General features: G+C 43.2%; 4 protein-coding genes and 2 long non-coding RNA genes across 6 annotated transcripts; 2 read left to right on the top strand and 4 right to left on the bottom strand.

Annotated features, from left to right (window-relative positions):
• Positions 1-330: 330 nt before the first annotated feature.
• On the top strand, positions 331-4,682 carry LOC310892396 (trefoil factor 1-like). Its single transcript, XM_083820100.1, has 4 exons — positions 331-841; positions 1,860-2,006; positions 3,674-3,823; positions 4,476-4,682. Exons 1-4 carry the CDS (start codon positions 763-765, stop codon positions 4,481-4,483), a joined length of 384 nt encoding a protein of 127 aa, XP_083676226.1. The 5' UTR covers positions 331-762; the 3' UTR covers positions 4,484-4,682.
• Positions 4,683-10,508: 5,826 nt separating this feature from the next.
• On the bottom strand, positions 10,509-67,750 carry ABCG1 (ATP binding cassette subfamily G member 1). The gene is made up of 15 exons (XM_083820099.1): positions 67,523-67,750; positions 64,396-64,639; positions 33,520-33,637; positions 32,634-32,766; positions 31,274-31,324; positions 27,092-27,237; positions 26,267-26,390; positions 25,063-25,177; positions 24,227-24,375; positions 23,941-24,042; positions 21,869-22,037; positions 20,992-21,092; positions 20,370-20,528; positions 18,836-18,954; positions 10,509-17,326 (listed from the first exon to the last, which is right to left on the bottom strand). The coding sequence occupies exons 1-15, from the start codon at positions 67,562-67,564 to the stop codon at positions 17,098-17,100; spliced, it is 2,001 nt and encodes a 666-aa protein (XP_083676225.1). The 5' UTR covers positions 67,565-67,750; the 3' UTR covers positions 10,509-17,097.
• LOC310892397 lies at positions 48,854-58,863 on the bottom strand. Its single transcript, XR_014578075.1, has 3 exons — positions 52,609-58,863; positions 51,028-51,071; positions 48,854-50,335 (listed from the first exon to the last, which is right to left on the bottom strand). It is a non-coding gene; the product is annotated as an uncharacterized lncRNA (long non-coding RNA).
• Positions 67,751-82,598: 14,848 nt separating the features above from the next.
• LOC310905443 (uncharacterized protein) lies at positions 82,599-97,270 on the bottom strand. Its single transcript, XM_083851734.1, has 11 exons — positions 95,594-97,270; positions 94,437-94,691; positions 93,375-93,487; positions 92,787-93,006; positions 92,450-92,608; positions 92,051-92,149; positions 91,077-91,322; positions 87,997-88,080; positions 87,266-87,378; positions 86,535-86,733; positions 82,599-85,288 (listed from the first exon to the last, which is right to left on the bottom strand). Exons 1-11 carry the CDS (start codon positions 97,017-97,019, stop codon positions 85,092-85,094), a joined length of 3,111 nt encoding a protein of 1,036 aa, XP_083707860.1. The 5' UTR covers positions 97,020-97,270; the 3' UTR covers positions 82,599-85,091.
• A 5-nt stretch (positions 97,271-97,275) lies between these two features.
• On the top strand, positions 97,276-106,317 carry LOC310905610. Its single transcript, XR_014589158.1, has 2 exons — positions 97,276-98,012; positions 103,111-106,317. It is a non-coding gene; the product is annotated as an uncharacterized lncRNA (long non-coding RNA).
• Positions 106,318-106,326: 9 nt separating this feature from the next.
• On the bottom strand, positions 106,327-118,917 carry LOC310897641 (uncharacterized protein; the record flags this gene model as incomplete). The annotated part of the gene is made up of 2 exons (XM_083831474.1): positions 118,752-118,917; positions 106,327-117,131 (listed from the first exon to the last, which is right to left on the bottom strand). The coding sequence occupies exons 1-2, from the start codon at positions 118,795-118,797 to the stop codon at positions 106,327-106,329; spliced, it is 10,851 nt and encodes a 3,616-aa protein (XP_083687600.1). The 5' UTR covers positions 118,798-118,917.
• Positions 118,918-119,468: the final 551 nt, after the last annotated feature.

Raw genomic sequence — 119,468 nt, 5'->3', positions numbered from 1 at the left:
TTGTATCTAGGTTCACCTAGTTGGGACTAGTAAAGTGAAAAAAATATTCAGAAGAAAAGCTGTTCTTTAAAGAAGCAAGATTTCCATGAGGTAAACATCCTGGTGCAGGACAACTACTCCAAAATATCATCTGGACTGCTCGTGTCTGGCCCCTGGACAACTACAGACCCCAGTGGGTCAGACTGAGATCCCATATAAACTTTCCTTCTCTCTCCCGAGTCTCCCATAGCTTGAAGGTGTCACACCTTCAGCTGTCCTGCCTTACTTGGTTTCAAAGTAAGCGTAACTCAAACTTAAGGCCAGGGAAAATCTGTGTCAGAAAGGACACACTTGGAAGGGAAATATGTGTATATATTTTTCAGTGGTGGCAACCATTTGAAGCTGCTCAGAGATTTGAAGTACTCTAATAGCAATGAAATCAGCTCGGGCTGCCAAAGACATGCAGTAATATCCTATTAATAGATTATGGGATCACGTAATAGATACGTGATCTGTGGGTACGTAATAGATATGTGATCAATAGATCACGGGAACCTAGAAATTTATCTCAGGGATATCAAAATATGCATGGCAACATTTCCTAATTAAACAACAACAAAAAAAGCCAACATCTGGGTGAAGCTTCATAGGGAACAATGTTATCAGATCTCTCTGGGCAAACATGAGGACCGTATAAAACGAGCTGCTCAAGGGAAAGCAGCACCTTTCTTCCAGGAACTTTCTCTGCCAGAGCAGCTGGAGGCCTGAGGGCTCCCAGGAGCAATGGATCTGAAAGGGATCTGCGTGCTCTCCGTCATCCTTGTTGTAGCCCTCACCATGACAGAAGGGAAGACACCACCAAGTAAGTACATTTATCTCCTGTTGCTTTTGCAGGTATGTATGTGGGCTTGAACCTACAGATTGTACAGGCGGCATGGGCATGTCTCCAGTTCACATATCAGACAGTGAAAGTCTTGTTCTGACACTATTCCCAAAGCTGGAGTCTTTTTTAAAAAGTCTTTCAGAGAAAGCTATGGCAACAACAACAGCAAAAAAGACCACAGGTGAACTCTTATGTTGGTGGCATAACCGGGAACCTGCCACAAAGGCAGAGGGACAGAAATGCTCAGAAGCTCACTAGAACAAGATAGGGACTGGAACAGGAGCTAGCTCTGCCTAAGTAGTCTTCTGACATCTATTTTATGCTACTTTTCTATGTTAATACAATCTCAGAGAAGTCTATCTGCCTCTGCAATAGAAGGCATTTAGACAACTGAAGAAGTGGAAAGCAAGTAGCTCAGCAGACCAACAGCAGACACGTAGGGACGTGCCGAGAATTTCTTGGTTGTGGATGGCCATGTAATAGACTTAAAATATTAAAAGTAAAGCTGTGACTATTCTCACATAACCCTATGATTTTAGAGTTAACTGAAGGCAAAGCAAAGAATTTGTATTTTTACACCTGTCTTATACCCACAGGACCCTTTACTCGTTCTTTCTTCATGTGACATGGGCAAACCAAAAAACATTTACTAGCATAACATCTAAAGCTGTGTTTTGTACCGTTTGATGTGGTCTATTTGAAGTCCACAGCCCCCACTGTGCTGGGCTGGGTTGACTGCAGGTGAGACCACAAGATACTTACGGGTGAAGTACAGACCTTACCGTAATGGGGCCAGCATTTCACCTGCCATCTTTTTACTACAAGCAGATCTTAAAACAGACAATTTCTGGTCTTAGCAAGTGACAGAAAGTGTACACTTGCAAGATGGACAGAGTCTAGGAAAGTTCACTGCTTTCAGTAGCCTCCTTATAAATGCACCTCCACTAACAAATGTGCAAACGGACACCCAGTAACTTAGGATTTCTGTCCTCAACAGCAAAATGCCAGTGTAAAATAGCCCCCAGGGAGCGGAAGAACTGTGGTCCCCCGGGAATCTCAGCAGCGGACTGCAGGAAAGCTGGGTGCTGCTTCAACGCTTCAGTCCCTGGCGTCCCCTGGTGCTTCACTGCTAAACCAAAGAAAGGTAATATCGCCACCAGAAACACTGATTTACCTAGTGTTTGCTCATACAGAAATGTGGACAACCAGGGAGTAGCTCTGCTTTGCTCTTAGGCCAATGAAGCGGGCACACACCTCTGTTAGAAGACCTCTGGTAAGAAAGTACAAAGTCAAATCCTGCTTGTCCATCAGGCTTGTAACTCGTCCTCTCTGCATAAGGTATTTCCTTTTCCTTCAGGCTTCTAGTTATCAAGTAGCCCAAGCTGATTATTTAAAAACATTTCACTGCCAGTTGTGGTCTTGTTGATCAGTGGAACGCGGGATCCTCTGCGCTTATTTAAATGGGTTTTCTGCATGGCTGACAATGACTTTAGCACTGCATATTGAAGAGATCATGAAGAGTCACGAAGCGTCCTCAGCAGATGAATCCATCTGTGGTTGTTTAACACCACAGGCATCCTGTAACTTTTAGGTTTTTCCTTTTTTTTTTTTTTTCCTTAGATTGTGTTGATACTTGCCACTCCCTTCCTTTTCTATGTGTTTCCCAGTATATTTCCACTGGTGGTTCTTTTTTTCCTTTCCTATTTTTGCTCCTAGTCTTCATTCAGTGAAATCTCCAAAATATCCCAGAGCAGATCTTTTTTTTTCTTTTTTTTTTTTTCTATTAGATTCTTCATTCTAAAGACCCCTGGAAAATCCAAACATCTGCTTCCATTTTTTGCCCTTGTGTTCTCAGAGAGGGTTGGATCTGGTCACCCGAGTCCTTCAAGGACTGGGTGCATATTTTATGTAACTGTTGAGTGTAAGCTACACTTGCAGTGCCAACCCCTTCTTAGGAGAACCTCAGCAGTTGCACAATCAGCCCTGGGAACACAAAATGAGGGGAAGTGGGGTTACAAAGGCAACGCTAGCAAATAAAGTAACTTGATACAAATCAAGATCGGTCAACAAGGCTTCGAATTGTTGGAGGACAAAAAGCGATTTTGCCTTTGAACACTGCTTGCATTTCATGAAAATCTTGAAAAAGAAATGGCTGCATCTTAAAGTGTCATTTTCACAGAGCTGATTTTTAAAGCAGGAGTCTTCCAGGAGAGGAAAACTTAATTATTCAGGCTGTGTGGTGAAACCACTAAAAAAAAAAGGTTTTAATGCTGTGGAAGGGGACTCTTAACATAGATTCTCCACAGCTGCAGTTCCTGTCTGTTGGCTGCATCCCCACAAAGGTTCCCTCTGCACCTTTGATTTTACTTTTAATTTGCTGGATGAGCTGTGGTTTCCCCTAGATGGCTTACCTCCCCTCCACTACTGAAGCTGGCATGCAAAGGTGGGCTATGGCCTTCTAAAGATTGGGCCAAGACAGGGACAGCCCCGGACCTGAGGCCAGTGTCCGTGGCACCACCATGGGAGACAGGCTGGGTTGCTGCCCGCCAGGCACTTTTAGGGGTGAATTTTGGCCCCTCTAGATCCTCTGGTGTGGCAGCAATTCCTCATCTGTTGGCATGTAGTTTTGCCTGCCAGGTATGGCAAGGACTTGGGTGGTATTGCTGCCTGAAATCAACATGGAGAAGGTCACGGTGGCTGTTGAGCTCTCTCACGGGCCGCACTTGCCTTTCATTTGTGAATTCTGCCACCAGGTACATGGAGCATAAAGTAACGCAGCCTTCTTCCTTCCTTCCTTTTTGCTTTCTGCAGTTAAGAAAGTCTGTCCTGCCGACCCTCGGGTCCGAGTGAACTGCGGCTACCCTGGCATCACAGCCAAGGAGTGCACAAATAGGAAGTGCTGCTTCCGGGCACACCCCGCCGGTGTCCCCTGGTGCTTCTACCACCGCACGGTCGAGGAAGGTAACATCTCGCACGAGACATTGCCCGTCTGTCCCCACGGATGCCCTGCAGCTCCAAAGCAGGACAGACCCTCCTCTCCTTCCCAGTGGGGGTTCAGAGTGCCCAGGGCACATGCAGAAAGAGCTGGCTAAACCCAAAGAAGACCAGCTTCTTGCAGAGAGGGGTGGTGTCCATGGCCCACCAAAGCCAGGGACTTGTGGGCAACGGGGCTCTGATGTGAGCACAAGCCCTCAGCTAACACCATGGAAAAGGTGTAGCTACCAAACCCACATCTACGTTATCACAGGAGGAAAAAGGCTTCACTTTAGAAAGGTGGAATGCACCTCACAGAAATTTCTGATCCCCTCCTTCCGTTTCTGTAACTGGTCTTGCAGCACACCTAGTGTAGGTAGCAAATACCCCTGGCTGTTTCCAACACACCTCACAGTCTGTTTTGCGTCTGGAACAATTCCCCATAATTCAGTTTTATTGATCTGAATCATAGCTAGGAAACACATGTAAGGATGGGTGGGAAAGTAATTACTAAAATCTGACATCTGGATGCACACAACCTTTCTAATGTCCTTCTTCTAGGCAAACACTTACTCACATTTTTTCAAATCTGTGGAAAAAACAAATCCCTTAATCCGTTTCTCCTCTTTTTTCTCCCCAGCTTGTTAAAGCAGAAACTTCCATCAAGAGCCTACTCAACTGGGAAACAACAGCCAGACATCCCAGCCCAAACTTCATCATTTGTAACAACAACGATTTTCATGTCATTTTTTTCTCCTTTCTGAAGAAAAGTTTTCCACAGCTTTTCTTCTATCAGTAGGGTAGTACCATACAGTTTTTCAATGTAATAAAAGAACCAAGACACAATCCATGAGTCCTTTGCTGTCTTTATTTTAAAGCCGTGTATTTCTTTGTTTCCTGGGAAATCAGACATCCTAGCAACCTGCAGATGACAGCACGGTCGCTGACATTTCTGTAAGAAGCAGGGTGCAGTGCTTACACTTCACACTTCACAGAATAGCTGCTTGCAGGCGTTAGCTGATGGGTGGTTACATGGACCTCTGTTGTTTGAACACTGAAAATACCCAGCATTTCCCTTTTTACAGTGTCAGCAGCGCGCCTGGTTTGTGTTTTCCCCTCAGGACGTAGGGAAGGACCCCTTTGCTCTCCCGCCCCCGGTGCTGCCCCCAGCAGCCAAACCAGCACTGGTACGGCCAGCCCGTGTCCTCATGAGTGGGTCCCCTGGTTTGGGTGCAGGAAAAGTGTGATTGAGCTCAGCAGCATTAAAAACAAACCAAGAAACAGGGCCCCTGGTCCCAACCTACACCTGAACCATACCCTGTGGTATGTCGCCAGACACAGGAGAAGCTCCAGGCCTCCAGGCGAGTGTGACTGCTTTCCTCTGCATGTTTTTAATGCTTGGCACTGCAGCTTAAATGCTTCTCTGCTCTGGCTGAGATAAAGAGTCCGTAAGAGCTTCCTTGGGAACAAAATGGGTAACATGAGGCTGCTGCAGTAGCATGCCGTGCTCGGGGGCTTTGCAGGAAAGAGCAGTTGAGCAGTTTTGCAGGGATGTGCTGCAAGGAGAGAAAATGATGAAGACACCAGCCTCCTTAGAGCCTTCTTTTATGATGATGAAGTTATCCAAGTGGGCAAAAATCAGTCATTCGTGAAACTCCATTATCTTGCAATTAAAACAGGCTCGGTAACAGGATATAAATATGGTTGTAATAGAAGCAAATAAACTGACAAGCCTTCTGAATGTCTTCGAAGGTCTTTGCTAATGAAGATTTGGAGGTGTAGCCCAGGTGAACTTGGGAGGGTTAAGTACAGTGTGATCATTCAAAAAGTGAAGTGGCCGAGGCCCCAGAAAGACGAGCCCAGCCGAGGGGATGTGGCTGCTGGCTATCGATTGCGTTTCATAGCCCGCTTCGGCCAGCACACAGGCACGAGCAGATACGCACAGCTCATCCATTCGGTCTGCATCAATAGATTTACAGGCTTCACTAGCTGGCACAATGGAAACAGCTTCAAATGACTGGGTTGTGTAAAGCCTGTCCTTTCCTGTCCCTTCTTAATTTTTTTTTAATTTTTTTATTTTCTTATGGAGCCCTGACTTACCTTTGGAAAAGAGATTCAAATGGAAACTTGAACAAAGCTGTTGTTAGTGTTTCAGGCTGGTTACCATACCCAAATTAAACTTCCAAATATAAAGAAATCTGAGTGCACCCGTAATGCCCTGAGAGCGATGGGTGGCCACACTGGGGCATTTCAGAGGTTCATCCAGCCCCGTGTCCTCCAGTCCCCAACAGAATTGTCCAGGGACAATTGTCCAGGGGCAGAATAAGGATATAACGAGGCTGCCTTTCTAACACAGCACAGAGCTCATGTCACAAACGTGAATCAGTTTTAACGAGTAAACATGGGAAGCACAAATGCAGACTCACCCTTTGTATCTTTGCTTGCACGCCCACATCGCTGCACAGCTAGTGCTGAACAAGTAAGCAAAGTGCTTAGTATTTTTCTGGGGGGAAAAAAAGTAGGTCAGCTACACAATTTTCATCAGCAAAGGTGCTACCGTAATAGGAATCAATGCTGTGACACAAAGCATTTGTGCTGGTGAGGCTGTTACGCAGCTAGTGAATGATGTCTAAAACCACGCTTGCCTGGTGGTCCTAAACTGGCTGCAATCAAGACAGCTGTGTGCAACCGATGCCCCAGCTTCCAATACGGCTGGAAAGAAACTGTTTGGCAATATAGATTGATTCCACGTGTGGGTCTTCAGCGACTGAGGATATTTGACTGTTTTTTAAAGCAATTTTAGCTAAGGTAAAGGTCTCAGAAGTCAAACGTTTTGAAGCAATGCAAGAGAGCTGAATTTGGCTGACATGCAGAATTAATGGGAAAAATTGGAGCAGACAAGGAGCTCAGGGTGCAGATGGGTGCTAGCAACAAAGAAGAAGAAACCTGTAGCAATCTGAAAACAGCTCTTAAGATGTATATTTTAACATGCCCACTTACTGCAGGTTGCATTCCCAAGTATCTCTGGAAAGGGCATGCTGCCTGTTTGAGCTGGTATCACACACCTCCCCTGGCAAGGCTCCCATTCAAAAGGAAGATTTAAGGTAAGGTGCTAAGCCAAAGTGAAAACGAATACAGAAACTGAAATGTTCCTGTTGAGAGCAGCTAAATCACGCAGTTCTGCCACAAGTCTCAATGAACAACTTTCAAAAATTTCATCCCTGGGGTTCAGTAAATATCAGGGACACTTGGCCCATATTTTCAAAGACTCCTAGTTGCAGAGAAGAGCCTGGAAACTTGACCATGATGCCCTCAAACAGCTTGGAAAGCAGAAGGTAAGACCCAAGGACTACATCTGATTCCCGGTTAAATCCAGGAAGAATGATGGTATCAAGACCCAGACTAAGTCTCCAGGAGGTTGTCCTCTCTGGCAGCCTGGGTCCAAAAAGACGGATTCAGTGCTCAGAGGTGCAGGTTTCAAAACCTTCCTTAGGAGCAAAGTTCAGCCAAGAGTTTCCCGAGCAGCTCTCTGCCAGAAAAAAAAATCTCTTTGGGCAGAAGAGTCCCCTATTGCACTGTAGCCTATTTCCTCCCCATCCAAACCTTCCAGAGCATTTGAAAGCTGCCAGTGTCAGTAAATGAAACAGCAAAGTGCCCGACAGCCTGGTGCAGCGCGTGCGGTCCCTGCTCCAGTACACACCACCAGCTACACGACGGGAGGAGGAGACTGCAAACGTGTGCTCAGCAGTAGGAGACAATTTGCCAAATAGACAGACTTTGCTTAAAAATAGGTGTGTTGCAATGCATAATACTTGGTTATATACAGTAGCACTCACCAATGCTCTAGAAGAGGATGCTGTTTGGTTGTCTCCTCCTGCTAGAGAATGGTAAAATTTCTGTGATGTTATCAGAGCTGAGGAGGGTAAGAAAAGAAGGTACTTTTCTGCTGGAGACTCGTGTATCTATTCTTCTAACTTCTTGTAGTTTGTGAGCACCCTTTCATATACCCATTGTGGCACCCAGAAACACCTCTCCAGGAAGATCCTAAAGACAGGCTCTCTCAAGGTCTTGCTCCCATCTGTCTCTGAGTTAGGTGTCCTGGGCTTCCTTCAACATGCACGTCTGTATCTCAGCATATCCAAAGGCTTTTTTTGGAAAATGGAGTTTTTGAAGGATTTAATACTGAAATATCACAAAAATTGAAATGAAACTAGAATTCTTGAATCAAATAATTTCATCGCTGCTGAGCCAAACAGCTCACTGCTGAGCTTTCTTGTTGCAGAAACTCTAGGAAATACCCAGGGTGAATACCAGGGAAATACCAGGCTTTAAAAAGCCTGTACAAGTCACACAGGGGTGACTAAGGGCGGGAGCGGAGTGGTGGTGGTTTGAAGTAGTTATCATCAGCTGGATGATTTTGATCTATTGTGCTTTGAGGAAGCTTCATGGAAGCTGAATCTGAGAAGTTAAACCTGACCACGTTCTCCAAAGGCCCCATGATCCTTCCTACCATGAAGTGGGATTTCCCCGGCTACCTCCCCTTCCTCAGACTTGGCATTACACCCCACCCAACGGGGACATCGCCACAACAACATACAGGTTGCAGCAAACAGCAGCAGCAAAATCCTAAGCTTTGATTCATTTCCGTTTCTTCTGTAACGACTTCGGAGCTACTTTCTGATTGTACCATGGGAGAGAGCCAAAAACCACCTGTAAGACTTTTGATAAAGCCATGAAATGATTTTAATATCTGACTGTAAGGATATGGAGGAATGAGCAAGGAGTTCCCAGGAACAGGTGGAACTTCATTCTCTGCTTAGCAGAGAAGACAAGCTGGCTGCAGAAAGGTGGTGGGACAAGGCAATGACTAGGTGCTAGGGGAGAAACGGTGCAATTCTGTTCCAAAGTCACAAATCGATAATGTTTCAACTTCATATTCGGTTAATATTTTCCATTTGTGGAAGAGATGAAGGACTGCCACAAAACTGCAATGTCAGGTATCTAGCAGTGCTATTGCACAAAGTTGACTTGGCATAAAAAATTCACAGATCTTCTTGAAAAATCAAGACACAAAAAAAAAAAAGAAGAAAAAAGGGAAACCAAATGAGGGTATGAAATTAATAAAAAAAATGCAATTAGTGCTCATGCTGCCCTTTGCAGCTTTTCTGCCACAGAGGTGGGAATTCCCAGCCAAGCCCCTTATTATGGCTTTTCTAAGATAAACCCCAGTGCTGGTAAATGGCAGCATGACAGCTGCTCATCGCTCACCTGGGCGCTGCACACATCCTCGCATCCTTCCATGCTGAAAGAAAGGATCATTCTTATTGTAGCACCTTCCCTGTCTTTCCAGCGTTTCCCATCCTGCATTATGGAGGAGTTTTTAAATTGATAGCTACGGGAAAATGCAACATCAAGGGTTCTTTGTTTTCTAATGCTCTTTATTTTATGACGCCATTTAGAGAACAGAGTGGATGGTAATTGCATGTGAGGTATATTAATTTTTGTACAGTTGATAACAAGAAGTTTATGGCTGGCTTATTTAATGGCATTAACTGTAATATAAGACAATAAAAGTGATTGAAGTTGCTGCTCGGGCTACGAAGGAGTCCTGTTCCTCCTCTTCCTTGTCTGATCTATGGAAAGTTGGCATGGGGAGGCATCTAGTTTTGGGGACCATGATGTCTTCAGTCCAGCATTTTTTGCAGGTCTATAAAACATAAAGTATGACCTCTATTATCATTAGAAAACTGTCTTGCTCTTAGTTTTGAAAGTGCAGTCCTGGAGCATCCTCTGGGTAGTTTATCCTTTAGGCATCACTGCTCATGTTGTCTAGGACTGGACACTTAACTAACTTGTGGAAGTTATGGCTGTTAGCCTTGCACTGTGGTGAGATATACAGCTAATTTTGTTGCTGTGGCAGGCAGGAGGGATGGCACAAGGGCAAATTAGTAGCATGAAAAGCCACCCAGCCAAACGAGTTGAAGAGACCTTTCATGATGTACGTGATGGAAATGCACAGGAGGCTGCAGAAGAACATAGCACGGGTGTTGTGGCTGGACAAGGGAAAATGGTGCTTGGTAAAATGGGAAATTGACAGGTGGGACTGGCAGAATAATACATGGTTTCCCTTCTCTGGGAACAAGGGAGGAGGAAATCTGTAAGTTCCAGAGTACTGAGCAGAAGGTAGACAGGGAATGATCATTCACTCCTTCCTGTAATGTAAGAGTATGGGAAACCTCTGCTGAAACTTGCAGCTAGCATGGTCAACGGGAGACTCAAGCAGCAATTAGACAAGTCTATGAAAGAAAAATCCATCCAAGGCAAGAAAATACAAAGAAAATCCCAATGTCTCCGGCAGTCTTTGAATTGGCAGGCAAGCACCCCTCGATGCTTACCCTGTTCTTACACTCTTCCCTGAGAGGTGCTGTTGTCCGCTGTCAAGCACTGGGCTTGACAATACAAATCCTTGCCCTGAGCCAATGTGACTGCATTTATGTTATGAAGAATTTTTACGAGGTATATCTGTAACCTACCTGTACTGGGAGTTACCTGAAACCATATCTAAAACAGGCAATTTGTTGTCCTTGCTGACTGCCAGGGGCAGTAAGAGAAAATGTATCTCTACAACTGCAGCTGCCAGTTCCCTTTGAGAGAGAACAGGGACGAAGGCATCTGTCTGAAAATAATAACACTTTATTTGATTTTTTTTTTGTTACATTATCATAAATGTCTCTATTCTCAGAAAACAAAGCCCTAGTTTGGAAAATAATGCACATACAAATCTCTTACGGGTATTAAGTATACAGAAATATACAAAGATTTCTCTATTATTGTCATATATCATCAGAATGCCCCACATCCCACATTTTTACTCAGGTCCACTGTACCAGTAAGCGTTAACTACAAAGGTAACAAGCAACCTGAAAAAGACATGGTTTATATAATATAATTACATATATGTATATATATATCTACAACAGTGCAAATATATCACAGCGTGCAGGCAGCAAAAGTCTCTAGAGAAGCGTAATAAAATTGACTCATAGTAATGCAAATGCATTACAGAAAAAAGAGACAACAATGACATTCGATATACAGAATATGCACACTTCAGCACGCTGATTTAGAATGATACTTGCATTGACTCTTGCTTTAAAAACAAAAGAACAAATGTTAAATAATTCAATTACAGATTCAAGGGTAGTATCTCACAATAAGGTCAACTGACTCAGATAAAGTATTTCACAAGGCTTACTGACATACATAAGGGTTTGGCTACACTGCAGAACTTTTCTTTTTAGATACATCACATACTCTTTTTCCTTAAATTTCATGTATTTATCCTGTAACTTAGGAGCATTTGTTCGATATTTTAAAAAATTGTTCAACAACTTTGCGCGGTGGGAAAGCTGCTTTTTAAAGGAAGAGGAAGAAGTTTGTGTAACGATTACACTAAATGGGTTACAAAAACAAGTTAAAATGGGGTAAGAAGAAAGACATCACAGATGTCACTGAAGTAAAACAAACAAACAAACAAACTTAAAAATAAAGATTTCCATGTCATCTTATAATCTGCTTAAAAAGACATTTTAGATTTTGTTCTTCTTGAAAGAGCGGAGAGAAGCGCACCCTCAGATCCAGACTGTGAGGTATTCAGTAGCTCAAAGAACTCTCAAAAGTCAGCGCTTCACCTCAAACTCCTTTGCACTGGTCCCAAGAAGCTCATTTTAACCACGTAGACAACAACAAGTAACTAGATGGAAGGGCATGAGAAATTGTTTTGCATGGCCAGAGCTGTACAGAAACCCCAAGAAAGAGAATGGATCAATGAATTCTCAATGTACCTTGAAGGCATAAACAATGTACAGGACGCAGGCTGGTAGGCTGAGTCGTGGGAATTTCTTTTGCGCAAGGGTACATATTTTGACTGGTCATCCTTTTACAGTTCTTGCAATTAGTCTCAATAGAAATCTAACTCTCTTAGAAGAAGCTTCTACAACTGACATCTGTGTAAAGCTATGGTTCATTATAAGATTTCAAAATAATAAAAACATTGAAGCTAGATTTAATGCTGTAAGGTACCATTACTCTTTTGCAAAATCTGTAAGAAATGTGTACAGAAAGAGAAGTATGCTAACATACACACAATTAAAAGCAAACTTGTGATGCTTGCAGGCTCAACCTGTAACTTCTGGACTTGTAATACGCATCTGGGTTATAAAAAAACACTCGGTGGGATCCACAAGAAAAATCTCTATATTATGAGAACAGGTATTCAGGAACAGGACAGTAGGAGTTGATCCCTGAAAATGCTACTGCCCCTGTCCAGGAATAGGAAAGCCCATGATTAACTTCAGTGAGACCTCGCAATTCATTTAAACACTCACTAGTGTGGTGTTGTACAATTAGTAGGACCTGTGTCATGGGCTCAGCAATGATCGGCCTGTCACAAACTGTTAGAAAGGACATGACACAGCGTCATCTTCTGCCTACTTCTAGTTCCCAACAGCTTATCAAAATGCCTTTGTGATTATCAGACATCGTTACTGGTTTCCATACAGAACAAAAGGGAAGTAGTTCCTGAGCAATTGCACCCTTTCAGGGTGTTCTGGTAGGAAAATGGACACACACAAAAAGGAAAAAAGAATAACCTGCAGGACAGTATCTTTGATACCACTGAGATGCAGAAATCCAGCCTGATTATCTACCACACTCAACCTGCTCTGGAGGAGCCTGAGGTCAGCTAGTGCCAAAACCAACCGTGATGTTTTCTAATATCCTTGCTCTTCGAATCACAGAATTGTTTAGGTTGGAAAAGACCTCTAAGATCATCTAGTCCAAACTTCAAAGGGGGGCTCTCTTGCATTAGGCAGGACAAGTACACGTCACCGTCTTCCCACTGAGCCACCAAGTGGGGTTGACCTACAGCTCAGTGAGCAGAGGCAATGTGGAAGAGGCACGCATGCCATCTGTACCCTTCTCGTACACATTTTCCAAGGATCTCTGTTTGAGAACATAACCACTGCACATTAAGTCCCTCCCTCTGCCCTTTTTTATTGTTTCTGAAGGTAATCATCACAGAGCAGCAAGCAAAAGAACAAAACCGTATTTCAGTAAAAGTTAATGCTGAAAAAAGAACCCTTCCTGCTTATTTTGGAAAGTACAAATAAACATTGGCATTTTTTGTATGCAGAGCAGACCTGGATTGGCATTTCTGGTGCAGAAAGAAAAAAATAGATCTTTTTCCTTACTAAAATTACACAAAAGCAATTATGTAAAACAACAGTAAATACGCAGGAAAATATACACTCATCTCTCTGCTTGATTTTCCTTCTCTTCTGCCCCTCAAAATAAATTTGTGGTTCAAAAGAGTAGATCGAAATGCCAGCCATCTGATACATCCAGTGTCTGGACACAAGTGTTCATTATATTACACCTATACCATCTCTCTTTCTTTAATGTGCATATATATTCCTCTACTGTAATGATAAAAGAAATATTTGGGGCTCCAAATATTAAGAATTGAACAGGAATTAACCACCAGATATTTTTGTTACTCCTTTTGATCTATAAAGATGATTTTTTCTGAATTTCTTATGAGTACAGACTACTTTCCAAATCTTTTATTTAATTGTAAATAAAAGTAATTCCTCCTAAAAACTTTCAGGGGTTTTCATATTATATGCAAGTTTCTGCCAAAAAATAAAAAATAAAAAGAAGCACATAAAGTGTTAATTGGTGCACATTATAACCAAAGCAACAGGAACAAAGTAAGTCCAAACGAAACAAGAAAGCCAAAGAATGCCCGTCTTCTAGTAATCACAACAGAAATCACACATTCAGTCTTTAAGAGAACTTTAGAAAACTTTTGTGCCTCTTGTGCAATTTTTAGCCAGATTGTGACTGGTTTGAATGGTGATAATGGCATTGATTTCAACCAGTTTATGGCTACTTATATATGGCTATATAAAATGAGGTTTCGAAGTCTTTAGAATCCTGCTGGCCTCATTGTATCTCAGCACGAAGCCTCCAGAGCTTGGCAATGAGCTTGCTTACACCACAGCACATGCAAGCTCAGTCCACTAACACGGGAAAGCATTTAATACTAGCCTGCTAGAACTTATTTCCACATAAAGGGAGAAAGACCAAGTTGAGCCTATGCTAAAAGACTTTGCAGCATACGAAAATATAACTGGGACGGACTTCAAATACTTCTGTCCCACAGTATCAGCAAAAGAGATATCAGTTAATTTTAGCACTAAGGAGGGAAAGAATGATTATCTCATTTGCGTGTAGCATTGGCTTCAAGAAAAATCATTTATTTCCTTACTGGGATACTACAGTCTGAAAGTGTTCCTTAGAATAGTAACTTTCAGCTAAATTCTGCCAGCAGATGGCTGGGAAGAAGTACATCTAATAAAAAAAAAAGAGTGACCAAAAATAGCCGAAAGCATGCATTTTCTTAGGAATACCCATAGAGGACCAGACTTTTGGCTACTGTAACACAGTACAAACTTACAGTATAGAACAGTATGTTGCAGACTAATGAGGTAAAATAAGAGAGTCTACAAACACAGGAACAGGCACAGATAACAAGACAGGATCCAAAGAGCTCATACTGCTAAATTGGTCTGGGTGGGAGGAGACAGCAATATCCTTGTCTGAGCTGAGAGTGGTGAAGTACCAGTTTTATCAGCAAAGTTATTTCACTTGGCAAGTTTCAAGAGATCCTCAGTGTGCTGTTTGGTAAATGGTGTTGATAAACGCAAATCAAACCCTGAATTTATTTCATGCTGTGGATGTTACACACTTTCATACTCAGCTAGCTTACAGCTGGACCAGCAGTGTGCAACAAGAGTAATCTGAGAAACATAGTCCTGTATCTGTTTGCAAACAGCAACTGCCTGAAATACTCACAAATTATTTTGAGAGCCTTAAAATAATCAAGGTACGTTGTACCAAGGGAATTCAGGGGAACAAGGAATTCGTGACTTGTTCAAAAACTGTTCACAGTTCGGAATATTACCTAGAATAGTCAAAGTTCTTAATTTCTCCTATCTGACAGCCATGGAGGCCCATACCTGATTGTGAATATACCTGGAAAAGCTGCGGAGCTGTATAAAAGCTCTACTGGCTTCAGGGATATTTTGTGAAAAAACAGCAACAAAAACATGCAGAGAGGTTGGACAAGGATTTTTTTTGCCTTTTTTTCTTCTACAGTAAAGATTGACCTTATTTTCGCAGGTCAACTTATTTCCAGAGAAAGTTCAGCTGACCTTCCCAATACAAGTGACCTGACTTCAGTCTAGAAGACTGGCTTAATTCAAGCACTCTGAGCTTAATAGATACGCACAGTTTGTGTCTGTACCAGCAAATAAAATAGAGCCTGGGCACGGGCCAGGAAAACAATTGTCTTCACTGCTAAGTGGTAGAGCTGCGGATCAGCACAACCTGAGCTTTTCCAGACAGTGTTTGGGCCCTGTTTAAAAGTTAGTACAGTGCAGGGATTGTTCCTGGTAGCCCCAGCTGTCTGAGGGTTAACAGGACAGACAAAGGCAGACTGTGAAAACTAGCCTAAAGAACAGAGACCAGGCCCTGGAACTATTTAGTTTACTAATATAGATGTGGTCATGGAGTCCTCAAAGCCAGACTGTGAGCTGTGACTGTTGGTGGCCAGCAGATGCACAAGGTCTCTCTCTTCAACTATTCTGTCACGAGCTGCTGAGCTCCTGAGTGGTTTGCTGTCATTGAGCTGCTTCCAATCTACAAGACCTCAGTGTCCCGATAGGAATAATGCATTTATAGAATGCGTAGGTCTGGCCTGGATGTCTGTGACACTAAGGTAAAACACACAGTAACCGCAGAAGGTAGGAGAACTCGCACAGAAGTTTACTAGGGTGTCTGACAGAAGTTTACCAGGGTGTCCAACATGGGCATTGGTCCCATGCTGTCATTTTGGGTTGCCAATCCAAACCCGGGAAAATCAGCGACAAAATTCACATCGACTTGGAGTCAGAATTCCCCCCGCCAAGTTTACAAAGGTGAGATATGCAGAACAAATGCATGCCTCTTGCAATGGTTTCACTGATGGGAATTAATTCCCATGTCACGCATGTAGACTTCAGGATGAGAACAAAACTGCTTGGTATAATTAACCCTGCAATATTACAAGGCCCTTTGCATATTTTGAGGAGACTCCTACACATAGAGTGTTACAGGTATTTTAAATGCTGCCACAGGAGGCAGTCGCTAGTGGTTTAACACAACACCCCAAGCTTTGAGCTGTGGATGTATCTTGCTCAGGCTTTAGGGATAGATTCTGCTTTCATAATTTAAGAAAAAAAGAGCATTGGAGTGCTTTGATCTTTTCATTCACAAGAGGTAGATCAAACGGATGATGAGCAGAGTCAGTATTTTCAATATAACAAACATTTAGGATTTAAAAGACACTGCAAAAGAACATTTTCAATCATTCAGCAGTAGCTTGAGCATGTCTGTGCTATCTATTGTTGCTTCCACATACAGACCACAGGTTTAGTGCAGGCTCAGAATCTGCCTTTTCCTCCTAACATCAAGATTTTCAGATATGAGACCAGCTCGACAAGTAAAGCACCAAAATTCTAAATTTAGACAGAAACAAAAATAATGACTTGAATAATTTTAGATTTTTTTTGTTTGTTTTTAAAAAGTATCCATGTTAAAAAGATATCTTTTTGTTAATAATTATTACATTTACAGACTTTTGGCCAGAAGGGGTAATTCTGTGGAAAATAATTGCAAAATAATACATATAAAACTGCAAAGATGAAACTCTGAATTTAAAAAGATGAGAGAATTATATTTTCTTTGCATTCTCCATTTTGCATCTCATTACCTTGTCACTTATAATGACATTATACAATTCTGGCTACCAGGACTAGTATTACCTTGTCGCATGATTGGTTTTCATAAGGAAATTTCCTACAACCAGTTTTTTTATTACAGTTACACTGTCTCAGTATTGATATTCTGTGTTGTAAAATTCCCTTCTATTTCTTCTTCCTAGTTAAAGCTAGAAAGTGTAATAAAAACATGACCCAACCCAGCTGGACTGATTGGCTTAACACTATATGTCCTCTATCCCAATGTGGTTCTCTATGGGCTAGGTCATAACAGCATCTAGCTGGGCACTGGAGACGGGCCTGCCACAGTGAGACAATGTCAAGAGCCCTCTATTGCATGTCTAAAGATCTTCCTACTTCATCATTTTAGTTGTTTTTCCTTTACCTCTCTGCTCGGATTTTGTATCTGAGAACAAAATAGGCAATTAGGCGCAGAGAGATGAAGAAAATTCCAAGAACGATGAAGTCCAGGTAAAGTTTGGCATTTTCTACATCCAGTTCTCTCAGAATGGCCTCTGATTTTTGAAAATGGCAAGTGTCATCTTTGTCACAATGCAGGTCTTCTCGATCCAGTCCATAGATGGAGAGAATTACTCCTTCGAACCCATATCTGGAAAGAAGAAGGATGGATTATTATAAAGTAAAATGTTGATGATCTGTTTAGAAGTAGTCCACCAGCAATACACTCTCTATGAGAGCTTGGCTGGAAATGCTGAGGGGTTCAGCATTGTTCTGACATGTCTCAAGGTAAATTCTATCCCTATTACAGTGAAGCAAATGACATGCCACTGGCATTGTACATGAGATTGAACAATGACAGAAGTTTTGCCTTGAACTGCTTCCAGTTAGTGTATAGTGCAATTTCTCAGAAGTAAAATGTTAAAATACAAAGCAGACTAATTTCAGCTCACACTCAGAAACTCCGCTTTTAAAAGTGACATTATTAATTCCATTTTTAAAACTAAGCAACAGGGATACAATTATGGCTTGAAGTCAGAATATGTTAAAACCGGCATCAATCTAGAATGTCTCTTCTCTTACCTTCTGTTCACCGTAGTTTCACTAATTAATATTGCACAGTTCCCATGTCTCCCCTAGGACTGGGTGCACTTAGGATCTGGCTTTGCAAGCAGATACAGTATCATGGTTCCCACACCTATGATAGCTCCCACCAGCTCCAGGAGACCCCACACAAGCTAGACAATGTCTAAAGGCCTCAGCTTGAATTCTAGCTACTAACTGGGGGGGGGCTGTAGTCTCTTAATCATTGTTAGGCATCTGTGTAAGACCTCACTTGTCAAACAAGAGGATATTTTAGCTTGGGTTTTCTTAGTAATAGTGCAGCTCAGGCAGGGTGGGGAAAAGGTGGGTGGGCAAAGGAAGAACCACCTAGAAACCTATTTCTTCATACTAAAGTGGTCCTGCAAGTACATGAGCCATATACAAAATGATGGTCAAAGGACTGTTTACAAGGACACATTTTAGCTCCTTCTGCAACATGCACTTCCTAATCATTTTGTTTCATTCCAAAGAAAACCCGTTCACCATCATCAGGGGAATTCATCTCATCTAATTTCAGCCATAAATATTCAGGTATCTGGTCTAAACTAGTCCACCTCCAGAGTTTTCTTCTAAGAATTCAGATTAGAGATAACAAAAACCTCATGTTTCTCATGGCAGTACTACTGCAAAATGTAAACAAAACAAATCTTCATCCAACAAGTCCACCTAGGATACTGCAGAGATTTATACAATATTTTCTTCCAAAATGAGGCGCTGGCATCAATTTCTGATTTGGGCATACTGTTCCTATTATTTCACAAATCCACTGTTCCAAAATCCAAGGAGATTTGAATACTGTGTAATTCCATTTAATTTAATGGAACCTACACAGACTTGTGGCTGATGATCTGTACTGAATGTTCCAGTTTATTTCACATCATACACAAATAAAATGAAGTTGAGATAATGTGGTATTCATTTACATCATATTCATGGATACTTTAAAGAAACATCCTCTGAACATAGTTTCCTTGGCACCCAAAATAACCAAACAAGCAAGCAAAAGAAAACAAACAGCATTTCCAAAATGGGAGGTTAATGGCCTCCCTAGCAGTACCTGACATAGGAAATGTAGGACATCCACTGGAGGTATGTTGGGATGGTATCAAAGCTGACAAAAAACCCAGAGAACAGAAGCACTGGGATGGCAGTAACTGGCCCCACAAAAGTGGCCACCTGGGGAGAGAAGGAATAGACAGTCTATTGCCAAGAGAGACAGAGGAAGAAAAACAAACAAACAAACAAAACACAAACAAACAAAAACAAACAACAACAACAAAAAAACCTGCTTTTTCATCTGATGTCCTGACCTCAATTGAGAAAATCAGTCTTTTTAAAAGCACTTTCCTTACGGAAATCCTCTGTTCCATGCCAAACCAAATAAGTCAGTGAAAATCTACTCTCTTAGGCAGTTGGGAGTGATGCCACTCGAGTCCTTCTGAAAACGTTACTCCCCCAAATTATCACAGTTTCAAAGACCAAGAAATTACTGATTTTTTTGGACAAGGTTTCTTAGGGGGGAGGTTAGATAGTTAGTGGAGGAAAAGGGGTCCCTCTCCTCTTCCTAAACCTTGCTCCTAGTTGACCACACTGCTGTGCTGGGATCTGTCCTTTGAGACGCTTGAACCCACCAAGAATTTACTGAGCAAGATGGGCACTGGCATTCCCTTGCATACCCTGTGTGTGAGACCCATCTTCCTAAATATTATCCTTCCTCACTCACTCCCCTCTGCAGGCACACAAAGTTCCCTTCTCATTAACCCCACATGCACGGAAGCTTCAACTGGTACTAAAATTTGATGAAGAGCATTAAGGATTGTCTCCAGTTGGGTGGTTTTGGTGGGGAAGACAGATCTTGGCCCATCTCCAGCCTCTTTTCTCTACATCTCCTCTAGGGCAAAAGGCCGTATCTCTGGGAAAAGCAGACGAACAGGGGTCACAGCACAGGCCTATGCTTAGTTCCAGAGGGTGGCACAGAGAGGGAATCAAGATTTCTACTGCAGAAAAATTATAGTATCAGTGTCTATTAATGTCAATATCATCTATTACTACAGGCACCAAAAAACATTTCTGCTGTGAATTATCACTTCACCAGCCTTCCTGCCAGGAAGCAGAACGGTGGCCAGCTTCCAGTGCAGCAGTCAAACCAACAGCTGCTTTCTGCCCTTCCTCTGCAGAGGTTTAGTTTCTGGGCAATCCTTTTTCCACCTTGCCTCCTGCAACCTTCTTGTATGTACATGGAAGGACCCCATACTGAGCTGCTGATCTTCATGGCCTACCTCCACTTTGTAGATGCATACAAATGCATCAGTCCTGCAGTTTTTAGGACCTAAAAATAGCAAGTGACAATCCACTCAAGCAAGCACAGTCCCATTCAGATGGGGAAGAAACTTCACAGCCTCGCATCCAGTAGGTGTACAGGCTGCTAAAGTTGATGGCTGCGAGAAGCATCAAATAGCTCTACCAGACCAAGAGAATGTTTTGCCTGCCATCTCTTAACAAATGTCTTGTTGACAAAGCAGCAGTCACGGTAAACAGTCAGTACTAGGAGACTGCAGGATTTCTGAGAGGTCACAAAACACCATTAGTACCTGGAGGGATGTAGAGGCTGCACCTATGAGAAGACCTAGTGACTGTGCCACCAGGGATGTCATGGTTCCCAAGGCTGCAAAGAGGACAAATCGGAGTGCATCAGATGGCTGTGAAGTCATCCAGTAGACGATGCTGCAGTAAGCTACAGGAAACATGATCTGCAAGGAGATACACTTGTAGTTAGTCTATTGAAGCCAAACATCCACTGTCACTCTCAATAAGATAAAAATGTAGTGAGTTCCAGTTAACTCAGAGCTCTCAGACTTTGCATGTTACATGACAGGCATGGCATTCAGCTGAGGAGAATGAATGCATCTGCCACAGAGTGGGATATTTATCATACTACTTCAGTATTAGAGAGCAGATCCCATTCACTTGCAGTCCTTTATGATTCCCCTTCTGCACAAAACCACAGACGGTAATGTGTTTATTCAAAAAATATTGGGTTAGGTCTGGGCATACTATTGTCTGTGTGCTTCTGATTTGGAACTGAAGATTCAGCACACATATATGAACAGTTTCATCACCACTCAAATGGATAAAATACTATTACTGACCTCAGCAAGTGGACTTGCCATGAACTTAAATGGTTCTTGTTTTATTGAAAAATAGAGCATATACCTGAAAAGGAACATCCGCCATCGTTTTGGCAAGATAGTAGGCTTTCAGGCTGTACCAGTAGTTCAGATGCTCTCTAAGAAATACTCCCATCTCAAGAGGAACTACAGAGAATACAATTCCGTAAGCTAGGTTGTCAGTGTGTAATAGTCTTGCACATAATAACATATCTAATAATATAACATAATAACAACATAATCAATATTTAATCCTTAACTGCTGTAGTCCCACAGTAAGACTGTAACTCTAAGGCCTTTGACAGACCAGAAATAGTTTCAATTATTTGTCACAAAATGTAAGTTGTCAGCCCTGAGACTTGCTCATTGTTTAGAATATGCATGAGGTTACTCAGATGATCTGAACTTTCCTCAAAGAGGTTTTTTGAAGTAAAAACGTTTTCAAAGCTTAAGGGACTTGGTTATTCATTTTGGTCCAAGAGGGAATACAAAGTAACAGCACTCCCCTAAGGAGTATGGAGCAGTCCATACTGCAGGAGTTTGTTTCTGATACCACAAGATTATGCTGATTTCATGCAGGAGTCATGATTTTGAAGTCCTAGAGAAATTAACAGTGTTTCTCTAAGATCAACCACAAGATCATGACAAAGCAGAGATCCACTGGCACCTTAGGAAAAGGGGAAATCCCAGTCCAGGATTGTAACATTGGATGGTCAGGGTTGAGAAACGCTGGCAGAACTGTGGAGAGAAGCTCCTCTCTTTTGGCTTCTACGCAGCAGCTAGTAAGTGCAAGATTTACCCTGATACTTGTCTTAGAAGTGGAAGCACAAGTCAAATGTTACCTTACCTGTAACAGATACAACACCCTCCCAACCTGCTGCAATCTCCTTGTCCTTTAATTTAAAATTATTATTGATACTTACATGTAAGGACAGTTGGCATGAGCGCAGCAAACATGAGAAACAACATGGAAAAAAAGAGGAAGCCGGAATTGCTGAGGACTTTCTTAGCTTCATTGCCGATGCCTAAGTAGAGCAAGCCAATGAGCAGACCAATTCCAATGTGTGAGGTGATACGCAAGTGTGTCAGGACCTACAAGCAAGGAAATAGGAAACAGAAATACCTCTGTTCAGAAAGTCTACATTCAGAAACAATGGCAATATGACTGAAATCAGATATACAGCTTGCAGAAAAACAGTAATTATATCCAGAAGAACATATATAGAAATGTTCATATTCTACTAGAATATTGGTCCTCAGCTAAGGGAAACTTATGGTAATGAAATTGCCAATGTGAATCCGACCCAAGGCTATTGCTTCACAAAATTTTTTCCTGTAAACAAAAGCAGAAACTGCAAATTCTGCAATCTGAAATCTTACTGTCAGACTGTCTTTGAGTCATTGGCCCTCATTCATCAGGAGAAGCAGATTTTCTCTCTGACTAAAAGATAAATGTCCCTGAGCAGAAGAGACTGGCAAGAGAGGCAGAAGAGTTATTTGGGGCATATATAGACCAAATTAACTCAATCTGGCATAAATAAGCTTTTTGTGTCTTCTCTGCAATACTATACTCCTACAAGAAGTAAGGACAAACAAAATACACAATTAACTGTGGAACAACTGCAAGTCTTTACAGCTGAGCACGAAAAAAATCTTAAAAACAACACTGTTCTTCTATCTATGCATCTGAAAATAAGCTGTAGTTTCCACTTGGTGGAGAGGTTTGTATGATCCACATTTTGGATTTGTACACCTCTGGGATACATATAAATGGTAGTGTCCTAAAGGGATACCTCCCTAGGTGAGGGGCAAGAGCAGCGTAGCTGCAGCATCTGGAGCCAAGCTCACTCTGCTGCAAGGGTAATTCACTCATGCTGAGATCCATGGAGCTCAACTGCTTTGAGGTTCCAAACTACCTCATACATATATTGTCTGGCCTTCCCCTTTCTTAAGGACAGGTATGTCAAATCAATGCATATATTAATGCATATATTGCCTTTTCTCCCCCATCATGTAAAGCACTGAAAACGTTCCAAACCACATAAAAAGAAGCAAATGAACCCTCTTCAGGTTTATCAAACTGCAAATTTGCCAATTAGAAAAGCACTGGGCCAATGATACTGAATACTCATGAGTCCCTTGGACAAATGTGCATGTAAGGTCTATTTGAGGAAGCTCATCTCTTTAATTCATGCCTGTTAATGAAGAAACAACCCTATCTGGAGGATCTTTCAAAGCAGTAACATCATTCAGATAGTGTAAGTACTCCCATCTCTTGAATTCACAAAGAACTCAGCTGCTTGGAGATAAGAAAAACTTTCCTGAGTAAAAAAAAAAAGTCCCATCGCATTTTGTTAATGTAGACTAGCCACCCAAAACATTTAATGAACTTACTTGAAAACTGCAGTTTTCGTGATTTTGAAGGGGGTTATTTATTTTTAGGAAAGGCGAATAATATATACTTTTTTCCCTTGGGAATGACAAGTTTCCTTATGATATTTACTCCATTTTGATTTTAAATGTATGAAAACTAAAATATTTCCTTTTCAGAGAAACAAATTTTTTATTTGATTTTCTGCTTCACAAGGAAAGAGAAAGACTTTAAGCATTAACTTTACATTACACTGAAACTGTTTATCTGCCATCCTCAGTTCTCTGAAGAGACTAATTTTGTGACAAACCAGTACAACTCTACACTCACTTTTTACTAGGAAAAATGATTGTATGAGGGACTTGCCAGTACAGAGAGGATTTAAGCTTTAGGTTTTTAGCCCGGATGCTTCTCAGTTCCACTGAAGAAAAAAGTGATTCACAATTAAGGTGGTACAATTAATAGCAAGGCTGAAAGATCAGTCTCTTTACTTTGAAGTTCTGTGTCAATCTTCATGCATGGGCTGTGGACAGGTGTATTATATGCCTTCAAGGTGTATTATACTGCCTCACAACCAACTGAATAGATCTTTAGGCTACAAAAGTATTACAAAAGCAGTCTTACTGAATCCCTCATGATGGTGAGAAAAGTTCTTTTGAAGAGGATACAGAACTGGGTTAGGCAGCTGGCGGAGAAGCTGTGGCAGCCTTCTGTGGATGAGGAATCCTGCGGAAACACAAGAAAGAATAAACTTCTTTCTTTGCAGTATCTTGCTTAGTTTTCTTTCACAAAACCCCATTCTCATCAGCTGAATGAGTCCAGAAACCTCCTCCATTGACTGAGGATTTTAAATTCTCTTCCTCCCTCTCCAACCTCAAGCCATACCCGTTACTTGTGATATACACAATACCTCTTCAGAGGGCCGGTGCCAGAGGAAGGGATTCAGCTCATTCTCACCACCACCATCTCTCTTGTAGTCTGTGTCACATATCCTCTCCCGTACTGCCCTTACCAGCCGGCTGTTCTGGTCTCCATATTCACCAGATGCGACTTCCATAACTACACAAATCAAAAGGCGAGTTACTGGTTTCTACTACTGGTTAGTTACAGGCTTTACTGTTAGGTTTCCTTGATTCTGTAGCGTTGACAGAAACATGAATTTTGTTGAAAACAGACTCTAATCCACATGCAATTTCATATGTATATACATATAATTTAAACGTATTTTTCCACAACTCTTCAGGGAGTTCTCTTCATCCTGGTAGTTAAATGAACCATTTTAGAGGACAGGCAGTTAAAATAGCAGTATTGGTAGTCAAAAGTGACCAAGGTCTATTTTGTGGTCTTTACTGTCTTTGGAATTAAGAAAGAACAATGAAAAAGAATTTCAGTTTTACTAGCTGTATGATACTACAGTGCTATTGTTCATGAAAAAAAAAAAAAGCACAAATACTGGAGTCACTTTGAAAAGCCACTAAGATTCATTCCTATGAAACAAAGCAATATGTTTTATCTTTTGTTTCATGGACCTGGACTTCTGTAACAGAGAAATATTCACTAAATTCTACCAGTAGATGGCACTCAAATTGCTTAGAAAAAATCTAATTCTATTTCAAATTTTGGTACATATATGTACACAGATATATATGTATGTACAAAAGTGTAAAGCACATCATGGTTCCCATTACCAAGAAGGTACTTATGAAATACAAAACAAATAGAACAAATTATTCAGATTTTCCTTACCAAAATCTGCTGGATTGTGGTAGGTTGGACAATTCAACCCCAAATCTCTCAAGTATGGGACTAGATTTAATACTTTGCCACGGTAAATGCATTGACCTTGACTTAAAACATAGAGCTGAAACACAAGGCAAAGAAAAGAAAAGAAAAGAAAAAGAAACATTGAAAACATGAAATCGTACCATAATATCTGAACATGCTATCTGTATGACAGCAATCCATGAACCTAGTGAAATCCTGTTGGCCCTGCGCGAAAAACACCTTGGGAGCACTTGTCATCACTCGGTATTACTTTTGCACGTAATTACAACTAATGGAAAATGAAATGCTGAAGATTTGAATTCTGCAAACATTCCCTCTAGGACTTAAAGAGCATTAACTTAGAAACAGACTAATTCAAGCCTTAGACACATGCTGAAAATAGGCAAGAAACTCTATAAACAAGCCATCTAATTTCCATACATTACAGATATTTTTGGCTGGGAGACAAAGCTGGTGAATGTAGGAATGGAAGGAGAGGTGAAACAGCACAGCAATAGGAAATAGCTTGATTATTCTTTTAGCCATGCTATTGACTTTAAATAAGCTCCCTTGCCAGACTCATAATCTGCAAGAGTTTGTTCACCTATGGTATAGTAGGTTTTCTCTTAGCTCTCACAGCTCTAATTTAGATCTCCTAACAAGATAAACGTAAATTTAAATCTAACCTAAACACACATGGTCCACACCATGTTAGGTTGGAGAAAAGATCTCCAACTGACTTAATTTCAGTTATTATTTCACATGAATAATCTCTTCTGAATTTGCACCTGTGTAGCTAGGATGAGGACATGTACTAGCAACATTGCAGACATTTGTACTAAAGTTCTCTCGCTCTCAAATTATCTCTCATTTACTTTACCAACAGCCTTGTGCCCAGGAACAGCAGTAGGTGAAGGTATAAAAATTGCAAGGGTGATAATCATGATTTCACAAACACATCAGCCAGATTCTTTAAAAACACTGCATTTAAATAATGGAAACAGCCAGAAGAAAATTCATAATCAAAAAGTGTATTTTGCTCCAATTAATTTAATACATTTATTTCATTTGGAACCACAGAGTAGAATTACTCATGTTTTTACTTACAGAATATAGCCTTTAAAGTATAACCTTCCTAAACCATGCATAAAGAGAAAGAGTTTGAAAATAATTTTGAGAATAATACCTGATCAAACAACTCAAACAGTTTAGCACTGGGCTGGTGAATCGTGCAGATGATGGACCGGCCACCCTGAGCTAAAGCCTTCATCAGAGAGACAACCTGAAAACATGATGCACTATCCAAGCCGCTGAATGAAAGGAAAGAATAAGTTTGTTATCCATTGGTCCGTACATACCACTCAGAACTAGCACATGTATTCAATACTTTGGTTTCTCACTATTATCTTTTCATAAGTTCTCTCTGTAGCAGTTTTATTTTATCATATGCCAACACTATGCTTGTATTTCTCCACCAGTCTTTTAATTAAGTTGGAAGCATGCCCAAAAATGAAAAATAGGAGTATTCTCAAAGCTGCCTTGAGGGACTTCTACGTTTTAGGACTACAGATTTAAATGTGCCCAACTTTAATGAAAAGATACATATTCATAGCTCTCCCAGCCTCCTCTTAAACTGATCACTGAATTTGATCCTAAATATGCTCTATTGATTACTAAAAGTCAGTCTTCAAAATGCTTATACTCAAGCTATCTTTGCTTGAAAAAGAAAATTCACGTGCCACAGTCTGAAAACAATTAGTTCTCTCTTTCCCTTCTTGTTTCAGTTTGTGTCTCCCTTAAATATTATTTATAGTCCCTTGGTCTGTTGATTACAACAGTGACCGAGACACTAAGTACCCAAATCAAAGGATTTCTTTGGGCCTTCCTCAGTACTTGCAGGCAATACAAAATGAGCCTTTTCCAAGGACTTAGAGGTGAATAATCTTTCTGCAGCACTGTTCTACCACATAAAGCAGTATTGTTCAGTCCTTATTTTTTGCTCTTGAAATACCTGGTTGGTTCATCAAAAAACATGACAGGAGGATTGTTCACCAGCTCCAAAGCAATGGCAAGACGCTTTCTCTGGCCTCCAGAAAGACTTCCAGTCCTCGTATTGGCACACGTTAGCAAACCGAGGGCTGTCAATATTTCTTTTACCTAGAGGAAACAAAAAAATGTGTGGCATTTAATTTGTTAGGAGAAAAGAAGAGCCTCTTTACTGTATCACTGATCTTCATGGTGAATGTTAACCAGCTCTTGACTTTATTTCTGTATATATGCACCTAAGCCTATTTCTATATAATATAGGAAAGGTGGGTCTTAAACATTTATTAGATTCAGCAGGGCTTAACTGCCTAGCACTTAACATTTTGACTTGTCTCTCCTACATGACCCATCTCAGTAGAAAGCCTTTCCTGTGAAAATGGAGTGGAAATCAGTTCGTTTACAGTATCTCTGGGATATGGGATAGATACCCAAAGACCTTTGCTGTATGTGAACTCATTATAAAGCAAGACCAACAAGTTTCTCTCATTAGAACTTCTAGTTGGTATTTACAAGGGAATGGAAAACTGTATAACACAAATCAGTAGTTTCTATAGAGTCATGACCTATTCTCATATCTGTTCTTCAAAGTCTACTCTTTAAAGTGTGGTCATTGATTATAAGTGCTTTCATTCTCCTCAGAGCCAATTCAGCTGTCACACATACTCTCAGATGTTTGGGATTTCCTCAAGGCACAGCCTCAGGAATGGCACAGCTTGTGCCAGGGTCTTTGGAACAAAAGAACAATCCCAGCTGCTATGAGTTTTTCTGTTTCAGTGATTGTAGATCTGACCTTGTAGCCCTCTATGAGCAAAACAGCTCTATGGCATCAGTAAAACACAAACATAAAAATGGCTGAATCCAAGCTACATTGCTATATTGCTCATGCAATTAATAAAATAACCACTTAAAGGGCAGAAAGGAAGCATAGATATATAACACTTCATCAAAGCATAGGAGAAGGAGTTTGTTATTTTTTAAACTAATGTTCGGGTGGAGGCAGTTTTCCAGACAGGGCTGTTAACATCAAAAAGACTGGTCAGACCAATCACTTAGAATCATAGAATGAATCACAGAATGGCTTGGGTTGGAATGGACCTTAAAGATCGTCTACTTCCAACCCCCCCTGCCATGGGCAGGGATACCTCCCACCAGACCAGGTTGCCCAAAGCCCCATCCAGCCTGGCCTTGAACACTGCCAGGGATGGGGCATCCACAACTTCTCTGACAACCTGTTCCAGTGCCTCACCACCCTCTGAGTGAAGAATTTCCTCCTAACAGAATGATAGAATAAAATCATAGCCACTTGTCCTTATTTGATTTTTGGTAGCTGCCTCTCTTAGTCACAAGGAGGGAAAAAGAACAAAACTCACCAACCCTCGTTCTCAGAGAGAAGAACCCAACTACTTCCTTCTCTTGAACTCTAGACAGGGTGAACAGAACATGGGCAGCACAAGATAAACCAACTAGAAATATAAAGTATAGTTCACTGGAGATTTTTCACTTGTCCCTGACTGTTTTAAATAACCATCTGTAATCCTGATAACACAAGTGCATAAATTCATAAAATTTATCTATGATAAACATTTACCTTACAATTTACAGCAATAAAATGAATGACTTATTCCAGTACAGGCCAGTAATACTAAAACGAGTGCCCTTCTAACAGTTGTTGTATAAATGCATACAACACAGTCTTTTCCTCGAAGAGCTCTTTGTAGTTACACTGACAGTATGATAACTGAATTAGCTTGCGTGGCCTAACTTTCTAAGTGCAAATGAATTAAGACTTTCAAAGTACAAAAAAAGTAACATAGACATTTTTTTCCAATTAAAAAAGTGTCTTTGGCTTATTATGAAAAAAGTACTTGACTGAATCAAAGCAATCCTAACCTACCAAACATATGTTGATTCATGTACGCTTCCCTCTCTACAGTTCTTTCCAATTTCCACAGATTCTCTGAGATTGAAGAGATTTATAATGTTCCAATTAGGAAATAAGTAAGGACAAAAGGCAGCCATGGAAATGGCTGCCCTACTTTTGAAGTTGCCATAATTGTCATGTTGCAGGCAATGGGTATACTTTTCACCAGACAGGTTAGAAGTGTTTTCACCCTTTCCTTTATAAACTTCTGCTTAGAAATGCCAGCTATGGCCAGAGGCATCTTTTACTAGAATAAGATACTCCTCTGAAATGCTCAAGTCCAACAAGTCAAGGTCAGGCCTCAACCAGATGTGCTCATCTCCTACTTCGTTCTGCAGACTTTTATTTTTCAGCCAAGAGAAGTTGTGGATGCCCCATTCCTGGAAGTGTTCAAGGCCAGGCTGGATGGGGCTTTGGGCAACCTGGTCTGGTGGGAGGTATCCCTGCCCATGGCAGGGCGTTGTATTATATGATCATATATGGTCATATATGATCCCTTCCAAACCAAACCGTTCTATGATTCTATGATTCTATTTCAGTTGAGTCCTGTAAGGTGGCTTCTTCCAAGTCACCTGCACCATTTCCAAATTTGCCCATGGAAGGTCTCCTCAGCGTATGACTTTGGGAGCACAAAATGCACCAAAATGAAAAACTGATCCTTCTTTATCTTTATGAAAAAGAGTACGCTGAAAAGCCATGGAAAGCCCAAAACTTGAACTTGACAGGAAAAAAGCTGTATAGAGTAACATACAAGTCCATAATGAAGGTAGAAGGAGCAGCCAGCTTTCTTGGAAGGTAAGTCTCAATTTTAGCCATGGGCCATGTTATCACATAATCCCCACTAGCACTCAGCTTAACTCAAATTACGGAGGTTTTTGCCTTGAGGAGGCAGTCTATGAGAGAATAATTACCGTCTCCTTGTTGGTGTTGTCTTACACTGGATTGAAACATAGTTTGAAGCCATCAAAAACACTTCCAAACACCCTCTGAACTACAGGTTCAGTTTTAACAAATCTCTCAGCAATGCAAATTATCTCTACATTCATCAGTGCCGTGATTTTTTATTTTAAGCTGCAGGCATAATGCTCCCCAGATATACATTGTTTTGAAACACACCTTGCAGCACTGAACTGTTCCTCCCATATGCTTCAGCATTCCCTGCTATCTCCACCCAAGCCCAGACAGACACCTGAGCTCTGAGTGGCCTTAGGTATACACAAGCCTAGATTTATGAAGTGCAGAATAAACGTGGAGAAAGGCTACATTTCCAACCCTTCTAAGTATAACTGAGGTAACCAAATTCAGCTGAGAAAACCATTTCATGCACAAGCTAACCTGTCAGAAGCCTTTCTATCTAGCTGCACACCTCCAAGGTATTTTCTTTAAAAAGACAGCACTGTGTAAGATCAAATGATGGCAAGGAATCACAGCAGTCAGATGGCCGAGAGGAGCATACTTAGTGCACGTCCAGCTAGGTTATAAGTCTCCACAGCCAAAAAACACCACCTTGGCTTCTCTCCTACTCAGGAAAGTCGTATGACGGACACAGCTAGACAATGCAGCAAATGTGCAAGAATAAATTGTGCAACTCATTTCCAGTGTTTTTGAAAAGATACATGCACGTTTCAGCCTGGCTTCTTACATACCCAAACCTTGGTCACTTAAAACAGATTCAAAATACATTAGCCCGTATCTTAACTGCAATTTCATTAGCCTGCCCAGTTGAACAATATCTCACCGCTCACCAGCACAGCCATAATGATCAAAGATTTCAAACATGAGCACAGAAATTTCTGCAGCAGTTGCAAGAACTACTGAATTTTTTATTAATCCTTCGAAAGGTGAACTTAGCAGCTGGCCTACAATCACTATTGCCAGACATGACCACACACAAGAATGCCTGAGCCCTCCGACCTGCATGTAAGAGAATCTAAGCGTTAAGGGACAATAAAAGGAATCCTACAAAACCCATGAATTCATTTCACTACATCTTTTGCAATTATCTTCTCAGTGTCAGCTTCAGGCACACTGAAAGCAACTTTCATACAGTCAGTACTATGCATTCACTCATAATGATACCTGTCAACTTTGAGGTTATGATTTATTCTATCAATACAAGTCCAATGTAATTCAGCGTTAGATAAAAAATGTCAGCTTTACAGAGCTCACTTCACAGACCTCTTTGACAACCTCCAAAATCTTCAGTTTGATGGATAGTATACATACCATTTCTCTTCTTCCTTCATCTTTCTCTTGAAGCTTCAGATGAGCAGATACCTGGAATGCAACATAATGGAATTTAATTTTAAACTGGCCTGAGGCATCGCAACCAGTTAGAGTGGGAGTCAAAACATCCCAATGTACGATTTAAATGACCTCTTCCAACCCTGAAGGGAAAGTTTAAGTTGAGCTATAATGTTCAAATCACAAGCATCATATACGTCTCTGCTTTAGGTAACAGTACAACCTTACTTAAGCAATCACTCAAGCATCTGACAAAAATCATATTAGAAAGAAAGGCCGTTTTTCAAGTTAAAGAACTTGAGAGGAAAATGGGAGACTCATGTCTTTGCACAGCCACTAACATCCTAGGCAATGTGGAATCACAGTTTATCTGTGCTTCCTCCATATCATGAGGATAACCGAAAAAAACTGCTATTCTCTAGGAAGTCAACAAATGAGTACAGAAAAAAATAAGTGATTATTTGTTAATAATTAACAAATTAATTTTAAGTTGTAATTAAAAGTAATTATTAAGTGAATAAAATATTTTTGTCAGAGCCTTGATTGATTGGACAGAAAGTACCATCTGGGCCTACTTCTACAAAAGTGGTCCTATGGGATTCTGACTACAATGTTCAAATAAACAAAAGCGAAAACCTTCCTCACAAAGTGCCTCTGCAGGAAATTAGCCACATAAGGCACAGCCAAGACTACAGTGAAATTTGTGGACTGATGATGGCATGCAGTATGAGTAACCTTAGCCTTATTTCTCAAACTAAGCAACAGGCTCTTCTAGATTGATTGGTCAATTAATAAATCTCTTGATGCTATGATAAACAGCAAAAAGAATTTATGTTGCCTGTACATCTTGGGATTATTCTGTTCTTGCTGTTTTTTGAAGAAATTTTACACTATTTTTATTACAGACTAGTCATGTAAGAGTTTAGTAGCAGAGAGATCAAGCTTGAAGTCAAAAGAGCAACTTTTCAGTCAGAGCATGGAAGATGGAGAGAAAGGAAAGAGAATACTTCACCACCACCCAAGAAAAAGGATGCTTCCTACAAAGACTCATTCTGCATTGAATTGCAGGCTCTATTGCCTAGGAGGTCTACTTAGTACAGCCTTCTTATAAATCATAACACCAGTCACAAATTGAAGGCAATAAAACAGAAGCTCTGACAACCCATAGAAGAATGAGCCTGAAATGGAATTCAAGGCAACATCAAAGTCTAGGCACTTACACTGAGCAGGATCGAATAGAGCTAACAGCTAGTGGCATTACTAAGAACATGTGTGCAATAAACAGTTGGGGATTTTCCATTTTCTCCTGCTCAGATAAATTACAGCCAGAAACAATGATCACCATCATAGCTTCTTGGACAGTCAGATGAGGAAGGAGCATGTCATCTTGCATGATGTAGCAGGAGACTTTGCGAAAAGAGCGCAGGTCACGAGGCTGTCCGTTGATGAGAATTTCTCCCTTCATTCCTGTCTCTCTGAAATGAACCAAGAAAACAACCAGGGGTGAATCTTGCCTTCATTTGAGCTGTCACAGTCCTCATTATGTGGAAGTCCTAGGTAATAATTATTGCCTAGTATGGAATAAAACTGATACAGTGGATAGAAATGAATTTATTTCATGATTATTTTCTCTTTCTTAAGAGGCTTCATGTGATTTTGTTGACAATTTCAATCCAATACAAAATGTGTGCTGTCTTGCATGAACGTCTGAAAAAATATGAAGCTATTGAAGCGAATTTATTAAGCTTCTCTATCTTGTTCCTTATGCCCTAATGACAACAACATAGAAGCACCTCATAGTTATCCATAAACCAGAAGATTCAGGATGATAAACCACAGTCATTTCACATGTTGCAGTTTGGTCTAGAAGACATCCACATTATGAAGGTGTTGATTAAAAAGGGGCTTTTTTTCAAATATTTATAAGATGTGATTTTAAAATATCGCAAATATTAGAGCCAGATTTGTTTTACAGCTAGAAAAGAGAAATCTTTTTGGTGTTCTAGACTTTAAATTGCTTCCTATTCTTGAACCTGCCTTGTTAACAGATAAATCACAAGTAACCAGAACAGGAAAAACAGAAAAAATACATGCAATGAGAATCTAAATAAAAATCTGTGTAATACTTATTTTCTACAAACACTGGCTAAGATTTCTACTGCTGTTGTCTCCAAGGAACCACCAGGCTAGATGATCCTTATCTTACTTGGGATTTTCACGTTACTGACCTGTATCCTGCCAGAATGTTCATGAGTGTTGACTTCCCAGCTCCCGAAGGACCCATAATGGCAACAAGTTCTCCACTGCTGAACTTCCCTGAAATTCCTTTCAAAAGGGTCTTATAACCTGAAAGAAGAACAAAAAGTTCACTGAATCCTTCATATTCATGTCTGGTGGACAATATAAGTTTATTTCTGCTAAAAAACTACAACAATTAGGCATTAGTGGGTATGTACTGAGAGGCTGATATTATGATCAGCACATTGCAATAACTACTGAAAGCCAAATTCTGAGTGAGAGTGGCAGTCTTCTCCCACTGCACAAATAGTATGATGGGATCACAGGAATCCATTTATAAGAACACACACTCTTCATTCACTCTAGGAAAATTTTCAGACAGGGATAAGCCTTGCTGCCATTTTCTAATTGCCTTCTCAGAGTATTTTAGGATGCTTGTGTCTCAGCTACAAAACAGAATACTCCACAGCTTATGTAACTCCACAGGCTTGGAGCAGAGCATCCTCCAATCACAGCAACTTCAACACCAAAACTCTGCCCTCTCACCAAAACACTTTAGAAGATGAAGCCACAACAATCATGCTCTCAGGCAAAGCTGTTCTAGAATAACTACAACACAAACTTCAAACACCTCACCTTATTCCTTAAAATGACCTTTATCAATCAACCTTCACTTAAAGCCCCAAACTCCAAGTTTCTGTAGGCATACACAAACTGGACTCCCATGAGAATTGCAGATTCAGAGTTAGCTACATCCAGTTTTTCTTGCACAATGCACAATTTGAGGCATACTACACTCTAACACATCAGCTCTCCTGTGCTGGAAGTCAAGATATCTGGTGCACAATTTCTAACTATTGCGGAGAGGCATTTTACTGAATCAGGGAATCTGTATAGATAAAAGCTTACTACATTTTTTGACAAGCAAAACAAGCAAAACGTTGCCATTTAGTTAGCTGACATCTGAAAAACTCAAGTGCAGTAAAAATGAGATTGTTGCTTGCCAAACATCTCCGGTTAATTGGATTTTCATTACGATCTGTAATAATGATTCACAAATTTGTCCTCTCCACTTATGATATAGAGAAAGTCTTTTTCCTTTAGTGATTTCTGGAGGATTAATGGGGTAATGAGTAGGTGAGGAGGGTGGAGAGAGCCCTGACCTGCATTTAAACTTTTCAGAATTGTTTTCCCTTTTATTTATTTGCTTGCTTGCTTCACTTTAAAGACCAGCACTTTTAATTAAACTAATCATAAAAAAATGATGAGTAAGGTGTCAAAAAACAATCTTGCTGTATGTTGAAAGTGTTTTTGTAATTAAATAATGTCAAAAATGGAAGGGTGGAAGATGCATTCACGCACAATGCTGGGATTCAGCAATCCTTTTTGCCACACTGGTGCATACTCAGGAAGCTTTTATATTCCACAGGTAAACAATCCCAGCGCTGTGATTATCATTAGCACAGGTTGTAGCTGGAACATTGAAATGCTGTAAAAAATCACCTTGTCTGCAAGCTCCTAGACAATGAACGATGGATTGTCTTCTTCCTTCTCTTTCTTCCTAACTCCATCATTTCTTGTTTTCCTTTCATCCCCACTTAGCATTCTCCTTAAAATTTCTTCTTTATTTTCTGTTCATACACTTCCAATGCCAGACAGCAAACTTTTACACCAAGAACATGAATCCTACACTGCCGTGGGATCCCCAAAATCCACATCCAATACTCTTCTCTAAGCATTCCCCAGCCCAGGAGGAAAGCAGTGGACACAAAAATAAACCAAGACCAACAAAAACAAAACAAAACAAAAAACAAACAAATGACCAAATGTATCAAAACAATGGTTTACTCAAGTGTTATCTTTTTTAATTAGAACATTAATCCTTCAGTCTAAAAACTTGCCCTGGACCTGAATGAAGCAACGCTTTGTAAGCTACCGAGATATCCCAGGTATGAAAACAGCGGTGTATTAACATTGCCTGCTGATGGGGCAAGTCCTAGGAACAAAAGCACAAAGAATCTGTCAAAAGGAGCATCTGTTTAGAAGAAAGAAGTCCCTGGCACCCAAACGAGGTCTAACAACCTCATTCCTCATGCCAACGTCGCCATCTTTTGGAAACTGGGATTTGAAGAAAAAGCACAAGGAAGAGCTCAGACCTTTCAAACATGACAATATTTATTAAATTGGATCTACAGAAATAAAGTCCTTCATACTACCCCTTAAGTCCAATGAGAATCAGCTACCTCCCAAGCCTATTAGATTTGTAAGGGACTCGAGCATTAGACATTACCAGCACTTGTTTGCATTACGCACATACCCACCACACACACAAATGATATGCAGCTGGGAATCTCTTGCTCACGTTGCTCAAAAGCTGGCCAACTTGGACTGTTACTAACTTCCACTGGAAGAGGATTTCCTTGACTGGATCCCACGTGTAGTGTATAGGGTAAACTATTTACTGGTGTCTTTCTCTGTTTTCTGTCTGCCCCACAAAGCAGTTCAAAATGATGGAAGTTCACATTCACATAATTCTCTGTTACAACTATTGTACGGCCTTGTTCTGACCCAGATTACCAGGGGGAAGCATTCTTGTAGGAGGTCAGTAGTAGCTCATAATGAGGGCTAAGGTCATGACAGCAAATACTGCACAAATTTATAGGGGAGCATAAGGAATGTCTACAACCATGAATAGCAAGGGAGATACAACCTGAAACACACACTCATCATCCAAAAACATGTACCAACATATGTGCCTTTACCTAAAATTGAAGACTTTCCTCTCGCAACATGACTGTGAGATTTAAAATTACATCCATGAAAGTCAGTTTTCCAAACAATACTTCACAAATGACAATCAGGCTACCTTTAATTATATTGTCTTCCCCCCTCGTCACCTGCACTTGTTTCTGCCCATCTGTTGGGGATTTCTATTTTAAATATCTTGCACACAATGCTTAAATCAGAATGGGACACGTCTCTGAAACTCATTTGCAAAACAGTTAAGAAGAAGAAGAAAAAAAATAATTTTAGATCAGAATCCCAGTCACTGGCATTCTAAATTGCTACCAACTCAAAGCTTTCTCTTCTTTTGACTGGACACACATAAGAAGCCTTTCTATTACAAAGGTTAATTTAGCAACCCCCCAAACATTTCATATTGTAGCAGTAGTGTGGTGCCCAGTATAATCTTTTCTCAAGAATTAAAGACCATAAGTAACTACAGCCTTCTCTTTCAGAATATTGAGGCTAATCTGCAACTGAATCATTTGACCTAAAACTTCTATATTGGGCCACATGTCTTTCACGAGAAACAGATTATGCATTTGAAGGAGATTGCATTCTTAAAGCACGGGGACTGTTTTATATCCCTCTGCTGTATATTAGCAATTTCCGACCACCTTCAGTCCTGGTTTACCTGGTCCAGCTCATTTTCCAATGTCCCCTCCCAGAGTTACTGTGACCTCACCCTTAAAAATATATTTAAGGTCCTATGCCCATGAGAACCTACATACCAGTTTTCAGGGACTACTTCAACTGAACATTAATAAACCATCACCAACCAGAACAACAGCTTAGCAACTTTCTCAATCCAACCCACTAAAAAAAAGGATGAAAAAAAATTAGGAATCAAACCTGAAACAGAAAATGCAGGTAATGCAAAATGTTTTGGTCTTAATTTCACCTAACACTAAATTCCAGAGTTCAACTGCTTCTCCTGAGAAACGACAGTGGTTTATTTCTGTGTCGGGATTTCCCACGGAAAGCAAACCCCAACCTCTGTGACACTGGACCCAATTCAGAGCCAGAAACACATGACTGGCCTGAACAGATGCCTATTCAAGAGGTGGATTTCCCTTGCTGTGTGACTGCAGCACAAAGCCCACAGCAGCCCCTTGTTTCACGAGCTGATCTAGGCTGACCTTTTTATTTGATAAAGATGCCAGGGAAGCTCTTGCTGCTTAACTAACCAAAATTTTTGCTAATGGATTCAACAGTGGAGACGTTATGTTGATGGTTTAATCTGCTTCCTTGTGGATTCTACAAGGAATTCTGGAGAGATTTAGTTTTATCATTTTCCAAAAATAATGATTAATCTTGAAGAGAAGCAAGCCTCCCCCTCCCCATGCTTAGGATAGGAGCACATGCTTAAGAATGTGTCTGAATCAGTAAAAAAAAAAAGTAACTAGAACTCCTACCCTTACAGTGAATATCCTCAGGTAAATACGACCTCTAAGGTTTTGATTAAAATGTTTCATTCATTTGCATTTCATTACCAGTAATATACTCATCTTGTATTTGGAGAAATGTCACAGACTCCTCGAAGTTTCTAGGCATCTTGGCCTAATTCTGCAGCCATCAATAGGCACACAGAGCCCGCCTCAGCTCCCAGTGGGCCCAGCAGGATTTCCCTGCTTGCTGCAATTAGAGCAGGATTTGTCCTTCCCAATACATCTGAACTGGTTCTCTTTCAAAACAAGCTCTTCTGAAGGCAGGAAATAGCTGTTGATGCCCTGTAACTACCACTGGCCTGAAGTTACTCAAAGGTTTCACAGAAAATTTACTGTTGCAAATAAGTAAGGTGGGAAATTTCAACTCAAACAGTTCAAATGTGGCAAAAGTAGAAACCACTGAAAACCAAGCTACAAAATAAGCAGCACCGGGCACTTAAAAGTCAAAGCCTAAGTCATTATAGCCTACTCTGTCCACACTTCCTACCTGCAGCAAAGTAAAAAGAAGTGCACTATTTTATTCGAATACAAGGACTGTATTTCTGTGTCTTTTTATGCCGCTTTTTTGGATGAGATGCGATTTACTACTGCTCAGAAACATCCAGCTGGAAATACAGAAGACACTTCTGGCAAGTACTGTATTACTATCCTGCCTTATTTCAATACCTTCAACAAGCAACTAACTTTTAAAACAGCAATTTAAATACACAAATCTGTTCATTTACGCTACCATCAATACAATGGTTTGTTAAATCATGAGCACAAACCTCAGGAGTTTTTTGTCACTCTATACTGTCCCCGTTGCATTAAAGAAACTCCATTGCATTTTGTTATTCTAAAATTCAGGTTTAATTTTCATTTTGTTCCCTCTTATTTAAATAAATAATAATAATAAATAAAAAACTATGCTGAAACCCAGGGGATTCTCCAACAAAAAACCTGAATAAGAGAAAGTGGTATCAAGACCCCACATCTTTCCCCTTGAGGCAGCAGTAAGGAGTCCTCCTATTAGGAAAAAGGCTCCTAGCAGAACCACGACTTTGCTGCTGTCCCTCAGCCCCATTATACCCACACATTGATGGCTGAAGACCACTCACTCCCTGGATTACCTACTTCGGAACAACACAACAGGCAAAACAGATGCTCTATCTCATATTAAAGGGAAAGTTAGTGATGTGCGTGTGGGAAGGAGATTGCAGAATTCCATCCAGGAAAACATCCTCATGAAATCTTGCAAATATTTCATTTGCAAATTCTTTGGATTTGCAGCAGAAAACTGAACAGCTGGGGAATGCTGGCAGATACTCTACAGAGAAGCACAAGATGAGACACACACACACGGAGGAAACAGTCCAAGGTCAGATATATACTAAAGACATTTGTAGATACAATAAAGCATCATCTATGAGACGTAATTCTTTATCATTTTTACACCAGCAAAAAGTCTCTTCCATACACCTAGGTGTAGATATAGTAACAAAAACTCTCGCCCAATCCTTTGCAAACTGTTATTCACATCCTGTGTCTCTCAATCCTTGTTCCCACTCCAGAGAGGAAGCCACTACATAGTGGCAAAACATTTACATGCATCATAGCAAAGCATCTACATGTTTCCTGATAGAGACTATGCCAGTCCACGTCATCTAACAGTTTTATCCCTGCAGGGCAAGGGTATGCAAATAGTGGCAGAGATTCCCATGGAGCTGTTAGAGAAAGCTCTGCCGTATCGCTGTCCCATGTGCTGTAACTCATTCTCCCAGTGCTTGATTTCTTCTGCATCACCCTTCCCTGAGTGAAAATAAACCCCATAAGCAAGTATGTGCTTACAGAAGACCAGCAGGCTGCAGCTGCAGAGCACTGAAGTCAGGGAGAGTGAATGCCTTCAGCTTAGTGTGTCATGACCATATTTCAAAGGTGAATGCATGCATACACTTGTACATGAAAAGAGATGCAGGTTGCTCTTCTTTGCATATAAATAACCTAATTGTACATGTAAATTAGTTCTTGATGATTTACAGTCATCCAGCTACCCGGTTTGTGTATGTAAACACGAGAGCTGTAAATAGGCCAGGAGATGCACAGACTGACTCGCAGCCATCGCAAGGCGGTGGCCAGGTTCTGGGCTTGGGCTGTTTGGAGCATGGACATTCAGGAGCAGCTTACAGCAACAGAAGATGCTGCAGCTCAAGAAGGGGGTCAGCATCCTTCTGCCCTCTCCCCAGGACACCTTCCTATCACTTTCCCAGCTGGCACAACCAGCGAGAACAGCAAGCCCATCCACCTGGAAACCACCCCAAGGAAATTTTAAGAAGTGGGCTTGTTCTCAGCTGCATGGGCTGCAGGAATGCCACTGCCAGTACCAGGAGGCACAGCGTGCAGGACAGGCTGGGCAGGGAGGTCAGACAGCCCTTGCAGCAGCTGGGTACATTGCAGGCAGTTTACGCCACCATCCAATCCATATCTGGAGACTTCTTTTTCATTCTGAAACAAAAATCGGACTTGTAAGTTAAATGCAACTATCCCCCGTGCACAATTCATGCTACGCCATTCAAACCATTTCATTCCAAACTGGGCTGCTTGCTTGCTGTATTTTAATATAAAATAATTAGATCGCTTCCCAGTGATAAGATTAAGATACCTGGGGCTCTTCACTAAACCAAAGTTAGTACAAAGCCAAGGTGTTTCCACGAACTGACATACTGTCAGGGCAATGTTTTCTGGATATTTCTCATTCTGCTATTGACCAGCCAGGGCACCATGCTCCTCACTCACGATATGAGTACAGCGTGCTTTCTTCTTGGTGGTAAGGATAGAGTTTGTCAAGGTTTAGGTTCTCAGATGAGAAATTTATCTGTATCAATTGATATTATTTGAATAATCTGAACTTGAAAAACCTTTCGATAGGGATTATTTTAATAGGTATTTCTTTCCCAAGCTCCCCACTGAGCTCAAATGGGCTTAAGTCAAAGTCAATTACAAGCTCCAATACGTGGGAAGAAAACCAGGGATCTTTTAACTTCCAGGAAACACATGAGATAGAAGGAGCCTTCCTGAGAATCAGAGTGAAAAAATATATTGCTACAATAATAGGACCTTTCCTAATTATATATTGGCCCAAACTGTACCTCTGAAAAATCTGGGGGAAAAAGTCACACTACAAATAATAACTATGTTTAAGGTAACTGAAACCTAGCTGTAAATCCACAGGTTCACGGTCTGAACCATCATTTGCATATTAGTAGTGGATAAACCTTTTATGAATCATTTTTGTACTTTGGAATCCATACATCCGTATATTTATATTCCGTTCACACCTATCCCAGGGACACAACAATAGGATTTGCCATTGTCTAAGCTCTGAGCTCTGCTTTACGACAATTAATGGAATTTACATTTGTAATGCATTCTTGTGCCCTGCCTCAGAGAAACGACCTTCATTATGTAAATGCGTGTAAAACAGCAAGCCAGGCACCTAGAGAGCAGGACGGAGAGGGCAGAAAAGTCAAGCAAGTGCTTGAAGTAATCAGATCAAATGTTTCTGTCCTTTCCAACTCAAAAATGAGGAATCTGTTCCATTCAGCCCAGGAATATAATGTCTTTCGTGCTTTACCAAAAAGAAAGAAGAAAATCCACTGGGTAGCAAACCTCTTTGTGGTAGACTAAACTGCATTTCTTAATGTAGCTGAAAGGTATCGCTCTTGATCCACAGCCCATTTCCCACTTAGTGATCACGGGACTGATTATTCATAACTCAGATGGAGAGCTTAGCCCACGCTTACAGCCGATCTCGTAGAGTTCATTTTACCTCATTATGTGCACCTAGAAGCTTGACACCTAACCTAAGTTAATTGTTCAGGGCCCACTTATTACCAATAAAGAGAGACAGGCACCCCCAACAGGTAATTAATTCCACCTATTTTGCATTCCTGTTCAGGGAAGGGTTAAGAGAGCCTCTTTCTCTCACCTACAGTGAGAACTCAGGTCACAGCTTGCACTGGACATTTAATCTCTAGATGCTGGGACAAATCTCATCCTTTGTCAACAAAGTCATGGCTGATTTCAGTATCAGTCACAAACAAAATGGTTACCAAGACTTCTTCTGTATTTCTTAAATGTCAATTTGATCATAGTACTCCATTTGCTTGCACGATTGCAGTAATTAAACACACAAATGGCACATTCAAAATCTTGTAGTTGGCATGGCACTCCAAGATGCTTCCTACAAACATATCAAGGAGGGCATCCTGCCCATCTTCAGGAAGTACAAATGTAACAGGCATGGTGGTTTTACTTTATTATTAGTATTTAGCACTTATTTCTCACTCTGACAACTGCAGGCAGTTCAAACCTCTAAGAGTTTTTTGCTTCAAGCTATAAAAGCTCAAGAATACATCACTTTCTTGGTAGCACTCAGTTCACACTTAACCAGAACACCTCGAAGCCTGAAAACTCCATTTAAGCTTTGGGAGGTCAGATCTTAAACAAAAGCTAAATGTTGAGAACCAACTTTTAAAGCAGCTTTTGAATTCTGCTTGTGTGGGTGCCTATGATTTGATTTCTAAGTGCTAGTGCTAGTGCGTGACACTTCCTATTTGCTAAATGCATCAGCTAACTTCTTCGTGTAGAAAGGCAGTAAAGCATGCGGTAGATTGGCGTCTGAGAGATTATGAATCCCCAAACCAAGATATAGGACATGAAATCCCTAGTTACCCTAGGCAATGCTGTATAATAAAAGAGACCGTGTTGACGAGAAGATGGGAATCTAGGTGAGAAACTGAATTTTAGCAGAGGGAGAATCTTAAATCAAAACCCAGAGTAAAAAAATATCTGAGAAGACCATTTAATTTTATTGTTCTTTCAGATCCCTGGACGAGATATTAAGCTTATACAAGACATTGGATCTGACAGTCCATATTGTTTAGTCAAATAAAAAAATCCCTGACTAAGCAAAGATTTCTCCCTTTTGAAAGTTCAAAATAAGGATTGTGTGCACCACGCTCTTTCCCTACTATGCAGGCTGCTCATCACACTATTTTAGTATCTGAATATTGGTTTTCTACAGAGTAACTAATTAGATATGACAGTCTGTTAGGCTGCAAGCTCTGCAACCCTCTAATTTTGGGTCTGAAGGTTTCATAGCCTATGCAACCTCACTCACCTTGTCTGGCTGTATCACATCTCCTGGCTGGGCAGTGTCTCTCTATGAACACGAGGAGTTTTCTACACCCAGAACCCCTGCCACCAAGTAACATGAGAATGAAGAGCTTGCAGGTGGACACAATTTACAGACTTCCTTGGAACATCCCATTCCCCCAGCAGCGCAGAGGAACAGAATGGGAAGCAGGAGCATCGTAGGCACACTTCTTTGCTCCTTCTATGACTGATTAGACCACCCCACCATGCTGTGAGATGAATTGGTTTTGTTTCAGCCCCCACTAAGACTATGCTCTTTACAGCTATGACCAGGAAGAGATGAAGTATTTCAGAAACCTATCAATGTAGTACGAGACCTAGGTAAATATTTGACATCTTTCTTGTTAAAGAAATACCTCATACGGAATGACACTAATCCCACTGGAACAGCTGCTCTGAGCCACTTGTTTTATTCATTGAGACCAAACATCAAATCCATCCACTTCTACGAAGAGCAAATGACACCTTCCTTATTTCTCTTCCTACACAGTCCTTCCAGGGTATTATAACACCTTTTTGGTCCACTCACAAAGAAGTCCAAGAAAGGCCAGAATGAGGTTTAGTGAGGAAGACAGCAGGCAGTCTCCGGATACCCAGGGAGCTCAGAGAAGCAAACCGTTTTTGCGTAGCTCCCTTCAGCCTGCCCTATAACAAGGTTACAGCCTTCCACCGAGTTCTACAGGATGATTATGAGGATATATGGGTACTCATTTTAATCAGATATGTCCACGGCAAGATTTGGTTCTTGTCTGTTTCCTCGTTGAATGTTTTTGTTTGAGAGAGTTAACGCTGTTTGTCTTTCATAGGCATGCACACGAAGCCATATGCCTGCAACTGAGGATAGGGAATGACAATTAAATGGGTCAACGAACGAAAGTAACCTTCGACTGTGAATGCAAATAAATCTGTACTTGCAATGAGACATGATGGCTTCAGAAGCAGTATTTACATGTTGAAGCATTTGGAGATCTGGGGCATAGCTTGTGCTTTGCCTGCAAAGAAAATTGCTACCCTAATTTATCTTCAACCGTTAGGGAACATGAAAGGGGGAAAAAAAAACATGTATGAATGACGCACAGCTTTGTCTTTCTTCTGAATCTATTGGAAATATCTTTTCAAAGCAATATCCATAGCCCAATCCTTGTTTGATAATTGCTTTTTGCTACCGTTTTTTAATTTCTTTTGTTTCTGTTACTTAAATGCGCAAGAAAGGTCTTTCCTTACAAAAGAAGAGCCAACACAATTTGAAATGAAAGGCTGACACATTCTCTCGAATGACAAACTGAAGTCACGAGCCTGATGCATACATTTAGAGATGAAAGCTGTTTACGTATGCCAGTCAGGCAAAAGGCAATTTCCTCATAATTGCAGTACCTTTATACCTCAAAGTACAAATAGTATTATTCACAGTCTTACAAACAGATAAAACCAGAACTCTCCCCAACATCCCTTCCCTTTAAAAAAAAATCTTCAAGCAGGAGATATTCTAAAATAGCCCTGCAGCTGTTAAGAACCGAACTGCCCCATCTGCCTTCATTTCAAAGTGCAGATGCAGCTGGGTCACTCCGTAGTGGGAGTCAGAAACCCTTCCTCCCTCAGAGAGGACTTCTTTGGGTCTTCTAATGTTGGTGTTCAGAATAGCCATGCACTTCACTTCTGTTCTCTCCCTTCTTCTTTCCAGCCTCTCCCCACCCACATGCATGCACAAAGCAAGAAGAAAAAAAGGGAGAAGTAAGACTCTGGCTCTCTCCTCCTACCTACATTTGTGTAAGGTCTAGGGAACAAGGCTCTGGGGCTCTTCAGAGCTACAGAAGAAATACAGCAGAAGTTACATAGCACCTCTTTCCTCCATGCTGGGCCTGATGGTAATGTCTAGTCTGAAGAGCTTAGATGTAAAAATAAGTTTTTCCTAAGAAGCAAACAGCTTTATCGCAAACTCTAGGTTAAATTGGTATCTGATGGGATGTCTTCTGCAAACTGCATAGCTAGTACCCTTTGAAACACACTGAGAGGTAAATATCAGAGGTGTTTTAAAAGAAAACTTTAAACTCAGGTATTAAGACTTTAATTACAATACATCCACTCAGGAGCAGAAATACAGACAGAAACGTCAACAGTTGGCCTCCAAAACTGGAGAGGAGCTCAGTGAACAAGAACAGGAGTCACATGCAAAAGAACCACTGAGGCTGAGGAAGCTGCTGTGGTGGTTGGATATATCCTGGTGGCCAGCCCCATGGCTGGCAGGAGCAGTTATTTTGGGAGATCCTTCTTTTTAGTAACAGTCACACTGATTCTTCCCTTTTTCTCCTTGATACTTTCATGAAACAGAAGCACAGGGTAATATATTTACTTCTTCCTAGCACTCATCGAGTGACAGATCTAAACTATGATCCTCAATGCTAAAATAAAGGAAGACCTGAAGGGTGTACGGAAATAAACCCTGGGTTAGCCCCAGTACTTGCATTTTACTTAAAACAACTGTGTTTTTCTCTCTCGTCTTGAATATTTACACTAATGAAGTTGCCCAAATTAAAATACTTTTCGTTGTCAGCAAACTAAATATAAAATCCTCCAAACACCGCTGAACTAATTAGCATCTTCTGTGGCATGTCAGAGCTGAATATGTTGCAAAGAGAACCCAACTGCACAGGGCATGGCTGCTTCTGGAATGAAAACGAGTTGGAATAAGCGGCTTTTAGGAGGCTGATTTCTGCTTTTTCTGCAATTGGGAACTGGAGAAGCTGGCAGCCTTGTGGGGACAGGCATCCATTGAGTTACCATGAACTACTCAATTTCCATCTGTTTTAAAAAGCTCCAGTTGACCTACATTTTATGTTATGGATTAGTTGAAGCTTATGGAGTAACATAGACAAAGCTTGACTCTTGCTGCTAATCATATTTCCTAAGCAATTAAATATTTTGCCAGTCAGATGGCCCATGTAAAGATGAGAGCTTTCAAGAGGAAAACTTTTTAGCATTTCACACACAAAACAGAAATGTTCACTAGACAGATGCACTCAGACTGCAATATAAATATCAAGCTGATTAACTTTTCCTTAGCATACTAAAACAATTCAAATGTACAAACTAAAATTATTTGAAGTTTTTAAAAAAGGCTAATTAATTCACAATTTCAGGACATAAGATGAGGCACCAAAATCGTTTGGCATTTTGGAAACCCTGTGTTTTTTTCTAAATTATCTACAAAATGAATGGAAAAGCAACTCAGAAAGCAAAGACTCACTACAAAAAAGCTTCATTTCCATTCAAGTTTCCATATTCTTATTTTGAGGCAGACAGAAAACTCAACCTTGAGTTGGTTGGGTTTTCTTTTACAAGCCGGTAACATCATTCCAGCAGCCAGTGGGACACGCTGACATGAGCGTTAATCAAGTCTAAGTCCTCGAGTCAGATCAAGAACTCCAGTTTGGATCTCCTACATTTTCAAGGGCCCTGATCATCAGAGAGACTAGATTTTCTCTCTTCCTCTTCCTAACTACAAAGTCCTGGACCTGACAAATCTCCATGAAAATCCAGTCAGAAAAAAATATAGTGAAGAAACAAGCTATTTCTGCTCTGATGCACTACCATTTTCCAACAGAAAGAAGCTATTGAAAATTTCCTGTTGGATTTTCATAGGAGATCCTCCGTATTAACAGTCCATTTACTTATCTTTGTATTTGTTTGGTTCCCAGTTACACTTGTAACTACTTTTGACACTCTTTGTCCTTCGTTACAATGAGGTTCTTCAACTGTTTAATGAAAACTCAAAGGATAAGCTAAGAACCGGCTTAGGCTGATCCAACTGGTCTATTAAGACAGGAAAAAATTGGTAGTGAAAGCAGTTGGTTCATCCACAAATTGTAACCCCATCAAAAGAAATCTAATGCCTATGTCAATGACCTGAAGATTTATGTGCATCACTAGGAAGAGAGGCTCACATAAGCTGGTCTTCTCACATCCTTTTCGTAGATGTCCCTGTAAACCATATTCCAAAATACACCTGTTTTTTCCAAAGTCAAGACATGCTTCCATTTTTTTCTGACCACCAACTAAACTGACAATATCATTTCAGAAAAATGCCAGTTAGATCCATTACCTGAAAACGAAAATTGACTTGTCTCTTGGGATTTCTTTATTCTCTGTATGATTTTTGTATGACTGCCTATCTATACTTAATATCCTTCAGTAAGTCATTTATCTGTGCTACTTGTTAACACCTGCACACTCAAAAAAGAAAAAGGTATTAAGAGCCCAGGCTGCTTACATGGTTGTCCTCACTCACAGTGCCACTTTAAATGAAACAGTAATGATACACAGTTAGAACAATATCCATGCTACCTCAAAACACATGCTTTGATCCTAAAAAACACATCTTCTCAGGGGCCTCAACTGCTACCAAACTGTTATCAAAGCTCCGCTAAAACCAACTGAGCAGCACACGCTCACGCTAGCTGAGTGGCTGGCACAAGGCTGAGGAATTGAAAGTGGGGATTCATAACAATCTAGACACACAGCAATATTTCAATATTCAAAGATTAAAAGGTGGAAAGCTTCCATGAAAGAAATACTGATGTATCAGGAACTCTGAATCTCAAGGAGGGATTTGTTTTAGCCAGTTGCAACATCCACAATGTAAACACTTGCATGTGAGCTATTCTGATGCTGGTAACACAACAGACTTTTGGCTATTGCTGAACAGTGCTTGCACAGCATCAAGGCTTTCTGTTTTTTTTCCTCTTCCCTCTCTGGCCCCTGCAGCCATGAAGCTGGGGGTGCACAAGAAGCTGGGCCCCAGCCAGGCCAGCTGACCAAAGTCAGCTCCCACACCATATGGCATTGTGCTCAGCAATAAAAGCTCGGGGAAAGGTGGAGAAAGGGGGGGGGGGGGGGAAGCTTGGGGTTATGGCGTTTGTCACCCCAAGTAACTGTTCTGTGTGCTGCTTTACTGGAAATGGCTGAACATCTGCATGCCGATGGGAAGTGGCGAATAAACTCCTTATTTTGCTTTGCTTGTGTGCGTCGCTTTGCTTCGCTTATTAAACTGCTCTAATCTCGATCCCTAAATTTCCAGGTTTTGCTTTTCTGATTCTCTCCCCCATCCCACTGGGGGGCAGTGAGGGACTGGCTGCGTGGGGCTTAGCTGCTGACCGGGGCCATCCCACCCCAGCTGCTCCTCCTCGCCAGGGTGGAGAAAGAGTCGCTCGTTGGGGTCACCGAGGGTGAGGCGAATACTGACCTCAACTCCACTGACTGCCAGGGAAATCTCTTCAGTCTCTAAAGAGTGCCGAGGTTGATGTCTAACTCGGACACGGACTTGTATGTGGTAGAAACCTACATTTACTCAGATGAATCTGTCAGGCATGTCTCTTGCTGCTGCGAGGTGCCTAAGGGAAAACGCTGTCTGCTGTCTCTTAAGTGTAACTGCTTGCGTAATTTCTGTCTTAAAAATATCTGATATACAGAAGTATAATTCAAAATCTCATGTGAGATGAACAGCTTCATTACACACAAGGACAGAGCAGCTGCAGTTTACCTGGCTACAGGCATTCCTTCTGCAGGTAATGCGCTCAGTGCCAAATCGGAGATGCACAAATTCAGGTTTTTCTGGGCACATTTTTCTAAGTGTATGTGACAGAACAAGGGAAAGTAATGACAGCTGTAGCCTGCGTGCAAATGGAAAAATAAGTACACCTCCAATATTGCCGGTGTTCATTTCAGCGCTGGGTAAATGCTTTCGATCGTTGTGTGAAAGCGGTGAAGGCACCACCTGTGATTTCTTTGTCTTTCTGCCAACAGGTGAGATCCCATCACGCCGACAGGGGCTGCAACATTCGGGTAATGGCACAAGCACAGAACATTGTTCTGCCATCGGATCACAACAGTTTGACAATGTTACCGCTTTTTATTTTTTTAATCTCTGTACGTGCATGTTAAAACTGAGTCACCCCTCCACCTCCCGTGAAGACCCGAGTGAAACACAGCAAACTTCTTTTAAGCGCTGCCCTCCGCCCCTAACAGTTGAGTTTCCACTTCGGCATTTTTAATATTTGCAGGAGTTCAGTATTTTACAGTCATTGTTACAGTTGTCACTTCTACATACTTCTACATACATACTTCTACATACATAGTAGCTTCTACATACATTGGCCAGATTCATGGTCCCATGTTCTCAGTGAACTGACATCGAATACTAAGATCCTGTAGCAGGGACAGAGTCTGCTTTACTCTGTTCTTCTCTTTCACACTCTTCACTTGAGAAATGATAAACTGTCCCAATTTATCATCAATTTACAATAAAAGGGTTTGCTACTGTATGTTTTCCTGCAGGAATCCAAAGTACTGCTTTAAGAGCCTTAGAGGTCAAGAAAGTGAAGCTCATGCTAGGATAATTTCACATAGGAAGGTAAATTTTAAACTTAATCAAACCTACAGGTTTGGTATTGACCACAGAAATCTTACTGTCTGTTACATGGGAAGAATCCTTGGGGAAACTGCACACGAGCAGTTTCGTGCTCTTCTAGAGGGATGACTGCTGTATCAAGAAACCAGAAAGTCATTTTGGAACTGATGAAGACTCAAAACCCCATGTATGAATTCCACAATATATAAACCCCAAGAATCGGACCTATAAATCATGTGGCTAGAGCCCCAGCTGGAGTTTCTCCATATACTTGAACTATCTTGGCCTTTTTCTGCAGTAAGGTACAGCAGCTACTGGATGACAGAGCCCTTGATCAGGGAAAGGACCTCTTCTGGCAACTGGGAAGAATTCCCTGCTCTTTCCCATTCCCTCTCCATACAGCTTATCTGAATTATGGCTCCAACTCCCTGCTGAATGCTACCTGTGCCAATAACCAAGTAGCAGGGGTTATTCAAAACCAGCAGATGATCTTTTCCAGGTCTGACCCACTGAGCTCTAATGGAGCTGTTCTGTCTCTGAACCAGCAACTCACAGACAACAAGGACAAGGGTCCCCTGTGGGGATCGTCCACGAGTCAGTGATTCGAGGGGAAGAAGTCTCTTTAAAGGCAATGCACAAGGAGAAGATGCAATTGCCTTTGGGGAGGTTTACATCTGTCACTTTTTCCATCTTGCAAATCCGCAAAGAAAATGGTGTAGGTGGACGGCTGAAGATTGCTCTTCTCAAAGGCTTCCTCCTGAAATGGGTGCCTACGCTCTAATACTGACTAAGCTGCAGGGCTTTGCTTCTGATCTAATTAGATAATGATACTGCGATACAAAAGGAGAGGTTAATCTTGACTCCATCTTCAATCTCCTTTCCTTGTGTACAATTGTAAACATCCTGGAAGCACTTGGAGTCACTTCTCCCTATGTGTTTAAGTATCAGCACTTGCACAAATATGGATAATTAGGAGATCTGGAAAAGAGGAGAGAGGAGAGACAAGCTTTTAAAATACATTGGGCAATTCACACAGGTCTTGAGGTGTATTAGTGCCAGTGTGGCTAGCAAAAAAGACCAGGAGAGCAACAGAGTCTGACCACAACCAGACAATATCCTCACTCGTGCTCTCCCTTCCCTCCTATCCTGGAGGTGCTCACAGAAAGTAAACGTAGCCACAGGGGAACATGGACACCCATAGTGTTCACAGCGATATTTCTGGAAAGTGCCCTCCACTTGCAGATCTCAGGTGCTCACCCTCACACTATCAGCTCTGTTATTTGCCCTCCCTAGAGCAGTCATGGGACATTTCTAGCCCCCAAGAAAATCAGCCAGTAGAACACCTCTACTAGATTCCCTTTCTTTGCACCGCTCTATCAGTGCCTTTTGCAAACTGAAAAGGCACATTGCCGTTAGCTTACATGAAACCCTAATATCTTCCTTCTGTACCCCAAAATACAGACTTCTTCCAGTTTTCTGTCACCAGCAAACCACTATCCAAACAAACAGGAGTAGAAACCATTTATCTGACACATAAGCATACTCTCCGTTACACCTAGCAAGAAAGGGACTTGCAATCATGTTGAAATTAATAAAAAGGGAAATTCAGATAATGATGCTGGCAGTTGTAAACGGGAACAATTGTCCAAACATGTATGAATTGGACCTACCATTGATAAACACAAGGGCTCCAACCCATTCTTCCTTATAACTTCTAAGGAAAGCAAGAACAAACAAAGCACAAGCAATCTGATTACAGCAGAAATTACCGAGAGCAGAAAATTACTCAACTTATGTAATGCAATAAGCCCCTATTGAAAAGCATCAGCAAAATGCTGTCTTTTATTTATACCATTCTTTACACCAGTGGCATTCAGGTGGATAAAACAGCTTCCATTTTACAGTCATTTTTCCTGCTATTTTAGCTTATTATGCTCTTAATCCAGTAGCAATAGACTTGAACCACTTCTAAGCAACCAATACTCTTTTGCTTTTCATTAAAAAGCATCAGGTTCTTACTGTATTTCTATAATTATTTCACCTTGTCATGAAAAGGAGGAGGAATATATACCTCAATGAAAATATTACCTTCAAAATATCTGCTATAGTGATACACAGCCAGATTTTGTACATAAATAAATACACCTGAGTGTATGGGCGTATGTGCATATAGATATCTAAAATATACATGTGCACATACACATTTATATTTACACATATCCATGTAAATATATTAGATCACCTATATATCTACATTACATTGAACATATTAATAGATCATACATATAAAAATAAAGAAAAGGCACATACAATACACTTATAGATTACATAAATGAAAATGTAGAAATCTGGGGAAGAAGCCATACATGACTCTCTGCACTCTGAAAGGGAAGAGGGTGTTCTGATCTTCTGAGACATGCCCACATTGGATGATGGAGACATTTGTAATGCTGGTTATCTGGACAGCAGCTGGACCACAAGTCAGGACCAGTTTTCTCAGGTTAATGCTGTGGGTGATGGGAGGGAGTAGGAAATAGATGGGCTTTGCTTTGTTATGCTGGTAGTCAGAAGTCCACTTTGCTTGACTTTCAGCACCGGCATTTGACATGAACTGTGTTAGCTTCTGACTCTTCTGGAAAGCAGTTTTAACACTGAACCGCATTAACAAGTGGAAAAAGTGCTTTTCAGATAGTAAGCCATACTCTTCCTTCAGCAAGCTTTATTAATTTCAGTTGATTTTATATCAGGGACGAATTTGGTCCAAAATGATCTACTGTAAGACAACACCGTTGGCAGACTACCCATATCTATTCTTTGGGTTATACGATATGCCATTACTGAGATTTTAAGATTCATTTTGCCATATACTTCTTAAGTAGTACTGCTTGAGTGTCTGAGCTGAACCAAAGGTTAGCTCCAAAGTTAGGTTTATTTATTGCAGAATGTGTGTCACTTTTTGTCCCAACCCACTTGGCTTGATGAAGTGTGTTTTCCCTACTTAACACTTGTCAATGAGACTCAAACACAGTGTTAAAATACCACAGCCATGCCCACTATGGGAAGGCTTAGTTTACTTTTGTTTGTTTTCATACATCATACACAAGGTATTTAGAGAATATGTGACTCAGGAGGCTGGGATAATAGAATCATAAAGGTTGGAAAAGACCTCCAAGATCATCTGGTCCAACCATCTGATAAATAATAAATAATAAAGATAGTAAAGAGTAAATATGGTAAGTAGTATTACTCACGTTACGGAGTTTGATGTTTCTTGTAGTGTCCCCAGGTGTCTTACTATTAGTGGAGAAGACACAATCATTGTCTACAAACACCTAGTCTTACAGTGATCCCAAGGTTCACGGACTTGTGACTACTTCAGGCAATACGTTTTCCCTTGAGATTTACATCATCATTTTCCCAGGCAAGAAATCAAATAGTCAATTTTCTTTGCGAATGTCTGTCAAGGTCCTCTGACTATTTTTAATACAGCAACTCACACACATTGTTATAACTCAGCCTTAAAGACAGCAGACCCTAATTTATTATAATCACAAATGGCAGCACCTCCGTTCCCTGCTGGCAGTTACTCAACTTTCCTGATACTTTCACATCTGATGGTAAAAATGTTCAGGTGTGAGTTCTAATTCAATGATGATTTAAATCACAAGGAAACTTTCCCCGGACTTAAAGGAGCTACTGGCTAGGCAGACGTCATGTATTTTTAAATAGAAGGCTTAGCAAAATCAAATCGGCCAAGCAAGTCTAAAAATTGTCTTTGCTCAGCTATGCAATAAAAGGTCAGCCACACCGAAAACAAAAACCCAGGCTGAGAGCACCAGCAGAGGTATCAGCCCAACCAACTTACTCTGTGCAAACATAGCCCCTGAATCGGCCACTCTTAAGACTCTTGAAGGAAAAGGACAGGACCACTGACCGTGGGGAAAAACCCACCAGGATGCATCAATGGGGAAACTCTCTCTCTGGAGTGGAATAGGACTTATTGTGCCATGCAGGGGGAAGAGAAGCGGGGACCTGTGCAAAACCAGCTGTGGGACAGAATACCTGCCCTGCCTTGTAACCAACTGGACCTGCAGAGAACCGAGGCTGCCATGTAGCCACAGGGCTGGGGCGGGAGGAATCCCCTTGGGTCCCAAAACCCTGCCAGATGTGGCTATGGCTAGCTGTCTTGTTTTACAGCCTCCAAAATTAGAAATTCTGGCAAATTTATTGCAAAGACCTTGCACTTCTGATTGCAAAACAAATCTGACCCGACTGGTTTTCAGCAAGGTCTCCCATCCAGCATCTGCACAGTTAGTGTTTATTTACTATCAAATTCCTACTCTGTGGCAAATTCTCCTTCAAATGATTCTACAAGGTTCAGGGTCAAAACCAAGACCCAAATGAGTAACTTCTCGTGGGCAGCTGTGCACAGAGGCATTCCTCTGCATTTTCACTTGTCCTCCCATCATATGACATTCCCCTCTGAGCAGAGAAAGCTCACTCCCAGATGGCCAGCCACAGGTTTCAGGTTTATGGGCCTCAGATAGTTATTTTACAGGCCTTGACAGTCCTATTCAGTAAGCTGGCTGAACTTAGTGGCATTTTGACCCAGGTAAAAAATCTGTCCTCCCTCCAAAAGCAAAGTGTTTACCTTCAATCCCCATCCTTTTAACTGTGTGCTTGTTTACCAATTCTAGCCTTGTAATGCTGGTGCTACTAGAGTGTTTAATTTCCAAAGCACTTGAGGTAGTGAGTGGGTCATGACTAAAGAAATTGTACCAGCCATGCTCTGTTGGTGCAGCCTCATCCACTTGAGCACTTCAATAAGCACAAAACACATGCAAAAGGGCAGAATTTAACTCTGCTGCTTAATGAGAGCATTAAAACCTTCTGATTTTTTCTCATTTTTGTATTGACTAGCTGCATCACTTCATTTGAAATTCCTTTCTTCTCCTGCCCTGCATGAAAGCCAGCTCTCTGAAGATCAGCATGAGGCAGAGCAGAGGTCTCACTCTCACCTACCCAGGAACCTGACCATGGCACGTTCCATTTTCTCCTCTCTGCGGCAGCAGATGTACTGCAATTATAAACAACATTTGTTATTATTCTAAACATGCAAAGCAGGAAGAAATATGATTCTTACACAGAAGATGTAGGCTGCAGATACTAGATGAGAGGCAGATGGTAAATTGTCTTGTAAAGCCAAGGTCTCTGCCATTTATTTTCCTTTGGAACAGATAAGTAATGAATGATGAACCAACAAAAAAGTGGTTAACTCGGTTTGACTGTTATGTAATTCCACGTACTTCTTTCTGTTAACAACTTGGACTACCTCATCCCCATCCTCTCTGAAGAGAATTAAGTCTTCAGATTGCATCTGTTTCTTCCAACAAAATCAAAAAAGTCTAAATGAACTGTGAATGAGAATACAAGCCTAACAGTGACAAGAGAGCCCAATCAGGAAACGTAGTTAAAAAGGTTTCTGCAGGATGACTAAAGACATATTGCAGTTTAAGTCTCCAGCCATACGATTTCCTAGAAGGAATTATTCTGTCCTTGTTCAACAGATACTTACACAACACCAGGCTTTCTGTATTTTATACAACCCCTTACATTCTCTATCAAATATTCATTCTCCAATCTTCTTTTCTAAGAGAGGAAGTATCCAAAGGCCAAATTAACCTCAAACGTCTGTACTAAAGAACACAACTCACAAGGGAGTAATTTCCAAATACGTGTATCATCACCGATGGGATATTTCAACAGGCCTCCTGATAGTGTACTTAAGGAACAAATGAAATACATAAGGACGCTTGCTAGTAGGAGGCTATTGCGATTCAAACAATTACTAAAAACAACTGAAGTTTCTTGCCCTTCTATCTGTGTGCTGTGACCTTTTCCCATCGTATTTAAACTATTGCTTTGGGGACAAACCGGTTAAATAATTGGTTGAAAGGAGCACTAATTCTTTCAGACATTTTTATTAAACTGTAACTTCTTTTAATGTCTTTGAAAGTTGGTGAAGAAGTGACTACATTTGGAAGGACTTGAGGACTCTTAGTCTTTCCATTTCCTAATTAACACAGGCATTTATATCAAGAAGATGACAACGTTACTAAAAGATAAACTTTTCACATGGTACAGTCTAAGCCAGGGCTGGTGTGTCTGCTGTCCTCCATAGTGGTGATGGTAAACAGAAATTGCTGGCTTCTAGGTTCAGAGCCTAGCTGGCACAGTAGGCAGGCAATCTGAACCCCTAACATCCCAGCTTGTTACTGTCCCAGTGCTTTTAACAGACAAAAAGGGAGAACTTGTGCGGAAGTCTCTGATCCAAGATTCGGTTATATAAATTGCATGTGATGTTCTTTGGAAGTAATGTCTTAAAAGAAAGGCCATTTTGTCATCTTACACGGATGTCACGGAAAGTTTCAGTACGGTCTTCTACTAAAGTTGTTAAATAAATGAACCTGACAAGAAGGTAGATGGACGGCTCTCAAATAACTGAGAAAGCAGGTAAAGCAACAGGAGACACCAGAATAGGAGTCAGTGGTCAGGCAGTGGGGAAAGTTTACCCCCGAGTACCAGGGAATTTGTATCAGGTTATGCGTTTACTCCTAAATGATTTGGAAAAGCAGGCAAACAGCAAGGTGACAGCACGCACACCGAAAGCCTGCACAGGGTCAGAGAGCAAGTGAATGATTTTACAAAAGAAAATTCCACGAACAGCTGCTAAACAAACCTGATTTTGGAAATCTGAGCTGCAAGTTGCAAGGACGTGGGGCACATTGCATGCCTGCCTGTTCTCACACCGTTCGCAAAGTCTTTACTTCCGCCTGGTGTCAGGGAACAGACACTGGGCCAGGTGGGCATCCTCTGACTTTGTACAATGGCAAACTGACCCAAACTCCCACGTTATTTTTGCCAAAAAGTGTTAGACATACATCCTTACATAGCTCAGGAGTGTGAAAGCCACAGAGGTCTGCAGGATAAGACATGGCCTTTTTGGTTAATGCACTGAGTTCTGCCTGAAGGACATTCTCTTTGAGACTGAACACCCACCCTTCAGTCTGCCATGCTTTCATTTTAAATCCAAACCAGTTCCTTCCCGTGTGCTACCCCATTTTGCTGGGACTCTCCCTGCACATTTTTTGGAGCAAGTCTTGAGGTGTTAATTCTCGTTGTAAGACCAAACGTTTTTTCCTCACAGGGGACAAAAGTTGCCATCAGTTTAACAGGTATGGTTGTGAATTATACTGCAGCAGGGTATCCCTGCTCAGGGTCTGCCACATTTTTGAGTAGTATCATGTTCTCTGTGCTCTGTCCTCCCAAAACCAGCCAGTTTACATAAAAGAACAATGCTACAGGAAAGTGTGAAGGAATTAGTTTCTTAGAGAATAGAGCTGTATTTTGAGATCTTAAATCCCCTGAGAACAAAAGTCTTGGTACTCATGCCTTGGCACGCATGTAAGTTTAGACCCCGTGGGCTTCCAGAGGGCACTTTCCAAAATGACATGTAAATACACAAGTGGAAATGGCCTCTGACAGCATTTCTGCTCTTGCACTAGCTTCTGTTCTTGGCTACTTTTTTGATTTACCTCCACTTTTACTGAGGCTGTAGAGGACCCCGATCAATCATTTGATGGCTGAAGCCTTCAATTGCAAAATGATCCTTCCCCAATCTTCCTTCAGACATATCTTCAGACTATGGACTGAGTTCTACTTCGAAATACCATTGCATGAAACAAAGTACACCCACATGCCAGCCTGTGGTTTGCTGTGACATTACCTTATCTCACCCTACAATTACCTTAAAGGAGGCTACAACGAGGTGGGGATCAGGCTCTTCTCCCATGCACCAAGTGATAAGACAAGAGGAAATTTCCCCTTACATTGCACCAGGGGAGGTTTAGGTTGCATATTAGAGAAATTTCTTCCCTGGAAGGGTTGTGAAGTATTGGAACAGGCTGCCCAGGGAAGTAGTTGAGTCACTATCCCTAGAGCTCTTCAGAAAAGGTGTAGATGTGGTGCTTAGGGACATGGTTTAGTGATGGACTTGGCAATGCCAGGTTAATGGTTGGACTTGATGATCTTGGAGGTCTTTTCCAACCTAAATGATGTTACGATTCTATGATTATCCACACAGCACAGCTACACACCACCTCTGAAGATGGTGCATGCAATCGCTACCTCCTCAACACCTCGAGCAAGAGATGAATGCGTATGGGCAGAGGACAGCAGAGCACTTCATCAAATCCCACTCAGTGTACAGAAGGTCGCAGCGGAGAGCTGTCAGGGTGAGTTACAGCCAGCCCCCAACACATGCTCACTGTGAGATGGAAACAGTGGAGACGGCAGCTCAGTCTCCCAACAGCTCATCGCCACTGCCATCACCGCTTCCCTAGGATATAAATTCTGAAATGTTTTAACTGGTCCCTCTCTGAAACTTCCTTCCTTGATCACGAGTTCTCAATGTTGTTGGTATTGTTTTACCAGCAGTATGATAAAGGGAAAGAAGAAAAAAAAAAAAAGTGTTCCACTCACACAAAAGCTCAGTGACCAAGACTCCCCGAGTCAAACTCGGACATGTTTCAAAAAAAAACAAAACAAAACAAAAAAAAAAGCTCTGCATACAAAAAAAAATAATCCCACAGTAATAACAACGGGCTCCATGTGAAGGAAAATAAGCATTTCTCTGTTTCAGCAGAACTACTGCTATGAGAATGTCATTCTCAGCTGGGAAACTGACAATCAGACAAAGGGGCTGCCCAAGAATTGTCCTTAGTATCCTCTATTTTATACAACACATGCAAGAGGATGCTAGGAATTGTTATTTATCTCTTAATAAAACACTGTGAACTGTTCCAGTGACAGTGACTTCTTAGGATATTTTTACTATCTTGACACAGCTTAAGAGGTAAAAGAGAAGCTGTATGGGTTTTACCAAGGTAAATTTAGAAATCCTGTTAGAAGTCACGTTTTGTTTTCATTAATCCCTCTAACATTTTAAGTCACTGAAAAAGACGACACAAAATGCTTGGCTGAAGAGCTTTTACTAGTACCGCAGCTCGTTTCAGCCAGCTTAACTTGTTTTTTCTTCCTAGCACACGGCTCTGAATCTGCACACACTCTGCTCTCCGGGCTGAAACCACGCTCTCAGACGAAACAGGCAAAACCTGCGGAAAACAATGCAACCCATCTGTCGGAGAAAGGCGAGAAGCGAGAACTCCCTCTCTCGCGAAGGGCTTTTTATTTATTTAATTTTGGGGGGCTCTTTTCTGCTCATCTTCTCTCCTCTCCTCTTAGCAACAGCTCGCGGAGCAGCCAACCAGGGCCCGCTCCCCGGCGCGGAGCATCGCAGCCGCGGGTTACTGCAGTGCACTGACCGCCAGTAACCGCGAGCCAGCCCGCCCGAGCATGCGGCGCCTCTACCGCAGTGCACCTGCTGGGGCTGAGGACAGGCTTTTTCCGACTCCTCTGGCAAGGATTAGCAAATAATTTAGGGCAAATCCCACCCTCCACCCCCCACCCCCCCCACACGCCCCTTTCCTTTTCCGTTCAGGTCTTCGGAGGGTGGAAGCCGGGAAGAGGAGTCACGGGAAAGGTGCAGCAAAACAAAAACCGAACAGCTAAATAATAAAAGGAATCGGGGCTGTCCGAGCACACGTACCAGAAATAAGGAATTCATAACAGAGCAGCAAAAGCCAGCCTGCTCAAATCTGTGTTGAGGGCTTGACAGGGGGCTATGTTTCCACCTCGTTCAGAGATCAGCATTCATACAGCACACAGACCTCTGGGCTGCTCTGATGACACCACCTCAGGCAGTAATGGACGCTTCCAGCCCTTTACGAATACCAAGCAACCTGCCGAATATTCCCTATTTTCCCCTCAGACACTACGGGGCCAGCCAGAATAAACACAGTCCTGCATCCCCCTCCTTTACACCGGCAAACCTCATCTGCACGTTTCACATGCTGAATCTTTACATTACAAACCCAAAACCTTGTAAGAAAAGACAGGACCTCTACGACCACTCGTCTTCCCGGGGTCTGAGCTCTTACAGCAAACCCCAAATAACATTTGGGCATTTTCTGCTGAGCCTGAATTTCTGCGTGGCTGCTAATCCTCCCAGTAAGAAGAGCAGGTCGCAGTCGGCCCGGCGGGGGCCCCTTCCCCCAGAGGTTACTACAGATCAAATCCTACCCGCACTTCCATCCCCAGGCGGCACGGGTGAGTCACTGCAGTCCTCAAAATAACAGTGGAGAAATTTCCAACTACACTGTTGCCTAATTAACCACGAACACTGACAAGTGATAGGAAAAAAAAAAAATTACTCCCCAAATTCTGGTGGAGTTTTAAAAGCCAATTTATTGCTGCTTTCTTCCCAGATGCACTCGTTAGGTAGGAGCGATATTTCCCTGGGATCCTACGTTACGGCAGAAACCTGGAAACAAAAGGATAAACGTCCTTTGGTGTGTGTACACAGAACCAAACTCACTGAAGGGAAAGAGTTGTATCAAGACAGAAGACTCCAAAGTACTTTTTGTGGCTTCCTCATATTTGGGACCATCCATAATTTTACTCCTCAATCAGTCACTCTATTCAGATCTCTTTATGGTGCTTATAAAACAACAACGACAAGCTAAGGCACAGACTTTTCTACAAAATCCCCTTGTATACAGTCTTCAAGCAGACTTAGATTTAAAACCTACACATCTACTATTTTTTTTATAAGCTGGTAAACCCAATACATGTTCCTGTTGTTTACATTTTAAATGACATTTTCAACGTCATTTGAAAATACAGCTTAAGCAGACAGTTCGCAAGCCACGATACGAGCCACCTTCAGTCTTTTTTCAACCCTTAGATAAATGGCTGTCTGATAAGGCAGTCAAATTTTGGCCAAGGTTTGTTCTGAAGCTCTGTGGCTGTTGCTTTTCCTCAGTTAAGGAGCCCCCACTTGATCTAACAGAGGACTCTCCTGTTCTCTCTCTTCCCCTGGCTGAGTCAGCTGGCTCCCTCGTCCAGCTTCTCCAGAAAGGAGAAGGCATTATAGAATATTGTTTGTTTGTGTGCTGAATCTTCCTTTTTTTCTGGCTTTGCCAGTTCACGTTAACCTTGACACGCTGTCCACTTGCTCCAGCAGTCCTGGAGGTTTCTTAAGGAAATCTTGAATCCTGCTGACCTGCACGAGACTTCTGGCACATGCTTGAACAAAGACTGGAATCAAAGACTGAGATGCGTTTTACCAATCTCTTTCCTTCAAAACTGAAGAAAAAGTTCATTCTGCCAGCTGAGTAATTCCCTAAAAGCTTTATGGAGGAAATACCAAAGTTACGTGAGACCTTCTGAAAAATTTCACTTCTGTAACCTCTTCCAAATTCCCATATTGATAAGAAGTCCTGCTGAACTGACCGGGTCAGACAGAGTTTCTTTGATCAAGGACTCATCTGCCAGGTTCACTCCTGTTAATACCACTGACTTTGAGAGGAATTACACTGTGAATGAATCAGACCCAGACTCGTACAAATCCTCACTATGAATTTCATAAAAACTCAATTTGATAAAAAGAGTTGACCAGGCTTGTTTGCAGCAAGCAGCATTTCTCGGATAATTCTGAGAATGAAACGCCCTTCCTTGTTTTTACAGAGATTTAATAGATAAGTTAAATGAGATTTAATAGATAAATTAGGTGCGTTAAGGCTGAGACACAAATCAATGAAAAATTCTAATTTGAAGTCTACTATGGCTTATTTAGCTTTTTTGTTGTTGACAAGCAATTCAAGCTCACCTTCTTTGTGCTTTTAATAAAAAGTAAATGATGTTAAAAACCATGAGTTTCACTGTCTGAACAATGCAGCAAAGTACAGAACACAATGGCAGCATTACTAATTATTCCTCCTTTTGTTAATTTAGAGCCTAACCTTAACATTACTTCACAATAACATCCTCACTGAAGAGAGTACGTTTTTCTGTTGTTGCTTTTTAGTTCAATTCCTCTCTAACACACTGGCACAAATTGTCTTCACAAGGAAACTATATTTCTCCCTTTGTGATCCAACACTCACTGAAAGGTTTTAACTAATTCATTACAGTTGCGGGGAAAGATGTAGGAAGAGCAGAATTTTTCCAGTTCCATTTCAGAATAGAAACGCCATTAGGCATGTTTTCAGAACAGCATCCCTTACCCCTTATTGCCATGAACAGCACCAAAGAACAGAATGAACTGAGAGACATCTTCCGTTTTTTTCCATCTTGCACGTACAAGTTTACTGGTTTTTGTTTGTTTGCTTGTTTTTAATTAGTTGGATTACCAACACTGGACTTTGTACCTTCAGGAGCATGCTCTTGGCTACTCAGAAAAGAAAAAAAAAAAAAGTGAATTTAAACATTTCACTTCACAGCAATGAGAAAGAAATTTAGTGCAGGGAAGCCCCAAGAAGTGTAGAGCTAAAACAGCCACCAGTGTTCAGAGGTGAAATATGCCCCTTTTCCTGAACAGACACAGATTAAAACTCATTGCAAAGTGCCAGTTTCCCACTGAAGAAGAAACTGGTAAGAGGCATTCAGAATAGTTTTATGTGTAATGTGTTTATCTACAAGCCTACTCATTTTAAACAGAGATAACCAAAATTACACACAAACAGTTCTATTCACACAACTGCTAAAATGATTCAAGGAATCTAATATTTTGGTCCCAACCTTCCTTTGAGACTATTTAGGCAGTTTGGTATTCAGTTTTCTGTTTCTCTACTGGAAAACCTTCTCTATTAAAAGCAATATATCGGGTCAATCTCTGGAGTGGGAACATGGTTGGGAGGGAAGTTTGTTTCTGGAAGGTTTCTATAGTCTGAATCATAAAAGCGTTGCTTGGAAGGGACCTCTGGAGGTGCCCTAATCTAGCCTGCTGCTCAAAGCAAGATGATCGCTACCACCAGCTCAGGCCAGCTGTGGTTGTGCCAAGTCCACTCTTCTAAACCCCGCAGCATGGAGAAACCACACTACCAGGGTGACCTGTCCCAGCACTGCAACACACTCCTGATAAAAAGCTATTTCTTAATGCCCACTGTAACCCAAAGCGCAGCACGTGGCCACTGACGCTTGTTATGTATCAGCTGGCTCTACCACCAGGAGTTTGGCTCCAGTGTCTTCACAGCTGCCCTTTGTATAATTGTAAGCCACTGCGAGACCATCTCCTCTTGCAAATCCAAGTGAAGTGGGTTTCTGGTCTGGAACCCCTTCATCATTTTTGGCCAGTGAGAAACAGACCAGTTAAAACCCTCAAATTGTCAAGTCCAACATGAAACACTTTGGCATAGTTCTATTTCTTGGGGGGAAAAAAAAGACTTCAAAATTTGAGTTTACTCCATAAACACAAAAAATAATTTTGAATGTACAAAAGTTGTTGCCAAACCAAGTTGTTCTCCTATGGACAGCAGATCTAGATGCAATGTTACTAAATAATTTAAAGAAGGCATGTGTGTACACATACAGTTTTGACGTTGGAAAAAAAAAACCAAACACTAAAGCCACAAGACCGCACATCCTTCTACAAAAAATTAACTGCACGCATAGGCTATCCCGATACGGCAGCAGTTGCACGGCCACAGCTCAGTGTTTTTCATACCACACATTTCTAGACTATTAAAGCCTCGGTGTTATGATAATGACAACATTTCCAGACAGCAGCAATGTACTTTGCGAAACAATTTCAAGTGGAACCTTTAAGCCAGTGGATTTATAGATTCAAAGCAAGTCCAGGTATCAAATATGGCTCAGCCAGCACGTTGGCAGGGTCTTATCTCTTAAAAATAACTAAAGCACTCAGCCGTACCAATTTACATTACTAAGAGAGAATTTCTCAAGAAAGAGCAATTATGTCATTTAGCACACAAAATTCTCCATAAGATTTCAGTATTTTCTTTTGGACTTCCTTCTTTTCGCTAGCAGGAATTTACTGCATGACCTAGTTTTTCTTTCAAAGAGACAACTAGTCACACAAAGACACACAAGAAATTTCTCCAGAAAACACATGGCTACACAATCCAGATGAAAGTATAAAAAGAATGAATACAAAGCAGATGAAAAAGGGCAGAGCCATGTTACACCCACCTTTCAGAACCGGAATAGACCAAGAGCATATAAAGAACAGAGTCGAATATGCCCTCCTAACTCCCACCAATAAATCAGCACCAGAAGCAATGTCTCAGAGCTATAAGTGAAATTGTATTGCGAGAAGAAAGTGGCAATGTTTGAGTTCCTTGACACACGCATCCAATATCCACATCATTTCGGTGGGCCCTGTGTTACAGGCTGTGAACAGTTTGTTGTGTATTAGAGAAGTAACTAGCAAAAAAGCATGCTGGTCCTTGACTAAATCTCAGGATTTAGTCCTAGCAATAGGCAGTCATTTCATCAGCTAAAAGAAATGGTAAACTTAAAGACACCCATCTGAGAAAACCAAGAGACATGGATGTGCTGACATGCCAATAGCCCACAGCACTGACTTTGAAACACAGCATTTTAAGAGAATAACTATCTTGGTTTCAAATGCCTTCTGAAATTCTGAGATGCTTGCTGTTCTGCAAGGGTACTGAAAAAAACAGCCATTTGACAAAACAAGGTATTGTAAAAGTTAAAAAAAGCATTCCCTTTTCCCCGACCCCTATCTTTAAACTCCTGCATGCTCAGCCTGTCCTCCCCCAGCACTCAAACAACAAATTGTAAACATGCAAGATCACAGGACACATATTTGGCAGCACAGGAGTACTGTATGTGCTTCAGATACTTTAGAATTGGGAGGCAAAAATAAACAGTTGTACAAATTACTGCATCTACAGTATCTTGCAGCACGAGCACCAGGCTCCTGGGAAGTTCCCTGCTCTGCTGGGGGCAGCGGGACTCTCCACGTTCCTCAGAAGGAAGTGGTGTCTGCTTCCAGAGCAGGGACAAATCCTGCACCTAGTTTTTCAATCAGCCCCGGGGCAGCTTCTTTATGCTCTTTTCAGCTATAACATGTTAAAACATTAAATTTTCCTCACCTTTCTTCCTCCACCATGGCCCTTCTTGGATGGAATAAGACAGTTCTTTAAACTCAATGTTTACAGCTGGTCTGCGTGGCAGGTAGGAGAAACGATGAGCTTCTGTAAGAGTATTGTCCACTTTTTTTAAGTGTCCATTCATCAGTCGAACGTCTTGGTTATCTGTGCCATTGGAGACCACCTCATCCACTGAAACGCACACTGACTTTGGCTCGGCCATAGTACAGGCAGAACTGCTGGCGTTCTAGAGGGAAAAAGTTGGAGAAAGGACAAAGTTCACAGACTTTCCCTTAGGAACGCATTTCAAAACCTTCTGCATGAGAAGAGTTATTATATAAAATAAAATTCAAGCACAGAATCCAGCACAGAAATGTGTTGAAGGGTGAAAGAGGGAAAAAAAAAATCTTTTGTTTGTTCTGCCAGTGTCTTGACAGAAGAGGTAAAAGAGCTTGTAGCACACAAAGAGCAGTTCCCTTAGCACCACTTTCCTCTCAGCGGGTATATGCAGCACATCAGTATCTAACTTCAGAATAGAATGGCTCTTGCACCAGAATAATACAGCAGAAGAATACAATTTCTAAGTACAGTCACAGTGTATTCAGTTTCTCATTCCCTCCAAGAATTAGGCTCTAGTTGCTCTGATTCCAGGGCTTGTATTAGGACAGAGCTGAAGGGGGAAGGGAGCTAGCTGAACAATTGTTTACGCAGACATGTCAAAAGACAGCCTCTCAAAAAGTCCAAGAGCTCTTACGCCTTTAGATCAGAAGATACTTCTGTAAATGTGAAATTGCACAAGTTACACTTCTGCAAATTTTGAAATGTACTGTTTTCTGCCGTGTCTGCTCCTGCAGCAATAGATCTGAAGACTCTGAGACCTGCAGCAGTACAACTTCTTTCCTAGAGGTTTGTTAGGAAAGCACAGCGATTTCCATCCAAAATCCTTCCTTGCTTGACAGTGATCCCTAATGGAAATCTTATCAGCTACATAAACATACTAAACCCTGCTCAGTACAGCACTGCTGACACTGCAAGGTCAATGCTCTCTGCTCACAGCCATGTCTCTTACCATGCTTTGCCCAGCGTGGCACCCAGTGCAATTCCACTTGGCTTTTTTTGGACAGAGGCTCTTTCCCTTCCTCTCCTGACTGTGACAGCAGCTTGCTGCCTGCCTTTCTCTTCTTTTTTATTTACTCACACAAAATCTGTACTTTTTTGATTCCTTTTACTTGCATGGGCACCTTGGACCAGTATCAACAGGGTATGTCCAAGGCCTAAATGAAAACAACCATGAATCTTCTTCAGCTAAACAGAATTTTGAACAGTTCGGAGGACACCCTTTGTCATCTGTTGTTTGGAGTATGCCATAAGCAGTGCCTAACATCTGCACAGTTGTCTATTATAAAATCTAGTATTTTTAATACAGATTTGCATCAGAAAATAATTCTGTAGGTAACATATGCCAGGCTTTCCCTTAGGAAACCCGTATCCAACAACCTACGTGTCTCCAAAGGTACCCACTGAAAAGCAGATCTGCTGCACCTCTTTCCAAGGCACCAGTGTTGAACACCCTCAAATAAGGAGCTGTAGGTCGTGACACTGTCTCTCCCTACTCGCTCTCCAGAGCAACTAAGTCACACTGCCTCCAAAATCATCCTCTGTCACGGGGAGCGGTCTCCCCATTGATGTGCTTTTCAGGTCAATCACTTCTGATGAATGCTGATGAAAAACCCTAAAATACAGTCCTTCAAAACCACTGGTTACCAAGCATCTTCCAGTTCTTCACGTGCAAGCACGTAGCTCTGGATGTGAAAATCTGCTCTGCTTACCACATTTTCTCAAGCAAGAGATTTTAATCATGCTCTCAAGTTGCTCAGAGGTCAAGTATCCAGTAACACTTACTCCTGATTTCTTAAACAGATGACTGTAATAGCACGTAATTTGAACATAACAAGTGTAATGTGAAACACCTTAGACCTGAACAATTGAAGAACGCGAACCTCCTTCTTCCCTTAAAAAATTATGAGAAGGTGAGTTAATAATGTTCCTGAATGTTTTCAAGGCTTACTTTGGCATTCTCAAACAGTTTGGTTCACAGAAACTTCTGAGCAAATTCACGTGCCAGAGGGAATATCCAAAAACTACCAATGAGGAGGGCACACTGACTATTCTAGGGACAGTCGGGGCTTCTCCAGTTTAGATGATTTCAAGAAGAAACATCCTTTGGACAAGGTCCTTGCAGTATGACTTAACCAGCCGTGAGTACGAAGCCAGAGACGTTTGTTCCTGGGACACAAACAAACCATTTCAGTCACCCGGTGGACTGAAACGCCTCTTCTCAGCAGACCGTGACACAGCCCTGGGTCAGATGCCAGCCTCCCGGGGTCCCCTCGCTGGGGTGAGGATATCCCCTGCCACCCGGGGTGGCTGAAACTCCACTGTGCTGTGGGGTCTTTGCTTGAAATTCCCCACAGGGTGGGCAATTCTGGTGGCTCATACAGCCACCAGTCTGTATAACCTGGCATCGGAGGAGAGCCTGAGGAATTTCATGTACCTACAAGCACAAGCCGTGCGCTTTTCCAGACACGATGGTGTATGCATGCAGCTGTGTCTTTCGCACGGGTGTCCACCTCAAACACACCTATGGCGCTTATATCTCAGCCGATTTCACACAGTTTTGTTCCCCAGCCTCCCGTGAGGAGCTGGACTGCCTGCTGGTGTTTACCGGGCCCGGCAGCTGACACGCTCCCGTCCCCACACCGCGATGCTCCCTCACACCCTGCACCCTTTCCCCCAAACAACTTCCCCGCACAATTCCTTCCTCCTCCCGCAGCCTGCCTGCCTTTCACCGAGGCTATTATGTCAGAAATAGAGGTTACGGTCCCCCCTGGTAAATCCGTTTCGAGAAACCACCGGCGGCGGGGCAGGGAGCGTGCTGGCACAACCCCCTAATCCCATCGGCAGCTCAAGCCGGGAGGTTACTGCCGGTCAAGCACCGGCACCGGGCACCTCCAGCCGCCCCCCGCCGCCCACCCTTCCCTCACGGAGCCCCACGGACCCCTCCTTTCCCCCCTCGCCCCGGCCGAGCCGCCTCCCGGCCGCGAAGGAAGGGCGGGCAGGGCGCCCTTACCAGAGCGGTGCCCAGGGAGAAAGCCGCCATCAGGCATGCCATGTGCCCCGCTGCTGCTGCTGCTGCTGCTGCTGCTGGCGGCGGCGGCTCCCGCTCCGCCGGCACCGTTAGCAGCCCTCGGGTGTCGCCTCCCCGGCCGGATTGGCGGCGGAGGGATGGAGGGAGGGAGGGAAGGACGGAGGGAGGGCGGCTCCGCCGAGCTGGAGGCCGCCCCGCCGCGGTGAGCGCGGCCCCGCCCGCCGCCGCCGCGCTGAGGGGCTGAGGGGAGCGGGGCGGCCGCTGTGTGGCGGGGCGGGGGGGTGTCCTAGGTTGTAACAGAAGGTTGTAACCAAGTTTCCTTCTCTGATCGTTTTCTCCTCAAATCTAAGACCTACATGGCAGCAAAGGCGGGGCCAGAACAACATACTTGCCCATGAAGTGCAATGGATGGTGTTAAGAGTTGCATTGGCGCCCCTGCCATGAGTATAGATCCACAGCTAGATTTCCAGTCAGATTAATTAGCCTCGCTACCCAGCGGCAGGAAGCTCTGCCCAGGCACTTCACCGTGCCAAGAAGCTGAATGCTGAAACACCCACCAGCCTTCTCCAGGGCCTCTGAAGTTGTGTGCCCACTGGGCCTATTTTCCATATGCTAAGGGGCTCCCTTTCCTCAGGGAGCATCAGAAGGAATATATGGGTAGCTAATTCATAGCAGGGATCTGAGAAATGGATTCCAAATGTCTACAGAACATTTTATACATGAATTTATTACCCGTCAGGAGTCTGCTAAAGGGAGCTTGCCATAATGCTTGGCACTCACATAGCATTGTACAGATACCGAGGTTATAATCCTCACAAAGCCCCTGGAAGAAAGGTAAGTATTTTGTCCTTCCTGAGCTGTGAGGAGATGCCTACCAGCATGTCAGGGCCAAGAGATGGATGATCAAAGAAGAGCACAAGCACAAGGCTAGTGTGTGTCAGATGTCTCCTTGATACTCTGCCAACCCAAAGACATCCTGGGCTCAAGGACTTCTTGACATATAGCTGTCACTCCTGAATGTGCTAATAAACTTCAGAAGATGTCTCTTACATGAACTACGCCAGGTTTCCCCTTGAACAGCTGTGATCTTTTACATCCACTACATCTTGTTGCCAAGGAGTAGAGCACTGAGACTCACTGCTCTTCACCTTGGATTCAGTCACCAGATATTGCAGAAAATTACTTACTTGTTACTCATGTATTGGGGAAGAAATCTGTACCTGTTGTGGAGTACCAGACAAAACATGGATAGGCCCATCCAGAAGTCTTCACCAGAGACCTGAACTGTGTTTGAGAAGAAATTTGAAATAAAATTAACACTAATTTTAGAAATAAAGAGAAATTATGAACTATTGTTCCAGTGAGGGTCCAGGGTTTTACTTTGCTTGATTTGGAACACATATCCATAGCATCTAAAATTTATTCAGTCTTTATTTCCTCTATTTTCCCTTAGAAACATAGGCTGAATTATCTCCCACAAGACCTGAAAATGGCTGTGAAATACTACATTTAAGGCATTTATGGGGTTAAACGAACTGCTTAAAGACGTCAGATGTTTTAACTGCCAAGTAGAAGGAGACGCAGAGAAGGTGCATGAGATATCCTCATCTTAGTCCAGACCCTTCACAATGCTTGTTCTCCTCTGTTTCTCACCTGTTTCAACTTCTTAAAGGCTTGGGAAGAAGCAAGATAAAAAGAAAGAAGGCTGTGACGCAATGTAAATTTACAGTACTGAAATCTGCTGCACAAACAAAAGTTTTAGCTCAGGCTGTAAGCAGCTTATGGTACTAAGGGCTAAACTGTGCCTTTTACAAAAGGGTCCTGCAGAGAAAGGCACGTGTAGCTTGCCAGCTCTGGGACTGCCTGTGCTGCCCACCTGAGCCACCCCAGCACGGTCAGACAGGTCGCATTATTTCATATGAGGTGGCAAAGAGACACAAACCCTCTTCAGGTGAGGCATGGTGTGAAGACAACTGAGGGCTCAGACCTGCAGCCTTTACTCAAGCACCACTCCTGTTACTGTCCACTTTAGCCTGAGCACGAGTACACAATCCCATCCCAAGGAACTATTTTTTCACAGTGGCTGCTGTATCAGTATCTAACAGAGCTTCTTGTAAAACACTGAGACGTAAAAACAGGTTTCACAGAAACTAAATTCTACCTACCAACTAAATTTGGTATCTATTTTGATATCACACAGGGAAAAAAAAATGATTACATAAGATGAAGCCTGCTAAAAATAGCAATCTCCTGCATTCCTACATTCCCTCATTAACTCTTCCATTAACTTCACAGGTGATCCCCTGGTCCCTGCAGACAAAAAAATATCAAGCACACAACTCTGAGAAGAAAAAAGACAGACACACATTGAGAGAGAGAGAGAGAGAGAGAGGGAGAGAGAGATTAAAAAAATCCAGGACAAAAAAAAAAAAAGGCAGCTACAAATGAAGGTGAGGACAACCAGGCAGGGACAAAACTCTCACTCCTAAAATAGACAAGGAAACAGTAGTAGCTTCCAGGCTTTACAGCAGGGTAAGCATTACAGGCGGTGGATTGGTGTAACCCACAGGAGAGAAAAAGGACAGCACAAGAAGAAATGAGCTGGGAAGGGCAGGCTAAAGTGGAAGCATATGAGCAGCAGGAGAGGGCAGATTTACAGTACACTCACAGGAGTATTTTCAGTGTTTTATTGATAGCTCTGGTGTCTCTGTGCAAGAACTAGTTCGCATGGAGAAGCAATACAGCCTGGGGGAACACAGAGGCCAGCGTGGATGTAGCTGCTAAGATACAACGTAGGAAAAGTTCAACTGAGAAATGTGGAATAGGCAGATGAGAAAAGGGAAGTGTAAAATACAAAAGGCAAAATATTTTACATGGAGTTTTCATTTTTAAAAAATTCCTTGACTTTAACAATTTGCTACTTGTTGATTTTAAGTGGTTTGGCCAGAGTGTAAGGAACACTGAGGAAAAGATTTAGGGAGTTTTTGAGAACTTTTTGTTTTGTTTTGTTTTAATATCTACTGGAGAAAAACGTTTGTGTTTTTCCTTTCAGAACTGTTTCTAAATCTACCTAAAAGTCAAAGGATCTGAAAGAACAAAGAAACATATCCCAGTGTAAAATGCTCACACAACTATTGACCCAAATTAAAACCCAATAAAAACAGTTTATCCCAGACAGAATGTCACTTTGCCACTTCAAAATATGCATTGTTTTGGATGATTTCTGAATTATGCTTTCTCTCTTCCTGTGCCCTGCCCCAAATATTTTGGTAGGTCTAGTGAAATATGAGTGGAAAGAATATCGGTAAGTTTGAACAGCCTGAAGATGAAGTTGAGAAAAAGCTTATGGTCCAATCATGAGAAATGCTGGGAGCCTGGATTTCTGGAAGCTAGGAGCTGGGAGTCTTCACTATACTGTCAGTGAAGCTGGGAAGGAAAACATAGTCTAAAAAGAAAAAAAGAAACAGAAAAAAAAAGAAAAAAAAAAAGAAAAAAAAAAAAGAAGAAGCAGTCGTACTGGAAGGAAGTTATATAAACTAAAGAGATAGTTTTCTATTTAAGTTCCCATGTGATAAGACTTGGAAGACATCAACACATATATTACTTTCAGAGGATACATCAAACAAACCACCAGTGACATTGAATTTTCCTATAACACTAAGAAATTATTAGGATCTCTGCAGCGAGTGTCCAACTAAAAAGTTCCAGTATTTTTTTGGAAGTGGGCTGGAAATCTCAAGAAAGATCTTACAAAAACACAGTAAAGCTCCGACCTAGGCCAGATTTCCCTTTCCCTTTCTGTTGTTTACTTTCCCTATTTAGTGGAACATCATCATAAACCCTCTCATTTTTTCTCATGTCTTTTTGTGCATGACATTAATACTTCCCTATCTATACTGGTAATACTCACATAATGCTATTTGAGAAGAACGCAGTCAGTCAGTTTAAACAGATCTGCCTTCAGATCTGTTTAATATTGAAGAACATAATCAGTCATTCCTTTCATGTTAGGTATACTCTGTATAATGGGTGGGATTTGTCTCTAATTTTAGCTGCCTAGAAAATTGGTATCTAAGCTAGTCATGCAGACTCTCTTTCAGTCAGTGGAGAGAAATGGGCATCCCCAAAGGAAAATTCAGTCTTCTTAAATATTTACCCTGATTTGGGATTAATTGGCTTCTAGATCATCTTGGCTTCCCAATCAACTGGGAAGGGCTCCAGACACCTAACCTGGAATGGCTATGGCCAGTGCTATAGAGATGGATGACACCCAGGCTATGTTCTTAGTCCACTTTTGTCTTAAACTAACATTTCCTGGAATAGCAAGAGAAGCTTCACACATTTATTTTATGTGAGGTTTTATTCCTGTTTTTCTATCTGAGTACTCCAACATCCTTCTTCTGAAATTCAAGGGCAACAGATTCAAGAGCAAAACACCAACTTATTTCTTAACATTTGCAGTTGAAATTCATTTCTGTGTCTATTTCTACTGTCTATTGTACTGATGGAATCAGTAGAGCATACAGCACTTGCTTTTGTTTGTCTGAGCTTTTTCATTCAAGCAAACTGAGGTGAACACTGGAAAAAAGTAACACTAAGAGCAACGGATTAGCTCAGCCCTGCAGAAGACGGTGATCCATTACTCTGTATCTAAGTAGCCCTCAGTTACCACAGCCAGCTGATCCCGAGACATGCTAGGAGGGAACAGGAAAGCACATCGTCTTTCTTCCTGCTCAAACAAATAGTTATCTTGTCAGAGATGGAGCATAATTTATAAGAACTCGGTGCTTTCACTTGATGTCGACATAGTACACTCCCGTAGTTTTCATGAGAGGAGAAATAGCAAAATGTCTCCCACACATTGTGCTGGAAGCAGATAAGAGCTGAATACCTCTGGGGAAAAAGTTCCCCGTACAGAGGCTATATCAGACATATCTTTGCAACCCTACGGTGCTGCCCCACATGGCAGTTCTCCTCAGAAAGGAAATGGGATAAGAAGGGGAATTGCCTAAGCAATCAGTGTGCTCTAGGGATGGGCATAAGCTACAAATCCATACCAGGAGCAGCAGTAACCCTTTCACAATCCCTCTGCTTTTGCCATGATTTCACATGTCTTGGACCATATTCTCTAAAAAGGCCTTCAGGACTGCACACATTTCCTTGTAAACTGGACCCAAGACCCATTTCATACCCCCATGTGCAGCCAGGAGGCTGAGCTGCCTGCTTCATCATGTCCTGCACGCTATCTTAACAAACCTCCATGATGCTTAACACCCTCTTCTCCAAGCCCCATGTCACCTTCATCATAACCAGACATGTGGGCGCGGTGGCTGTAAGTCAGAGCTAAGAGCAGCTGGATTTTAAGCATCGCATCTCCCTAGACTGCACCTTTAGGGGCAGGCAGCACAGACCGTAGCCCCAGGGTTTGAGCACTAGGGAGCAAGTGACAGCACTCATGCAGTAACGGCCAAGGGGAGGAACTTCAGCAACACTGTCATGAGCAGATTGGGTGAAGACAATATTCTCACAGCCTGACGAAAAGGCTGCAGACTCAATTCACAAGGCAACTCGACAATTAGACATGGCACAAGTCTTCTGAAACTCTTTTCTCCAGCTTAAGCTCCCTGTATAACGCCTAAAGAGAGCATTGGGCACCTGGGGAAGGAATGCATAGAAGTCAGCAGCAAACGTTAGGCAAAAGGAAATGCCAAGGAAAGACTCATGCCTGGAGGACTTGGATGAGTCTCTGAAAGCTGTTTCCAAAGGGGATTCTCAGCCATGGTACTGCCTCGTGTTTGTCTGACAGAAAGCTCCAACCAGCACCTATCCCACTACACCCAATTATCCTGCTGCTGCACGTTCATCTTGGTGCTGAAAAGGACATTTCACATTCAGCCTCTGCTCAGTTTCAAGAAAGGTCATGGACAGGCCTGTGGGACTGGACGAGGTCTGAGTCACTTAAAATAAGTATTCTCCGGGGAAAGCAGTAGGTGTCACTCCCACTGCTGTTGTTCTGCTTTGAAAATGTCGCTAAACACTAACTGAATGCAACCCTCCCCTTTGCTTTCAGTGTGAAGTGGAAAAACTTCAAGAAGTCAGGGGTTTCACCCCAGGGTATACAGCTTTTCTACAAAGGACAGGAGACTCAGATTCAAATTTCCTGCTCTAGGTTAGGTGGAGCAGATATGGTGCTTGCTAGAAAAACACTTTAACCATGGACATCCTAAGGGGAGACAGCACTTTTCCCAGTCCTGTCACCCTCACCTGGTTTTCTACATGCTTGGCAGCAGAAGCACAGGAGATTTGGGATTGTAGACTCTTTCTGAGACATGTGAGACTTAGCAGACAAACGTTAATTATTCTGCAAGGCCATGGTATTTGACACATCTCAAAGATCATTTTATATCATTTTATCATTTTATTGACATAAAGCTCCCTCCCTTATCAATGGAAATGTATACATTTATTTCCTGCAGTACCGAAGTCCCTGGGAGATAATAAGCATGATTCCCAGGCAACAAAACCAGGCTGTTGGAGTATCAGCCTCATGGAGAAGTTGCATGTTCTGCTTTAGCTTAGGGGAAAGAAAGAAAGAAAAAAAAAAAAAAGCACCTCAAAACCAATGATGTATTGAGAAAGTTGTCCCACTCACTCCCAGTAGCCCACGTGAGACTGACAGGGGAACAAAGAGTCAGAGCACTTATATCATCCACCTACCAGGATGGCAGAAGAAAGGAGCATAGCAGGAGCTGGGAAGCTTAGTACAAGTTTATTTGCTTGTTACATGTACTTGGCAATGCTTTTGTCCAAGATTACATCTCAGAACAAGAAATGCACGTGATGCCCTCACTTTGCAAGAGGTGCCTGATCTCTGGGAAGCCTCCCAGGGAAGCAGAGCTGTCATTACCTGTAAGGCAGCCAGACTGCGGGCCCTGAACTGCACCAGGTTTGTCGTGGTTTGCAGAGCGAGCTTGTGTCAGACCTCACAGACATAACGTTTGGTATTGGTCATCCCACAGGCTTGACGTGAAAACCTTTCACAATGAGCGTTTACTAATTCACTGATAGACTGATAAATTTCAAACTAAGCGCCCGTATCTGCTAGTCTGACCCCTTGTACATCACCAGTCCTCCAGTCACGCTCAGTGACCCTGTATGGCAGACAGCAATGTTCAGCTACCTTCTGGACAAGCGTTCTGGTTTGATTTGAAGGCATGAAATCAAGGAAGGAGAAGGTTATCTTTTATAGTTTATTCCACCATTTTGTCATTTGCTGTAAAATAATTTGTACAGTATTTGTGTGCCTACCATGGTTTCAAGCTGTTTGCTTACATGTGTAATTAATCAGGTTAAAAAAACCTTTACAGTTTCTTATTTTTCCCTCCCTGATCCCCAAAAGATGGATATTTAGACATAATAAGTTGCATCCAATCTTCTTTTTGATCAGCTAAACAGGCTGAACTCTTTAGAGCTCTCTGTAAGGCAGTTTCTCCAGCTATCTAATCTTTGGGGTGCTTTTTTACACCTTTTCAGCCTCTCTTTAAAACAGCTGATGCCAAAACTTGCAGCATTCCAGCGACAATCTCACTAATGCGATATCCAGAGGTAGCATTACCTTATGGCCCTGTTCATGCACTGCTAACCCAAGCATCCCATTAACCTTTTTTGGCCACAGCATAACTGTGGGAGATTACGCTGATTTGCTTACCCTTTGATTACGAAATCCTTTTCTGAGTCCATTCCTGTTGGGATACAGCATCTTATTCTGTAGGCATGACCTTCTTTCTTTATTCCTAAAAGTGCATCTGTGCAGTCAACTACTGAAATGCATTTCGCTTAAATGGGCCAAGCTTATCAAGAAGTCAAGATCGTTGCGTGCAACAGTCCTAGCCTCTTTGTTTACCATTCTGCATAAGTCACACACCTTAATCAGTAAAGGAGTTATATTTACTTCCGAATCACTGATGCAAATATTTAATCACTTCAAGCCTAACACCAGAGGAATCTTAATCAAAACACATCCATTAGAAGTTTCTCCAATGATGACTGCCTTAAGGTATGTTAGTTTACCAGTTGGTAAACTATTTCGCTTATTTTATAATACTGTACAGTACTGGACAGGTTCTCATAAGATACCAAGTCAAACCTCGCAAGAATGTAGCTGCATCATGTGTGAGTGTGCATATATTTTCATAAATCAGTGTGGTGCCTGCTCATAAAAAATGGAGCCACGTTCTGTCTAGGGCAGACTCAGAAAAGGGCAGTATTCTCAATGCGTAGTATTATGTATTATGTTTGATGGTACAGTTCATTATTAAAGCCATTAAATCATTATTTTTTTTTTTGCCTCAAGCTGCTGTCACACTCCCAAACCCAGTCTAGCCATTGCTCTGGCCTTTTTTAAATTCTGGTGCAACATTTTTAGGAATAAAGAAATTTCTTCAGGACTACAAGTTTCGTACAACTTCATAGAGGTTCTCTAATGAGATATGTTATATATTTGTGTAAAAGAACGTAAACTGTCCAGGTCAGTGATTTAAAAGTTTAGTGCCAGCAAGTGCTGTGTAGCATCTCCTTCCACCCTAAGGGCCTGGAAAATCCTTCTTTGAATTTATTGACTTACTCGTGCCATGCAGCTCCTTTCTGAACACTAAACAGAAATATTTGTTAAATTACTCTGCTGTTTTCTGTGGTGTTATCAGGCACGTCAGGTTCATAGCAGGTCTGTCCCACACGCAGAGCACTACTGGGACTCTTCTCTTGTTGTCTTGCTTGCACAGAGGCAGACTGGCACCAGTGGTCCCTCAGCAACCACTGGATCCCAGTCCAGTGAGACAGAAAGTCCCTAGCTGGTTCCCTGTGTTAGGCACGGTGCTTTTAAACATTACCAAACTGGTACTTGTAGATCTCCAGCAATGGTTCACTACTGAACTTTCTTCCATATTAAAAACTACTTTTATTTCCATCAAGCTGCACTCTGCATGAACAGTAAGCATCCTTTTCTTTTTCTTTTTTCCTTCTTTTCTTCTTTTTCTGAATTAAATAATTCAGATCTGCTTTCCACATCATCTGTGCATGCACTGTGGACGTCCGGAGTTTCCAGATGTAGCGTGGCCTTGGTGAGAAGTTCCTTGCAACCACACACACATATACCCCCAGTATAACCGGTGCTCGGTGGCAGAAGGATGTGTCATGAAGGGCAGGACCACATGCCCAAACACCCCGCGCTGACATTGCAATTCCTTGAACTCAGCTCAGACCACTATTCTGAGAAGAAGATGTGCCGGAGGGATGTGACAAGGTAACCCCACATCTGATGGAAATGCCTGATGAAAATGGAGACGCCTTTCATTGAAGATGCCCCTCCAGGTTTGTAGCAGCCTACTAGCTTTTTGTTGGGAAAGGAAGGTGAGGAGAAGAGAGGGAAAGAAGGAGCCCACAGACAAGTCATGGATGGAAGCTTTCACTTCCCAGCTCCCGCCAGCCTGGCTGGCGCTGTGGATTGAAGGCCGGCACCTGCAGCCTCCCCAGCCAGAGCCTGAGCAAGCTGACAGGAAAACAAGCAGGTTCCTGCAGAGCTGTTTGACTCTGGCAGTTTTCCAGTGTAATGCTTTTGGACTGAAAAAATGACAAGCAATTTTGTACTTTGAGTCTGTGTCAAAGGTAATTCCAAAATTGAATAGCCATTTCACTCTCTTTTAAGCCCCTCAACTCCCCCACCTCTCTTAAGAGCCAAGAAATCAACTATAATAAAAAAGAAATCACTAAATATTGTGCTTGTAACCTTAATGAAAGAATGACTAATTAAAGTCATCATGAAATAATTACATACTGCATTGTACGACATAAAGAATGAAAAGGGAGACTGTTCCCAGCTACCCGTGGAGACATCATTTAATAAAAGGGAATGAGACAATTGCAATACAGGCTGTAGGACAAAGCAGGAAACCCTATTTCCTCATATTTAAGATACCGATCACTTCTGACATTGCACAAGCGAAATAAAATCGGATTACCCTTTACAGTGACCCAAGAGCTTCCTTTGCTAGAATTTTTTCAGCAGTGACAGACTGGCCCTTGTTTTCCTGAGCTGTGAATACACCTTCCGTACATTTGCACCACTGACTTGCAAAAGGCATTAAGGACATCCCAGCAAATACGGAGTTATCATAGCGAAGCAGGTACCAGTTATTAGCGTGAGACTGAAAAACTTGAGGTGAACGGAGAATTCAAGCATGGCATAAGCTGGAAACTCTCTCTCCTCTAAATGAGACTTTCAGCACTTTCTGTTAGAATAAAGGGAATTGTTCACAGAGCAGTATGACCACACTCATCAATAATAATAGCAGGTCAACCTCAAGGCTCCATGACCATAAAAAATATGAAAGAAGGGGCGGAGGGGTTTATCCAGTTTCCATTATGCTATCGGATGAGACATCCACTGCTGCCAGCTTGCTTGTCTGAGGCAGGCGGGTTGCTAGCAGCGAGAATCAGAGCAGGCATCTCCTGTCAGGCTTGCACAGCAATAGCACGTCCCTGCTTCTTCACCACCCTGAGAGCCCCGTGCAGTAGGCACAATGAGTTTGCAAGGCTGGGTGGTGATTCGTCATGAAGGAGTGAAGCAGTCACAATTCTCCTTTGCCAGTTTCCTTAGCTCTGTCAGTATGCACTGACAAGTCCTAGATTTACGACTAAAGGAGTGAAAAAATCTTGTGCCAGTGGTGCCTCTTAGAGCTGCAGGCTCCCAGTTGGATGCTGCTGAGGCTGAGCTCCCCAGGCTTGCAAAAATTGCTGTTCTCCATCACCCAATATAGAGCCCTACCCAGGCCTATACTGCCACAGACCTGCTAACCCACCCCGCGAGGTGCTGGCATGACGGGCAAGGCCGGTACCTTCTGCTAAGGCATGCAAGCTGGGAAGGGGTTTCCTCTGAGAGCTGCAGCTGTCTCCTAATGTAGAGGTCCGTGAGTTAGTGTTGGTCTAGTTTTTCTTCAGAGTCAATGGAGAGAAAGAGCCATTTCTGGGTGGTTCCAGCTCATCTGAAATAGACACCTAAAACAAGGGCGGATGAGTCATGGCCCAAAGATGCTCACTTTTCTCTGCTGACCACCACAAATGCCCTCATACCCGTCACAACATCACACAGCAAATCCCTGCCACCCACTGGGGACATCAGACCCGCTGCCCCTGAGCCGGGCAGCTCCTGGGGGAGCTGTGCCCCGTGGGTTTAGGCCCCAGTCAGCAGGAGGGAAGGAAAAGGATCTTTTCTTTAAACACCGATTAGGATTTAGAAACCAAAGCACAATATTCAGGCTCTTCTATGTGACACTGAAGAGCAAGAGAACTTACTGGTAGCTGGCACTCTGCAGCCATCCATTTCCCTAGACAAGAGGAACGATTAGACAGATGAAATGACCTTAGTATAATAGTTAAAGAAAATGACACTTGGAATATCAGACTTTTTAATTAGCTGAGAGCTAATATTTAATTACATTTTTTGATTTATAGGGTGTTTTTTTTACACAGATAATTTGGCCACACTCACAAAATTATATCTTTTTAATAGTTATTTACTTAAGCTGCTGACTCAGTGAATCCAATGCAAAAAGCCCCACGAGAAACAGCTGTAAAGATCCTTTCAGTTCTGTGAGGTTTCTGAATGTGAGAGCAGAAAACAAATTAACATTTTGAATGTACTCGACGCACAATTAACATTTTAATCGGGAGAACAGGATGTTTAACGGTGAAACGAGATGAACTGAAGTTTGGGAGCTGCTATCAGACCACAGAGATGATGCCACAACAGCGGTGGCAAAGTTCAGCAAACACAGCAGTCCCTGCCTCAGGCTGGCAGTGAGTCCTTCACCTGCTGCTGATATGCCACCGTGCACCAACCCAGAAGTAAGCAGAAGAGTAGAGAGTGGGGAAACAAATCTAACCCTTTTTCTTTGATTGTTTTCATGGGTTTCAGGGCCAGGCTTTAAACTGGTATTTAGGCACTCAAGGAGACAGGTAGGATCACGCTGAGACTCCCACAGACACCTTCATCCCTTGCTTTTTGGACTGCAATCCCACAGTTTAACTAGTGTAATCTAGTGACTGCTTGTGTAACTAGAGAGACGTATGGCTCTTCATGCCTGTGATGGCCCGGCCACAGAGTCTTCATCACAGAATGATGAAATGTATTCATGTTCCAGGTCCCTCTGGCGGTGAGGGGAATACCTGAGGCACAGGCAACGGGGTCACAGGCAGGGACAGCAGCTCACCAGGTTGTGCCAGCCACCCTCCCAAACACAGATCGCACAGCTGGCTCTGCTGGGGATATGCTATCCTTTAGACAACAGACTTACTCAAATTGCAGGGGGGATCTCCCACTGTGCAGAGGGCTACCAGGGAAGTGCCACCCACCACCCACTCCCACTCTGGGCATCAACTTTGTGTCCTCTCACTGGTGTTCCTCCGGTGTTCGTGGGGCTCAGCACGGGCAGCTCAGCCTCTCTGAACTGCCTGCTCAGCCCATCTGCACATCGGCACTGGGGAGTGGGGAAAAGGAGAGGCTACATGCAATAAATCTGGAGTTCTTGGAAGATTTGACTTAAACAGATCTTGGAGCAGCTGGTATGGGTGCAGGGAGCACCATCTGGTGGGCACGGCTGCACAGTGCAGCATTTCCTCGATCTGATATCTTCATGAGTAGTCTTCTGTCCGTGTCTAATCAATGTATTTGATTTTGTATGATTTTTGGAAGCGCAGATGTAGTCTTATGCTCATCCAGTCTCAAAACCAAACAAAGAAAAAACACCTTTCTTTATGAAGTTGGAAGCATATATAGGAGAGGGAATAATTGCCACTAAAGTAACTTTGAAGTTGGTCCCCCCCCGCCCCCACATTCCCTTTTTTCATTAACCCCAGATTTTTTACATTGTTTGCTTGACTGTGCACATCTGCCGTGGGATCACACAGCTACACTGACTCTGCAACAAGTGGAACCAATCTGGAAGAGCACAGAACTGCAGAAAAAAAAAATAAGCTGTACTTGGCTTAAGCTATCTCAGTGGCCACATAGGCAATAAGTTGATTCTGTGGAAGGACCAAGTCCTCCTAAAAGGATCACGATTCTTTTAGAGTCCCACCTAACCTGCATTCACATTGCTGCCAGCAAAGGATCATTGCGAGCTTAGAAAAGGGTATTTTCCACACAAGTAAAGAAAGCTCTTATTTCTCTGTATTTCAAATATCTCTTATTGCTACATGTTCTAGCATGATTTCACATATATCTGACCATGCAAAGTTCAGATCTTCCCCCGCTAGCAAGAGCTACTGAAGGGAGGTGTGACTGAGGCCACACAGCACAAAGCAGCTTCAGCTGCTCAGGGCATACTTTTAGCTGGGGCCATGAGACAGCCAAAGGGATGTGAGCTGGCCACATTGAGTCTTCCGCTGCAGGCTTTCTAACCATAGCACTATTATTTCTTAAATGTTTGATAGCGGAGTCCTTAAAGAACCAGTTAACACTGGAAGCAGGCACGTTTAGACAGCAAAAATGTTTAAACCTATGCACTGTTTAGCATCAGTGCTGTTTGACTCTGTTTATGAAGTAGAAACTGGCTTTCTAGCCACTGTCCTAAAACCTTGGCTTTGATCACAACATACATAATGGGAATGGCAGATCAAGTGACTAGCACTTAGAAGGTAGCTAAAAATTTGAATGGCAGAGGCTAATACCACCCACGATAGGGTAAGACCCACTAAAAAGAGAGATTGCCTTCTACCTGCAGATGGAATACCGGGTTAGGTCGGCCTTGTCTTCTAAGCCAGCAGAGTAAAACTTACACAGGAAGCTGAAATAACTCTCCAGATACTTACACTACTGACACCCATGGGAAAAATACCACGTCATGAGCCTCTTTAGAGGCCAGAAGGCAAATGCTGCTGAAAAGGGGAGCATCCAAACCTTGCAATTGTTGCAAGAGTGTAGCATCTTGACGGTTGTGGTGAACCTTCTCTGATGTTCTCATTTGAATGCCACCCCAAAAACTTTAGAGGGCACATCTTACAGAGGTTCTCATGAGTAAAACATGTATTATCATTGTCTGGCTACATTCCTCCTGTATCTACAAAAAAAAGGTGTGATACATTAAGTGATGGTTGATGTATGCTGGGTCAGTGCTCTACTTTCATATTTCTAACATACTTCGTGCTGTCCTATAACATTTGCTTTCTAACGTTGTCAAGTTTTCACTTACTGCTTAGTTTATTTTATTCAACGTTTATAACCTTAAGTATTTTGCTTCTAATTTTTCCTGTTTTGTAGAGAATCCTTTTGGGCTGGAAATCCTGTCAGTACCATAGACGAGTTGTCCCAGAACCTTTCTGCCTCTGCACCACAATCTGCAGAACTCCTTTGTTTGAAAATATTTTCTCTCCTCCTGTGTGACAGACTGTACAACAGTGGTGAGACACTCCAGCCACCTGTATCATAGCAGGGGACAAACTTCATCACAGAATCATAGTATGGCTTGAGTTGGAAGTGACCTTAATGATCATCTAATTATACCCCGCTGCCATGGTGAGGAACACCTCCCATGAGACCAGGCTGCCCAAAGCCCCATCCAGCCTGGCCTTGAGCACCTCCAGGGATGGGGCATCCACAGCTTCTCTGGACAACCCGTGCCAGTGCCTCACCACTCCAACTTCATCAAAGGGAAGTAATAAAACCCTCATATAGAGGGCTTAGCTCCTTGTGCCAGGCTTCAGTGAAACACGAGGCAGGAGAGCTCCAGGGCCAAGTATGGTGCTATATCCCAGATGATGGCCCCAGTAACTCTTGTTGGCTCTGTTCCTCCCACCAAGGAGCCAGGCTGCCCAGCAGCCTTCACAGCAGCCCTACTGTCAGTCACATGAGAGATCCGCAGCATGGGAGCTCCATTTGGAGTGTTTGGAAATAGAGTGTAACTCCCAAAATAATGTTTAGCCAGGTGTTGCTTAATATAAGTTTCTAAGGAGATGAGACCTGTGTGACTGGGCTGACCATCAGCTTACCATCCCATCTGTCTATTCAGTTGTTTCCCCTCCAAAAATGTTGCAGCTCTTGGTCAAACTTGAAGCTGTGCTGATGCCTCCAAAGACAGGCTCAAGTACACCAAGGTTACTGAAGTTTGGTGAAAATCAAAGGTTTTTAATACTGCTTGCGCTACGGAGAAGCTCAAGAGCTGTTGATAGTACCGGCCACCCTCCCCTCCTGCAGCCAGAAGAGGCTCCAGTGTACACAGCAGAAAGAGCAGGTGCTTTCAAAATACAAAATTGTAAAAATAGAGATTTTATTTATACAACATTTTTGAAAAAAAAAATCATTTGAAATACCACTTTTCTTCAGATACAAAGATATTTTGCAGGAGCAAGTCCCAGAGTTCCATAGTACAACCCTGCTGTACATGGTCTTTAGTTCAACATTATTTGCAAAGATATCCAAAAGGCTTATTAACAATGAGAGATTGCTGTTCAAAGTACACCCCTCAAAAAAGAAGGAAAAAAAGTATTAACATAAGCAAGAGTGTTCATTTGCGTTTTCAACACACAGCTCACCAGAGAACTGGTATTTACTGACAGAATACATTGTCAAATGACTGCTCAGTGAGTATAACAGCAAAGCCAGCTATGTTTAAAACCTACATGAAAGAATTTTAATAAATATTAAGCATACTGAATTTCCATCAGAGCTGGGCCATGCCTTCATACCCCAGATCTAAGCAAAAGGACAGCCAAGCTGATACTACATGGAAGGATAAGGGAGAACAATTCATGCAAGAACCCTCTTTCACAGATCCCTACAACACAATGAAATAAAATAAAATAGAAATAAATAAAATAATACAAAATCCAGACAGGAGTGTAAATCACCAACACAACCTTGTGTGCAAAGATCCCCTAGGTACACACACAGCCTTCCCTTCTCAACCAGCAGCGTCCATTGGCCTCAGACAGTGACGGTGCTGCTAAGCCAAGGGGAGAGGAGCATGGCTGGGTGTGACTTCCCTCATCTGGGTGCTGATACAACCTGAACTAAATCAGCCTACATGCAGTCAGGCCAGCACATAGACGGCTTCACCTTTCTGCTTAACCAAGGCCCTTGGCAGGATTCATCCAGGGGCCAAGCTGTAGCTCAGGAAAGGAAGTATAAAAACCTGGCTGCACCCCAAGGAGAGCACTCCACTGCTCTACTGAGGCCCTTTGTGTGCTGATGTCCTGTTCTGGGCATCTCCTTACTCTAAGCCATGCCAACTAAACATAACATAATCTGAAAAGACAGGGGGCACAAACTATTCAGGGGCATGAGCCACGGTCTCAGAACATCATCACAGGATATTCAGTGCTTCAGCGTGAATGGTGAGCATTGGCATAAAGACAAAATACACAGACACAGGGAGAACTGCTTTGAGATGAAATACATAAATCCTACTGAAAATATGTACAACAATACACTGTCATTTATTATTTGTTCAACATGTTCCAAGGAGAAAAATACTCCATAGAAGAAACAGACTGCAACCTCATTGGGACTGCAGCTGAGAGCCATGAAAACAGACAAAGTCTGTTTCTTTCAATTTCTCTAGTACACAGGGTCTCAAGCCACGCCACGGGATCCCTTGGGCTGCTTTCAGTGGACTCCACATTGGGATTCTCAGGAGCAAGGCAAAATGGCGTTATATGACACATGCTTGCTCAGCTGTTTTTGACAGGTGAAACTAGATGAAGCGTTTGTCTCTCCTCCCCCATCTTTTGGTAACATGTTAAGGGTATAAAATTACTGGTTTCCTGTTAAACCACACCTGCATCTAACATGCTATACATTTGTCACATACGGGCATTTATTTCTTCACAGCCCAGGAATTAAGGAACCAGCCTTGAATTCAGAAGCCTCTGGATCAGGTGTCTGTTCTGCCAGAGATTCCTATGGTAAGTCCATATAGCCCAGATCTATCCCTCTTCCTTTCAGACTCAAAACTAAACTGCGTATGCTGAATTGTCCTGGGCTGGCTCATTCTGCTAACTGGAGGTAGAAAGAGGCATCTTCATATGGTAATAAAAATCTCAGGTGAGGTGAATCACCCTTCGCTAAGTGCATAAAGGTCAACACTATGACTCTGGGCTCCGATGTGTAATCAAGTGACGTGCTATAGGTACTAGGATCAGTCAGTTTGCTGTGTCACCTAAATATAAGAGAGTATTGAGCAGTTCAGATTCTCTTTATAGCCAATGGTTAGGAATCATTGCAATATTTATAGTGGATCGTCAGAACGGAAGTTTCTCTGTGCCTCAGTCTCCCACACATTCAACGAGGAAAATTCCCCATTCCATACCCAAGAGCAATGTCAAAAGGCTAATTCAACAGAGGTTGTTAGGAGCTCAGGAATGGACATTGAGAAGGAAAGGGTAGAGTTTTCTTAGGTTAACATAAACCATTAACAAAGACAAAAGGATTTTAAGACAAATATATTAATTCCCCCCCACCCCCCCATCCAAAATATGTAAGTCAAACTGGTGGCTTATATTACAAGTGCTTGTAGACAAAATTTCCTAGGAGTTCTCTAGGTTCAACTAGGTATTTACCCGATCTTTTCTTCATCCAAATATAAACTGATATTACCAGAAAAATTACCACTAATGCAATTCCAAGTAAAACTCCAAGGACAATCACTGCCACTTTCCAGGAGGAAGTTTTTTCAGTTGATGACTGAGAAGACAGAGCTGAAAATTTAAAACATATTTCAGGTACGTTAGCTAGAAACAATAAAAAGCAGGCATAAGACAGCATGGAGACCTGAGTGACAGCTGCATTTCACTTTTGGATAGCTTTGAAGTTTTTGAATAATATAAAAATATTTTTGTATATAACAAAGATTTGTTAACTAGGAAATTTTATGGATGCCTCTCTCTCTGATGGTCCTTGAGCTCTCTTGGTGACATCCATTATCAGCAGATCGGAGGATTTGCTTGGTGGAAAGTGTCTGGAAGGTTCTGGAAGAACTCCAGTTCTCAGTAAAAAGTCTCTTTACAGTGTGAAAAAGGGATGTGAAATGGAACTGTACATAATGTAACCCTCACAGTCCTCCTTATACGTGCACAAGCAACTTTGTAAAATTAATTGGGACCTAGTCTGCCATCCATACTAACACCTGTATGTCTTACTCCATGATAAAGGCTCCAGATAAAGGCAATGAAAGGCCTGTAACCCATGTAAGCGTACCTCATCACTGTAGTAAAGATGCATGTAGTAATGGTGGAAAGGCACACAGACTAATAGTGCTAGACTAAAAGTGCTAGCCAGCCTGTTACAAAGAGAGTATATTAACTTAGGTAGAAAGAGCAACTGTGTTGTATGAAACCCCCCCAGCTCATAGCAGCTCAAGGTAATAAGTGTTTTACCACTACTTTGAGTATGACAGATACTGTATTTTGGACAAATACCCCTCTGTACACTTTCTACTTTCCCTCTCTGCCTCTCAGCAGCTCTGCAGTACTCTGAGTTGGTAAATACACACTGCCTCTGGTCAGGGGAGCAGGTGCCAATGGTTTTTGAGGGCTGCCCATCAGACAAGAAGAAATCCATACCCAGAGAGCAGTATTGCAGATGCCACTACAGAAGAAACATAGATTCTCCTCATCCCTTCTCCATCAAAAGCCCATCATTTAGGATCCATTTGGATAGCACAAAAATGACTACACACTATGACAAGAAGCTCTCTTAGCCCTCCTTCTACATGATGAGAATCCATCCTTTAAGTCTGGAACTAGGTACATGCATTGGCTCATTAAAATAGCTCTATAAACTACATGATAGCTGGAATATGTTTTCTATGAATGTTTAAATAGGTTATCTGAAATATGTGAATCTCTTAAAAGGAAGAAGTTAATTTATCAGTTTTTATGCAGGGTAGGAGATCTGACTCTAATCCCCAAACCATCACAGAAAAAATGTTTTAACATCACTTACATTGTACAGTTACTTCAACTTGGTCACCAAACTTTCTCTTCAATATTTGACTTAGGTATTCCCGCACAACGTTCACACCAACGGGCTCTTGTTTTTGCAGTAGAGAAATAAAATAAGCAATCACACTCCCAGGTCTGAATCCAACCATCACGATATCAAAGTGGTCATCTTTAAGTTTGATGCGCATTTCTCTAACAATCTGTGTAAATGGAAATTGATATTTGTTCCATTGTGTCAGTCAAATGAGACAGAGCAAGAATTATTGCATACACACATCAGGATATTCACTTTCTGCATTTATCATTCTTTCAGGGCTATCTCTTTGGAATAACAAACAACTGAATAATGATAGTAATTTTTGTCTGTACCACTACAATATTTACAGAAGGAGGATTTGGGAACAATGCAGTCTGTGACTGAAAATATGAAATAAAATTTTGACAGAGAATGGGAAGTTCTTTGTGCTTATAAGAAAAGAATTTTAAACTGCTTCTCATTAAATATTTTAGTTTTGAGTACTAGGAAAGTAATATACTCCTCATCAGACAACATGCTTTGGTCAAGGCTGTCCTTGTTGAGCAAGTGATTCATATGCTGTTTTATCAAGGCGGTATTATCTTTTTCTCCTGTCACAATCTTGATTTAATAATTAATCTAAGTGACCGATGCTACTAATTGAATAAAAAATTCTTAGCACATTTAAAGTGGCAAAGGAGATTACAGGAACTTACTTCTGTTTTGATACTTTCAGACATTGCTTTGTAGTCTTCACTGTCAGAGTCATAAAGTGTATGATTAAATGTCTGGCTTTTTAACAAAGCACTGCAGGCAAATACTTGGTAATCTGAAAAAATATGTATATTAGGTGAATCTTGAGATGTCACTTTATAATTGCTTTATGGACTTTGTTATCTCATGCTATCAGCTTATAATACTAATCAATAGAAACAGAAACTAATCAAATAGAAGGAAAGAAGTATATCATGTCACTGCGTCTAATGTACTGGCTTCTGAACCTTCAGAGTTGAATTCTTTTCCTCTTCAAATTTGTCCGCCATCGCAATCCTCATGACTTCTTAGTCATTTCTATTATAATTTAGGGCACATCCTACTTCCTAATTCAACAGCCATTCTCCCACTGATCTCAGCAGAAGCAAGAACAGTATATTAGATTCTGGAAAACACTGAGTATGTTTCTATCCTCCTGAGTAGGTGGATAAGCCCTAAACCAAAAGAAGTCGTCTTTACATAGAAAAGTCCAGTCTAAAAATAGAGATGGAAGTTGATATTGAAGTTTGATGAAGGCAGCTTCCTTACCAAAGAAGTGTGAACTTCAGATGCTATGTGAATTGAGATAACAAAACAGATGATAAAATACTCATGAAAGATACTATACCGTGAAATGATACCCTATATTTATATTAATTTATATTAATAAATTTTAAAACTCTGTAAAACTTACTTGAGCATATAACATATTTTAAGTCAGGACAGCCATGATTCTGTGGTAAGCAAAACCCAGTTCTGTTGAAACAGGAAACCGGATCTGTAAAACAAATAACAAAAAAAAAAAAAAGAGAGAATTTCCTCTGTGCATGGGTGATTGTTGCTAGTAAGAAAATGATGGGTTGAAAAACCCTCTCTTCACTCTACCTAGTCCATCATACCTCCAAAGTGAAATGGGTGAAAGAGATTTAATCATAACTAAGGAATCACTGACATAACAGGCCCTTTGCCCAGTGAGAATTTAGAACTGCAGACTATAAAAATGGAGCATATCAGAAAAGAGGCAGGTGGTGGGTGGGTAGGTGGTAGTTGAGAACTTTATTGAGATAACACTGAGAACTCTAAGTTCTTATGGGGGATAAAGATACATGTTTTGCTATGTGCTTGTACTACTTGGGTAAGCTGCAGATAGAATTTTCAGAAGTAAAAGTCATTTGCAATTTCATTCGAAAACAATATGCACCATGGAGATTCGAAACCCCAGAATGCTTATCTAGATTGGCTAATAAGAATTACTTATAATGGTTCAAAATAGTAGTAAAGGCTGGTACTGCAGTTTTTATATGGTTAGCTCATACTGTGCAACTCTAGCTCCCCTCACAGAACTGTGTAATGTAATCAGTAACTCCACATAAAATTCAGATGACTTGGTGTTTATTGCCAAGATTAATCTTTTCAATTACCTCACAAACATATTTCTAGTAAGGCTTCAGACTACAAAAGGAAGCAGTTTTGTTGTTGTTGTTTAGAAAATAGGGGAGCTAATAAATGAAAGCTACTGGACTGAAGCACTGAAACAAATTGGATGGAAATTATGTTGACAATTTCTTGGCTCTGTGTTCCTAAAGCTGATGATAGAAGGGAAGTCCATAAGATGGGACCTCACATTTAACTGCTAGAATAATAGCCCTAGAAGGGTTTTGAAAAAAATCAGACAACCTATGAAAGAACTGAAAAAAAAGGTTGCTAGAAAGAGAGTTACATTTAGAGGTCAAGAAATACTGGAAGAAAGTAAGAAATGCAAAAAGTCAAAATCAGATATTTCAAAAGTTATTACAAGAAATCACGAGAATTTTCTCAGCCACTGATAAAGTATGATAAAGTGCAATATAATTTTATCAAAAGGGGACTGTGCTAAAATAACCTAATAGGTTCCTTTGACAAGCTGGTTAAGATATCTTCCAATCTTTTCCAATACAGTGCCAAGTAATTTTTTTTTAGTGGAAAAAATGTGCCTAAAGGAATAGGCTAATGGGAAGATGTAAATGGGTAGCTTTAAAAGAAGAAATCTTGCTCTAAAGGGCTATTACATGTGCTGTTCCTTGAGAATCAGTGCAGGCATAGAACTTGCTTTGCATTTCCATTATAGATCTTGCCAGAAAATACAGGAGTTTGCTTATAAAATGTGATGATGGCATAAGGTTAGCAGGCATCATTGACACAAGGGAGAATTGAGATACCTTCCAGAAAGAATTGGATGAAGCTAAGAGCAATGGGATGACATTTCCTGAAAGCTGGGATGAAATTCCCTGAAGGTTGGGCATTTGGGGATTAATAATAGAAATGACTCCTCTAACCTGGGATTACAGGCATTGAAAAGAAAAGGGGTTCAGTGGCTGAGCTGATCACAGCTATGTGTCACCCTCTGATGCATCGCTCAATACAATTCCAGTAGAGATGAGAATGTTAATGATGTGGTAAGCGCACTCGTACAACCTTGTCTGGATTGCTGTGTGTAATCCCAGTCGCTCGCATTCAAGAAAGGTGACCTCCATTTCAAAGAAATGAAGAATGATGGGGCCCTCCAAGGGAAAGAACTCTTCTTAGGAAAGGAAACTATAAAAGAATGGCTTGTCTAGCAAACAAAGGTTGAGAGCACTGTCCACAGAAAAGTTTATTAATATGGCAGGGAAGGAGAGCATCATATGGTGAAAGGAAGAGAGAGGAACTATTTAAATTAGAGGACAATGCTGGCATAAAAGCACATTGATATGGATTTGTCCTGGACTTTTAGGCTGGCAAGTTGGTAGTGTTTTCAGAACATCAGAGCATTACAACCCTGGAACTGCTTGCTATTTGTAATAGTATAGGAAAAATACCCAATGCGTTTCAAGACAACTGATAAATGAGTTGATAAGAAACCTCGATAGTTTTTACCTTATAAATAAATACCTATACTTAACAGACCGCTTGTTGCAAACTTTGTTAAGAGACACGTATGGCTCAGCATTGCTCTAAGGGCACTGCACAGCTTTTGTGTGGTCAGAGGCAGGCAGAGGAGTATTTTTCAATTAAAGAAAGTTCCTGTCTGCCTGCAACATTTTTTTTGTAGAGATAGTTTACCCATGATGTGGTAACTATCAGTGCACAGACAGCGAAGAAGGTCCTTCTGAATGCCCTGGAAGCTAAACTGTTGGATCCAGATGATACATACAGTCCCTAAGTGATTCATAAGAAAGGCAGCGTCATCTGGGAGGCCATATGCATAATATGAAAAGTTTAGACAAAAGCATTAGATGTAGAGAAAGGATGTAAGCATTCAGAACTGCACACTTCCCAAAAGATGCTTTCCAGGTGTATCTCAAATTTTAAGAAAAAAATACAGCATATATTCTACTTTTTGTGATATAGTAGTGACAAAACTAAACAGTTTGTTTTAATGTCTATATCCTAGGATAAAATTGAAATGATAACAATAGCAGCTAAAGACTTCCTGCATTCATAAAAGAATGTGCAATCTAAGCTTTGCATTACCACAATGTTTACTGTTAAATTTGCAACCAAAATATCTTGACTTTTGTACAAAATTATCTGGTTCAACAATACAGCATGGACAGAAATTTTACAGAATAAACACTTAGTCTTGCAAACTCCTGTTTAATCCAAGCAGTTCTGTCCAAGTAATGGGATGAATCAGATAAATAAAGACAACTTACAGGAACAGTAGTCTACGAAATCAAATCCAAATTATACTGTAAAAAGATATTCTGAGAGTATATTCATTAAAAAGAAATGACAGTATGATCAAGGAATTACCTGTTCGAACACTCACTGAAGTCCTGCTATTCTCAGCACAAGATAATACTTTTACAGATATTGTATATACACGACCAGGGAGCAGATGTTTGAATATAGTTTTTGTCTCGTTGGTGGTTCTATTTCTCTCTCGGTTTCCATCCACAAGGGAGATGGTGTACAGAATGCCTCTCTTGCCACCCTCTGTGGTCCAGCTGAATTGTATTGCTTCCCCAGTCACATTCTCAACGTTTATGGACACTGGCACTGCAAAGTGAAAATGTTTCATGCAGCTGAGAGGGACTTCATTTCACTTATGTAATTCTAAACATTTAATATTTAATCAAAAAAGTACAAATTTAACCAATATAAATTTTTGTTGGTTTTCTGTGGGCTAATTTCAGCTTTTCATCCCATTCTCCTGCAAGAGCAGAAAGAAACAGTTTGCTCTATAGAGATAAATTATATATTAATGTATATTATTTGATGGCTCCAAAGCATAAATGGGTGGCATTCTGCTTGCTTCTAGTCTTTCTCACCATAGCAAGGCAGCTGCTGTGATGAGTGTTCTGAGGTGGACTGCTATTTGACTCATAGTGATGTTTGATATAATCAGGAAGATGGATTCACTAAAAAGCTACCGTGAAACCCTAAGTTCGAAGCAGTAGACAGAAATATAACAACTGTGCTTCATAATAACATTACAAAAATCACACATCACAGTGATAAACCACTAGAGGTAGGGGTAGGCATTTTTGACCTTGTAGAACCTCACTGGGTCCGGAATGGTTTTACCAAGATGTAGAAACTTCCTTGGCTAATATTTGTATAATTATATGTTTGCAGTGGTTATCTCAGGCTTCTCTTTCTGAAGTTATATCTGGAAAATTTACTTCACAGCTGATATGACTGATGAAAAAGATTATCATATCTGATTTTAACAACCGATCTCAGAACATTTTTATACTAGTATTCAATATTAAATATTTACTTACTGCAAGCTCCTGATGCAAATGTAGCAGCAAAACTGGAATTAGTTGTGGATCCTGTAAATATACCTGTAGCACTTTTTGGAGGGACTGTAGTCACCTGTTCTGTAAAATAGCAATTTGGAGGCAATGACTAGAATTTCTTTTAGTTTCACCAAGTTTATGTGATTTATTTTCATAAACAACTTTCAAAAAACAAGCCCAGAAAATGTGCTTCCATTGTTTGTCTGAATAGTTAGCTATGGTACCCTTTCTCATATAAAATCCCATTCATCAAAAGCCAGTATAAGGAAACATAATAAACTATTATCCGAGAGAGGGTCAGGAAGGGATAAGAATTATATGCAAATTTTTAAGCTTTTTAAAAATATTATTTATTATTTATATATGATAAAAAATAGTTACGTGAAGGTGGATTCTGCTTTTGTTGACACACTCTCCCTGGAACTTGTGGACTGTTATCTGTGAATCCTTTGTTGCATTGACAGGAATAACTTGCTCCTTCAGCAGTGCAGGTAGCATGTTGCGAACAGTCATTTAATCCTGGCTGACAACTATTCCTTGCTACAGTACAGTTAAATAAAATGGAAAAGGAAGAAAAAATTTTAATCAGCTATGAAAAAGAGATAAACAGAACATTATTTGCAATTGCCGAATCCCACCTAAATCCCATTTCACTGGATGATATCATTAATGAAAGATACACCACTATTTGAATTCGTAGTCTCACGTGCATTCATACCTTCTATAACAGTCCTTTTAAGATCAGCTTTCAATACTGTACTCATGTTAAGGGACTTCGTAAAAGCATCTGAAATCTCTGTCACTGTTATGTTTTCTCCTACATTCAACACAATGTTGAAGAACACAACCACACTTCCATTCCTGATGCTATTAATTACAATACGCATTTTTCCTTCCACTATTAGTTTTAGGATTTCCATTGGCAGATGTTCTTTTATCTGCAAAGTAAAAAGTTTAAGTTATTATCTTTTTTCTCCTTTAAAACTAAGAATTGTTACAGCAATATGCTGCCTATAATTCATTTATATATATTATATATACATAAATTATATTATTTATATATATCCACCATAGGGTGGGAGTATGTGTAACTGCCAGACAGATTTTCATTTAAATCAGGGCTTCAGAGGACAACAACAACATAAATGAGATGTAAGGCCTCGATAAGTACTGCTTTGTTTCTAATCATCATACCTTCTTTCACAACCACACTTAAGATTATTCATACCTGGACCCTCATGACTGTTGACATGAAAAAGAGCCCAACAGAAAATAAATTTGGAGTTAAAATTCCTAAGGAAAATACCTCCATAATGAAGCGAGTTTTGAAGTCCTTAAATGCTTTACTTGATTTGTTCTCATATTCAGGTATGAAATCTTCATTAGTAATCCTAGTGGTTCCATTTAAGACTTTAGCAGCTGTGGAGATATTAAAAACAGAATAACCAGCCTAAGTATAGGTTCTGTTTAAAAATGTTTCCTCAGATAAACACCTCTAAGGAAAAGTGCAAACCAGAGCTGTACGTGGACAGGTTAATTCCCTGCACCCCAGCTGGCCAAAGCATAACTCTTAAACACTTTTAGCCACTCACTGACCACTGTATTCCTCACCTTTTATTCGATGTGTCTCTGAGAGAAGAGGACAAGAAGACATTATAAGAAGGGATGGTCCACCATACCCTTGGGCTATGTGCCTCACAGCAAGGCAGCTTTGAATAAAATGCGAGAGGCATCCCTTTGACCTGCACCCCATTGACTCTGCACCTTCCAAGATGTTGATTCATGTACCAGACAGTTAATCCTGGAATCACGAATCGTGCTGTCCCATGGGAGGACAGAGCAAGACTCCAGGTATTTCAGCTGGGAACCTAACTGCACTGGCAGATCTTACTGAAAGCATTTGCCATAGAGCTGCTGCTCACAAGAAGAAGCTGAGAAGTGGGAAGTAGGAGCTGCAGGACTCCAGGATTTCCTAGGCTACATGGCTACAGGACAAATGTGTGTTTGAACCTGTTGTCTACCACGTAACCAGGAACTCAAAAGGGGGCAAAACTTGCATGTGAAGATACAAGAGCAGGGCAGGCTTGTTGAGAAGGGAGCTGTGAGAGAAAGACATGTTGAACAGTGTTTCTAATTCAGCAATGTTTTGAATATGGCAGAAAGATAAAGGAAGCTTTGGATCTTAGCTCCATTGAAAATCTGAAGATTGGTTTTTAGTGTCTGAAAGTTTGGCCTTCCTCTTCCTATTCGTTTCAGTTTATAGCTTATTCATGTCCAGGAAGGTGCACAATGGAAAAGGTCTTCACTGTCAGGCCATGTGTATGTCAGTCTACTAATGAAAAAAAAGGAAAAGATCCTGATAAAATACCTGTCCGAACTGTCATCGAGGTACTGATATTCATAGAGCAAGTTAAAACATCCACAGATATTCTGTATTCGTAATCAGAAAGCAGGTTTCCAAATGCAATGCTGGTTTCATTTATGTTCCTGTTCTCCATCTCTCTGGACCCCTCCCACAGACGCACGCGATAAGGACTGTCTCTTGTGCCACCTTGAGGTTTCCAGCTGAACTGTATCGTTGTGCTTGTCACATTCTCCAGCCGTATGGAGAGAGTGACTGGAGCTAAAAAGGAAAAAGGAAATCACTGTAAGACATGTTCTTATAGTATGTGTGTTCCTAGGAATGAAGTATTACTGCAAAACTCGTTGTCTACAGAAAAAAAAAAAAGCACGAAAAAATGCTTTTATAAAGGTATGAAAAACCAAGTTCTTCATCATACACATGCATATGCCATCACGAATACTATGACAGCACTATGAAAACAAATTAGGGTAGGATTAACCCAATAGCTTTGTTTTCAAACAAGAAGATTATTATTTTCCAATAAAGATTAAAACCAAATAAAACACAAAATACCATGTCTTTTTTATTTCTGAAGGAAAAAAGGTCAGTTATTCTCCAAATTTCATTCCATGATAACCTTTCCATTGATTAAAAGCAAAAAGAGATTAATTATGGCATACTATATGAAGCAGAAAGGTAAACATTTGGCAAACAATAAATAAAAACTAGAACAATATTCCCGGGGGGGGGGGGGGGGGGGGTGGGTAACAACAACCAAGAAAAGAGCTGTGAAAGGACAAAAACATTGTTGACAAATTCCAACAAGAAAGGGATTTCAGATACAGTACACTACAATAAAAAGAGAACTGAAGTAAACTGAAGGAATAACTTGAGTACTATGTAACACTAATTTAAAGATGCAATACATCTAAGGAATATGTTATAAATGAAATAAAAAAGAAAAACTGAATGCAGTAGTAAACAAGAAATTTAAATGAGGATTAGAGAATAAACAAGTTGCAGTTATATATTAAAATATACTTCATAATAAGGGAAAAATGAAATTAAAAAATAAAATTAAAAAACATGCAATTAAAAAAAATATATACAAAAATTATAATTAAATTAAAATATCCTAACAATAGATTAAAAAATTTACAGTTACAACGAGAAATACTCACTACATGATCCAGACAAAGGTGGATGAACAGATGCAGGTAGACTAAATTTAGCCTTATAGATAGTAGTCCGCAAGCTCCCTTCTCCAACTGAAAGCGTGACAACGGAAGCAGCTGAAACAGATGTAGGACCAAGGGAAAAGGAAGTCTTGTCACGTGCGTCAGACGTAGTGCCGCTCACCAGGCCCATGGTCGAACTTTCGCCTAAGCCAGTACGAGTCGTGGAAGGGCGAGGAGCAGAGGCCACAGCTCTAGAAGGCAACGGGCTGGCCGTGGAAGAAGACGTGGACACAAAATGTGGTGTGGAATGCTCCTGGTTGAAGACAGTCGTGGTGAGCACCGTCACAGTGTCCCGCCCAGCACTCATGGTGCCAGCAGTGGACCAGGGAACCGGGGACGGGAGGCCTGTGGATGGCTGGGACGTGGCTGACAAGCTCGGCTCAGCGCTACTGCTGCTGCTGCTGCTTGACCCGCTGCTGAACGGTGCAGCTGAGGTGCCAGCAAGGGAAGGTGAGTCACTGCCTCCTGCCATGCTGGACATCGGAGAAGTGGACTTCGCACTGCCAGTCACTGTGACCATGCTGGTCGCATTGTTGTCCCGACTCATGGATGTGTAGCCAACAGTGGTGGCCTGACTTACACCAGACACCCCGATGGAGCTCCCTGTCCTCGATGGCACAGTGGGCGCCGTCTGCGTCCTCTCTTCTCCAGCTGCCGTAGTTACCACGGAAGCAACTGACAAAGATGTTGGAGGGAGTGAAATGGAAGTCTCGTCACGTGCGTCAGACGTAGTGCCGCTCACCAGGCCCATGGTGGGACTTTCACCTAAGCCAGTACGACTCGTGGAAGGGCTACCAGCAGAGGCCACAGCTCTAGAAGGCAACGGGCTGGCCGTGGAAGAAGACGTGGACACAAAATGTGGTGTGGAATGCTCCTGGTTGAAGACAGTCGTGGTGAGCACCGTCACAGTGTCCCGCCCAGCACTCATGGTGCCAGCAGTGGACCAGGGAACCGGGGACGGGAGGCCTGTGGATGGCTGGGACGTGGCTGACAAGCTCGGCTCAGCGCTACTGCTGCTGCTGCTTGACCCGCTGCTGAACGGTGCAGCTGAGGTGCCAGCAAGGGAAGGTGAGTCACTGCCTCCTGCCATGCTGGACATCGGAGAAGTGGACCTCGCACTGCCAGTCACTGTGGCCATGCTGGTCGCATTGTTGTCCCGACTCATGGATGTGTAGCCAACAGTGGTGACCTGACTTACACCAGACACCCCGATGGAGCTCCCTGTCCTGGATGGCACAGTGGGCGCCGTCTGCGTCCTCTCTTCTCCAGCTGCCGTAGTTACCACGGAAGCAACTGACAAAGATGTTGGAGGGAGTGAAATGGAAGTCTCGTCACGTGCGTCAGATGTGGTGCCGCTCACCAGGCCCATGGTGGGACTTTCACCTAAGCCAGTACGACTCGTGGAAGGGCTACCAGCAGAGGCCACAGCTCTAGAAGGCAACAGGCTGGCCGTGGAAGAAGACGTGGACACAAAATGTGGTGTGGCCTGCTCCTGGTTGAGGTTGGTCGTGGTGAGAACCGTCACAGTGCCCCGCTCAGTGGTCGTAGTGCCATCAGTGGACCCGGGAACAGAGTTGAGGATCGTGGATGGCTGGGCCGTTGCTGACAAGCTTGGCTCAGTGCTACTGTTAGTAATAGAAGAAGAAATAATACAATATTGTTTAGTATGTTACATTTGCGATGTACTGTTCCGAGGCTGCGCTTGGAAGATACAAAATATATGTGCAAGGGTAACATGAGAATGCACCAATTCATGATGAGGAGTAAGGAGGATTAAAAGAATGCTCAATTTGCAAGACATCTAGATAACTGGGGCTTCTTGGACTCTGGGAACTGGGTCAAACCAACCTTGCGGTTTGGACTGAGACCAAGGGCTCAGAGAGCATGCGTGAAAAGGAAAGGTTAAAAAGTTCAACTCTGATGAAGACATCTTACTTCATCCCGACGACCACCCGGACGACCACCAGAGAGTGATACGCAAGCGCAGAAGGACTGATAAGATAATTAGCATACGAAGCGAGGCTAGGTGGAGCTAGGAAATGAATATGCATAGATGAGTTGTGAAACCTAATGCATATGTAGTATCTTAGGAGATAAAAGAGAACTAAGAAAACAAATCAGACGAAGTTAGATTTGGGCAGGCATGCCCCTAACTTCCGGCGCCTAATAAAGCACCTTCATATAATCACTTTGTGGATTATGTGTTTTCATGAACGCCAACATTTTGGCGACCCAGATGGGACCTCGTGGGCACTGCTGAGGCGGCTCGCGAACTGATCACGCTCCAGCCGGCACCGAGGAGTTTCTCGGGGAGCCATCGGCCGCGACCGACCCCCGCTGCTCACAACGTACCTCTGAAAGGGTAAGAAAAAGGTGCTTTCTGGTAATTGGTACCGATCTGGTCTGGGAGCCTGCCGGTCAGACGCGGCGAAAGCCACGCACGGTTGGGCTAGGGAATTCCCGTGGTAAGCCTAGGCGCCGTCCGTCAGACAGTCGCGAAAGCGCTGCAGGTTCGGCATCAGTGGTCTGGTTTTGCTGCAGGCTCAGCATCTGGTTCGGTTCGGTAAAAGCTATAGCTGATAATGGAAAAACTTAAAAGTATTCTGGGCGGTAATGCTTCGGTACCGCGATCCTCCCCTTTGGGCTGTTTATTAGCACACTGGAAGGAGGGGTGTTTCGGGCAGGAGTTACGAAAGGGTAAACTGGTTGATTACTGTAATGTTTGGTGGCCACAGTATGAACTAGAAGATCAAGAAAGTTGGCCAGAAAACGGAACCTTACAGTACAATACTATCTTACAATTAATGTTATTTTGTAAGCGAAAAGGCAAGTGGGACGAGATTCCTTATGTAGAACTATTTTTCTATTTGCGAGATAAGCCTGAGTGGCAACGCGCTTGCGGGATAATGGTGGCTAAAATAACTGTTGATGAGCATTGTAAAGGATGCAGAGGAGAAAGACGCTGTATAGGACATCAAGCGTTAGAGAATGATAGGTATTACAGACGGGATGATGGAAATATAGATTTGGAAGTAGTACCATCAGCCCCGTTAGAACAAGGGCAGACTGTCAGGGAAGGAAGCGGGGATAGTGAGGGGGAGGAGGAAGAAAAAGGAGCGGTAGCTTCGGCTACCCCGGTATCGTATAGAACCCGACAACAAGAGCAGAAAGTTGTGGATGAATGGATGATAAGAAAGAAAGGCGGAATAAGACAAAAGGGAAACATAATTGCTCCACTCAGACAAGGAGTAGGGACGGAAGGGCCAGTATATGTTAAAGTACCGTTTACTCCGGGAGACCTAGTAATTTGGAAACAAGCAGCAGGGACATATCGGGAAAACCCGGATAAAGTAGCCAGGGTAATGAAAATGATAATTAAAACCCAGAATCCGGACTGGGATGATCTTCAAGTAATATTAGATACATTAATGGACTCGACAGAAAAAGATATGGTGTTAAGGGCAGCTAGAGAAAGAGCAAAAGAGGATGTTCGGAATGGATTAGTCTCGGGAAGCGTAGATCAGAACTTCCCGACGGAAGACCCGCAATGGGACTATAATACAGGGGATGGTCTGAGGAGATTGAAGAGATACCAGGATTGGATCCAAATAGGGGTGCAGAGTGCTATGCCTAAAACTATAAATTGGTCTAAATTGTATAATGTTAGGCAGGAGAAAACCGAATCTCCCTCTGCATTTTTGGAAAGGCTTAAGGAAACTGCAAAGAAATATACTGACCTAGATATAGAAACAGAACAAGCTAAAGCACAATTAGCTCTTATCTTTTTAGGACAATCACAGGAGGACATCCGGAAGAAATTACAGAAACTGGAGGGAGGAGACCTGAGAAATATGGATAGACTGTTAGAAATAGCCTGGAAAGTATACAACAATAGAGAAAAAGAATCCACCAGGAGGCAGCAACAGAATTTGTTAGCAGTAATTCAAGGCAGAGGAAACCAAGGATTCAGAGGGAGAGGAAGAGGATTTGCTAGAGGACGGGGAGTTAGTATCGGAAGGGGTCGCGGAGACTTTGGTGGAAATCCGGGAGAAAGATTAGGATTGAATCAGTGTGCTTATTGTAAAAAGGAGGGGCATTGGAAAAATGAGTGTCCGTTTAGAAGAGACCAATTCTCGGGAAGTTCATTTCAGAATCAGGAAGCCATTAAGGCAATGGTGCTGGGAGATTTTAGTAGCTGACTAGATACAGAACATAAAACAGTCAAAGAACCTTTAGTAAAGATTCAATTAGGGGATAAGGAAGTAAAGTTCTTGATAGATACAGGAGCAACATATTCAGTGTTAAATAGTTTAAAAGGACGATTGGGAACTAAGACAACTACAGTAATTGGAGCCACAGGGAAGGAGGAGGAACGGCCATTCTTACAACCCCTTGATTTGCGTTTTGGGGGTAAGGAACTAACCCATGAATTCTTGTATGTACCAGAATGCCCGATTCCACTCTTGGGACGGGATCTATTAGCTAAATTAGATGCAACAATAACCTTTGAGGATGGAGAATTAATAATGAAGGTACCTGAGTCCAAAGTAGGACAAATCCTAATGATCAAAGATAAACCCTTTGTTAATATTCCAAGAGAAGTAGAAAATGCAGTTATACCAACAGTATGGGAAACAGATGTACCAGGGAAGTCGAAACTGGCACAACCGGTAAAGGTGGAATTAAAGGAAGGAGCCAAACCTGTTCGAATCAAACAATATCCACTTAAGATAGAAGCTAGGCAGGGGACAGTGAAAATTATTGACAAATTTCTCAAACATCAGATTCTGGAAGAATGTAAATCGGAATACAATACTCCAATTTTTCCAGTAAGGAAGCCGAATGGTGAGTATAGATTGGTACAAGATCTTAGAGCAATAAATGAAATAACAAAGGACATTCACCCGGTAGTGGCTAATCCTTACACATTGTTAACATCTGTGAGAGAGAAATATAAATGGTTTACTGTGATAGATTTAAAGGATGCCTTCTTTTGCATACCTCTTGATAAAGATAGTAGAAAATTATTTGCCTTCGAATGGGAAAATCCTCAGAGTGGACGAAAGACACAATTAACTTGGACAAGACTCCCACAAGGCTTCAAGAATAGCCCGACCCTCTTTGGAAGCCAGCTGGCCAAGGAACTGGAAATCTGGACAACGCAAGGACAAATACAGGTACCCAGAAGTCAGTATTTGCTGTTACAATATGTAGATGATATTTTGATTGCTACAGAGAATGAGTCGCTCTGCACCCAAATAACCATCGAAATTTTAAATCAGTTGGGAATGGGTGGTTATAAAGTTTCAAAGGAAAAAGCACAAATAGTTTGCTCAACTGTAACATATTTGGGGTGTGAGATTTCCCAGGGACAAAGAAGTCTGGGTGTCAATAGGATAAAAGCTATATGCACCATCCCGGAACCTCAAAGTCTCCATGAGCTAAGGGCCTTCTTAGGAATGGCTGGCTGGTGCAGATTATGGATAATGGACTATGGACTCATAGCTAAGCCCCTTTATGAAGCTCAGAAGGCACAGGATTTTATTTGGGGAAAAGTACAGAAAGAAGCTTTCAAGAAACTTAAAGATGCCTTAATGAAGTCACCAGCTTTGGGCCTACCAGATTTATCAAAAGATTTCCAGTTATTTGTATATGAAAGACAACGACTAGCACTAGGGGTACTAACCCAGCGACTGGGAAGCTGGAAAAGACCTGTGGGATACTTTTCTAAGCAGTTGGATGCTGTAAGTGCAGGATGGCCCTCATGTTTGCGGGCAGTAGCAGCAACAGTTCTCTTAATCCAGGAAGCAAGGAAACTTACCTTGGGAAAACGTATTGAAGTTTTTGTACCACATATGGTAACAACTGTTTTAGAACAAAAGGGGGGCCACTGGCTATCACCCAGCCGAATGATGAAATATCAGGCAATACTAACTGAACAAGATGACGTAACCTTGAAAACAACTAACCTGTTAAATCCAGCAGTATTTTTAGGAACTGTTCCAGAAGAAGGACCGTTGGAACACAATTGTGTGGAAATAATCGAACATACCCATGCCAGCCGCGAGGATTTGAAGGATGTACCCCTTGAAAGGTATGACTGGGAACTTTTTACTGATGGTAGTAGTTTTGTGGAGAATGGAACACGATATGCAGGGTATGCAGTAACAACCCTGAAGACAGTGATCGAAGCAAAACCTTTACCACCTGAAACATCAGCACAGCGAGTGGAACTGATAGCCCTACCTCGAGCACTGGAACTGAGTAAAGGAAAGATGGTAAATATTTGGACAGATTCAAAGTATGCTTTTGGAGTAGTCCATGTTCATGGAGCATTATGGAAAGAAAGAGGGCTGTTGTCCTCACAAGGAGCCAATATAAGATATCAAGAGGAGGTGTTAAATTTGATAAATGCGGTACAAAAACCAAAACAAGTGGCTATTATGCACTGTAAAGCTCATCAAGGAGGAACCTTGAAAATATCAGAAGGGAATCGGCTGGCAGATTGAGCAGCTCGACAAATTGCTCGGGAGGTGTGGAATGTAATGGCTTTGGTACCACTCAAGGTAGGCCCCACTTGTCTTAATCTTCCCAAGGAACCAAGATATTCACCAGAGGATGAGAAATTAGCAAATCTCCTAAAGGCCCGAAAGAACTCTGATGGACGGTATGTAACTGCTATGGGCCAGGTAGTAATACCCCCCTTGGTGATGCGAGAAATACTTCAGACAAGACATAATGAGTGTCACTGGGGTGCAGAGGCAATGGTAACATTTTAAAACGTAGCATTATCTCTACACATATGTTAACAATGGCAAAATCAGTAATGTCAAAGTGTGAGATTTGTCTGAAAAATAATCCAGTAGCAAGAAAACATGCTGAAATGGGAAGAGTTAGAGTAGGAATAGAACCAGGAGATTACTGGCAAGTTGATTTTGTAGAGTTACCTAGGACTAGGGGATGTAGGTATTTGTTAGTAGGGGTTGACACCTTTTTCAGATGGCCAGAAGCCCTTCCCTGTCGCACCAATCAAGCTAAAGAGACAGTAAAATGGTTACTGCGGGAAATCATTCCGAGGTTTGGGGTACCATTAGGAATATCCTCGGATAGGGGGCCGCACTTTGTTTCATCTGTGGTTAAAGACGTAAGTCGGCTATTAGGAATTTCTTGGAATTTACATACTGCATGGAGACCCCAATCTAGTGGACAGGTAGAAAGGATGAACCAAACTCTAAAGGGACAGATCAGTAAAATCTGCCAGGAAGCCAAAATACAATGGCCACAAGCTTTGCCTATAGCTTTACTGAGAATAAGGATAAAGCCAAGGAGTGGAATGTCAGTAAGCCCATACGAGATTACGTATGGAAAGCCTTATGAATCCCCAGAACCAAATCCTAATATGCATATAACAGGGAACCAGGATGTTTATAATTATGTATTGTTTCTTGGTAAAACTTTAGCTCAACTTCGAAGTGTTCTGGTGTGGAACTGACCGTTGGCACTGGAAAATCCTGTCCACGACATTCAGCCAGGTGACCAAGTGTACATTAAAAACTGGAATGAAGAACCCCTGAGAGAACGGTGGGCTGGACCTTATCAAGTATTATTGACTACTTTTAAAGGTAGAAGGGGTGGATGCTTGGATTCATTATACTCGGGTGAAAAAGGTTCCCGAATTTTGGTCAGTGCGAGCAATCGGAGATACAAAACTACAGATGAAGCGCGTATAACCATACAATGTTGGGGTTCTTAACAACAGTAATGATAACAGTAATTGTTTTGTGTAAATACCTTGTAATTGGGTTCCTAGAAATACCAGAAAAATATAAGAAAGAGGAAATATTCAGAGGAGAAAATGTTACTTTGGAATGTGGAATGCACAACGATAAACCAATAACAATTAGCTCTCTACAGGTGGTCTGGGAAAAAATAAGTGACTCCGGACAGAGCCAGGAAATATACGTAGACACAACCAGGGACAATACAGGATTGAAGGCTGGATGGAAGGGGAAGGCATACGTAAGTAAAACCATAGAATTGGGCCAACAACTGAGAGGAGCTACCACCTGAACCCTGTTTAGTGTTACTGAAGTCAACAAAGGAAACTACCGGTGCATGGTAACACATGAAAATAGCACAGATTACGGGATAAGAGAAATATTGGTATATCCGAAATTGGATAAAGGAATATTGGTAGCCCACCAAAAAGGATCTAGAAGAAAAAGAGAGGGCCAGGTACCATGGACACAAGTGGTACAGATCCCACACAGGCAACCATCAGAGAATTTACTGGTAGGATTGATTAAAGATTTTGCCATAATGAAAGGAACTGATAGAATTACTGCTTGTTTGCCCATTCCAAAAGCAACAGGGGACCCGCTTGAGTGGGGTATAACCACCTGCCACTGCCCCAAGTAAAAGGAAATGAAACAATTCAATGTAAAGAAGTGAAAGTTCTAGAGAGGATAAATGTTACACAATACTATAGGAAACTGAGCCCCCCAACATCAAGGTCTGAATGTGAAAAGAAGAACTACCATTTCATAATGATAGGCAGATTTAAGAATGTGGGACAGTGTTATTACGACGAACTACGTGTAGTAGAAGGAGTTAGAGAAAAGATTGTTTGGGAATGTCAAGAGAAAAATGAGCCAAAAGGAATGAAAGGGTGGGATAATGATTGGACAGTAAGTTTATTGCAGAAATTCCAGTATGGAGGGAATACATCATGGTGTATTAAATGGCAGGGAAAGCAGAATGGAACTGATCAGTTTTATACAGTAAGCCGGGTTGACAGTAGTGGTAGACAAGAGTCAACAAAGGTAGCTTGGTGGACTTGTGAGAAGAAATATACTTGCGACAGTAATAATGAAGATATCGAGCACTTACTTCCGGTATTGATAGCTCTTAGGGCAGGATATGCTTGCCGAGGAATTAAGTACAATTCGGAAAGAAATAGCCAGGCTAGTCAAGTCGCAGTGGATTGTAGCTATAGTACCATACAAAGTCCAGGACAATTTGTATGGGCAGCCAGTAATGGAACTTGGACTACACACCCACTGATAGATGGGGAAGTAAAAGAAATAACTCTAGGACTCCCACCCCACACTGCGTCCAATATGGAAAAAGTCTCCTTTTAAGGGAAAGTTGGAAACCCTACAAATTAGTAGGGCAAAAAGAAGTTTAGAAGAAGGGGAAGATGAAGATACATGGCATGAACCCTCGGATGGAGTAAAATTCAGTTGGGCATTAGAATCTCTATTTGCACAGGTAGCTACTTATCGAAATAGGGAAATGATTTATAAACTTACAGGACAAGTGAGTAGGCTTGCGAGAGCCACAAAAGAAGGCTTTAGAGACCTTAATATCCAACTACAATCTACAACTAAAATGGTGCTACAAAATCGATTGGCATTAGATACACTGTTATTAAAGGAACATGGAGTATGTGGATTTCTAAAAGATCGTATTGATCATTGCTGCATCCACATTCCAAATGTGACTATTGATGTAGAACATGACATAGAACAACTGGCTCGAGTGGAACAAGATGCAGAACAGGAAGAGAAAGATATGACAACAAGCTGGTTGGATAAAATTTTTAGTGGATGGAATATTAGTAATTGGGTTAAGTCCTTACTGGAGACAATAATTATATTGGTGATTGTAGGGGTACTAATTTGGTTAACATTTATAATGCTGAAAAGTCTGATTCTAAGGAAGACAACCTGGAACCGGACAGTGATGCAAACTATTGCTCGGCAAATGGAACCACATCCTCAATATCCTCCACCGGCATCTAACAACTTTGGATTTCAGAGAAAGAATCTGAGGAACCCAGGAGGTGAAATGGAATGAAAACCGAATAGACAAGATCAGTTTCAGATCAAGTGAACCCAACCAGAAGAGCGAATGTAACATAAAGCAGAAGTGGTGGACTTATGAAATGTTGTGACAATCCTAATCTTTGTAATTTCCTTGATTCTTAATGATGTAATTTTCCGTGGTTATATTATTGGTGAGCACTGAGTGTAAAATATTTTAGTTAGTTAGTGAAAGCATTTGCCCTCCTCGAAAGGAGTGAAATGCTTTCAAAGGGGGGAAATGTTAGTAATAGAAGAAGAAATAATACAATATTGTTTAGTATGTTACATTTGCGATGTACTGTTCCGAGGCTGCGCTTGGAAGATACAAAATATATGTGCAAGGGTAACATGAGAATGCACCAATTCATGATGAGGAGTAAGGAGGATTAAAAGAATGCTCAATTTGCAAGACATCTAGATAACTGGGGCTTCTTGGACTCTGGGAACTGGGTCAAACCAACCTTGCGGTTTGGACTGAGACCAAGGGCTCAGAGAGCATGCGTGAAAAGGAAAGGTTAAAAAGTTCAACTCTGATGAAGACATCTTACTTCATCCCGACGACCACCCGGACGACCACCAGAGAGTGATACGCAAGCGCAGAAGGACTGATAAGATAATTAGCATACGAAGCGAGGCTAGGTGGAGCTAGGAAATGAATATGCATAGATGAGTTGTGAAACCTAATGCATATGTAGTATCTTAGGAGATAAAAGAGAACTAAGAAAACAAATCAGACGAAGTTAGATTTGGGCAGGCATGCCCCTAACTTCCGGCGCCTAATAAAGCACCTTCATATAATCACTTTGTGGATTATGTGTTTTCATGAACGCTAACACTACCACTGCTGATCCTTGGCCCGCTGCTGAACGGTGCAGCTGAGGAGCCAGCAAGGGAAGGAGAGTCACTGCCTGCTGTCGATCTGGCTGTCACGGAAATAGAGCTGGCACTGCCACTCGATGTGTCTACGCTGGTTGCACTAGAGTCGAGACTCATGGATGTGTTGGCAGCGCTGGTGGCCTCACTCCCGAAAGACACCCCAAGGGAGCTCCCTGACCTAGATGGCACAGTGGGCGCCGTCTGCATCCTCTCTTCTCCGGCTGCCGTAGTTACCACGGAAGCGGCTGACAAAGATGTGGGAAGGAGGGCAATGGAAGTCTCGTCACGTGCGTCAGATGTGGTGCCGCTCACCAGGCCCATGGTGGGACTTTCACCTAAGCCAGTACGACTCGTGGAAGGGCTACCAGCAGAGGCCACAGCTCTAGAAGGCAACGGGCTGGCCGTGGAAGAAGACGTGGACACAAAATGTGGTGCGGCCTGCTCCTGGTTGAGTTTGGTCGTGGTGAGAACTGTCACAGTGCCCCGCTCAGTGGTCGTAGTGCCATCAGTGGACCCGGGAACAGCAGATGTGAGGACCGTGGATGGCTGGGCCGTTGCTGACAAGCTCGGCTCAGTGTTACCACTGCTGATCCTTGGCCCGCTGCTGAACGGTGCAGCTGAGGAGCCAGCAAGGGAAGGAGAGTCACTGCCTGCTGTCGATCTGGCTGTCACGGAAACAGAGCTGGCACTGCCACTCGATGTGTCTACGCTGGTTGCACTAGAGTCGAGACTCATGGATGTGTAGGCAGCGCTGGTGGCCTCACTCCCGAAAGACACCCCAAGGGAGCTCCCTGACCTAGATGGCACAGTGGGCATCGTCTGCGTCCTCTCTTCTCCGGCTGCCGTAGTTACCACGGAAGTAGCTGACAAAGACGTGGGAAGGAGGGCAATGGAAGTCTCGTCACGTGCGTCAGACGTGGTGCCACTCCCCTGGGCCATGGTGGGACTTTCGCCTAAGCTAGTACGAGTCGTGGAAGGGATAGCAGCAGAGGCCACAGCTCTAGAAGGCAACGGGCTGGCCGTGGAAGAAGACGTGGACACAAAATGTGGTGTGGAATGCTCCTGGTTGAAGACAGTCGTGGTGAGCACCGTCACAGTGTCCCGCCCAGCACTCATGGTGCCAGCAGTGGACCAGGGAACCGGGGACGGGAGGCCTGTGGATGGCTGGGACGTGGCTGACAAGCTCGGCTCAGCGCTACTGCTGCTGCTGCTTGACCCACTGCTGAACGGTGCAGCTGAGGTGCCAGCAAGGGAAGGTGAGTCACTGCCTCCTGCCATGCTGGACATCGGAGAAGTGGACCTCGCACTGCCAGTCACTGTGACCATGCTGGTCGCATTGTTGTCCCGACTCATGGATGTGTAGCCAACAGTGGTGACCTGACTTACACCAGACACCCCGATGGAGCTCCCTGTCCTGGATGGCACAGTGGGCGCCGTCTGCGTCCTCTCTTCTCCAGCTGCCGTAGTTACCACGGAAGCAACTGACAAAGATGTTGGAGGGAGTGAAATGGAAGTCTCGTCACGTGCGTCAGATGTGGTGCCGCTCACCAGGCCCATGGTGGGACTTTCACCTAAGCCAGTACGACTCGTGGAAGGGCTACCAGCAGAGGCCACATCTCTAGAAGGCAACGGGCTGGCCGTGGAAGAAGACGTGGACACAAAATGTGGTGTGGAATGCTCCTGGTTGAAGACAGTCGTGGTGAGAACCGTCACAGTGCCCCGCTCAGTGGTCGTAGTGCCATCAGTGGACCCAGGAACAGAGTTGAGGATCGTGGATGGCTGGGCCGTTGCTGACAAGCTTGGCTCAGTGCTACCACTGCTGATCCTTGGCCCGCTGCTGAACGGTGCAGCTGAGGAGCCAGAAAGGGAAGGAGAGTCACTGCCTGCTGTCGATCTGGCTGTCACGGAAACAGAGCTGGCACTGCCACTCGATGTGTCTACGCTGGTTGCACTAGAGTCGAGACTCATGGATGTGTTGGCAGCGCTGGTGGCCTGACTCCCGACAGACACCCCAAGGGAGCTCCCTGACATAGATGGCACAGTGGGCATCGTCTGCGTCCTCTCTTCTCCGACTGCCGTAGTTACCACGGAAGCAGCTGACAAAGATGTGGGAAGGAGGGCAATGGAAGTCTCGTCACGTGCGTCAGACATAGTGCCGCTCACCTGGGCCATGGTGGGACTTCCGCCTAAGCCAGAACGAGTCGTGGAAGGGATAGCAGCAGAGGCCACAGCTCTAGAAGGCAACGGGCTGGCCGTGGAAGAAGACGTGGACACAAAATGTGGTGTGGAATGCTCCTGGTTGAAGACAGTCGTGGTGAGCACCGTCACAGTGTCCCGCCCAGCACTCATGGTGCCAGCAGTGGACCAGGGAACCGGGGACGGGAGGCCTGTGGATGGCTGGGACGTGGCTGACAAGCTCGGCTCAGCGCTACTGCTGCTGCTGCTTGACCCGCTGCTGAACGGTGCAGCTGAGGTGCCAGCAAGGGAAGGTGAGTCACTGCCTCCTGCCATGCTGGACATCGGAGAAGTGGACCTCGCACTGCCAGTCACTGTGACCATGCTGGTCGCATTGTTGTCCCGACTCATGGATGTGTAGCCAACAGTGGTGGCCTGACTTACACCAGACACCCCGATGGAGCTCCCTGTCCTGGATGGCACAGTGGGCGCCGTCTGCGTCCCCTCTTCTCCGGCTGCCGTAGTTACCACGGAAGCAACTGACAAAGATGTTGGAGGGAGTGAAATGGAAGTCTTGTCACGTGCGTCAGACGTAGTGCCGCTCACCTGGGCCATGGTGGGACTTTCGCCTAAGCCAGAACGAGTCGTGGAAGGGATAGCAGCAGAGGCCACAGCTCTAGAAGGCAACGGGCTGGCCGTGGAAGAAGACGTGGACACAAAATGTGGTGTGGCCTGCTCCTGGTTGAGGTTGGTCTTGGTGAGAACCGTCACAGTGCCCCGCTCAGTGGTCGTAGAGCCATCAGTGGACCCAGGAACAGAGTTGAGGATCGTGGATGGCTGGGCCGTTGCTGACAAGCTTGGCTCAGTGCTACCACTGCTGATCCTTGGCCCGCTGCTGAACAGTGCAGCTGAGGAGCCAGCAAGGGAAGGAGAGTCACTGCCTGCTGTCGATCTGGCTGTCACGGAAACAGAGCTGGCACTGCCACTCGATGTGTCTACGCTGGTTGCACTAGAGTCGAGACTCATGGATGTGTAGGCAGCGCTGGTGGCCTCACTCCCGAAAGACACCCCAAGGGAGCTCCCTGACCTAGATGGCACAGTGGGCGCCGTCTGCGTCCTCTCTTCTCCAGCTGCCGTAGTTACCACGGAAACAGCTGACAAAGATGTGGGAAGGAGGGCAATGGAAGTCTCGTCACGTGCATCAGACGTAGTGCCGCTCACCTGGGCCATGGTGGGACTTTCGCCTAAGCTAGTACGAGTCGTGGAAGGGCGAGGAGCAGAGGCCACAGCTCTAGAAGGCAACGGGCTGGCCGTGGAAGAAGACGTGGACACAAAATGTGGTGTGGAATGCTCCTGGTTGAAGACAGTCGTGGTGAGCACCGTCACAGTGTCCCGCCCAGCACTCATGGTGCCAGCAGTGGACCAGGGAACCGGGGACGGGAGGCCTGTGGATGGCTGGGACGTGGCTGACAAGCTCGGCTCAGCGCTACTGCTGCTGCTGCTTGACCCACTGCTGAACGGTGCAGCTGAGGTGCCAGCAAGGGAAGGTGAGTCACTGCCTCCTGCCATGCTGGACATTGGAGAAGTGGACCTCGCACTGCCAGTCACTGTGACCATGCTGGTCGCATTGTTGTCCCGACTCATGGATGTGTAGCCAACAGTGGTGGCCTGACTTACACCAGACACCCCGATGGAGCTCCCTGTCCTGGATGGCACAGTGGGCGCCGTCTGCGTCCCCTCTTCTCCGGCTGCCGTAGTTACCACGGAAGCAACTGACAAAGATGTTGGAGGGAGTGAAATGGAAGTCTCGTCACGTGCGTCAGACGTAGTGCCGCTCACCTGGGCCATGGTGGGACTTTCGCCTAAGCCAGAATGAGTCGTGGAAGGGATAGCAGCAGAGGCCACAGCTCTAGAAGGCAACGGGCTGGCCGTGGAAGAAGACGTGGACACAAAATGTGGTGTGGCCTGCTCCTGGTTGAGGTTGGTCGCGGTGAGAACCGTCACAGTGCCCCGCTCAGTGGTCGTAGTGCCATCAGTGGACCCGGGAACAGCAGATGTGAGGACCGTGGATGGCTGGGCCGTTGCTGACAAGCTCGGCTCAGTGCTACCACTGCTGATCCTTGGCCCGCTGCTGAACGGTGCAGCTGAGGAGCCAGCAAGGGAAGGAGAGTCACTGCCTGCTGTCGATCTGGCTGTCACGGAAACAGAGCTGGCACTGCCACTCGATGTGTCTACGCTGGTTGCACTAGAGTCGAGACTCATGGATGTGTAGGCAGCGCTGGTGGCCTCACTGCCGAAAGACACCCCAAGGGAGCTCCCTGACCTAGATGGCACAGTGGGCATCGTCTGCGTCCTCTCTTCTCCGGCTGCCGTAGTTACCACGGAAGCAGCTGACAAAGACGTGGGAAGGAGGGCAATGGAAGTCTCGTCACGTGCGTCAGACGTGGTGCCGCTCACCTGGGCCATGGTGGGACTTTCGCCTAAGCTAGTACGAGTCGTGGAAGGGATAGCAGCAGAGGCCACAGCTCTAGAAGGCAACGGGCTGGCCGTGGAAGAAGACGTGGACACAAAATGTGGTGTGGAATGCTCCTGGTTGAAGACAGTCGTGGTGAGCACCGTCACAGTGTCCCGCCCAGCACTCATGGTGCCAGCAGTGGACCAGGGAACCGGGGACGGGAGGCCTGTGGATGGCTGGGACGTGGCTGACAAGCTCGGCTCAGCGCTACTGCTGCTGCTGCTTGACCCGCTGCTGAACGGTGCAGCTGAGGTGCCAGCAAGGGAAGGTGAGTCACTGCCTCCTGCCATGCTGGACATCGGAGAAGTGGACTTCGCACTGCCAGTCACTGTGACCATGCTGGTCGCATTGTTGTCCCGACTCATGGATGTGTAGCCAACAGCGGTGGCCTGACTTACACCAGACACCCCGAGGGAGCTCCCTGTCCTGGATGGCACAGTGGGCGCCGTCTGCGTCCTCTCTTCTCCGGCTGCCGTAGTTACCACGGAAGCAACTGACAAAGATGTTGGAGGGAGTGAAATGGAAGTCTCGTCACGTGCGTCAGACGTAGTGCCGCTCACCAGGCCCATGGTGGGACTTTCACCTAAGCCAGTACGACTCGTGGAAGGGCTACCAGCAGAGGCCACAGCTCTAGAAGGCAACAGGCTGGCCGTGGAAGAAGACGTGGACACAAAATGTGGTGTGGCCTGCTCCTGGTTGAGGTTGGTCGTGGTGAGAACCGTCACAGTGCCCCGCTCAGTGGTCGTAGTGCCATCAGTGGACCCGGGAACAGCAGATGTGAGGACCGTGGATGGCTGGGCCGTTGCTGACAAGCTCGGCTCAGTGTTACCACTGCTGATCCTTGGCCCGCTGCTGAACGGTGCAGCTGAGGAGCCAGCAAGGGAAGGAGAGTCACTGCCTGCTGTCGATCTGGCTGTCACGGAAACAGAGCTGGCACTGCCACTCGATGTGTCTACGCTGGTTGCACTAGAGTCGAGACTCATGGATGTGTTGGCAGCGCTGGTGGCCTCACTCCCGACAGACACCCCAAGGGAGCTCCCTGACCTAGATGGCACAGTGGACATCATCTGCGTCCTCTCTTCTCCGGCTGCCGTAGTTACCACGGAAGCAGCTGACAAAGATGTGGGAAGGAGGGCAATGGAAGTCTCGTCACGTGCGTCAGACATAGTGCCGCTCACCTGGGCCATGGTGGGACTTTCGCCTAAGCCAGTACGACTCGTGGAAGGGCTACCAGCAGAGGCCACATCTCTAGAAGGCAACGGGCTGGCCGTGGAAGAAGACGTGGACACAAAATGTGGTGTGGAATGCTCCTGGTTGAAGACAGTCGTGGTGAGAACCGTCACAGTGCCCCGCTCAGTGGTCGTAGTGCCATCAGTGGACCCAGGAACAGAGTTGAGGATCGTGGATGGCTGGGCCGTTGCTGACAAGCTTGGCTCAGTGCTACCGCTGCTGATCCTTGGCCCGCTGCTGAACGGTGCAGCTGAGGAGCCAGCAAGGGAAGGAGAGTCACTGCCTGCTGTCGATCTGGCTGTCACGGAAACAGAGCTGGCACTGCCACTCGATGTGTCTACGCTGGTTGCACTAGAGTCAAGACTCATGGATGTGTTGGCAGCGCTGGTGGCCTCACTCCCGAAAGACACCCCAAGGGAGCTCCCTGACCTAGATGGCACAGTGGGCGCCGTCTGCGTCCTCTCTTCTCCAGCTGCCGTAGTTACCACGGAAGCAGCTGACAAAGATGTGGGAAGGAGGGCAATGGAAGTCTCGTCACGTGCATCAGACGTAGTGCCGCTCACCTGGGCCATGGTGGGACTTTCGCCTAAGCTAGTACGAGTCGTGGAAGGGCGAGGAGCAGAGGCCACAGCTCTAGAAGGCAACGGGCTGGCCGTGGAAGAAGACGTGGACACAAAATGTGGTGTGGAATGCTCCTGGTTGAAGACAGTCGTGGTGAGCACCGTCACAGTGTCCCGCCCAGCACTCATGGTGCCAGCAGTGGACCAGGGAACCGGGGACGGGAGGCCTGTGGATGGCTGGGACGTGGCTGACAAGCTCGGCTCAGCGCTACTGCTGCTGCTGCTTGACCCGCTGCTGAACGGTGCAGCTGAGGTGCCAGCAAGGGAAGGTGAGTCACTGCCTCCTGCCATGCTGGACATCGGAGAAGTGGACCTCGCACTGCCAGTCACTGTGACCATGCTGGTCGCATTGTTGTCCCGACTCATGGATGTGTAGCCAACAGTGGTGGCCTGACTTACACCAGACACCCCGATGGAGCTCCCTGTCCTGGATGGCACAGTGGGCGCCGTCTGCGTCCCCTCTTCTCCGGCTGCCGTAGTTACCACGGAAGCAACTGACAAAGATGTTGGAGGGAGTGAAATGGAAGTCTCGTCACGTGCGTCAGACGTAGTGCCGCTCACCTGGGCCATGGTGGGACTTTCGCCTAAGCCAGAATGAGTCGTGGAAGGGATAGCAGCAGAGGCCACAGCTCTAGAAGGCAACGGGCTGGCCGTGGAAGAAGACGTGGACACAAAATGTGGTGTGGCCTGCTCCTGGTTGAGGTTGGTCGCGGTGAGAACCGTCACAGTGCCCCGCTCAGTGGTCGTAGTGCCATCAGTGGACCCGGGAACAGCAGATGTGAGGACCGTGGATGGCTGGGCCGTTGCTGACAAGCTCGGCTCAGTGCTACCACTGCTGATCCTTGGCCCGCTGCTGAACGGTGCAGCTGAGGAGCCAGCAAGGGAAGGAGAGTCACTGCCTGCTGTCGATCTGGCTGTCACGGAAACAGAGCTGGCACTGCCACTCGATGTGTCTACGCTGGTTGCACTAGAGTCGAGACTCATGGATGTGTTGGCAGCGCTGGTGGCCTCACTCCCGACAGACACCCCAAGGGAGCTCCCTGACCTAGATGGCACAGTGGGCATCATCTGCGTCCTCTCTTCTCCGGCTGCCTTAGTTACCACGGAAGCAGCTGACAAAGATGTGGGAAGGAGGGCAATGGAAGTCTCGTCACGTGCGTCAGACATAGTGCCGCTCACCTGGGCCATGGTGGGACTTCCGCCTAAGCCAGAATGAGTCGTGGAAGGGATAGCAGCAGAGGCCACAGCTCTAGAAGGCAACGGGCTGGCCGTGGAAGAAGACGTGGACACAAAATGTGGTGTGGCCTGCTCCTGGTTGAGGTTGGTCGTGGTGAGAACCGTCACAGTGCCCCGCTCAGTGGTCGTAGTGCCATCAGTGGACCCAGGAACAGAGTTGAGGATCGTGGATGGCTGGGCCGTTGCTGACAAGCTTGGCTCAGTGCTACCACTGCTGATCCTTGGCCCGCTGCTGAACGGTGCAGCTGAGGAGCCAGCAAGGGAAGGAGAGTCACTGCCTGCTGTCGATCTGGCTGTCACGGAAACAGAGCTGGCACTGCCACTCGATGTGTCTACGCTGGTTGCACTAGAGTCGAGACTCATGGATGTGTAGGCAGCGCTGGTGGCCTCATTCCCGAAAGACACCCCAAGGGAGCTCCCTGACCTAGATGGCACAGTGGGCATCGTCTGCGTCCTCTCTTCTCCGGCTGCCGTAGTTACCACGGAAGCAGCTGACAAAGACGTGGGAAGGAGGGCAATGGAAGTCTCGTCACGTGCGTCAGACGTGGTGCCGCTCACCTGGGCCATGGTGGGACTTTCGCCTAAGCTAGTACGAGTCGTGGAAGGGATAGCAGCAGAGGCCACAGCTCTAGAAGGCAACGGGCTGGCCGTGGAAGAAGACGTGGACACAAAATGTGGTGTGGAATGCTCCTGGTTGAAGACAGTCGTGGTGAGCACCGTCACAGTGTCCCGCCCAGCACTCATGGTGCCAGCAGTGGACCAGGGAACCGGGGACGGGAGGCCTGTGGATGGCTGGGACGTGGCTGACAAGCTCGGCTCAGCGCTACTGCTGCTGCTGCTTGACCCGCTGCTGAACGGTGCAGCTGAGGTGCCAGCAAGGGAAGGTGAGTCACTGCCTCCTGCCATGCTGGACATCGGAGAAGTGGACTTCGCACTGCCAGTCACTGTGACCATGCTGGTCGCATTGTTGTCCCGACTCATGGATGTGTAGCCAACAGCGGTGGCCTGACTTACACCAGACACCCCGAGGGAGCTCCCTGTCCTGGATGGCACAGTGGGCGCCGTCTGCGTCCTCTCTTCTCCGGCTGCCGTAGTTACCACGGAAGCAACTGACAAAGATGTTGGAGGGAGTGAAATGGAAGTCTCGTCACGTGCGTCAGACATAGTGCCGCTCACCAGGCCCATGGTGGGACTTTCATCTAAGCCAGTACGACTCGTGGAAGGGCTACCAGCAGAGGCCACAGCTCTAGAAGGCAACAGGCTGGCCGTGGAAGAAGACGTGGACACAAAATGTGGTGTGGCCTGCTCCTGGTTGAGGTTGGTCGTGGTGAGAACCGTCACAGTGCCCCGCTCAGTGGTCGTAGTGCCATCAGTGGACCCGGGAACAGAGTTGAGGATCGTGGATGGCTGGGCCGTTGCTGACAAGCTTGGCTCAGTGCTACCACTGCTGATCCTTGGCCCGCTGCTGAACGGTGCAGCTGAGGGGCCAGCAAGGGAAGGAGAGTCACTGCCTGCTGTCGATCTGGCTGTCACGGAAACAGAGCTGGCACTGCCACTCGATGTGTCTACGCTGGTTGCACTAGAGTCGAGACTCATGGATGTGTAGGCAGCGCTGGTGGCCTCACTCCCGAAAGACACCCCAAGGGAGCTCCCTGACCTAGATGGCACAGTGGGCATCGTCTGCGTCCTCTCTTCTCCGGCTGCCGTAGTTACCACGGAAGCAGCTGACAAAGACGTGGGAAGGAGGGCAATGGAAGTCTCGTCACGTGCGTCAGACGTGGTGCCGCTCACCTGGGCCATGGTGGGACTTTCGCCTAAGCTAGTACGAGTCGTGGAAGGGATAGCAGCAGAGGCCACAGCTCTAGAAGGCAACGGGCTGGCCGTGGAAGAAGACGTGGACACAAAATGTGGTGTGGAATGCTCCTGGTTGAAGACAGTCGTGGTGAGCACCGTCACAGTGTCCCGCCCAGCACTCATGGTGCCAGCAGTGGACCAGGGAACCGGGGACGGGAGGCCTGTGGATGGCTGGGACGTGGCTGACAAGCTCGGCTCAGCGCTACTGCTGCTGCTGCTGCTTGACCCGCTGCTGAACGGTGCAGCTGAGGTGCCAGCAAGGGAAGGTGAGTCACTGCCTCCTGCCATGCTGGACATCGGAGAAGTGGACTTCTCACTGCCAGTCACTGTGACCATGCTGGTCGCATTGTTGTCCCGACTCATGGATGTGTAGCCAACAGTGGTGGCCTGACTTACACCAGACACCCCGAGGGAGCTCCCTGTCCTGGATGGCACAGTGGGCGCCGTCTGCGTCCTCTCTTCTCCGGCTGCCGTAGTTACCACGGAAGCAACTGACAAAGATGTTGGAGGGAGTGAAATGGAAGTCTCGTCACGTGCGTCAGACGTGGTGCCGCTCACCAGGCCCATGGTGGGACTTTCACCTAAGCCAGTACGACTCGTGGAAGGGCTACCAGCAGAGGCCACAGCTCTAGAAGGCAACGGGCTGGCCGTGGAAGAAGACGTGGACACAAAATGTGGTGTGGCCTGCTCCTGGTTGAGGTTGGTCGTGGTGAGAACCGTCACAGTGCCCCGCTCAGTGGTCGTAGTGCCATCAGTGGACCCGGGAACAGCAGATGTGAGGACCGTGGATGGCTGGGCCGTTGCTGACAAGCTCGGCTCAGTGTTACCACTGCTGATCCTTGGCCCGCTGCTGAACGGTGCAGCTGAGGAGCCAGCAAGGGAAGGAGAGTCACTGCCTGCTGTCGATCTGGCTGTCACGGAAACAGAGCTGGCACTGCCACTCGATGTGTCTACGCTGGTTGCACTAGAGTCGAGACTCATGGATGTGTAGGCAGCGCTGGTGGCCTCACTCCCGACAGACACCCCAAGGGAGCTCCCTGACCTAGATGGCACAGTGGGCGTCGTCTGCGTCCTCTCTTCTCCGGCTGCTGTAGTTACCACGGAAGCAGCTGACAAAGTTGTGGGGGGGAGGGAATTTGAAATTATTTCATTTCATTTTCATTTATTTTCTCTATTCATCCTTCCATTTTTATCAGCTTTCTCTTTTTTATATTTTTTTTTATTTTATTGATTTCAAAATATTTTTTTTATTCTATGTCATTTAATAGATTTTAATCAACTTTTTGTATACTGATTTTTTGTGGTCTTTTTTTTCTATGTTCTTTTGCTTCTCTACATTTCTTGTACATTTTTCTATGATAAAATTTTAGAGAATTAACTAGGAAAATGATTTTTCCAAAGATTGCCATTTTTAATATATTTTGTCTTCTTTAGACTTTTTATTTTATTTTTTTTTTAGCCAAATATATCTTCACTACACTGTTTGTCTCCGGCATGGTATAACATTTATCCTGAATGTATTTTTTTATATATCCCAAATCATTAATTGTCTTTGGACATAATTCTTTTTTTGTTGTTGTTTTGTTTTTTTTACCTTTACCTCTAATTATTAATCAATAGTAACTACTGTTGTTTGCAAGCATGAAGACTGTAACATTTATTAGCCTCCTCATATTTCTTTAAAGGGAAAATCAAATCCTTTTTCTGTTGTGATTATATACCGACTAGTTCAGTTATTTCATTTACTTGCCCTACTTATTCTATCTTGATTTTGAGTTCTGTTTTTTTTTTTCCTTCTAAAACAGATATAGTTGTGGTTTTTTTTCTGTTGTTGGTGGGTTTTTTTGTTTGTTTTGTTTTTTTTCCCCTCAGTGTAATGCTCCTTAGCAACACTTAGTTAATATCCTAGCTCTTTATTTTCAGGTGTGTGAATCTTAAAGGATCCACGCACCATGTGTACTAAAGTAGCTAAACCAAAGAACTATACTAGTTAACTTCTTTTGGCTAACATATCTGTATAACCAAAGTGGCATTTATTGTATCATTTAGTATATCCTTAACAGTGTGTAATTTATACATATTTTGCAAAATTCCTCCTACAGACCTATAAATTTTCTGCATCCCAATACAGCTGCATCCCAATACAATACTCTCTGTATGTAACCCTTTGATTCTTAATAGCAACTACTGATAATCACTAAAGAAACTTACACTCATCTGTATTGAATGACATGGAGCTAGACAGTAAGAGTAAAATAAGGGAGGACTCTTAGTTTCTAAATCATGCATTACAGTGAGTGAACAGCACAATTAAAATAACCCTGTCCACATTTTCTTATCATTTTTTCCCAAAGAGTCTTTCAGGGAAGAAAGATTGGCAAAACAGAGCTTTCACTGGTCTCATAACTAAGAAATTTAAGATTTAAGACCAAAAAACATCAGAAAATCTGGTCAAATGCTATATGTTTCAGCTTTTAGGATGAGTCTTCCACACACTTTGCTCTCATTGTTTTATTTACTTGCAGCTTTATGCCCCCACTAAAATACCTACTGAAATATACATATTTAAGAGAAATTTAAAAATCAATTGTAACTGTAAATATTATGTGCATTTATTTTATGTTGATTTTTAGCCACCACCCCACCACTCCCAAGATGATTGTTTCAAATCTATCTCCAGGACCTCCTCTAAATATATCACAAGGCTAAATAGTAAGATTTTAACTTACACAGAAGAGAGAAAATGAAGTGCCAAAGGTAATTCCAAGTCCCCATGATAAGTTTTCACCTCCTTACTGTACTCTTTCCATTTGTGAAACTGACATTTTGGTTTGAAAGCGTCAGTAATTTAAACAGGGTGAGGCTGCATTGTTACGTCTCAGCCTCAGCTAATCCCTCACACAGGTGGGATCACAGCCAATGTAATGAAATTCTCACACCTGACTCGTACTATAATAAATTCTGAAGTTTTCCGTTGAAGTATGCTTGCTTTTCTTTAACAGAACAAAGTCTGAACGTGATTCAAAGTCTAGTGAGTCAAAAGGAAAGAAATGCAGAATTCAGTGGGCAATGTATCACACCTGAACACTGTTCGATATTTGAACAGGAGGGTATTTTAGCAATCTTGGGGCTGGGAAATGCATGACTAAGATACAGACCTTGTTGTTTTGAGTTCAAAAGCCTTGCCCTAATCAAGAGATACAACTTTTTCCCCAACCACATTTTCCAATATTTTGAATTATTTAAGAGTAGATGTTGAAGTATTCAGTTCTAACATGTATTTTTACTGGATTAGAATGCCAAATTGCTACAAATGCACCGAAGAGACATCAGCCTTTGTTTTTTCCAATACTATAGAGAGGTTGTAGCAGCCACAAATCTCTGCTAGTTCACCTCTTTGGACTAGGTGGAAAATACTAGATAACCAGGTCTCTCATTCTTACCTG

Source organism: Anser anser (genome assembly GCF_964211835.1).
Source record: "Anser anser genome assembly, chromosome: 1".
Classification (NCBI taxonomy): domain Eukaryota; kingdom Metazoa; phylum Chordata; class Aves; order Anseriformes; family Anatidae; genus Anser; species Anser anser.
The sequence above is the reverse complement of the archived record's forward strand: the minus strand, read 5'-3'. Positions and strand labels throughout refer to the sequence as shown.

Bases quoted from the DNA above. Each gene is read 5' to 3' on its own strand.
- LOC310892396 (XM_083820100.1), top strand. From the start codon at position 763: ATGGATCTGAAAGGGATCTGCGTGCTCTCCGTCATCCTTGTTGTAGCC. The intron at 842-1,859 runs GTAAGTACATTT...TGTCCTCAACAG, and splicing joins AGAAGGGAAGACACCACCAA to CAAAATGCCAGTGTAAAATA. The intron at 2,007-3,673 runs GTAATATCGCCA...TGCTTTCTGCAG, and splicing joins CACTGCTAAACCAAAGAAAG to TTAAGAAAGTCTGTCCTGCC.
- ABCG1 (XM_083820099.1), bottom strand. From the start codon at position 67,564: ATGGCATGCCTGATGGCGGCTTTCTCCCTGGGCACCGCTCTG. The intron at 24,376-25,062 runs GTAAGGAAAATC...TGATTTGTGTAG, and splicing joins CCACAATCCAGCAGATTTTG to TTATGGAAGTCGCATCTGGT. The intron at 18,955-20,369 runs GTACTAATGGTG...TTCTCTCCCCAG, and splicing joins CAGCCTCTACATCCCTCCAG to GTGGCCACTTTTGTGGGGCC.
- LOC310905443 (XM_083851734.1), bottom strand. From the start codon at position 97,019: ATGGGCCTGGTGAGCGGCACCACATCTGACGCACGTGACGAGACTTCC. The intron at 93,488-94,436 runs GTATTTTATCAG...ATATCTCCACAG, and splicing joins CTCGATGACAGTTCGGACAG to CTGCTAAAGTCTTAAATGGA. The intron at 91,323-92,050 runs GTAAGTAAATAT...TTCACTTTGCAG, and splicing joins ATTTGCATCAGGAGCTTGCA to TGCCAGTGTCCATAAACGTT.